A 144,179-nucleotide genomic window follows, 5' to 3' on the forward strand; every position below is an offset into this window, starting at 1 on the left:
CAGTCAGAATTTCCCTCATGAAAATATGATAATCCTAGTTTCTGCAAGTGGTACACTCTAAAAAATGCTGGGTTATTTGTTTAACCCAACAGCTGGGTTGAGCCTGTTGGGTCATTTTGTTGGGTTATTTTCTCAGTGTTGGGTCATTTTTTGAGTAACCCAAACGCTGGGTTACCAGTCTGGTCCAATTGAGTGACAGTTGAGAGAGTAAACCCCTCCCACTCCTCGACGCATCAGACAAACTTTACCTTCGCGGGCATTTTGATCCACCTCATCTCGGAAAGTTGTTATTCGGAGAAGAAAAGGTATGTTTACGAGTTTTTAATGTATAAAACTATTACTGTACAAAAAAAAAATGCAAAAGTATGCAAAATTCGGCTGTTCGCATTAGGTTTGAAAAGTAACGTTACAATCTAGCTTCGTTAGCTTTGTATAGCTAGTCTGTAACGTTATGCCCACGTTGTTCTAACTTACAGCTTTTTAATCATTTAAACTTCCTTTTTGGTGAACATTTCCTCTGAAATGTGTGACTTGTGTGAGGAATTTAGTTCAGTAACTTACGCAACTTGATATTAGTTTACGGTTTACACGAGAGAGCGTCGTGTCAAAAGCAAACATCCAGCAATTTTTTTATTTTAAATACCGCTAATGTTCGGTGACGGAACTTAGATTTAAGAGTCTTTTAGACGAGAATGTAGTTGTTAAGAACACAAATACGTGATTTATATATAAACATAACGCCTCTTTGAGATTTTGTTAAGATGCTGTCGGAGGTGTGAGCTTCAGGCTGTCAGCGGTCGTGGCTCCGTGGAGAGCAGCTCTATCTCGGCCATTGCCTCGGGAGTAGCCGCTCTTATAACGTTAGTGGTTAACAATGCGATATAATTAATTTTGGGTATATGAAACGAACAATTGTTGCTCTTTTTAGATTTCTACTTATTCCCGAGTGTGTCGAATTAGTTAAGAGTTGTGTTAACGTTTATAATATTATTTTTTAAGACTGTATTTCAGTTTCTGTACTATATCCCACTCATCTTTTTCCCCCACTGACAGGTTGCAGAATAACAGCTAATATTAATGGATCATTCTATTCAAGAGAAAGTCAACTGGAACTTGGATATTTTCATAACAGGCTTAAAGGTAAACATTATTTAGGTAAAATGTTAATGTACTTCTTTATATGTTTATTATAATCCATTGTGCTCTGGGTAGGCCAGTTTCCTTACATTCTTCTCTCGTCTCTTTTTCTCTTTATAGATGAACAAATTGATAAAGAAACCCTCCTGCTGAACATCCACTTCCAAAAGTGCACACCACACTGTTGTCTACAACTCCCAGGAAAAGAATCCTCTTTAGTAAGACTGCTCCGTGGATATGTCAGGTTAAGCAGTGCTGAAACCGAAAGAACTAACGCTCTTTAAAATGTTTTGTGAGTTTATATGAAGAGGAAAGTTACGGTGTCCCTTTTTCACATCCAAACGCTTGTTTATTTCTTTTTTTATAGAAAACTTGTGCATAGACTGATATTTTATCATATAAATGCGGTTCTATCAACAAGGGTTTAGTAAAATACTTTTTATAGTGTTTTTATGTCGCATCCATAACGCTGGAATTGCCCTAAAGCATTTTACTCGTGCCACTTTGTTAACTGTATATGAATTTTTGAAGTGTTAAGTTGTCTAACTATTTATATTTACTTGTGCCACTTTAATAACCTTGTTAAATGTATATGTTAAAATCTAAACTAATGTAATTTATTGAAGTTAATTTTCCTTAAATATGTATGAACATACATTTCATCAAAGTGTTTTATATGCCATTTTATTGTTCATTGAGCATAACATATTGCATGTTTTTATGAATTCCTTTTGTTTTGCATTTTGATCCTTAATAAAACTTTTGATTCTTACTGATGCCTCGAGTATTTCTCTGTGATTTTGTTATTATTATTTTTAAACATTTCGGGTTTGTTTAAAACCAGCAATGTAATTTTTAAGCAAAACTTGATTGAAATAAAACAACCCAGCATGTTGGGTCAAAGATATAACCCAACTGGCTGGGTTAAAATAACCCAACGCTGGGTTTGTCCATATTAAAACAAATAAATTGTTTTAAAATATTTTGAAAGACTCTCCTCGCGCTGCCTCCCATAGCCACTAAACGGCGCTGCGTGCTTCCCTTCTGATACGGCCTCTCTTACTGTGACGTCATGACGTATCGCCCGCTGCCATAGTGACCGAAGACGCGTCGGAATCTGGCCAGATTTAGACGGGAATAAGTATTATATCTATACAAAACCTATTTTTGTTTATATATAAACAAAAGAAAGTGACTAAAGAAAAGTGTTAAAAAATACGTGTTGTCAAGTAATTTCTTAAGGTGGTATTTACTAATAAAACGATCTTAAAAATGACGGATTAGTGAGCTCTGCTGGATACAATCGTACGCATGCGCGGCATTCGAGACATACATGGATCACGTTAGATCGATTTCGACTGTTCCGCGTTTGCATTTATATAATTTTAACTCATCGGAGGCCGAAGAAAGCAGATTTGTTCTGACGAGTCCACGATCGCTCGAATCCTGCGCGCGACTGAGAGTAAAACCTGTTGATCTGCTGTTTAAACCCCTCACAGAGTTTATAGAAGAAAACCACGTGTCCTCTTTGGGAGCAGTGACTGAATCATTTGAGGAATATGAGAGAGGACGACGAGAACGCGTGCGCATGTGTCGAGAAGAGAGAGAGAAACTCATCCAAGAGGAGAGAAATAAAGTTAGAAAATCATCTGTAAAGCCGTTTACATGCCTGGAAACTGTCCTGGAGGGTCAAAGCACGCAAGGGTCAACATTAAAACAGCCCAGCGAGTCAGGGATGACCCGCTTCACGGCTGACCCTGGTCAATCTAACTCTGCCTTTTCCATTTCTGATGGGTTTCCTGAACATAAAAGCATGTGTGGTCAGAAGTTCCCCGCAAGTTTCAGTCTGCGGGACCTCAGATGTTCTCCTGCGACCGAGAGAAAGATCAAGAGGCTTTCGCAGGAGATCAACTGTAAACTGAACATCACCGTTCCCGAGAAAGACTGTAAGCTTGCTGCATTGATGTTGGCCAAACATGAGCAGGAGGAGTCTCGTTTACGACAGAGTGAGCTGGAGGAGCATCATCGCGAGAACGAGCAGAGGCAGGAGGAGGCGCGGAGAGCCTCCTCGGAGGAAAAAAGGAGAAAACAACTTCTACAGCGTATCCGCCAATGGCAGGATGACCTGGAGGCCCGCAGGAGGAGGCGAGAGGAGGAGGAGATGGTGCTTGCGGAGCATCGTGAATGGGAGACGCTTAAGCTAGAGGAGCGCTGGAGGAGGCTCGCCGAGGAGCGGCAAACTCAACGCCGGAGAAAACAAGAGGAGGCGAGCAAGGAGGCGAAAGAACGCAAAGGATTCCAGGAGAGACTTATGAAGGAAAAGCAGCGTGGCGAGGAGGCGCACAGAGAAAGGGAGCTGCGTATTGCGTGTGAAAAGGAGCAGCGAGCCGTGATGAGAAGACAAGTTCAGGGGAAGAGAGCGAGGAGGAGACTCAAGATCGAAAACCAAAGAGAGTTAAGCAAGCACGTCTCTCTAATGAAGGAGCTGGAGGAACAGCAGCGCACAGAGAAGGACCTGAAGAGAGAAGAGCTGGAGCAAAAGCTGAGACGCTCCGGAGCGAAACACGCGCTGCTGGTGGAGGCGCGGATGCAGGAGGTGCGAGACCGCGGGGCTAGAGAGGAGGTGATGATGAGGAGGGCGCAGCAGGGGGCCGGGAGGGAGAACAGGGTTCGTATGGAGCGGAGACAGACGCATGCGCATCGGTCCCAACTGCGGACGAACCACGCCATCATCCAGACGCAGGAGAAGCTCCGTCACAGAGCTCACAGGGCCAGAGAGGAAAACCAGGTGAAGGAGAACACCCATCACAGGCTGAGAGAGAAGATCCTGGAGGAGGAGAAAGCGCAGTGGGAGCAGAGATGCAGGACTGTGGCGGATAAAGAGGAGCGCCGAGAGAAGCTGCAGAAGGAGAGGGAGGAGGCCCAGGAGAGGAGGCGCAGGGTGGCTCTCGCCTCCTGCTATCTGAGGGAGAGGGTGAGAGAACAGACCTCACGTCGAACCTTTGATCAGATGGCACGAGAAGCAGAGCTGAGCGCTCACCTGGAACACCTGAAACTCTGAACACAATAAGAGCCGCGGCCGGGCGCTTCTGCTGTTGTTATTATGACTGTTTTACAATACGAGTGTACGTTACATTTAGATATCTGAGAGATGCTCCTAAAGTATACATTGTTAGAACTGAACTCATGACCTCGGCGTCTCTCAGCCTTGCTTTTACAATTTTGCTACAGGAGCTCATTTTCTATTGCTGAAAAACTCACTGGAGTTACAGAATGATCACAGATAAGCTTTGCCGTTTAGCTCGGTTATATCCATATACTGTACAGTACAAAAAAAGATTGTTTATTGTACAGAGATCAAAAATATATTTGGAGATTATTTGCAGTCAAACTTATAATGTATGAATGTCAATGATGACAAGATATCAAAGAATTTTAAAGAGAGATCTACATTAGCCTGGATTGAAGCGAAACAAGCCATTTGTTTTTTTGGGGCCACAAATTAAGTTCTGTATTTGTCTGTCTTATCAGACCATATCATAAGTATTAAACATTTGACAACTTTACTTTAAACACTTAAAAGGGGAACTTCACTAAAAAATTCTGTCATGAATTACTCACTTTCTTGGTGGTCCCATTGACTTCCGTTGTAGGAAAAAAACAATGGTAGTCAAAAGTGCCCCAGAACTGTCTGCTGTCCTACATTCTTCAAAATATCTCCTTTTGTGTTCAACAGAACAAAAAGTCTATAAAGTATTTTTTCCTACTATGGGAGTCAATGTGGGGCAAGATCTGTCTGGTTATAAGCATTCTTCCAAATATCTTTCTCTGTGTTCATCAGAACAAAGACATTTATACACATTTGGAACAACTAGAAGGTGAGTAAACGATGACAGAATTTTCATTTTTGGGTGAAGTATCCCTTCAATTGACAGGGTTTAGTGTTTCTATGAAGTGCGTTATATAAAATTAGTTTGTTTTGTTATAGAATTGAGAAATATTTACAGCAGTATTATCAAAACCAATAAGCTTTTAGAGGACATCAAGTCCAGGCCAAACGTGTCTGAAGGATGTGTTTATTTACATTTTATAATTTAAAAGTATTTATTTAATATATTTTTATGAGCCAAATAATGACAATTTCCTTACATTTAAAAAAATTAAGATTTCAAAATATTTATTGTTTCCATATTTATAATAAACAATATTTATTGTTTGAAGCGGCCCTGCAATGGTGTTTCATACATTCTGACTTCTTTACAATGTTTAATGTGCGGTCTTCACAAAATATACATGGTCAACTTGTCAAAAACGAGTTGGCCGTATTACGTAGTATTTCTGTGTTTTACAGTCCCCCAGCGATCGTACAGATTTCAGATTTTTTTTCTCAAACATATAAAACTGTTTTGTAACAACTTTTCTTAGTCCCTTATTGGGCAATTCTCCCGGACAAACACGGTTGGCACGGCCACGTGGCAGCAATGAGAGGAGTGGAAGGACCATGCGCAGACGTCACTTTCACTTGTAAGCAGGAGAGAGAGAGAGCATACGTTTGCAAAGTTTAGGTGTTTGTTGGTTCACTGCATTTGGGTGTTGATTGTTATATAAACGGTGGATATAACGCTGGATTTGGAAATCATTTGAAACTGATATATGGAGCCGTCCGAGCGCTAAAAGATGCCAGACATGAACCGCATGCAGTGAGTGAAACTGATGTCTGTCTTTCGTTGGCAATGCATGCGCACGTGCTTTAGGTTCAGCCTACCCCTCCCCCCTACACGTGCCGTATGTTTTCGGAAACAATCGTAAAGCTGTATCTATCTTTTATAAATATGATCAAACTAAATACTCTTTGAAGATATGAAATATGCAGAACTACTCTTTAATATGGTACTCAAGATTAATATGAGATTGGCAGAAACCCCTTGTGTTAGGCGCACTTTATGAAATCTTGTGTTGTGTGTAGTGATGCATGAATCAGGAAACAATGGCTGGTATTAGTACTTTTCAGATTTCTGCATTAAAATAATTTTAGGCACCTTTAGACAATCTTCTAAAAAAAATGAATATAATCTGACTAACTAATCCATTGGTCATCATATCAAACCATAATTTTTATCCACACATGTCACATAGATGATCTCAGAACACAAGGCACACAAAACGCACTGCAGATTTTATATTTATTTTTACACATAACAAATTCATGAGTGATTGCTACATTTGAATCCACATGCATTAAAATTCTCAAAATAAACATTTGTTGCTGTTGCCAAACACAAATACTAGACCATTCTTGATTCAAATTAATCGTTTACAACTACAGACTTTTCTAGATGATTTGAAAATCTTTATTGCACTTAAGATTTGCGGCAATAAAATAAATAATAGTACAATACGAGCCTGGATGTGTTCCAGATGTGTACATTCTGGTAGATAGAGGAAATCGAAAAGAAACTTTCATCACAGCCAGGCCGAACACACACTTGACCCAGGTGCTCCGCGTCCTATGTAAATATTGCTGACATCACTGTTAAACTCGGCTGTCTAACGGGAAGTCTTTGAATGTGCACACTGCCCAAAAATACACATGCTGTTTCCAGCCCCTTTAACAGGAAGTCCAAAGCACATAAACATTTCTAACCTAAAATACTTCATTGACAAAAAATCTGTACAATAACATGATATTTTGGAAATGCACCTATTTAAAAAGTTGTTACAGTACCTAATAACAACACAATGGTATTCTTTGAAGTACATTGCCACTCTGGATACAACAGTAAATAAATAAATTATTCAGTATCATGGTATTACCAAAGGATACGATCGTGTACCATGTCATCACACAGACTATTTTTGGTTGTTTGTTTACTTTTGGAACGGAAATAAAACAAATGTACATAAAACTTTCATATTTTTGTTGACAGCTTCACCAAATATAAAACTTGTGAAAATAAACAATAAAAATTGTTAAATTATAATGGATGAATCAATCCTCTGGCAGGCCGAGAGCCAGCAGCACAGGTAATGCAGTTCCCAGTATAAGAGTGAGGCTCTCTATTATTCCCAGTCCATGCTGCTGGTGTCCTGCAGCTTCTGTGTGATGAAGATGAGAGGAGCGCTGCTGCCCTCTGCTGCTGATTTCAGGTAAAACATGAACTGTGGCCACATACAAGAACGTTCCAGCGGAGAACAGCATCCCGATTCCTGTGGCACTCAAGCGGTTCTGAGAGGAGCTGTTACTCTGCAAAGAGGAAAATATTCGTAACTCACTGTTTTTGCGTATCATAAATGGAGTTTGATGAGAAATGTTATACAAAGGGGTTCGATTGGACTACGTTTAAGACAATGTTGGTTGGTTAGGGCTTGTCATAGAAGTCTCACCGAGCTCAAGATGAAGTAAGTGCTGATGGCCAGCAGAGGCGCTGCAGCAGAGAACACCAGTAAATGCTTCTGAATGGTCTTCCTCTCAAGACCAGCGTGCATGAGGAAGGTGACCAGACCGAACGCTGCTGGAGCCTGAGACAAGAGAGACAGATAGATGGACATATAGATAGAATCTTACAATGTTCTGAATATAAACTATCAGAAATAATGTAAAATATTTAATGCTTAAAATAGAGAAATAATAATCATGATAAGACATATATTTTTGATAAAAATATCTAATTAAATAACAAATTTGGATTTTTAACTACTCTCTATTTTATACGTTTCCGATGCTTAGTAATGAAATACTGAATTAAATAATTTCCATTTCATGTATGGAATGTGAAATTGCACACGGTTTGAAACAGTGAGTGTTATGTGGCTGTGTCCACCGAAGCAGGTTGAAAACGCCCGCTGCAGGCGCATGTGAGCTGAGCCTTCTGTCCCACGTTGAGCATTTTTTACTCTGGACGCCCGGTCGAACGCCGGCACTGAGCTTGGGAAAAACACTGAGCGCCGTCACTGAGTGGGAAAAAACCCACCAGCTGTTTCTGTTGGAAACAATTGAAAAAACACAGTGGACACACAACCCCCAGAAGTCTCACCTTGTGCAAAATGACAGCGAAAAACACGACCACCTGAACGGACACCTGCGAGGAGCCGGCAGCCGCCCCCAGAGCCACTCCATCAGCTGAAGGAGAGAAAGACAAACAACACGGTCGCTTTCACCACACATGGCTTGATTTCCAGTAATTTGTTCTTTTAAGACACCTGAAGTAAACAGTGAAAGGTAAGAAGTGTAGCCGAGACAGACACAATGACTTCAATGTCTCGATCTTTCCTCTTTTCATCTTTCGAAACAGGAGATGCTGCGATAAACTGTATATAGCATCTTCTTACACTGTTGACTGTGATTACCCCATTATTCACTTGAATAACCTTACTGAGAAAATATTCCTGGCATGATTGTGTGTAATGTAATCCGTTTATCTGAGAATCACGGGAAACAAACAATGTGTTAGGAACATAAGAGAGAAAGTGAGAAGGCTTGTTACCGGCAGCGTGAATAACTAAACCCAGGGTGGCGGTGACACTAAAGCTACCAGACATGCGCACCTGAGATTCTGAGGAATAAAACAGAAGAGAAATGGTCTCAGGAGAGCAGAAACCAGTATGAGGAGGTTAAGAAGCTGCAACATATGACAGTTATCCTCAAAATATCCTTGACATTTACTTAATAAAGTTGAAGTATACAGAAGAAAACTTAGTCACTTGTTAAGCATTATAATCATATACAGTCTAAGATAATAGATAGCATGTTACGTTCTGCACACATCCACGTATGGAAGATCGATGTAGATAAAGATTCACGATTGTATGAATGAAGAGCCGGTACCGTGATAGGAGCAGTAGTTGGCAATCTGGTCCACCACAAACATGAGCACAAAGCCCATGACGAGAGACACTCCTATGACGAAGTGAGGTCGCAGGGTTCTCTGGGCCGCCGGAAGAAGTGTTGAATTGGATTCGGAGATATTTGGACTCTGTCTCACAGAGGAGCAATACCAGTCTACAGGATGACCAAAAACATCTTTAATGTCTCTCATAATCACAGTGATAGAGATGTCACAGAGCAAATATCTTCATATTTAAACAGTGAGCGGTCTGATGACAGATGTGTTGAAGTTTGTTGAAAGGGTGTGTGTGAATAAATAAACTTGCTCAATGAGAGTGTACAAATCCCGGCTCCGTTTGTGACACTGTTGACATCTCTTTGACAGACACATTTGTGACACTTCTCATTTCTGAGAAATATCTGAGACGCAGATGAGACTTAAACAAACGTTTCCATTTGCTCTTCATTTAATCTCAATGATGTCTAGGAGAAATAATTGAGATAGTAAAGAGATCTCATCTTATGGGTTGATATTAGTTGTCTGCTAAATAAATGAAGGACAGTATCTCCATGCAGTGTGAGATGGTACATATTCATGACCTGATGAGTGGATGGATCAGTCTCACTCACCCTTCCATGACTCCTGCACAAGCTCCACCCCTCAGGGATGATGATTGACAGAGCGGTGCCACATAGAAGCCCCGCCCCCAGCACAGTGATCAGCTGCAGCTTTTGCTGATTAGAGTGAAAGAGAACTTTCGTTTAAAATGTGTTGTTTTTCAAATGAAACACAATATAAGATGAGAAATGCTTTTTAGAGGTGTTTAATGGAAGCGTCATTCCTTGAATCGAAATTTAAAACCATTTGCCCATCAAAGTACTATAATAGTAACGTTACGAAACATAAAATACTGACTAGAGTTTAATTTAGTTGGCGACAACAAATGTCAGTTTTAAAAGATGAAATATCACGAGCAAACGTTGAGATGAAAAACAGCTACGTGTCTGAAGTCAAATACACATGGCGAGAGAACAAAAGAAAGTAAAATTCAACATGAAAACAGAGAATAAACACAACGAACTGATACAATGTAGCATTCTGTATGCGGTATTCGATACATTGTATCAAATCTGTATTTGATACAGTGATGCATTGCCTGTAATAATGTTACAGTGTAACTGACTGATCAAGTTCTTAAAGCAACACGGACACTTATAGAATATAAACTAAAACACTGTAAAGTCTCTCACCTCTGATAAATTGAACATCAGTGGAATAATCCCGAGCACGAAACAGCCCACGAACATAGCCAGAGAAATGAGAATAACACCCCAAACTCCGTCCATGACTCCTTCGGTTCTTCAGCTCTTCTGTTCAAAGTCTTCAAACTTCTTCAGAACGTGAAACAACAGAACACTCAAAAGAAAGACACAAAGTCCTCTTTGGACACTCAATGAAAGCCATGAGTGAAGTTCTCCACGTATCAACACCCTCCATATCGCCACACAACCCGAAACTACACCCAAGAGTCAGAGCCTGAGGAGGAGGAATGGGATTACATGATGCTCGGAGAACAGCGTTCGAGTCATTTGCAGAATCGACTCGTTCGGACGGTTCGTTTAAAACGAGTCATTCCTAAAAACGCGTGCTCAAACGTTTACGTTTAATGTTTCTAATACTTATTTGATTTAGAGTTACAGTTACTGTACGTTGCTGTAAAGTCTATGAGGGTTTCGCGAATCATTCAAAAAAAAGCTATAAAAATGATTCATTTAAAACTCTAAGCGAACTTGTGACTTTGTTCCTGGTTTGTCCTTCTTTGGAGACACATCACAAGACTAAGCATGAGACAGAAAGGTCAAAGACTAGAGGTTATTACTGTTTCATCGTGGCAAAGAAAGAAGAACTGACATAAATTAACATCAGAAGCCACAAAAGGAGGAAGAATTTGTGTTTTTAATTTGTGCCTCTCAGCTCCTGGTCCAAACTCTGGTCATATCAAGACTGAACTACTGCTGTTCTCTACTGGCCGGCTTTCCAACCAATGAAGTCAAGCCCTTACAAATGATCCAGAATGCACCTGCGCGTCTAGTTTTCAATCAGTTTAAAAGAACCCGTATAATACTCCTCCTGAATTCACTTCACCGGCTGCCAGTTGCCGCCAGCATCAAGTTTAAATCTCTGACACCGGCCTTCAAAACGACAAATTCGCCCAAACTCACCGCTCCAGGTCTACATCCCCTCCTTTCATCTTCGGTCTGAAAATGAGCAACGCCTGGTTGTTCCATCACAGCGAGGCACCAAATCGCTTGTAAAAACCTTTACTTACTGGGTTCCGCAGTGGTGGAATGACCTGCCAGCCTCCACCCGATCTGCAGGATCCTTCACAACTTGCAAAAAAAAGCTCAAAACATACATGTTTCGCGTTTATTTGACTGACTAATAACTGTCTGACAGTCCATGTGTAAATCAAAAAAAAGAGTGTTGTTCATTCTCTCCTTTGCTTATTCCAGCTTTAATCTTGCTAGTAGCATGGCATGTAAACTAACGGTACTGTTTTTGGTCTCCTACTTGTAAGTCTCTTTGGATAAAAGCGTCTGCCAAATGAATACATGAAAATGTGTGATAGGATTAATGAAGCTCTTTTTGCTTAGATTTGGTTGGTAGTTTTGCTCGTGGGTTGTTCTATCATTGGTCAGTTGGTATGGCATCACGAATCACGCCCCTCGCTTCTGCATCATATTTAGGGCTAAAATACACTACAAGACTTTTGCCCACATTTTCAGTTTTGACTTGTTGCAGAAAGTCTTTGCCGGTCTGCAGATTTGATCAGTTAGTGTGTTTCTATCTGAAACTTTCAAAAAGTCTGCAAACTTAAGTTTTTTTCTTTAGAAAGGAACGTTGAAGGAAACCTTGTGGCCGGCACTTGGTCGACTTTGCCCCTCTGTAGGCAAGTGGAATGGTCGCGATGTGTCTTTAAAAGGAATACTTCGCCAAAAAAAGAAAGTTCTGTCATCATTTACTCACCTTCGAGTTGTTCCAGATCTGTATCAATTTATTTGTTCTGATGAACACGGAGTGTGATATTTGGAAGAATGTTTATGACCAGACAGATTTTGCCTCCCATTGGCTCCCATAGTAGGAAAAAATCATGGTAGTGAAAAGTGCCCAGAACCGTTAGATTCTTCAAAATGTCCGCTTTTGTGTTCAACAGAACAAAACAAAATGATAGTAAGTCATTTTTCCTACTATGGGAGTCAATGGGGTCCAAGAACTGTCTGGTTATTAGCATTCCTCCGAATATCTTTCTCTAATTTATACAAATATCGAACAACACGAAGGTGAGTAAATGTTGACAGGTTTTTCATTTTTGGGTGAAGTTTCACTGTAAGACAAGGCAAGTTTATTTATATATAACATTTTATACACAACGTCATTCAAAGGGCTTTACGTAAAATTACTGACAAAGGAAAAATAAAATACATAATGCGTAAGACATCTTTAAAAAGCAGATCATTTAAAATTACAAATAAATCTTTAGAATTTAAAAGAATATAAAACTGAAATAAAATTGATTTAAAATGTATCAGAAAATCAGAAGAAAATATTAGTGCAGTTGATGTAATCCAGCACAGAGCTCAGGTTGTAAATGCGCGGCTAAACACGTGTGTCTTTAATCTGGAATTCAAATGTCTGCTGTTGGTGATCATCTGATGTCTTCTGGAAGCAGATTCCAGCTACAGCTGGCGTAATAGCCAAACGCTGACTCGCCTTGTTTTGAGCGAACCCTTGTCATCTACACTGACTTGATTCTTATCCGAGAAGTCTGTTATGGGTCCTAGGCCATTGAGTGATTTGTAGACAATTAATAATGCTTTAAAATCCACTTGAGGATTGGAATGATATGCTCAGATGTGTTGGTTTTGGTCAGAGTCCTGGCAGCGGCGTTCTGTATGAGCTGCAGCTGTCTGATGGTCTTTTTTGGAAGAGCTGTAAGGAGTCCATTACAGTAATCCACCCTGCTGGTGATGAAAGCATGAACTAGTTTCTCTAGTCTCTCTTGGCTTGACAGAACATCTGATTCTGGATATATTTCTGAGATAGCAGTACACTGATTTGCTTATTGCATTGACTCTAAAATGACACCCAGATTTTCTTTACGTCAAGTCTCAAGATCTTTTAAATCAAGGTATGTGTTTACCTTGTTAGTTTCCTCCTTGTTATCAAATACAATGTCTTGAGTTTTTTCTTTAGTTAACTGAAGGAAGTTTTGACACATCCAGCTCAATGCACCGGCAAAGAGAGTCAATAGGTCTGTAGTCATTGGTGAGAAGTCCAAGTATGCGAGTGTCATCTGGATAGCTGTGGTAAGCAATTTGGTTCTTTTTCATTATTTGGCCAACTGGGAGCATATACAGGAGCTGTGTTACTTTGCATTTATGCTATGTTGTCTGATCTGTTTAAAGTTCCAGTAAAATTAACAATGACGATGCCTATTTTATGAAATATTGCAGCATTTATTATAAACAGTTTATCAATGTGAGTCATTCTCTTTATACAATCTGTGTGCCCTAATAATTAGCTAAAATCTGCTAAAATCTTACTATCCATCTTAAATGATGTATGTTAGACGCTTTGGCGGAGCATCCGTTAACTCCTCCCCATCAACTATCAGTCTGCTGCCAGTTCCATTTAAAAATGCAACAGCTGTTTTTATACATCCAATCAAATCGCAAAGAAAGACGAAAGCCACACCCACTCTTTTTCTCATTCCATTTCACTCTTATTGATTGTGAGGTGCAGAGTGCCTGTGATGTGGTGACTATTCTGAGAATCCACTATAAATCCACTTTGTTAGGCTTGCAGGAGCTGTGTGCCTAAGGCGGGGTGGACTTTTGGTGGTGGTGTTTCCTTCTCGAGTGTTTTCTATGGAAGCATATTAGTTGTGGTTTTCAATTTGAAATGCAATACGCAAAAGGGCAATGCAGTATGTACAATGACAATGCAATTTAAATATACATTTCAAATAACATATGTGCAACATTAAGTGCAAAATGAAAATAAAAACATTTTATTTAACAGCTATAATTGTATATCAATTTAACTAACATATAACAACTAGTGAAGGAACTGACAAGTGTTATTGATGTAATAAATGTTTTTATTTTCATTTTGTTGCATATGTTAATGTTGCACATGTTTTTTGAGATGTATATTTAAATACAGAATTGCACATTTCACATTCATTTCACACACTGCATTGCCATTTAGCGTACAGGATTTCAAATTGAAAATAGCATCCAATATGCTTCCGTAGTTTTCTGCACAGGTGTAACAATTGTGACGTTCTGTGGAGGTTTTTGTGCCCAAATTCCCCTCTGTCACACCTCGGCCTCAGAAGTGTCTGACCACACAGATTGCCCATATTGTATTTTGTTTTCTCCACCTTCTGTTCTCCATTTAATTGTTCGAGTCTTTGCTCATTTATGGTATTTTGGATATTTTAACATCTAATAAAAGTATATTTATACCCATGTCTCCTGCCGATTTCCTGTGTTGTCAAATTCAAGACTCTGCTCATGGCCAACAAGACCACCACTGGTTCGGCACCCCCATATCTTCACTCGCTAATACAGATTTATGTAGTTGCCAGATCCCTACACTCTGCAAACGGACGACGTCTTTTGGTGCCATCCCAAAAATGGAGAAAATCATTCACTTTGGATAGGTTCCACATTTGTGGAACGATCTGCCCGCTGCTACAAGAGCAGCAGATTCAGTCGCCATCTTTAAGAATAGGCTGAAAACACATCTCTTCCGTCAGCACCTGACCGATTATCACAGACTTCTATTTCTTTTCTACTCTTTCCATCCTTAAATGTTTTTTTATTGTAAATTGTACTGTATACTGTGGTAGACTATATGAGACCAGTTTTACTGCACTGCTTTTTGTTGTCCTTGCGTTGTCCAATTGCTTCCATTATTTACCTCATTTGTTGCTCACTTTGGATAAAAGAGTCTGCTAAATGACTAATTGTAAATGTAAAAGCACACGTATTCTGTGAATGTCCCTGGCAGAGTCCCAGGGTGGCGTAGTTGCTCTGTATTTCATTTGCTTAACTGTGCCTTGCTTCAAATGTAAACTAACTGGATTGTTGAATAAAAGAAAATGGACTTTGTGCAACGTAAACACTTTAAAACATAATTACCAGGCAGACCTTCAACAATGTGATTAAAAGGAGCCTGATTTACATAAACTTGCTCTGCTAAAAATGTGTGCCACATTACAAAAAGCAATTTAATAAAAACACTAAAAATGATTGCTTAACAGTTCACAGAATAGGAAAACAGCATTCTTTTCTTATCCATTCATCACTTACCAACGCAACAAAACAACAGCTTGACACGCGATATTGTTTTGTCAGTAATTGTCTATTTTATTTTTTTAAAGACATGGAAGAGTTGAATAATGACACCGTACAAAAGATCATTTGTGGGGGGGTAGGGTGGGGGGGTTGAGATACAAAACTATTAAAAACAGCAAATCGCAAAGCATCATACGATTAGATCTTCCTGACATGACTGCAAATCTGAATGGACCAAAGCAAACAGAACATTCATGAAGGACTGTACATTGATTCGCCGGCTAAGCTGTACAAATGTAAATACAGTTTAGTGTTTCAAGAGCAGCGCAATGCTTCTATTTACAGAAATATTACAGTTTTAACCGCTTCACTCCAGTTCAACAGATGGAAAATAACAGACAAATGAAATAAATAGAGTTGACAGTAGTTGTAACAGATGGGAAAAGCCTCTAAAGACGCATAAATAACTTATTGCCACTTTGTCATGCTCAAGGACAATGTTTTTTTCCAGAATGCAGTCCTACAGAATTCTCCCACAGTATTAAAGTCCCAATAGTTATATTGACAATGTTGTCCACGGAAGGCGAACAAAATGGCTTAATCTGGTTACATATACATAATGACAGTGATAGAGTTTTCACATGAAGTGCATAGCCTACAGTGTTCATTGCATTTTAAAACGACTAAGCTACTCGGTGATCAGTAGAATATAGTTCCATTTACATAAATTAAACCGAGAAATATATTACTGATTTACTTCCCAATGTCAGCGACAACTGTTTACATACACCTGACAGTTTTCAAGTCATTCAAGTCAACATTTGTTGCAGAAAATGACAGTTTCAACACTGCAATGCTATCCCTGTAAACAATAAATGAAAACATGAGAACTACACACACACACAAATATGATCGAATAATATGCAAAAGAGGGCAATGAAATACAACGGTTTTACAATGTGAACTCAGGCACGGCCTTCATCTGCTCGCGTGATGCGTTTCATTTCTTAAACAAACCCGTCGAGAACCCACCCACCCCAAAATAACATTTATACTCAACGGTACCCAATGTACTTAATGCTGACGATCATAACAGTGGTAAAAAAGCTTTAAAACAATGATTATTTCGTGGGAATTATTGTTTCGTAGTTATGAGAAACTTTCTTGTGAGAAGGACATTTCTTTACGCGATTCGTTAGGGAAGAAAAACTTTCTTTAAATGATTTAGAAAAGTGTTTTTTAAAGTAAAGTGACATCGTGTTTGTCTCAACATGGTGACAAAAACGCAGTTGTTAAGAAAACTAAAAAACTGCAGCTTCATAACGGTCACAACATAGTTGTATTATTTTTGTCAGATTTTATCTACTAAACAAAGTCTGTTAAAGTCAATCACACAACTGTAAGAATGAGCTAGAGAAAGTGAACATTATGTCATTAATTATTCACCCTCTTGTCATTTCAAACCTGTACGAGTTGTTTTCTTAAACAGAACACAGAAGAAGATATTTTGAAAAATGTCATTGACCGAACAGCGATGGCAGTCATTCACTTCCATTGCTTTGGATTCTTCAAAATATCTTCTTTTGTGTCTGAAGGGCGAGTAAATGATGACGTTCATTTAACGCACACGGGTCGTTCAGAAGCACTCTTGAGGGACCCATCATTATAGCATTAGAGTCATATTAATAAATCATAGGCTGGATCTCGGATGACAAAGCCAAATCGTCACAAATGCCGTAAACCCCATTTTTAGGAGATATTTTGAGTATTCCATGCAGGTTTAACAGTTCGTGTGCGGCCATGTCATGTGATCAAAGTTTGACATTCATTGTGAATTTCACTTGTTAGCTTTAAAACATAAAAGAAAAGACAAAATTGTCAATAAGTGTTATTTCATATCCATGCATTAAGAACTAAAGAAAAACATACTCACATAGGCAAATCCCCTCCTTAATGTCGGCGGAAGGAACTTGCTGTGCGTTTAAATGAGCGTTTGCTACAGTATCACCATCTACACCACATTCAGCAGTAGAGTAACACGAGTCAAACCTGCTCCGTATGATGTCGGATCGGGAAAGCAGTGGCGTATTCCAACACGCAGCGCAGCGACACGGCACTAATGCAGAGCTTTACACAGAAACTCTTGAAACACTGAAGAGTTCAGAAGCGTTTGACCTTGATTTGAGAGTCAGCCGTGTCAGACAGAACGTCTGAGCAGTGACACAGTTAGTGTTCCACGTCCGTTTTTGATTCTTCAGCAGGCTGAGATTTCAGATTCAGTGTCGTTTACTCATACAGGGGGAACTTGAAATGAGCTTCATCATACACACAGTCACTTTGGTGGGAAGTTGTATAAATTTGTTTATTCTAAATGTTGTGCGAATTCAGCTGGGCCGTAGAAAACCGCAATTTATTTTTCAGTATTTAATCATCTAGAATATGTTGGATGTGTATCGCGCTGTGCTTCCAATTCTTTGATTGTGGGGTTCTGCCATCTATTCTTTTCATTGCTTATAATAATTGTTTCGTGCCCGATTCCTCGCTCACGTTTTTGGGGATATTGACCACTCGCCTGGGTTTCCTTTCCTGAAGGTCTGGTACACCCGCTAAACTAAAGCCCATCTAAAAAAGCACTTTAACAGTTTTCAGTTCACAACATCGACCTATTGAAATTTAAAATGGCAAACTTTCAGCAATCGTTTTTTGAAGCTTATTTAAGGACAAGAGCTAGCAACGGTACCTAGCGAACTTATTTTGATAAGCAATTTCTCATACGGATATGAAGAATGGGACTGATTGTGAGTGAGAGTCATATTTTCAGAGTCGCTCCACATTCTGGAGAAATGGCCATCCCGTCTCCAAGCCCCGCCCATGCCGGAGAGTATCAGCTGTGATGGATTCACACACACGTTCAAGGTGTGGTGGATCTCTGTTCGGTGGGGTTGGAGACCTGCTCGCTTCACCCAGTCCAACACACGGTGCGGCTCGGGTCAATGCCGCACCTCGTTCTCAATAAGGCTGTCCTCTCCTGACTGGAAGTAGCCCTCGTTGACGACTTCTTCGTCCTGTGAGGAGCCCTGCCCCTCATCGCTGCCCGTCTCATCTGTGTCCTGCAGCACCTGTGCCACGTACGTCTGCTGAGGAAGAAACGAAGTGTCAATCATCCATCAGCATTTCTTTTATCTAACAGACTAAAGTGAACGGATCAAACTCTTTGATCTACATTTTAATAAAGCAATAAGCATTTTATAACAGCTAAGTGCTTCGTGGCATTGTTGTATTTTATAACAGCTTAGAACTCGAGTCAACCAAACAGAATCAAGGAGCACGACTGACTGTTTTATAAGATTACATTTTCTAACATTGCAAGCAAGAGCTTACCACAGACTTGACGGGTGGAGACGAGGCTGGTGCCCGTCCATTGTCCACACCATCCATGTCGACCTATGGAGAACATCAGAGGACAGTGAGATATTTGGGTCAGACTGTGAAATCCAAAACATCCACACAGGCTCGTTTCTCACCTTGTAATTGTGCGCGCTGAGGTATTTGAAATGACCGAAGACGACGTGCGAGAGGCAGATGATGATGGTGATGATCAGAACCACGAAGGTAAACATCGAGGTCGGAGCAGAAAAATCTGAACAGGGGATTTAGTAAAATCAAGAGGCAAAGATATAACCTGAGATGTAGGCTATGTTCCTTATTATTTGATGTGAAATGTCACATGTCTCATTACAGTTTGTTGTTGTCTTACCTGTGCGGACAGTAGAGAAGAAGAGCAACCAGAAGAGGCAGAGGATGGGTGCGGCCACCACCTGGTTGACGGCTCCAGAGTGGATTTTCTTATCCAGTTTGGAGGGCAAGTAGGCATAATACATGTTATACCTGTCCACCAGGTGCTTCAGTAGCATGTACATCAGACCTGCAGACAGCATGACAACATTAAGGTTTAATGAGGATATGTCGGTAAACGGAGGATTTATCCCTTTTAAGAGAAAGACTGATATCAAACCCATGCAGCTATGCTAAGGATAAACTTTTGAAGGCTTTATTCATTTCAGTGCTTCTTAAATTAGAGCTCACCAAACGGTACAATAATGGGGCAGGTGATGCTGTAGGTCATGACAACAGTGAAGACGTTCATCATCCAGGCGTAAGCCGCTCCAAACTGAAACTCGTACGCTTGATGCTGCGACACAACAACCATAAACATTTGAATGTAAATAATCACAACGAAGTACGTTGAAAATACAATGACTTCGAAATTTCTAATGGAACAGACCTTTTTAACATTGCGTCTCTCAGCAGCCGAGCGCGCCAGACACAGTCGGATCATGTACATGAGAAAGTAAGGAATCCGTAACAGGTCCATGGCGTTACCGATAAACGCAGACGCGATAACATAGTTGACAAAGAAAGCTCCGTTATCTGGCAGAAAGACGCACCTGAAAGACAAAAACAAATAGTACGTGAACACTTATGCTCTAAATCTGTAGCGTAATATAACTTTTATATTACTGGTTTAACATTTCTCATGGACATACTCGAATCGTATTTTTCCCTCGTCCAGGAATTTATTGTCAAAGAGCCAGCGAAAGAAAAGATCCAAACTGCATGAAGGAAAAAAATAAGAAACAGTTCATTTTAACATGACAAAGCTGAGTAGACTACAAACTTACTTTCTTTTAAACCAAAATCCTAATTACTCATTATAATATTATATACAGCTGCAGAAACATCCCACTTCAGTTTGGTCTTTAATCTGAATTCCTGCATGTATTGTGTTGAATTTCAACAGAAAGAAACTTCGGGAATGACATAAAACTGAGAGAATGCAAAGATGCAAAAAAGTTGTGAAAATGTCAGGTTTATTCCATCATTACACATCATTATTTTTATTTGGAATTTGGGAATAATACTGTCACAAGAACACAGAATGAAAATTTATATACTACATCCAAAAACGAAAGTTCTGTCATCATTTACTCACTTTACTCAGTTGTTTCAAATCTGTGTAAACATATTTTTTCTGATGAACACAGAGAAAGATATTTGGAAGAATGCTTAATATCAAACAGATTTTGCCCCTCATTGACTCCCATAGTAGGAAAAAATTAAATTGTAGTCAAAAGTGCCCCAGAACTGTTTGCTGTCCTACATTCTTCAAAATGTCTTATTTTGTGTTTAACAGAACAAAAAAATGATAATAAGTCATTTTCCTACTATGGGAGTCAATGGGGGGAACTGTTTGGTTATACGCATTCTACCAAATATCTTTCTCTGTGTTCATCAGAACGAAGACATTTATACACATTTTGAAATGATGACAGAACTTCCATTTTGGATGTAGTATTCCTTTTACCATGCACCTATATACAACAAATTCCGAAAAACTGAAAATAATTTGCGCAGTCTTTTATTTTTTCCTATATACACATGTTTAGGGCAGGGCAGTGTGGTGTAATATACGGCTGTAACAGTATAAGATGTCAACCGTAACAGATTTTCTATTCTGTGTAAACACGTTGTTACAATATTTAGTCAGACCACCAGGTGTGAGAATATACCTGCTGAGCCCCAGAGACGGCAACAGAAGAACCATGAAGATGAGGAAGGTGTAACATTTGTGCATGGTGGTCCTGTTCTCTCCAGATCTGACGGACAAAGATCGCATACACACTGACAGTCAGAACATCACAAAATGCATGAACTAAAACCGAATGGATGCATAGTGATCCGATTTTATTTTATTTCATTATCCTCTTCGTAGAATTAAAAAAAATGTGTGCATGTGTGTCTGAGAGAGGAAGTGTGTAAGAAGGGTCCTGTACCGCGTCCAGTGAGCCTCGAAGAAGGCGGAGTAGTAGACGATGGTGGGAAGGAGGGCCGAGAAGCACCACAACAGCAGGGTGGGGAAGAACTGGGTGACAATCGGACTCTGAAGGAGGAACAGACACAAGGAGGCGGAGCAAAGGCTCGTGAGTGACAGGAACCTGACGCAACATTCTGTGGGTTGAACGGAACGCTTACGTTTAAGTACTCCACAGGTTTGGTGACGTTAAACTTGTCCATGGTGGAGATGATGATGGCGGGGGTGGTGAGGAAGAAGAGGAGGATGAAGAGCAGACAGTTGATGACTAAGCAGCGTAGCCACCAGTTCAGACCACCGACGGACAGATGCTCCCTGTGGAGAACGAAACCACATTACGCATGTGTGAACGTAACGGCAGATGTCAGATGGAGGGTGTCGGTGCCGTTACCAGTAGACGTTCTGAGGATCTGGAGCGTACGTGACGGTCCAGTTATAAGTGTTGAGGATACAGCTGAAAGGAGAGGACTTCGGCTCACGGCGACAGTGACAGCCGTGACACTGACATGCATTAAAGTCTTTCAGGATGCTGGAAAAATCAACACACACACAGATTTTCAGAGACAAGAACTGCGGTAAAACCGCACTCAATATTCTTACAGAACTGAAACCTAGAAAGTGACCAATGGTAATACTACAGTACTAAGGAGTCTGTTGGACGTACAGTGCGGTCGTGGCTTCATTCTGGAAGGTAACGAAGGCCATGCCCAGAGGTTTAGTGTTGACCTTCTCTCTCTCTTTTCTGTATTCCTCCCTCAGGTTCCCCTCCAGTTTAGTGTAATAGGAAACAGCCTCCTCCTGCAAAGAATACGGTCGGTGTTTCTAACACGCATTGCATTTTGTAAACGAAATCATGAGAGACTGTCTTTTCTGCACGTGTTTTAGCGTCAAGAACTTTGTGAGCTGATCCACGCATACAAAATTGATGATCTCACTAAAAATGATATCATTCACTGTCGCGTCATTACGTTCTTCTGAGGAACACAAAAAAACAAACAACATCGAACCCCTTTGATTTCCTTGAACGCAAAACCACTGTGACATTTCACAAAATATCTTCTCTTGTGTTCCACTTAAGAAAACAGGTCAAAAGGGGTTTTCAATGTGACTCTAGACACTCTCCCATGAGTCTCGGCGTCGTCTCTGACCTGCTCACAGCCCTTGATGATGCAGCAACAGAGGTGACCGCAGGGTTTGGGGTTGATCATAGTGGGCACATGCTCTTTGTCCATCAGGTCCGTGTAGAACTTCTTGCTGCGTTCTGCTTTTTTCCTGTAGGAGACGAAGTCAAGCAGAAATTTGTATTCATCCTGAATTCAAAGCCCACTTCATTATAAATGTAAGCGATAACTTTTTTAAGATTCCCTAACAAAACTTGTCGACTTTCAACAAAGGGTCAGTTAGCATATTGTTTTGCACTATCTGCCTGGCCGGGGGGGCTGCTTTAGAATTCATACTTGTATTAAATGTGTCTCATGTACAGCTGCTTTGTAACAATGAAAATTGTAAAAAGCGCTATATAAATAAAGTTGAGTTGAGTTGAGTTGAGTTAGCAGAAACTCTCAAAACGCTGTTGGATAACCTTGAATGATCAAACCAAATATCATTTAAGAGAGTAGAGATTGTAATATCTCAATGGAATCTTTCTAGTTAAATAAAGGATATGGGTAACACATGGTAGTTCTAACACATACGACATCACATATGTGCTCTTATAGCTTTAAAATACATCACGGGACCTGAACTTGGAGCCTGTCAGCGGAAAATACTTTGTGTACCTTTCAGACTCCAGGGACATGAGCTTGGCAACGTCGTAACACATGCGCGCATCCAGAACAACACAGTTTTCATACGCCTGCCTGTGTATTTAAAAGAAAAAGTGTAGAAAAAGTTAGTATTTGTGTAAGAGACAAGGAGAAACTAATAATAAAAGACAAGGCTGATCGTATCACAGAAGTCAAACTTTACTGTCGTCATAAAACCCAAACACACAAAGGAAGATACTTTTAAGAATGTCAGTAACCGAGCAGATCTCGTCCATCATAGACTGCCATAGTAGGGAAAATAAATACTATGGGAGTCAATGGGGGGGCGAGATCTGCTCGGTTAGCTTGTGTTCACACTTGACTTCTTTTTGAAGCAGCTAGCGTCTGTTTTGCATTATAATCCATGGAGTAAACCGAGTTCTCAAAAAAGTCCTGAGCACTTTTTTTAAACGCCGGCGTCTTTTTCTGCAGCTTAGAGCGCCTTTGAGGTTGAAAACTGTTCAACTTTTGTTAAAAAAACAGACTACTTCAAGCGCCCCTTTTCCCAGCTAACCAATGTATCCTGTCGTTTACATAACAACATGTGAGCAACGGGATTGGTCAAGAAGGCTCAAGCTCGAATAAACTAAATGGTGGTCGAAACCCCCATTGGAACATAGATTTTTCTAAATATTAGTTTAATTTTCACTTTCAATAATGTCTGATTGCAATGAATTAGTATTGTAGTTTTTAAATATGTGATTGGTTATTGGAAAGACATTCTCTGTTTATAGTTCATGTCTCATGTCTGATAAACGTCAGACTGCAAACTGTTTTCAGACGTCAGTGAGAATAACAAACTGTCCTTTAATGTTTGCTCTAAACATTTACTGCCCACACTGTTTCTTCTCCTGACGTCTCATCCTAGAAATTTTGTTGTTTCCACACACACACAGCAAACAAAATAATAGATCAAATTTAATAAATATAAAAACGTTCTGGACGCCAATAAGACTTTAGTCTATTTCACTATAACATCCAGAGAGAACAGTAATGAGACATCATAAGTCTTATGATGAATGAAATGACACTACCAGACGTTCAGCAAGCTGAAGAATCTTACTCGAAATGTTGCTTGATTTGGCTCTCGTCTGCATACTTCACAATCCCGTTGATGAACAAAGTTCGCTTCACCTGTAAACGGATTCAATGAGGAGACGTCACGCAACGGCAAATCATTTCCGTCACAAAATAAATTGAGGTTCACTGCTGACCCCATTAACCGAGAAATATTGTGTGGCATTAAAACTATAGATCTTAGTTGAAGACTAGTTGTAAGACACTCACCAGGTCGTCCTCTTTGTAGTGCATCTTTGATGTGTGTCTCCTCATGCTGTACACAGTCATTAACAGATACAAGAAGGCAAATACAGTGTGTAGCCATAAAAGTTCATTTCTGAAAGACAAAAATAAAACAACAAAGACACTGTCAATGACGGGAGAACGGGAATGACACAGATGACGATTCATTCATTCAGTTTCAGAGTTGTACTTCAGTGTTGTCGGCGTGACGCAGGCTTACCCAGGGTTTATGTTGCCTATTGTTGTTCTCCCAAAACTGTAGGCATTACTTCCTACAAACAGAAAACATGTCTTAGGTGAGTCTTTCAGCGACATTCACATGTGTAATATTGGATGACTCGCTCACTCACCTAATAAATCTCCTGAGAAGTTGACAGGCAGGACGATACCCACGGAGAGCACGCCCACCACCACCAACAGACCAATGATGTGCCGCTGGAACGAGAGGTAGTGGACCGCGTCTTCGCCGCACTTCTCCCTGATCTCATCATCTCTGAGAGAAAAACAAAGAGTGTATAGAGGAATCTTGGAGCTTATGATGACTTTTAAAATACATTTTTAGACCTCTTCGCCACTTCAAGTATTAACCAGTTACATTAGCGACACACTTACTATAGTTTGTGATAACTCCTTATTAATGCAACATAATTCAGAAGGGTGGGAGCGAAGCACAAGAGAATTAATTGAGTGACTAACCGAATGCAAGGTTTATTAGAAAGAGAAATCAGATACCTTGAATACTTTGGAAAATGGCATTTAAGACATTTTAATACTTTTTAAGGGCCTTCAACTCTCTAAAATTAATTCTAACTAATTTTTCCTTTGATTTCTATTTTCTTTTGATTATATTCTTTTTTTTATATATATATACACACATTTTAAATCAATTTTATTTCAGTATTATTGTTTTTCGAATTCTGAAGTTCTGCTTTTTAAATATGTGTTTTATTTTTCCTTTGTCAATCATTTTATGTAAAGTACTTTGAATGACCTTGTGTATGAAATGTGCTTTATAAATAAACATGCCTCTCCTAAATTGATTGATCGACTTTTTTTTAAGACCCTGCGGACACCCTGAAAATAACACCCCAAATCAGACGCAGTACACAAAATAATGCGTAAATAAATTTACATTTACGCATTTAGTAGACGCTTTTATCCAAAGTGACTTACGTTGCATTATCCTATACATTTTGTTTCCAAGTATGTGCAATCCCTTTGGATCAAACCCACAACCTTGTCGTTGTTAAAGCAATGCTTTTACCACTGAGCTACAGGAAAGCTATGTTTTGTGATCTTGTTGTCATATTGCCACGCAGAATCATAGGAAATGTAGTTTAGCCACATAAAAATGTTGCTTTCCTAATCGTGGACCTCAAAATAACATGAAATCTTTTTTCAATTTTAAACCAAGGTACATTTCTCTATGGTTAATAATATATTTTGTGTGATGTTTGTGCCTCTCATCTCGTAGCTTCCACTTAAAGGCATCATTGATGTTTCTAAATCAGACTTCATCAGTCTGTGCAAAGTGTAGCAGAAGTACAGGTCACTCACTTTATCCTGAAGATCGCGGTCAGCCAGGAACAGAAGCCCTATAACACAGACACAGATCATCACATTTATAATGTGTCGATCATGTCAATCATTCAGAGAGCTTCACAGTTTCTCGTACACTTTTAGAAGATTGCTACAGATGCAAACAAACAGCTGACAAAGCCTAAGCATCAAACTGAGATCTATAGTATGTGCACTTCAAAACACACACGTGACAGAAGAGAGCGAGAGAAACACTCTCTCTCTGGGTATGTTCAAAACATGATATGTGTTTTGTACACACACATAGAACCAGAGTGCACGCAATACTCTATCCCACAATGCAATGCCTTTTTACATGAAACTGGATGATAAATGCAAAACAACCTTTATCAGACACATTGAATTATACATGTAACACAGCGAGCTCAAGTGACAGCAATGCTGCACCACTGTAAAAAATGATTCTGGGTCATAGTAGATTTTATTAAATTGAGTAAACTTTACTTAAAATAATTGTGTTTTTGGACCAAAATTGAAGGTAAAATTATAGATAAAAAATGCTCAATATTGAGTTTATAATGTGACATGTGCTTTAATAATTTAGGTAATTTTACTTGATTTATTCATGAAACATTATTTTGAGTAATATTGTTACCATCATTTTTTTTTAAGAAATATCCGTGTCATTTTTTACAGTGTGCACTTTTACTATTGCACTGTTTCACATCCTATTTCGAAAAACCCATAAGCAGTTTAAGTATGAACGCAGGCATTAGCTGACACACCATCACTGATCGTGAGAGCTACTTACGTTGTCTCTTTGGTCAAAGTCGACCGAGCTGGACACAGAGGTGAGGCGCTCGTAGCGAGAGTCGGCGGGTGCCTGCGTGGTGGAAGCCACACTAAACACAAACACACATTGTCAAACACATGGCCTCTCAGAGACACACTTGTGTAAGCGTACAGTCATTTTATGATATGCCAGTTAAAACAGAGCTATATGAACATGTTACAGATCAATTCCTTTGAAAAATTAGTAGCATTTTATTTTGCATACTTAAAGTCCCAGTGAAATAAAAAAATGACGATGCCTATTTGTATATGAAATATTTAAGCGTTTGTTGTAGTTTGTCAATGTGGGTCATTCTCTTTCAAAAAATCGTGTGCCCTCATAATCTTTAGTTAAGATCTGAAAATACACTTCCGTCCTTTCATGACTATGCATCTAAAATGACTTGGGCGGAGCATGCGTTAACTCCTCCCCTTCAATTGTTAATCTGCTGCCAGTTCCATTTCAAAATATGACATCTGTTTTCATACAACCAATCAAATCGCAGAGAAACACAAAAGCCACACCCACTATTATTCCCATTAGAAATTCCATTTCTCTTGGAAATGAGGCAAAACTCGCAAGTAAAAACTCCACTTCACGGGGACTTTAAGCAACGTTTTTGTATAAATAATATAAGCAGTGTCGTTCGGTTTCACTTGCTCAGCTAAGGCCTAAACAAAAAATGACTGCGCACGTACACATTCAATCACAGAGTTAGCATGAGAGACTAGCAGACACATAACACACAGATTATTCACAAACAGACTGCAGGAAACCTAGAAAACACATGACACAAAGACAAGGGAGTAAGTTGTGAACGATTAGAAGCAGAGAGCATTAAGCAGAGAAAGACCGGTTCCCTGAGAGCCCGGAGACAACGTGTTACCGTACAGCGGCCCTAAAAATACTTTAGACACATATACATGTATTAAATGTATGAACGTCACAGTGTAAATACTTCTTAAAGGCACCGGATTTGTCATTCTCTACAAAACCTCAGAGCTCAATAAATATCCACACAAATTTGGAGGGATTTAATAGAACTTTAGTTCTTAGGACATGAGTGTCTACGATTCACAGCATCAGTACACATCACAGATCTCCACCAAACTACGTCATCATTACACAGGTATGTTCTATCCTACCTCTCTGTGTAAGCCTCTTCCCTGTGGGACCTATAAGGGGCTAAAGCCCCGGCCAGAAAATGTGTGCTTAAAAAGGAACCCAAGACATATTTCTTATTTTAAGGTGAAGTGAATGCTTTGTGCAAAGTTACAATGCTCTGCAGAGAAGAAATTGAACCACAAACGGTCCCACAAGAGGAGGTCTGAGTACGGTTCGCTTTGGGGGCCTTTTAGGGGGGTCCAAGATCGATAGGACTGTTGACATATACACGCTGAACTGCTCCGAGAGCGTTTGGAGGGCTCAAACGAACTAGGTGTAAAAACAGCTATTTTTATTTGAATGACCCAACATGTCAACTTCACGGTAGAGGAGAGACTCTTGATTGTTGGGAGGTGGGGTGATTGACGATTTTATAAATCGGGCATCACAACCGGTTCAAAAATGACATCTTTCACCTTTAAAGACACAAATCCAAATGATGCAAACACTTGAAGGGATAGTTCATCCAAAATTAAAAATCTGTCACCATTTACTCACCCTCAGGTTGAGTACAAATTTCATTTTTCCAATGAACACAGAGAAAGATATTTGGAAGAATGTAATCTAAGGAATTTTCAGTTCTGGGACATCATCCGCTACCATAGTAGGACAAAAATATTGTATTTCATTTGTTCTGTTGAACACATAATGAGATATTTTGAAGAATTTAGGAAAACAAAGAGTTCTGGGGCACTTTGACAACCATTTACTTCTTACTACAATGCTGTCCCGGAACTGAAAATGACTAACATTCTTCCAAATATGTTTCTATGTGTTCATCAGAACAAAGTAATTTATACAGATATGAAATTACATAAGGGTGAGTAAGGGACGACAGAATTTTCCTTTTCGGATGAACTGCCCCTTTAAATGTGACCCAGTCTGTGAAATCAAGACCTCAACGTCTTAATCTAGTTAAAAGTCTTTTAAAAGTTTGATCTCAAGAATGAGTTTAACTGATTCTTCACCATTGCCGTACGCAGTCAATATTAAAAATATCAAGGTTATATCTCAGAATGTACATCTTGTAGGATGGAAAACAGTGAATCGCTACAAATGACATAAGCTGGGTTTCACAGAAAGCTTGGTCACGAATGTATTAGCTCAGATAAAACACGATGTTGAGAAGCGCTTCCCTGGGAAAGAAGAAAGTGTGAAAGATGTGGGGGAAAAAAACCCCAAAGAGTAGAAAGTGTGTAACCAGAAAACCCAGACAACACAGAAGTCAGCCCCAATCCAGCCGACAGATCATACAGCAGAGAGGAAAGAGCTGAGGCATAAAAACAAAACATACTATTCCTCTTCCAGGCGCTGGTACACCTCGCTCCGCCTACTAAAAATGAGAAGATGCATGCTTGATCAGAATCTTTGACAGTTTACGACAAATACCTGAAATCATTCATTCAAATCAACACACGCACGTACACACACATGCCGTTGTAATCTGTTTGTGAATGTGAGGATGTGAGTGAAATGTGAGGTCAGATTACTAATGGAATGAGACTGACTGCCTGAGCTTTTGGGAAAGCAGCCGCATCTGATCTGAAAACCAATCCATTAGCTAAAGCCATTACACAGCTCTGCGTAATGCCTACATCTCACAACACACACATTCCTATAGAGAGAGATCTGCATCAGGACCAATGAATCGATTATAATCGAGCATATATTTAGTCTCTGTGAATATTACTCAATGCAGGAGAGTCCAGGGTTTGTTTGGGGTCGAGAGCAACAGGCGTTGAGTGCGTGACTGGAGCGAGTGTGCTGTGCTACTGCAGCCAACTGAGGCAACGATATGTGTGAAAGGAAACGTGTGGAATGAAGTGTAACTCGCTGCGGCGTCACTACATGAGAAGACGTTTGTGAAATACTGAGCTGTTGATTATGGCTGATTAGACAAAAAAAGTAGTTGTGTCAATAGAACAAGAACATCATGTCGGAAGTTGTACATACACATTCCAGTAGATTATTCCCAATAGCACGATGAATGCAGGGCTCCAGACAGCTTCTAAAACGGTCGCTATATTAATTTTACACTCAATAGACTGACATTTGGAGCTGCAGTTGCCGCATTACGCCACAACGGAGGCGCCGTTTCGTTATCAGCACAGTCAGGCGCTAAAGAGTTGCACTAATAGGATACCTTCTCCTCTGTGCGGGAGCTTTCGTCACGTCATTTGCCAGAAAAAGGCATAGATGAAACGGCTTAAATAAACAAATAGGAGCCAATGACGCATAAACTGATTTTTTTGTCTGGAGCCCTGGAATGTGTATAATAAACTTAAAGAGGGTCTTTTATAAATCCATATAATTTCTGTTATTGTATGGAATTTTAAATTTTACCTGTCAGCATCAGAAACCAATGCCAGACGGCCGTAATCCCACGCCACCTTTCTCAACAATGAGAACACGCATAGCAACACCTGACGGGCACAGAAAATGTAAACTTCATACAAATATAGATCAAAACTTTTTATTGCTCATTATTGCATACTTGTCTCATAGATAAATACAAACCATAATATGGATTATAAAACTACGACAGCGTTTTAGTGCCACATTCAAAATAAAAAAAATCCAAGATTTCGAGAATAAAGTTGAAATGTTACAAGAATATTCAACTTTTATTAATATTTAGAATTTCAATAAATTTCAATAAAACAATACATTATATAGTCAGAACGTTAAGGCCTGTAAACACCGGCGCCAGAGTTTTCTTCTAAATGTTTTTCGTCATTCATACCTAACGATTTTCACTCCTGATGAGCTGAGTGAACTTGCAAATTCTCTCTCTGACATAGAAGCCACTAAATGAAAACCAGAAATACCCCGGTCTACAATGTAGCCGCCTGCAACTTTATGCTTCTGACACTCGCATGTCACACAGAAGAAGAATTAATCTTGCTTGCTTCCTCTTCATTGTTGGTATCAATGTGTGCTCGGCAAGACGTGCTTTACTGTAACTTCAGCAGGCACGGGAACAAAAGCAGCAATCTCATGGGTCGGCTAGTTTTTAGAGTGGCGCGTCAAACAAAATGAAACGCACCTGAGGTGTTTAAGAAAAAAAGTTGCTTTACGTCTGCTGTTTTGCGTGTCAGTGTGCACAAATTGGCGCCCTTTGTTTAGCCGCGCGATTATCATCCCGGTGTGTACAAACCTTTAGAAACATGTTATCCATCTATGCTTTGTCTATTCTACAGGACTCCCTGCTAACAGTGAACTAAATAACATGTGACAAATTCTTAAGTGAAAATCTTGTGTAGCTCACCAGGAAGCACATAAAGTCGAGAGCGAGTACAGTGGGCACTCCTCCGAAGGGCAGACCCTTGAGTACGGTACTGGTGATCCGGCCTGTGTAGCAAAAGTCCTTGGAGCCATTATTGGGCTGGGAGGTCACCGCTCCTCCAGTCGCAGCCATCGTGAGCACTGCGAAAACCATCCTCAGCACTCCTGCATCATTACACAGCACCTGTTAAAACACAAGACATACGTGTAGATTTCAAACTTCAATGCCTGTAAAACATCCAACTTGAATGCACGAAGTGGCTTTGGATAGAAGCGTCTGCCGAATCCCACTTTGTTTTTGTGATTGGCCTGAGTTGATTCGCCGGTATATTTACATACTGAATCAACACGTGCACACTGACTACTTTCTTGTGAAATTAAAGAGAACGGATTTGAAAAACATTACAGGCTAAACCAGTTCTAATGGTAACAAACGAGAGAATGCGTGAGTGGGACAAACCGACGGTGTATAACATAAATCTGTCTTGCTTCTGTACACCCACACAGCACTCCTCTGGGACAATAGTGTGTAAGGTGTGACTTTATATAACAGCATGAAAACCCTTTAGAAAGCCGTGAAACACTCATCTATATTAACACCTCACAGCTTATAAATTCCTCACCATTATGTCATTCCAAACCGGTGTGACTTCTTTTCATCCACGAAACACCGAATGACGACTGACGTGTCATTTTTGGGAGAACTGCTCCTTTAAAAGATTTGGAGTCTTGCGAGACGTTTTCTTTTCAACACCGCACGCTGGGCTCTGGCCCATCAGTCACATCTACAGTCCTCCTACAGAGAGATCCGCCACGGGACGGCTTGACAATGAACAAACAGAGGTCAGGGAGTTTGGCCTCTCTACAGCAAAATGTGTCAACTGTGCCACGTTCTTCCACACATGTAAAACTGACAGACTGCATTGTCTTCGAGAGTTCTTCCTAAAATAAAAATTATGTCATCATTTACTCATCTTCGAGTTGTTACAAATCGGTATAAATGTGTTTGTTCTGATAATAAAAGATATTTGGACGAATCGGTCTGGGACTATATATCGTGCAATTCTTATGCTCAGTTTCCTCAATGAATTACGGTTAAATAAATCTAAGAGCCAGAGGACTCCAAATATGGGACACAGAAGAAGAACAGTTTACACATGCAAGCAGTGTGTACGAAATCACAAACTGTGACAGTATGTACTGAATTTAAATAAGCACCTACTTATCGGTCGTTAAAACAGTACGTTCTATATAGTATGAGAGGGGGTGTAGTATGAACACATTTCGGACATACTGCGTCCGCCATGTTTTATGGTCATGTGACCCGTATGTTCTTGGAAATATGACGTATTAACAAAAACCTACACGTGAGCCTCGATAAAAAACAATTTCGTTACGAGAAATTCATTCATTGGCTCTTACATTAAAAACGAACGTCTGCCTCAAAGTTTTCCGCTATATTTATTTGATTTACTTTTGAAATGTGACCGTTGCTCAGCTCCCAGGCATCATGGGATAAAAAAAAAAGTGTCCAACCAGATCCACATTCACGAATCTCTGCGGAAGTAGTAAAACAATCCGGGTATTTCTTGCATACTGTTTTTGCATTCTGAGGTTTCGGCCATACTACTCATGACTCATTTTCACCTACTAGATAGTATGGAAGCAAGCGACAGCTGCGTCCGAAATAGCCCCCTATACCCTAATATAGTGCACTATTTGAGGGGACATCCATTGTTAGTTGTGTCAAATTCATAGTGGATATTATTGAGTGGACTGATTCAATCTCATGATGCATAATAATAACGAGTGTACAACCGAGGTACACTCACGGCTAGCTGCTAGCCATCTATTGTGAGCCGCGTGCTGTATGAATTTCACGCGTCTCGGCAGAAGATGGCGCTGCATCCTCCGGAGGTCTCATTTGAAGCCTGCTACATCATCGAGCAGCAGGCATATGTAGAACATACACATATTTAGTGATTTTTAACTTTTTAAAACAGTCAGGCACATTATTAAAAGTTAAGTTAAAAATAACCAACTTATTACCTCTTAAAATCATGCAGAAAAACTGTTAATTAATTTGACAGGTGTGTGAGTACAACGTATTGTCATAGCAACGTTGTACTTCCCGTTACCTTTTCTGCCAGAAAGTCCTACGAAGGACGTCTTGTTTAATTCTAAGTTGAGGATCCTCCATATACCGTATCCTTAGAGGATGAGACCTCTGGAGGACACAAGGACGCAGCCTTACGATACGAGCTATTGAAAATAAAAGAAGTGCTCTTTAGGTGCCCGGATGATGCACTTTTTATCTGAAAATATGTAGAACTGTGGACACTTCACCTACTCAATAGTCGCAGTTTCACTTACATAGCAGAATGGAGGCGGGGCTATCAGACGCTGTTTGATCAAAACTCTCCTGCAGAGTGATAACGCTTCAATCTAACGATGACTAAAGTATTGTTGGGCAAAACAGACGAAAAACTACATTAAAAGTACAATGCACAAATTTATTTTTATTCACACGTATTGTGCTGTGTGATTAACGTCATTGGCGCTCGTCTGGGAAACAAATATACTTCTGGTTAGTATAAGACCGTTTAGTATTCCATTTGGGATGGTACTACTCTAAAATCCATACACTACATGGTTGAGTGCAAAGTGCATAGTTTAAGTGCATAGTAAACATTTGGGACACAGCTACACTTCCAGGAAATGCCAATGGTCATATTCTATCGCTGTTCTTTAAACCTTTTCAGGTATTTTCATGATAATAAAGTTTATTTATAATAATGATGTTTGACGAGTGTTGATTTTTCAAATGTAGGTTATAAACGATTCAATCTCTGAGTGATTTTAGATCGAGCTGTACTTCCTTCTGATGAGAGAGCCTTAGTTCACGGAAGAGCTTTGCATAAAAACAGAACTGATTTAGACATTTTTATAATCTGTGTGAACCGCAATATATATCCCTCAGCCCTTGTAACCAAACAGTTCTTGGACCCCATGGACAAACACAGTAGGAAAAATTACAGTATCATTTTTTTGGTTCGGTTAAACAGAAAAGAAGATATTTTGAAGAATGTAGGCTTGTAAACAGTTCAGGGGCACTTTTGACTACCGTTTTACCTACTATGGTAGCCAATGGGGTCCAAGTGCATCTGCATTTAATAAACGGCACAAACACGCAAGGAATCTGCTAAAGCTACACACGCACATACACGTCTGTCCAGTGTGGAGTAATGTCTGATTCAAGGTTATGTTAACTGTGACAGCAGAACTCAGACTTTTTTTTAATGGAAAATAAACACGGCATGTAAGGGTGATAGGGGAAAGTGAGTCACATGCTGCGTTTGTGAACAAATGAATTCTGGTCTGTACATATGAACTCGGCACAACCAAAGTAACTGATTCAAATTATATTTTCTCCCTTTCTAAACAGTCTGATAAATGAAGTCAAGATCTGAATTTCTGAACTTCTTCATGTGTTAACGCTCTGATTTAACACTTCAGATTCATCTCAAAAAAACTCTGGCAGTCCTGAGCAGGCCACATCTATCTCGAATGATCAGAATAAAGAGGGTTGGTGGCAGATGGTTCAGACGCTACCCCCAGCATCACCAGCATCCCCCCCCCCCCCGTAGTCCTTCTAAACTCAATACTGATCCAGAGAGATAACAACAAACAGCGCATGATTTCAAACCTTACAGGACTTGTGATGTACGAGCTCTAATGAAAAGATGCTCAAACACTGAGAGAGCCTTCATCATGTTCAACAAGCCTGTTGCCATGACAACACAAGACCAGCAGTCAGATTCAGGAAACCCCTGAAACTTAAGAAAACCTTCGGTGGCAACACTGGGCCTAGATGTAGTTATTTCCAGGCATTCGCTGGTTTCAGAGCAGGACTTTAAAGGTTTATATCATCTACGCAATATAAAGTACACAAACGATACACTGCAGTCTGGTTCTTGTCCAATAAAATTTACATCATCAATTTTTTATATACACTTGTTTATGGAGTAAGCGGTCAGGTAATAATCAGGATAATGGTGCTTACCGTAAAATAAACCCTAACAAGGTGATCAGATCCGCAAAGTCAAGCTGTTGCTGAACATTCTGTTGCTCTTTCACCCGCTTGTGAGACTTTAAAAATGTGGTCAACAGATCAATGAGACGGCCGATTCTAAATAGCAAAGCTTTTGTCTTCCCGTTACATGCCGACACTTGTTCAGTTCTTAACTGAAGGTTTCCGACATCAACAAGTTTGACAACACGAAACCCCTGACGTGTTTGTTGTATTGAATTATTGATTCAGCTCAAAATCTCACGCTTTCATATTATTGACAGAGCTAATGCACATCTGTTAATATGAAAACTTCAGAGCAGATGACACAATTGTAGAAAATGCATTGGTTATGCAGAGCCAAAATCTTTAAATGCAGAGTCAGGCTTTCTGACACCATCTGTGCAAGATTCATTACCCTGCGGTCAGCAAAACTCAACAAAAACTCACACATAACGTAACTCTGATCATTTAAAACTTCGGTGTTTTAAGCCAACAGGTCACCGGCAGAAACCAGTTAATATTGGGCTTTAGCTAAATGAAAAATGGGTTCTTTTTCAGTTTGGAAATTTTAATAGATGTGGCCATGCATCACATGATGTAGAACGGGATTGAAAATGTAGATATAAAACTTGCTGGAACAGAAAAGCATCATTAACCAAATTCTGGTGGTCAACATTAGCACTGTCACACTGTATTAAAGGGAAATTCGGTCAACATTCACCCTCAAGTCATTCAAAACTGACTCTTTCTTCCCTGAAACACAAAAGAAGATATTTTGAATAATGTAGCAGTTTTTTTGTGTCCATACAAAGTAGGGGTGTCCTCGACTAAGAATTTACATAGACGGATCAGAATTGTCACGTCTTGCTTATAGGCAAACCGCAACAATGTTTGTAGGGACGACACCAGTGTAGCGCAACATTGATGCACTTAATGCGTAAATGTATATAACATTCATCACCCAAATGCAGTGAACAAACAAACACCTAAACTTCGAGAACGTATGCTCTCTCTCTCTCTCTGCTGCTTACAAGTGAAAGTGACGTCTGCGCATGCTCCTTCTCCTGCTCTCCTCTGGCTGTGCCGCGTGTTTTTCTGGGAGAATTGTCCAATAAGGGATTAAGAAAAGTTGTTTCAAAACAGTTTTATATCTAAAAAAAAAACATTCAGAAACCTGTACGATCGCTGGGGGAGTATATCGAGCACAGAAATACTACCTAATACACCCCGCTCGTATTTTGACAAGTTGACCATGTTAAGCATGAGAAGACCGCACGTTTAAAATTGTAAAGAAGTCAGAACGCATGAAACACAGCTGCACGGCCGCTTTAAAAAAACAAGCCATAAATAGTAAAATTCTACTCGATAATATTGAGTGACTTTTTACAAACGGGAATACAGCATGTTCATTACCAATGAACTACAAATAAAGTTACTTCATTTACTGCATGTAAAGAAGGAATGCAATAAAGCATCTTACCATTTAAACAGTCAAAACGTCCCTTTCGCCTTTTTCCTGAGCACTCTTTCTCCGTCCTCCTGACACGCACACTTGCTTTCAGTGCAGAAAATGACAAGTTCCGAGAGTCTGCGCCATCGCAGTGCTTGCTACATGCGGTGATTTTGGAGAAAAAAAATATTATGCACTGCAAAGTTCAGTCTAAGTAATGACTTACGTGCATTTACAGTCTAAGTGTTAATTCATATTTATACGCCCAGACATTCAGTAAGTGACAAATGTTTGGAAACGGTGTACACATTCATCTGCGAGTCATCTGCTGCTTCTCTTTACAGCCGTCACAGCACAGAAGACCCGGAGAGATGCGATCCTGCGCTATATCGTAGCCAGACCTTGCGCTCATATGCGCCGGTGGTTTCGGTACCCAACACTAAAAATGTCCCATTTCTTTACATCATAAATAATATGTTTTGTGGCGCAGTGCGTGCCTGTCTGCTACTGCCCATATAACCAAAACGGCAATATCCCCATTGCAGAACCCCTTTGTGAAGATTTGACTGCGAGTCGAATCAGCCTCATGCTATCCAAGCATCGAATCTTCCACTATTCGGGGTCACCCCTAATAAAAGGGGGCAACCAATGTGGCTACAAAAGTTCTTCAAAATATTGTTTGTTTTCTGAAGAAAGAAAGTTATACAGCAGGTGAGGACTGATATAAGGGTGAGCACATGATAAAGGGTAAACTCTTCCTTTAATGACGTGAGCTATATCAGGTGAATGGATAAATATTATTTTGTGATGCTTACAAATAAATCATCGTTGTATTCCATCTCATAGGTTGGCTTTCATAAGAAGGCCGGGAAAAACAAAAGCTCTTGATAAGAATGTGCTGCAATGATTATTCATATCCATAGAAGGGTTGTTGGCCTCAAGGATAAACGAAAATGTCAATCATTAGCCACATGACAAGGGAAGTAATACTGGCGCAATTTCAACTTGTTATAGCAGCGCACTAAATATATTAGAACACCATTTCCAAGTTCAAAGTGTTAGCAACTAATTCATAAACATGATCATAAAACCTTCAATGGAGAATTAACTACTATTAACTACTACAACAATATGATTCATTCTTTACCCTTACTGTACTGTCACTGTCTGCTACTGAATATCAGTATATCTGCTTCATGGCCAACTCATTTACATACATACTGTGTATATAACACATGTATGCTTGACATTATGTGTCTGTATGTAATCGTCTCCAAAAAAGTATATTCTGTGTAAATGACAAATAAACTTTTGCACATGACAAATGACAGCTGATGACTATAAGTGACTATGACTGCGTGCATTATGTAGCAACATATTCAGGACTGTGATATTATGTCATGTCCGACACCTTGCCCCGTTTACAAGATATCGGTATCAGCAACGGTCATTGCAAAACACATATAGGTTGTGCAGGACAGACGAGAATGAAAGCATGCAGAACACTACCTGTAAATCTTGCGTACTGAAAGGACACAATATGGTGTTCCAATAATGAAACAGGAACGTGTTTCCATGCACAAACCTGATATATTTATTTTAGATTAAGAAAATCTGCCTAGCCTTAAGAGTAAACTTTACTTTGAGTGAGTAAACGAGAATGAATAAACCTGGACATAAGCTCTTGAATTGTGCCAAAATTGTGCCTCCGGTTTCTAGAAGCCATATCAAGATGCCAATGCAATCAATATATCGTTTTTCCATGTATTAATAATGTGTGCCGGACGCCAAAATTAGGTTACGAGAGCTGCGGCAGAACACATTGAGCAACTCAAGGCTGCTCCAAAAGCACGCTTAGTCATTAGATAAGGGAATGATCTGGAAACAGAATAAACAACATGCAAGATTGTGGATTTTAAGTGCTTGAAAGGTTTAATGCTTCATACAGTAACTGATATACAAAAACAACGCACTAAACTCATGGCACAGGTGAGGCAAAGGTACAAAACAGGGATTTTTATTTTACTACTTGCCAAAAAATTCAGATTTCCAAACAACATTAAAGCTCAAATTGAAAATAAAAGTTAAATTAAATAGTAATAATAACACGTTGTTAAGACGACTAAATGGTTCCTGGCCTGTAAGGCATTAGTGCTGTTCTGGTTAGATGGGTCAGAATATGTCACTCATCATAATCTGTCATGATGCTATTGAGGATTATCAGATTGACACTAATCAGGAGATTTGTTAAAACACAAATCACCCCACGTAAGCTCTCTGGTGACACCGTGGTTTATTTACCAGACATTAACCTGATTTAAGATAAATATATCACTCCAAAACAAAACATCCCTGATCGAAACACGTCATGTCATGTAAACGAACCATGCTAGCCAGTTACAAATTGCTAGTTCACAACATAACTCTATTCAATCATTCATGAACGTTTCTTTATTCCCGACAGGGATTTAATCAATCGTGAACAGTTTATTTTAAAAGTACTGATGAAAGTTTTAGGCATTTACACAGTTAGCAACCGCTAATGTTCCCGTTGACTTAGCCGAGCTCCTGTTAGCCTCTCCGGCGGGTGCTTTAACATCAACCTCTGCTGAATCGATAAACACTGACAAAAGTTGGCTCACGCGAAAATAAAACATCAAATAGTATTCAACAGACCACAGTGTCAGCGCTTAGACTAGTTGGTTAATGTGGCACAAGTTAAGATAACTCACCTGGCCGCAGTGGTCAACGCCGAAGTAGCTCTCGGCTAGCTACTGCTGGAATGTCCCAAACCACAATAACAATCTAGGAATTTCGATCCAGACTTTGTTAGAGCTCGTCAGAATTGTTTAATAGTGTTGGGATAAACAGGAATAATCCATATAAGGGTACATGATCCAGTTAATGACTTGCCCGGAGCTGATCCTAAACAAGTCCTAGCATTGCTATGTGGTGGGTCGGGCCGGTGTGTGTGTGACTGCGGTTGATAGGCAACCCACGAACTGTTTCCCCAGCTGGGGCGTCGGCCATGATCGGATTTCTTCGGGTTTTTTCGTCAACATTCGACTCATCTTCGATTTCTTTTAGACAAGTCGAGCAAAGTATTCTGTCGCATTTGGACCGTTAACAGGTTTTAGCACATGCTTCCTGGCTGTTCGTTGTTATTATGATTACCCATATGTGTGTGTGTGTGTGTGCGTGTGTGCGTGCGTGTGTGTGTGTGTGTGTGCATTTTGGTCCCAAAATGAAATAACTTCGTTTTTCTTATTTGTCAAAAATCATGTTTTTATTGTGCATTCCAATTAATATCAATCGAACTGCAGTTGGTTGGTTTTGATTTAAGCCATGACTTACACAACTACACGATTACATAACCAACACAATAAAACACAACAAAAACATGATAATTCTTGAAAATGGAGTCATCTCATTTTGGAACCAAACTTTATAACCTATTTTTACACACACAAGGAATTTGACTTGGCAACAGGAGCTAAGTGCAAAAGAAAGTGTTCACATGGTGCAAACATAAATAAAAGAGATGAAATATAATGAAAATTAAATAAAAACAATACTGCACTATATACAAAAGTGAAAAAATATAGACAAAAAAAACATAATTGTTTAATTGAATGTACAGATTTCACATGCTGTGTGCAATGTGCAAGTGTGTAATGTGACGGACAGTGAGTAGTAAGAGCTATAATGTTTCAGGCTGAGATAGCCTGCGGGAAAAAACTGTTCTTGTGTCTGGCTGTTTTGGTGGTCAGTGCTCTGTTGTGCCAGCCAGATGGCAACAGATAGCCCTTTTTCTCACTCTGGAGGTGTAGAGGTCTTGGAGGTTGGGCAGGGGGGCACCAATAATCCTCTCAGCAGTCCTGACTGTACGTTGTAGTCTCCTAATGTCTGATTTGGCACAGGACAGAGCGTGCATTCCCTGAGGGGCCCCTGAGAGTCCTGGATGTGAGGACTCATTCTTGACTAGTTGCTGCCTGTCTGTTAGGAAGTTAGTGATCCATTGACAGATTGGGGTGGGCACGGAGTGCGGGTCAGTTTGTCTGAGAGAAGGTCAGGCATGATATTAAAGGCCAAACTGAAGTCCACAAATAAGATCCTTGCGTAATTCCCAGGTCTATCAAATTGTGCAGAACACAATGACTGCATCATCAACAGACCTAAATGCTCTGTAGGCAAACTGAAGAGGATCCAGCAAGGGTCCAGTGATGTCCTTCGGGTAGGGCAGGATCAGATTCTCAAACAACTTCATTAGCACAGTGGTGAGGTCTGTTAAATCCAGTAATTCTGGATTTGATTCGGAATGAGCGTTTGAAGCAGAGGGGGACTTCACCCAGCTCCGGAGATCTCTTGAGATATGAACCCAAATATTGATTTCATGTATTAAATCGAGAATAAATGCGTTTGATTGATTTGTCAAGTTATGTATACACGTGATATGTAAGTATTTTACTCAGAATCATTTTGGAAATGCCAACATGATTAACTTGCGTTAAAACAGTGTTTCAAACTGATCAATCAACAATATCTCATAATCATTTTTTTTCAAGAGATTGTATACTGCTCTCTAGTGGCCATCTTTGGCATTCACGTGTTTTTATTTTAGAGTTGTCATGTATGGAATCTCAACGCTTTCTGTATTTTTACTATTTTATGAATATTTTGGTGTACGAGTAATTCTTACAAAAGTAGAATCACACTTTATCTGAACCTGCGTGAACTCTTATGTTTAGGACGCGACATAATCGGCCACATTGCCAGCGTTTTCCGATAGGGGGGACTTTTACACCTAGAAGTATTTGAAAGGTGATATTTTGCATGGTGTAAATTATAAACACGGGCCAGACCGATCTTTTAAGAAATGTACTCCATTGTAGAGCTCAAAGGTGTGAAATGTGGACATAGCTGTGGGTACTGTGGAAACGCGTGGGGCAAAGCGTCATACGGTAAGTTAGCGTCCATGGATTTGATTCAGGACAAAAATCAAATTCCATTTTCCTCAGCTCAGCTCGTCGGCAGGACGATAGATATTATAAAGGCAATGCCACACATGAACTCGAGGCCAGAGGTAACGTAGTTTATTTACATCAAACACACAATAATGTATTAATCATACTCCCCCATAGTCTAAATTCACTGTGTAAAATCGGGCATAATTAATAACCTTATTATATTATATAAGTAAATTATATTTAAGATGTTAGGTGGTGGTGTCGCATAACTATCAAGAGATCATGACGACTTTTAATAGTCAATGTTTTATTCGTTGTTTCCCACAAGGAATCTTGGAAATACAAAGTGAGCCTGTGCTTCCGGGTCAAGAGTGTTCCCTATCCTAGTCTACTATGGCGAAGGGTTCCTTCATGTCTGACTAGGGGTTAGGTTTTCAGGTCGTTTTGACCTGCGTTAACACTAAACATATATATATACTTTAAATGTAGTGTTACGTTTTATTAAATATTAAATTAATATTTTGGTAAAAAACATGATTAATATTAGCACCAGTCTAATGACGTCATCTTGATCAGCCAGTCAGCTACGCCTACACTAAACGGCGAGCTGCGTACAACGTCATTAATATTAATGAGGGCCCCCTTCACTTTAGTAGGGTTCGTTTTTTCGTCAGTGGCCGCAGCTGACAGACTCGAGTGAATGTGGAAATGGCAGCGGGGGGATCGTACAGCATAGTGGAGTATTTCGGGGGAGATGATGGCTATCGCTGTGGTTACTGTAAAAACGAGAAGGGTAATTTCTCGCACGGTGAGTGGACTTTACTGTAATACCGGTGTCTTGTGTCAAACATTACGTGACGCGACAGAACAGTCACTTGTGTGGAAGAAGCTTTGACCAGTTTTGATTGTGCACAACGAGATTTCATTTCCTATGTCCACTTTCGTAAACGGCTGTAAAAGATCTGACAGATGTCAACTTGGTATTTAATTCGTGTTATTAAATAGTATTTAGTTTTAAAGTGGTTATTTGCTATACCTCATAGTTTACTTGGGCGGTGCATGCTAGCTGAGTGGTTAGCAAACATGTTTAGCTGCAACACAACGAATAAACTTGGGTTGTTTGTTGTTGCTCTGTTTATTTATTTAAAGTGTTAATATGTTTCTTAAAAAACTGCAAGATGGTTTTTTCATCCAAGCCTTCTTAAACATACTTTCCTGTGGAACTGTCAGTCATACTGTAACTTTACGTGTCCTGTCATTTATCAATCAGTTTTCCAGACCAGACCAGTAACGTTACCTTTATAAACAGAGCAGATGCTGTATAAATTATTTCCTGATGTGAGAGAACAGAAGAGATTTGGTTATGTTTGTCTACCCCTGGATTTGTCTGAAAGTTTTTTCATTTACTGTGTTTCATGTTAAGAACATTATATTATCATGAGCATGTTTTGCATCTGCTCCTTAGAATGATGTCCGCAGGAGTGGCAAAGATGGAGACATGGGTAGATAAGGAATGTGATGTTGTAACAGTTAATGTTGTCTATGAATGAACGTGATGGAGATAATCTGATCCGGGTTATAGAAGGAAACGTGCTTGTGATCTAATCCTGCCTTGTAAACCAAACCATCCATTTGGAGAACTGAAGAGAGAGAGACGGGATGAACAATCGGAGTGGTCTGGACCTTCAGATATTTACACGCTTATTTTTGAGCAGATCACTACATCTTTAATCTTCTTTTGGACTCTTCATGTGATTTTGTTAACTACACCCTATGACACGGTGAACCATTATATGATGATCTGATCAGATTATTGCAGTGTAATATTACTACTTGTAATAATATCTTGCATAGTATCTTGCATATCACTTTACTTGAGTGAAGTGCTGTACAGAAATGTAAGAAGATCATGTGTTGGTTGACTAGCATAAGCACTCAAAGCTAGCGATTGATGGAATTATCAAATATTAATATGTGATCCAGACCAATGCATCTTTAGCTCACTTTGATTGTTTTCACACACAAACCAAAACACATTTGAAAACAGCTCTGATCATCTAGAGGCAGGCTAATGCTTAGTGTGGTGATGGCACTGTCTGGCCTGGGATGCACCCTGAATCTTTCTGTACCATTTCATGAAAAAAGAGCAATTGTCTGAGAACTTCTTAGTCACGCTTATATTTCACTTCGTTGTTTTGTCCAGCAAATCCGCATCTGAGTTGTCACATCAGCAACAATATTATTTTGGAAATTGGAATGTTAGAATAAAAATGGCAAGTTTCTGTGGAGGGAAAAAAGGTTATATGATATGGTCCGGGCCTGGTGCTTTATGCGGTTTACACTTGTACTCGTGCTTACTCTCGCTGTTGTGTGTTATATTCTCTGACAGTGTTGTGTTGTGAGCAGCAGGTGTCTCATATCTGTTAGAATGATGGCTGATAGTACATGGAAAGTCAAACCCACTCCTTTGTTCGCTGCCTGGAGGGTGTGCTGGATTTTGACACACGTCATATTGTGTGTGTGTGACCGACTTAATTTAGTTTGTTTGTTTATGTAACTCTGGTCTATATACAAGTAAAACAAGCTTCTGATTATATTCATAACAAATCTGAAAATTGATTTATGTCCTGTAGCTCAGTGGTAAAAGCATTGCGTTAACAACGCAAGGTTGTGGGTTTGATCCCAGGGGATTGCACATACTTGGAAACTAATGTATAGGATAATGCAATTTATGTCGCTTTGGATAAAATCATCTGCCAAATGTGTAAATGTAAATATAAATGTATGTTATTGCTATTAAAAGACGTAAAGTTAAACGTTTATCGTTTTGAGTGAAAGTAATTTTTGTTATATTTTTACTTTTATCTGACAACAGTGCATTGAAACAAAATTGATCTACACAATCATTTTAAAGACATTATCACTGAGGTCCTCAGTGATTTGTACAGGTCAAAAAGTGTTAAAATTGTCACATTCTTAAATATTGTAAATATTGACCTGCTTTAATTTTTCCGGTCCGATACCCTCCTACTGATGTCTTCACTTGCATATTTGTCTTTTTTACAATGAGAACGAGAATAGTTGCATTGGCTCAACATTTGCACCTACGTGAGCTGAAAATTTCTCGCAGCTTTTTGTGAATGCATTGTAGCTCAAACTGGATCAAAAAGTGTTTAAACCTCACAGCCAAAACCCTGGGGCGATTCTCAAAGCTTGAACCCAGATGTATTGAACTGTACTGTACTATCTGTGCTCTTGTGTGGGAGTCTAAACTAATTCTCCATGACGTCAACGGAAATATTTTCCTTTCCAGTACAGTGTGTCAGAGGTTCAGGGGTCTGTTCCTGTAGACGTTTCATTTGAATCAGTTTTCTCTTTCTCTGTAGGCATGTGGTCCCACTCAATGACGGTTCAGGACTATCAGGATCTCATTGACAGAGGATGGAGAAGGTGCTGATGCGTTTTCACGTTACTGTCTTACCTCCAAAATGAAGTGCTTTAAATTAAACGCTTTGAACCTGAGGTCGTTGACCACACTGACAGGTTTTCATAGCGGTTGAAACACATTGATATATACACTCACCTAAAGGATTATTAGGAACACCTGTTCAATTTCTCATTAATGCAATTATGGTGGTGGTGTAATGGTGTGGGGGATGTTTTCTTGGCACACTTTAGACCCCTTAGTGCCAAATGGGCATCGTTTAAATGCCACGGCCTACCTGAGCATTGTTTCTGACCATGTCCATCCCTTTATGACCACCATGTACCCGTCCTCTGATGGCTACTTCCAGCAGGATAATGCACCATGTCACAAAGCTTGAATCATTTCAAATTGGTTTCTTGAACATGACAATGAGTTCACTGTACTAAAATGGCCCCCACAGTCACCAGATCTCAACCCAATAGAGCATCTTTGGGATGTGGTGGAACGGGAGCTTCGTGCATCCCACAAATCTCCATCAACTGCAAGATGCTATCCACTCAATATGAGCAAACATTTCTAAAGAATGCTTTCAGCACCTTGTTGAATCAATGCCACGTAGAATTAAGGCAGTTCTGAAGGCGAAAGGGGGTCAAACACAGTATTAGTATGGTGTTCCTAATAATCCTTTAGGTGAGTATAGAGGAGACAGAGTAATGAGCTTAAAAAGAACGACACATTCTCTGAGCTGTAGGTCTCACAGACGACATGCAACAAGACATAAGGGTGTCACAGTTCTTAAAGAAACAGTCAACATGAACACTTTAATGTGACATATGTCTGAGTAAAACTGATTTGTGAATGTAATCATTTGTCCTTTCTATATTGGGATTGTTAACTATTATCGTATCTTTTTTATTTGTTTTTAAGAAGTGGAAAATATGTTTACAAGCCGATCATGAATAAAACCTGCTGCCCTCAGTACACCATCAGGTAAACCAGCTTGATTTATTTAAAGGTCTGATTGAAGTGTTAATATAATATATCATATGCATTAAAGAATTTTGAAGGAAACTTATTTGTATATATATATATATATATATATATATATATATATATGAGTCAAATGCATTTATGTATTTAATGTTTTTTTATAAATAAATAATCTAATCTGTACTTTCTGCTTCACAGATGCCATGCCTCGAACTTTCATCCAACAAAAACTCATAAAAAGACCTTGAAGAGAATGAACAAGTTTCTCTCCAATGGAGAGATGCCCGTGGAACAGAATGATGGGAAAAATGAAGGTGATGGTCTCTTACTGGACAACCTGCAGCTTAACCCACAGCTACAGATGTTTACATTCACATTTATTAAAAAGGTTGACAAATGAGAGCGTTAAACATTTTGTTATTAATCCAATATAAAACCAACCTTTAAATGAGTAAAAAATATTATTATTATTATTGACAAATGGGCAAAACCTAGGATACTGGGAATATATATTTTTTTAGATGACAACCAATTGTTGTAAATATGCCTGATGACATTTTTACAGTGCATTTCATTTTAGTTGACGTCTTCACTAAATCAGGGAAAAAAATATTATTTTTATTTTTTGCTCACAAAAAAAAAATGCAATTCAATTAAACGGAAAACTTTTTCATTTTTTTACAACAATTTAAAGGAGTATTACACTTATTGTTTTCATGCTTAAACTCTTTTTCGTCTTTGACCCATGTGTATATATAGATAAATGAAGAGTTTGGTTGCCAAATTAGATAACACTTATCTAACTCTTTTTTTTTTTTTCTATTGTGTATTCCAATTAATATCTATCAAACTTCAGTTGGTTTGTTTGGAATTAAGCCACGATAACAAAAAAATACACAACACAACAAAACACAAAAAAAAAGATTTTTGAAAAATCTAAAATCAGAGTTATGTCATTTTGGAACTAAAGTCTTTATTCATATGTATACATATATAAAACGTGGTCTTCTTAACATTTTCTACATTTGAACAAAGTGCAGACTAGAGCCTTTGTTTCAATGTATTCTACAGTTATAGCCGCAGTCTGTCTTATCAAGTCTGATCTAGTTTGATATGCCGTCCCAGGTGTTTTAGAAGAACTCAAATGCCGTCTTAAGCCCCTCTCTTCTATGCTTCAGAGGACAGTGGCTATAGCTGCAGGAAAAACCCAGTCATTTTTGGCAGGTGTGCAGGATCTGTGCTTCAGATCAGATGTTTATTATGCAATTGTTTTGTGTAAAACCCTGTTGATGATGAAGAAGAGGCGTTTTCTCTCTGATGATTGTTGTGTTATACTTACTGTATGTTTACTTTTTAGGGGAGCCCATGGACTCTGTGCATGAAGAAGGGGTAAGATCACCTCCTCAAGACCTTCTGAAAAAACACCATACTGATGTAGAGGAGATCACCACCAGTCCTGACACAGACAGCAAATCAACTTCTCCTTCAACACCCAGAGAAGATGCAGCGCCCACCCCACCAGAGAAAACCTCACATGTCACACCCAAACCAGGTCTGTGTGAAAATAGAATTTCATAAGGTATCCATGTAAAAATTGCGTGATGCAGGTCACTATTTGTGGCTTCACACTTCAGGATAAAAGCTCCGTTTTTCTTTACGACGCAGTCGTTTCTTTGCGCTAAATGTATTTCCTATTTGTGTTAGTAAACTGAAGGGCGAATCACGTTTTGAAAAGTGCCAAAAATCTCTTGGTTAGTATTTTGATTTGTTTTATAGTGTCACATAAGATAGCATTCATGTCTGTAGCACAAACGTTGAACGAATCCATCGCCAAAACCGAACAGCAGAGGGCAGCGTGTGTCCAGAAATAAATGCGGCGTGTCAGATTTCCCCCCTTACATTGACATCATCTATGCAAGATAATCCACCACAGTTCTGCTAAACTAAAAAAGTCGTTGGATGACAATACTGTCATGAAACGCTTTAAAATAAAACGTATGATGATTCACTTTACACTTGTTAGACAGAGTTAAGCTATGGACAAGTTAAAAGTTCATGTACCAGCCCCTGAAATGAGCGACCCCCATAAGAACGTTCCGGAAACAGGAAGTTCTTATAATAGCTCCCAAAAGGAGGAGAAAACACTTTTTTTTTATTTTTCTCACTCTCCATTTCCAAACGGAAACCACCTGGTGACAAATTTATCGCAGCTTGCTTTACGACCGTCCATACGTGTGACTTATGTCTGCAGTTATGCTTTGACACACACAGAGTTAAATGACTGATATTTCACAGGAGCTTATAAATGGAAAAACGTGTTGAAGATCTCTCTGTCGGTCCGGTGAAACCTCTCTTCATCTGTGGGCTTTTAAGGATCGCTCATGTCGACGGTACAAACATCGTGGAATGATTTTCATAGTCGTACAAAGAAAGACTATGAGTGGCACATTGACTATGATATTTTCGAAGACCTTTTTTTTGTTGTTGACGTTTTGTGTGTGTGTTCTGGGGAATGAGGTTGGTCCTGGTAATAAAAGTGTATCTCCACGCCCAACTCTTCTTCTTTCCATACGTTTCCTCTCATAAAGGAGCGTGCCAGCTCTAGCTCGCCCTGCCCTCACACAGCAAAACTAGATGACGCTGTCCCCTCGGGCAGCCCTCGCGTGTGTGTTTTGTACCTCTGTCGGAAGGAATGTGCCTTTGACTTTCAGCTTCATGTACTTTAGAGAGTTTGTTGGGTGTGTAACAGTATATACGAGTCCGAGAGATTTTATGAACTGTTAATTGCTGGAGAGGGAGCGTGTATCTTTTGCAGGGGCAGATATAAGAGTTTATCTCCCTGATTCTGAAGAACAGCCCCCGGCACAGTCCAGTCAACATTAAGAAACTTTTACTCTCGTGTCATTTAAAACCTGTATGTGACTAGTCCGTCAGTGGAACACTAAAGAAGATATTTTGAGAAATGTCTTCATACAATGAAAGTCAATTAACTTTTCAGTGTTGTTTGGTAACCAACCTTCTTCAGTGTTCTGCAGAAGAAAGAAAGACATGCAGGCTTGAGAAAACATGAGATTGAATAAATGCTCTTGCATGGGAGAACTAACTGACTGTGGTTATATATTTATGCACGTTTGGTCACCTTGTGCCGGTTGAACATGAGCACCTCACACACAGTAACATAAGAAGTAAATAACATGACTTGGATGCGGCTTGTATCACGAAGCCGGTTTCAGTCTAACTTGGGGTTTAGTTTGAGTTTTCTGTCTTTTTTGGGTTCATCTGGTTTTGTCAACTGTAAACCTACTCTACAACCTCGCTTCTTGAGACAGGCCACTGACTGCTGGTGAACAAATCACGAACAGTCCCGTTGCCAGATCCTATCCAGTCCGAGCTTGGTCAGACAGAGAGAAACGGAGGCCGTCTTTTTGTCCTGAATCTGGTTCAGCATCTGCTCTGGCTCTTCTGTCTCCCGTGTTTACTCTTGTTTGGAGGGAAGCCATTCAACATCTCTATCATCCCCGCTCCGTATTTACAGCCCCGGCCGGAAACATTCCCTCTGCTAAGTCAACTGGAGGTATTAACAGGAAAAGAGAGAAGAATGAATGTTAAGAAAGAGCTAATTGTCTCAATGACTCTGGCTCTTTGTGCGAGGAAGTCACAGAAACAGCGGCTGCCTCTGCTGAAAGAGGTCTCATGCTAGCCTCGCAAAAGTCAGATTTATTTGAAAAGAGCGTAAATAGTCTGCTCTCGTGATGTGTTAGAAATCCGGTTCGTACGCTCTTTTTAGCTTTAAACAACAATGTGGATCCGGTTAATGCCGGATTTTGAGCGTAGTTATCGCTGGCTGTTTGAAAATTGTCGACGTAAAACATCTCAAGTTTGTCGAGTTTTAAACACAGCTCTGGTGTTGTTCAAGGGTCAATGTCATGAAACCTGTCGGGTCCAACCAATCACATCTCACCTCATCATATATTTTGCATACAAAAATGATGATTTTTGAATCGTCATGAAAAAATACTCTAGTATACTGTATACTGTAGTAAACTGTATTATTAGATATATATTCCTCTAGTAAATATTAGTGTATACAGTATTTAGTCTAACTTCAAGTTTACTGTAGTAAATACTTAAGTACACGACATCACTTTTATAAATTTGTTTTTAAATGAGAGTCATTGTGTGTGTATATTTTGAGGTGACCAAGACATGTTCTTGACAGGCTTGAATGGCTCAGCCGTGTTCTCTCTCCTCTCTATCCGCCCCGGGGGTGTGTGGTTTGATGGCAGGCGGGCAGGCTGACGCTCGGTCGTGGCTGGCACAGTGTCAGCCAGGAAATGGCCCCGCTTTCCTTATTGCTCCAAACAGGATGTCGGCGTGTAAACTGTTGACATGGGATGCCGGGAGCGCTCGGAGGAGCTGGCATCAGTCCAGAGAAACTGAGTGTAAGCGGCTTATTGTACAGTCAGTGTACTGAGGCAGATATATACTGACAAAGTATAAAATACATTTTCACAAATAGTGTTGATTGTTTTCTCTATTGGGGCTAAATTCAGCTGACCTGTAAGATGGCGCTCTCAAAGCTGTATTGCGTTGTTGACCGTGCGCCTGAGCCCCAGTTAACTTCTGGTTTGTGTTTGTCTAGTGTCTAATAATATGCGAGTCTGGACAACAAAACCAATTTTTCGAAATTGAGATTTTTACCTAATCTGAAATTGTATGAGTTGTTAGAATACGACGATATCTGGCTGAGATACAACCGTTTAAAACTCATGGTTCAGATGGTTCCAAACCATATACATCTATTTATTCTGCCGAAGATATTTGGAAGAATGTCAGTTACAAAACAGATCTCATCCCCCATAGACTGCCATAGTAAGGAAAATAAATACTATGGGAGTCAACGGGGCCTGAGATCTGTTTGGTTACTGACATTCTTTCAAATATCTTCTTTTGTGTTCAGCAGGACAAAGACATTTATACAGGTTTGGAAAAATCTGAGGGTGATTAAATTAACATAGAACGTATTTGTGTGAAGTATCCATTTAAATGGTTTAATTGAGCTCGCAGCGGGCGCAGGATCCGAAAAAGGATTATCAGTGAATAATGAAGAACTCCACAAGGACATTGACTTGATAGGAAATGTAAGCATTAACTAACCATATATCCCTCTTTAATCCCGCTGTCTCAGTCTTTGGTCAATGGTGAATAGATGGCCGCCTGCCAGAGCTTCTGCAGCAAACCCTCGAAGGCTAACTGAGGCAATGAATCTCTCTGGCTGAACCCAGTCCTGTCCTGACCGCCCGGTCTCAATCTGGGAATACCACCTCCTCTAGTTTCCTCCAGGGCACACGAACAACCATTTCCACACTTTCAGTTAAACCGCAAGCGGCCTTCTCGCAAAATCAGCGGGAGTCGGACAAACAGAGACTGTGTTGTTTCACAGCCGCGCTGATGTCATGATGGCAGAAGATAGAAAATCACTTCCATCGAAACGGGAGTCCCCGACCATACGTTTACTAGCATTAACTAGGCGGCTCATTTGTGAGGATTGCACACCCTTGCGGTTACCAAACAACACACGAATGTTGACATCTCTGTGTGCAGAAACACACCGTCACGCCCAGTCAGAAGCAAAGTAAATGTGACCTGCAATCGATTAAACTTATGTGAACCAGTGATTCGGAAAAACATGCTTTATATCTTATGCGATGTTGTCCTTCTGTTTTCCCTTCATGTCGTTCAACACTCGACTCTTTCTTCTGTAGAACACAAAAGAAGATATTTCAAGAAATGTCTCAAGGGTTTGAGTCCGTTCAATGCAAGTCAATAGGGTTCGGTTGTTTGGTTCTCAACATTCTTAAAAATATCCTTTTTTTGTGTTCTGCAGAAGAAATAACGTCATACAGGTTTGAAATGTGTTTTCATTTTTCAGTAAACGTTTACATGTTCTAATATTGTGGTTTTAAACTCAGGTAAAGGAGCCGATCCCAACAGACCGATGTGTAGAAAAGCTAAGGACATCAGAAAAGAGCGTCGACTTCAGAAAGATCAACAGAAGCATCAGGAAGGAGAGTCTGCCTCAGTGACTCCTGTGCCACTGAAGTCCACATCTAAGCAGCCCAAATCATTAGAGGACTTTATTTCTGAGTCGTTACCCGCTGACCCTCTCCACCGGCTCGAGGTAAAAACACGTCACCATCTTTGTATTCCATGCCGAGGCGGTTTCAGAAAACCTCTCTCGCTTTCGCTGAGATTGCTCTGAGGTCAGCATGAGTAAACAGCCAAGTGTTTTGCTTCATAAGCAATCTGTATGAAAGACATGAACATGATTGTCCCCGGAGACGCTGCAGAACCGATTGGCCTCTCGATTAACTTGTAGACTGAATTGATTTGATTGACTGCCACACCTTCTTCAATTATCTTAAGTAGATAGCAGGCAATGTCACTCTCATCAAGGTGAGCGGTTGAAATGCATTTGGGGTACTAAAAAAACCTCCCGTGCACAAAAGTGCTTCCGATTTTTATTCTGCACTTTCAACAAACAGTTTGCGCAGTTATTTACTCAGCGGTGTAATTTGCTAAGGCTTTGCGTGACAGACCCTTCCTCTGAAATGTAAACCGTTGCGGCCTGGTTTGATGTTGCTAAAGCATCGTCCTTGAAGTCTGTTTGTTACCACTTATCTGTTCGGCACGTCATGAAAACGGATGGGTTTCGAGGATCTCGCACGCTCCCCCTCAAGACCTCACTTTATCTCTGGTGAGTGTTGTAGCTTATTTCTGGAAGTCTCAGTTTGGAGGTCATTAAGCTCTTGGACAAGGACCTGATGGAGACACCCAGACTAATGAGATGTTTACACTTACTGTGAGCAGAGACACGCGTCCAGTGAGTTTTGTCAATGAGAAAAGTTTATTTTTTGGAACATCTGGGCAGTCTTAAAGTTTAAAAAGCATTTATCTTTTCGTCTTAGTCCCACCTCATTAATATGTCTTATCTACATTTAAATTTCTTTAGAATTCGGTCATTAAAATCCTTCAGACATCCTTTAGGGGGCAGTAAAGACACAGATTTGAAGGCCCTTTTCATGGGATATCTTTTTAGAGCTGTTTTGACAGCGTTGCCCTCTCTTTCTTTTGGTTGCTTCTCACACACTTTATTAAATGATCCACGTCTCAGGAGAATAACCCAGCAGATTAAAGACTTTACGCGTGTTTATCTCGGATATCACGGATATCTTCATTAACTCGCCCAGGCTTTAGCATGAGAGCGTCAGTAAGGGCCAAATAAAATAACACTGTAAAATATAGGGTAATCCTTCAGGTTTTGTTTTTGTTGGAGAAATTCAAAAAGAGCACATTGTCCAATGAAACGTCCTGTAATTAAAAACGGCTTCCCCGGTCAATTAAATGTTGTTGTTTTGGAGGATTAACATTTTGATTTGCTGTCTGACTTCAGGCTGCCCTTGTGTAAACCAGCATCATTGCTGTTGAATATGGGCTTGTTTCCCACACAGAGTTTAAGACTAACCCAAGTCTGAAATCAATGCTAGAGTTCAACTGAAAACCGAAAACAACTCGCATCGGTGCCATTGTTTTGTCTCAAAATCCTAACAAATAATGTTTTTTGAAATGCATGAGTGTAAAAACTCCTTAAATGTCTTAACTTAACTAAGGCTGCCCCTAAAACTGTTGAAATATAAAAGTATGATAAAATATTTGGTATGAAAAATAAATAAACACAAATTGGAAATTCATTGTCCATTGTAATGTTAAATTTAATTTGAGGGACTAAAATAATTGAATGGAAATCTATAAAATGAAAAAAATGTAACCGCAAAATTTTAAAACCTGCATAGGAAAACTTAATGAGAAAATAAAATGACAAAAGCACATTATACATTAACTTGAAAAACAAATTTAAAATATTAAGCTAATTTAAAATGACTAAATAACTAAAACAAACACAAGTTATTAAGGATGCACCGCTCGGCCCGATACCAAGCTCCTGTTCTCGTACTCGTGATGACGCACCGATACCAATGACCGATACCTCACATGACATACGTAGAGCCCTATGATTTCCGCAATGCTGAAAACGTGGACGGAATCGAGGAATCCAGGCATAAAAACATAATTTGCTGTACAACAGGGAATGGCACGGAAAATGGCAAATGTTTTATTTCCTAACAAGAAATTAGCGCTGAACCTCTAACAGCTAACATAACAGCTAACGAAATATTCAGATACTGTTAAAATATGTATTCTGCTTGTTTTGAGTAGACCTAAAAACAAAAGAAAGAAAATGTACCAATAAGATACTGGTTTATTAACATAATTGTACATTATACAGGTATCGGCGTGTAGCAGAAATAAATATCAGTAATCGTACTCTGTCTTTAAAAAATTGTATCAGTGCATCCCTACAGGTTATGTCAAGCTCTGTTTAACCAATCAGATTTCTACAAAATTTACTTAAAACTGATGTCGGAGTTTTGCTGTGAGCAAGTCTTTCCATGCGAAAAGAGGAGCCGCTGCTTGCATCGGAGTCAATTAAAATTTGACATTACTATTCAAAACTGTATCAGAGGCAAGTTATGTCAATGTGGTTGCAGCTTTTCATCGTTTCCTTTGTTTGAGTGCGGTCAGTGATGTGATATAATCAAAGCCAGTTCCATTGTAGCACTGTAGAAGATTCAGGAAGTTTCTTCTGTAACAGTTTACAGTGAGTAGACACCGTTGAGACACATCACTGCAGGTCTGCGTTCAATCATTACAGGAGGATGTCATGTGTACTCGCTTTCTTTTCACTCTGGATTACATGAAGAACATGAAGTGTCTTTTATCAATGAAATACGTGTGTACAGATGAACAGATTTTTTTATTCGTGCTGAATCTCACCCAAGCAAACACACTGTATTGTATATGGTTTTGTTTATTTTACTGCATGCTTTTGTTTGAGCAGAATGTTGACTGGACCATCAGGGCAGACTAGAGAAACTGCAGTACATGATGTGCATTAGGCGAATGCATCAGAGCAGGAATACGGTTTGAATCGGTTTTGGTGAATTCGATAGCAGAAGGCACAATTGGAGCCATCTGTATAAAATTGTCATTGTTCAGTGGATGCCTGTGTATAAGAAAGCATCACTTTTACTAAAACTGTATACATAAAATATAAAATAATTTATATCAAGTAATCTATTAACTTTTGCCTTTTTATTTCATTTATTTTATTTTAGAATTTTTTGTTTTTGTAATTTAATTAATTTACTGTATAAAAATTAGGGCTGTCAAACAATTAATTGCAATTTATCGCATCCAGAATAAAAGTTTGGGCTACCATATTGTATGTCTTTGTACTGTGCATTTTAATTTTGTATTTATAAAAACATATGCATTTATTTAAGAAAAAATAAAATATTAATAAAATGAACATGTATTTATTTATATTTGCCAATAATTTAAATTATATTGAAACATTTTCTAAATATATACATTTATGTGTTTATAAATACTATATATATATCTGTGTACAGTGCATATTAATTATCTAAACACGATTAATCGGTTGACAGCCCTAATAAAAATACAGTTTTTAACCTAAAAGCAGTATAGCAGATATTACCATAATATGCAATAGTGGTTATACGTTGTTTTTTTTTGGCATTTTAATAGCAAATATTCTTCTTTTGACTTATGGAGTTGAGATGTGACCCCAATGTGTTTTTGACATGTTTCATGATATTCACTCATGTGCTATTATAAAAATGAATAATGGTCATACAGGTTAAGAATGACTTATGGTTGAGTAAATGATGACAGAATTTACAATAGTGTCTCACCTGATGGTCCACGAACACTATTCTCCTCAACTTTTGTGTTTGTATCTTTTCTTGTTAAAGTCTTGAGAATTCTGTACTTTTTCTGTTTAACCCTTTTCTCCTCATCCTCATGTTGAAGGTGAGGCTAGTGCGCTCCAACCCACCCAGTCCACAGTTCAAAGCTTCATTCGATGCATCTTACCAAGTTTACAAACTCTACCAGATAGCCATTCACGAGGACCCGGCTGACAAACCCACCGAGGGCCAGGTCAGAAGGGGCTCATGGGTAGTACGGCTGTCTCGGAGTCTTCGAGCACATTTTACATGGTCTTTCACTTTTGTCAATGGTGACATCAGCTTAGATTTGGAGCGGTTTGTTTACATTAGAAGTTTGCCAAGAACAGAGACGACAGCTAGGTGAATGTGAGGTCTGGGCATCCAGGACTGAATGATCGTGATTGAGAAACCAAAACTTGTTCTCTTAAAGCTAAAAGCAATGAATCACGGTGGCCTGTCTATTCATGAGGAACGAAAGTGAGGAAACCGTAAGAAGGCGGATGAGAGTAGGTTGGAAAAGTAAACATTAGAAAATGGAAGATGAAACGGTGTCAATAAAGTACTAAAAGGGTGTGAGAGAGAAGTTTGAAGGTAATGAGGAAAACGCTGTCATCTGGAGTGTGTGGGCGATGTTTCTACAGGTGTCCGTGTAAAATGAAGATGTTTGCAGGTGTTTGACCTCTACTTTTCTTAAGCCAAACCAGAAAAGCACATTAGGTAGTTTATAAGGTTTCCTTCTTATATGTCCATGCACTTTTTCTTATAATTCACTTCTTTCCACAACACAGTATTTACATTTCTGCTTAATGTTTTTGCCACAGTTTATTTGTAAGGACTCAAACTCGCACTGCTCATAAGAGCACCACAGCTGAACACACATGCTATCTGCTAAACGACTCTGAAGGCTTTTATGAGATGATGGTTTATTTGCAATACAGCGAGTGACATGTCAAAACAGTATTCATCTTCTATGCTCTACACCAGGGGTTCTCAAAGTTTACATTCAAAGGTCCGAATCTGAATTCTCGTCAACAGTCCGGTACAATTGTTATTACAAAAGTTTACATTCAAAGGTCCGAATCTGAATTCTCGTCAACAGTCCGGTACAATTGTTATTACAAAATATGCTTTTAATAAACATTAAAAACAACTTTAAATAACCAATTGACTCTATATGAAGAGTTCATTTGCAAAAACAGATCACTTTTTATCATGTTTTTATTGTGCTTTATTGTGATAGTTAGCTGTATTTCACATTATGACTTAATCAAATGAACCCAACTGCAGTTTCATTGATATTCATTTGAATGCACAATAAAAACATTGTTTTTGAACATCGAGCCGTGCCTCTTTGTCTCTTCAAATGACCCGCGTTGCGCGTGCGAAAATTTTAACTATTTCAATCTCGATGCGGCGCCCCCTATTTGCGCATGCCTTCCGCACATCTACATTTAAAATAAGGAATATGCACGCGAAAAAGACGCGACATGTGAATGGAACAGAACGAAAAGTCCAAACTTTGAGAAGGGCTGCCCTACACACTGCACGATCTGTTCCCATTCATTCATCTTTGGCTTTTTCTAGGTTTTCTTGCTCTGTTGATAAGTCCTTGAGGTGTTACTTGGTATCTGTGTGTGTGTTTTTGAGATATACCGTTTTATCGATAATTTTTTTTTATCCTGTGGATAATGCAGATTTTGGAATATGGATTTTGTTAAATCTAAGATTACAGGTGTTAGCTTTCCTGTTGCTAGCATGGCACTAACAACGCCAAGGTCATGGGTTCGATCCCAGGGATTGCACATAATTAAAAACCAATATATATTATCATGCAATGCAAGTCGCTTTGGATAAAAGCGTCTGCCAAATGCAAAAAATGTTTATTTGGGGCAAATTTTGAAGTGAACGTCTCCTTTATTAAGGAAAGTGAAATGCTCAATATGGCGGCTTTATTAAAAAAACAAAAAGTGTTTTTTTAGCAAACGTAATTCAAGCTTAAGAAGACTTTATGATCCACCTTTTGTCAGGTTGAATTGATGGTGGAAAATACATTGTTTTGGTGTGATTGTACCAAGCGATTTTTAAGATCTACGTCTTCCTCCATTCAAGTTGATAGTTCTTTGATGACTGAAATAGCTGCCTGAAGTCGTAGCAAACATGGCCGCCAAGTGTAATAGCATCTCTAAAGCGACATTAATGAAATAGGATGAGCTCATTGGTTTTAAATCTGTTGTAGGACCAGTGCTTGATAAAACCAGTGCGTGTCAGTGTTAAGTATGTGATTTTTAGCATTTAGTGCAGTTTCACAACCCTAGTGCACAAGCCTCACCTTCAGTCTCTACGTTTCCTTTCGTGTAGTGTGCTTCATCCTCACTAGCATCACACTCCCCACCTGTCTTACTTAACAAGATTAACAAAAAGTTATTTAGAAAATGTATATAGCTGGGATGCATAGCATTGATGTTCACATTTTATTTGATATACATGCATTTTATTCCAAAACCTTCCTTTGAATTGTAATTGTTAAAAAAGTGTGAGGCAGCTTGGGAGTTTAATTCTAGCTCTCATGATTCTTCATAGTCGCTTTAAAGAAATCTTGATTTCAAAAGAGTCTAAAAAACTTTATCAACCCCAAAATATTTGGTATACACACAGGGCTGTTGACCACTCCCCTTTTTAACTTTTTTTTGCTACAATCCTTCTTTTCTCCTACTCTACTAAATAATTTTTCAACATCTTTACATTCGTCCTCTTTAATTGTTCACTTTCCTCCCTTTAATCATCCTTCCATCGTTCTGAAGGTGAAGTTAGTGCCTGTCAGCTTCGAGGACCCGGACTTCCTGGCGTCCTTCGAGCAGTCGGCGGCGCTGTACGCCCGTTACCAGACGACTGTTCACGGCGACTCTCCGTGTGAGTGCGGGGAAAGTGAGGTACAGGATGAAACATGTCACATACTTACAGACTTTATGAAACGTCCAATATTTATTATACTTGAATATCCCATCATTGGGTCAATTATGGACAACTGTTGGATTAAACTGACCCAGAATATGGATGTAATTCACCCAAAAATGGGTTGAAACAACCCAGCATAGGTTCATTTACAACCCAACGGTTGGGTTTGTCCATTTTTTGACCCATTGTTGAGCTAAGATAACCCAACATCATGGATTATTACTATAGGTTACTCTTATAGTTAAAGGGGTCATATGACGTGGCTAAAACAAATATTTTAATGGTTTGTTTTAGATGTAAATCAATGTGTATACACGATTTTAGGTTAAAAAATGCTGTATTTTCCACATACCATCTCCTCTTTGCTCCGCCTCTCTGAAACGCACAGATTTTTTACAAAGCTCATGTCTTTTATAAACGAGGTGTGCTGTGATTGGCCAGTTAACCAGTGTATAGTGATTGGTCGAATTCTCCAAGCGTGTGACGGAAATGTAACGCCTCTGACCATATATGGAACATCAGGTTCCTCTTCAAATGAACTGACAGGTACGCCCACCTTACTTGTGTCTACATTTGGGTGATCTTAGTCAAATCAGACCACCAACTGATGTAGATTTGTGGGGGTGTGGTTACACGAGGTGTTTCAGGCAGGTCTGGGTGAGCATTCGCTTTTAGATGGAAAGCATCTTTTGTTCCCACACTTTCATTTTTGCTGTTTCAAGTGTCTAAAACATGCATGGGCAACACTCCAAAGACAGCGAAAAACATGTGTTTGCGCCATCTGACTTAAATAATAAATTATTAAACAAGCACAGATTTTCCTTAAAAGAAAGAGGAAGATTTAGCATTTATTTTCAGAAGTTTGTCAGATGCAACTCTCCCACAGGAGTAAAAGAAAACATGACAATAAAGTTTATAGATATAGTATGGGTATTACCAGTATCTTTGCTATGGTTTGTTATAAGTTGCTAGTTATTTGTGTCAGTTGCATTTCTACGAATTCCTTGATAAATCTAACATTAGATGCACATTTTTGGTCAGTTTTATTGCATGTTAGTGTAGTCTTTATGATATTTAAATGGGAAAGAGTAACACCATACCCGTTTCTTTTTTAGTTTTGTTTGGCGTTTATTGCTTCTTGTTGGATAGAACAGTTGCTAGACCAAAGAAAGTCATACTGGTAGACAGAGAGACAGGGCTACAGGACTTTGGAGAACCACAAGCTGGGACTCGAACTTGGGTCGCCCCAAAGCACCATTACACAATATGTTGACACACAGCCCACCCGGCTACTGGCGCTGACAAGTACATGTTATAAACAGGAGTCGAAGTCTAAGTCACAAAGCTTCAACTGAATCCGTTACCATTATGTGTACGAACTATGAAGGTTAGCTGGCGTCATCAATGACCTTGTTGATGTGTTTAGTAAACCGTCGAGCGGCAGACACGTGTGGCATTACTGAAGTAAATCGTACAATTGGTCCATCAGCGCTTAAATCACTCTAAACGCTCATAGTTTTGTGCATCTGTCTTCATTTGTGTCTGAAACTGTCTCCTGATATTACTGGATTAAAAGCCTCTGTAATAATTACATAGCGCTTGCTAAGCTGTTTTGAGCATTTCGCAGGTATGTAACCATTGTCTGGATGGGGCAGCAGTTCACCTGTGTGTTTGAGAGAGAGAGAGTGAATTAAGACTGGGTGGATCTGTGGAGAGAAAGTCTTTGACTTGATGTTATTTCAGTCTTAGACAGGGCTGGGCCGCGTGCACACACCCTGCTCTGTTCTGTGAAAAACTGCCAGAACTCAATTATACTGAAAGAAGCAACGTTTGCAGTCCGTGTGCTTCGGAGAAAATCTGCTCAGAATTTTTCAAACTCTGTCTGGAGGAGATTTATAGTGATTAAAAAATCATTGTTATGATGAAAGTCAGCGCTGCCTTGTAAGAAAAAGGGTTATGGATAATGAAATAGTGGTTTGATTTTAATTCAGAGGGTTTTACAGAGACATGGAGAGAATTAGATTGTTTTTAAGGTTAAGAGTACAGTTAGTTTTCTTACTTAAATATGAAGTATTTTGTTGTTGCTCAGTGGTTGGAGCGTGGCGCTAGCAACGCCAAGGTCATGGGTTGGATCCCGGGGATTGCACATACTCCGATACAAATGTATAGTATAATGCAATGTAAGTCGCTAAATATGAAATATTGATGGAGTAATAGTGTAGTAAATACAAGAGCACAGACCGCTCGGCACATGTTTCTAGCTAGCGTTTAGCTATATGACCCTCTCGAGTACTGTGGTTTTTACTGTTTTAAGTATGTAAAGTGTGGTCTGGTAGTGAGCAGGATGTGGACCTACTTGACATTGTAAGTCACCTGAGAGAAGCTATTGTCCCCCTCAGGCCTGGAAACGGACCCGGCTCTGCCAACAGCAAATAAATAAATCCTCCAGCTCGTAAAGGAAGGGAATTAATAAATAATAAAAAGCTGCTGTCTCCTGTCTCCAAGATTCTTTCCTGGTGCCATAACAGGGCTTTATTTATAGTGCAGAAGGTGTGCGTGTGTTTGCGTTAGCCTGGTCTTTTCGAGCATTACAGCGAAGTTAAAAAACATTCCATGTGTGAGACGGGGGCTGTTTTTTCTCCCTTACTTCCTCTTCCCGACAGGTTGCGGTTTCGCCATCTCATAGAAAGTATCCCTAGTGCCACTGAATTAGACATTCATCCATCTAAAGGCTTCTTTACACCAACTATGAGAACGATTGTATGTTTTACATTTTATTTTGATTGACTGTCAATGTTTAATTATTTATCTGCCGGAATTAAATTGATTATTATAATTGTGGGTCAGACACTGCGGTTCTCTTAAAATTTGAATTATTTTTACTTGTTCTAAAAAGGCTTTTTTTTGTTTTAGCAATGCACCTGTTAATGCTGTCTAGATAGGCTGTTTAGTACATTTTGTAATGGAGTTACTTCGCTGTTGTGTTGCTGCATGTATACCGTTTACCAGGGGTCAAACTGGGCCGGGGGTGTAGCCTCGGCACATAAGCTGACTCCTCTGGTGTTGTGGAGCAGCATTCCATCGTTGAAGTAACAATTGACTTATTTGTCAGTGTATACACTGATAATCGCGCAAAAAAAACAAAAAACATTCCGAAATGATCATCCCTATGCCCTACTCCCTTCGAAGCTCTCGATGTGTGAACTCTAGGGGGAAAACTGCAGTTGTATCTCTCAATCGGTCCGTTTAAAATTAATTTGGCAAAAGGAGCATTAAAAACAACGCCATTTTCTCTTTATTTGGTGTGCCGTTTTGTTTGGTGTCCCCTCCCCGAAGGGCCCTTTGAAGGGAGATATATTCCATTTGGAACGCACCGCATGTTTGCGCATGCTAATGTTTCCGTTCCGCAGCGCCTGTAGCTGCGAACTGCCTATTTGTGAGTTGTAGACATGACGTGCGTCGCTGCTTCTCGTTTGTTAAAAATTAACTTGTATGTTAATCGTTAATGTTGTATGAAGTTTCAACAGAAAGTACTGGATATACACAGGTCATACATACAATTTTATGGACGTTAATAAATGAAGATATTTGATATTGACACTAGGACGGGGGACATGCCTATACAGAAAGGTCATGGAGTTTTGGACATTGCTACAGTAGAATGATTTTAATCAGAACTTTATTGCTCATAGCAGACAGATCTCTCAAATGATATTTTACAGTTTGTCAAATAGTAAGATTATAAGCTTGGTATATTCCCCACAGAGCCCGATCACATATCAAATCCCGAATCAAACACTGTCGGTTACTGTTTTTTCCAAAGTAACGTTAACTTTATCATGTTTGAGTTTACACTTCTATTTACTTTAAACAGAATCTGATGATTTGGTATTTGACGTAATGTTAGTTTATTCTCTTCTATTGTCTAACATTAGCATGGTAATAAATAAATAATTGTTTCGTTACAAACAGACATTTGGAGGTAACGGAGAATAATTATTTATTGGACTCATATAGTGGAATTCAACCAAATAAACCGTGTTTATGATACTGTATTTACTCTTGTTAATGTAGACTAGCTTTGCATAAGCTGTTTCCCAAAGAATGTGACCAATAAAGACATTTTACATTGTGCTTTTATATTATTAACATATATTAAATATTAGAGTATGCTTTCGTGGTGTTAAATGATGTGGAACATGTCAGATTGATTCAATATGTATAGTCATATATTGTAGATAAAGAGCCGTATCATCTTATTAGGCCTTAGACAGATGTAGGTTGATCTGTAGATTTAATGGGCATTCAAGGACCAATTCCCTAACGTTCGCTACGTTCTGCCTAATTTCATTTGAGCCGAGGACTAAATCCCAGCTGAGCCATCGCACTTCCCACTCTGGTCAAAGTTCACCTCCATTTGCTTTCACAGAAGGCCATTTTGAAATGTCATTTTGAAGACATGAAGGACTACAGGACAGAGAGATTTTCTTTTCAATTAAATTTCCTATTCCAATTAAATATGTCGATAATGCAGAATCTCACCTGTTCTTGCACAAGAACCAATGAGATTAAAAATTATTGATACGTTGCCTTATTTGAATTCATTGCGCTGATCTTTGCTTTCAGGGCATGTTGAATATATTGGTTGCTTTAGTAAATAAAGGAATATTTACTTGAAATTAAGTTTTTTTTAAAGATGAGGTTAGGGATGTGCAATTCATCGAAAATGAATTGTAATCATGAACTTTGGCCTTCAAAAATTACAAAAACAAAATAATCGAGGTTAAACAATTACTGTGCCCCATTCCATTTTGCATGGATCCTCTCTTCTCTTGTGGTATAAATCAACCGGATTATATATATTTATACATATTATCTAATGGCATATAAAGTGCACCCCTTTCACATGGTTCAGCTGTTCTGTTTTTACATTTATATCTTTTTTTCCAGTTGAATTCATAGTTTAAAAGGCAAGTTTTTTCAGTTTTCTATGTTGTTCTTAAAGGTAATGAGTGATGGTGTTAAATAATTTGGATCTCGATATTGGCCAAAATAATCGTGATTGTGATTTTTGTCATAATCGAGTAGTCCTAGATGAGGTATCACATGCAGTTTCTGCATATTGTCCAATAAGGGACTTAGAACGCTTGTTACGAAACGGGAATCCATGTTCGAAAAAATCTTTGCGAACCCTGGCGGAGTGAATTGACCACAGGAATACTACGGCATACGTCCAACTCGTTTTTGACAAGTTGACCATGTTAAGTTTGAGAATATGTTTAACAGTGTAAAGAAGTCAGAATGCATGACATAGCATGTTACCTCCACTTTACATTAAAGAACTAAAAACTAAAAATGTATTTTCGTTTTTTTTTACACTTTAAACATTTACATTTAGGCATTTGGCAGGCGCTATTATCCAAAGCGATTTACATTGCATTGTACTATACATTGCTTAAAAAACTTTAAAGATAGAGCTTTGTTGCACTCCTTATGTTACAGATTATTTTTGTTTAATATTCCTCTCTTGTGAAATGTCTAAATGTAAATGTGTGTCCGGTTGAAGTCAGTAGTCAAACAGGGTCTCTGCTGCCAGGCTCCAGGAGATCAGGAAGAGGTCTAATGGGAATATGTATGTGTTTGTTAGCTGTTACCCACGGGCAGCTCTGTTGAGGGCCTGGCAGCACTAGAGAAAGCTCATGCCAGGTTTAATCCCACACCACAACCCTCTCCCATGTCCCATCTTCTCCCCTCCACTCGGTCAAACAATGGCCTTCTCTTACACAACCGCTCGGAGAGGTAAACAAATCATGTCTTTTGAGTTATAAACGCATTCGAATTCATGCCTCAAGTCAAAAGTTTATTTGTAGAAGAACGTTTCTTGGGTCCTGATATGTTTTGTGGTTGCGTGCATCGTGCTGTGTGTATTCATTTATTGATATTTAATTCAGACTGAAGTTGAGCTCAATCATCGTTTCATTTGTCATGACGCTGTAGATTCCGAAAGCATTGTTTAGCGATGTAGCTCGATGTTCGTCCACGTCAGCAAAAGAACGCAGATGTTAATGAAACCAAACGTCATGAAAACTCTTCAATGTGTTGTTAGTTCTGTAAAACCAGGGCAGATGCGGAAACAAGCATGTGGAGCTTGTAACCGTCTGACTAATTCTCTCCGAGCCCAGAAAGTGAAGCCGCTCACTGGTGTTTTGTAGCATTTTAATTCACAGGACTCTGATGTTGTCAGATTACATCCAGACTCGCTGTGTGCGCTTGCGTGTGCATGTTCAAGATGGAGGACCTGAAAGGTGCATTCGTGCCAGTTTGTTACGTGGGGCCAAATGCAAATTAAAGCTGTGTTTTGCTTGATGTTGTAGCATCTGAAGGCATCTAGTCTATTTCAAGATTCGTTATTCCTTCGTGAAAGTCAAACGCAATGACAAATCTTCCACATTTAAAGACATCATCGATTCTCTCTCTGTGTCTCGCTCACATTTAAAGCAGATTGAAAGCAGAATTGTTGACTTTGCAAAACTATTTATGAAATCTTTGAGTTGAAGTGAATCACTTGCTGCATCCCAATTCGCATGCTATCCGCTCCAAATAGTCTTTCGAAAGTAGAATTTGTTTGTCCCAAATCGTAAATGTTGAAAGGAGTATTTCAAGGATTCTCAGATGGTCGAATACTTCCGTTAGAAATTGGAAGTGCAGAACGACGGCCGTATACTTGAAAAACATACTTGAACGTATATGTTTTAGTGGTTTTTAATGATTTTTCTGAGTGGAATCTGGGCGGAATCTTTGACAAAAAACTTTAATTATCTCAGCTGTTTAATCAAAATGATGAATTTTTTAAGACACCTACCCACATCTACGGAGTGATAAAAATTAAACAAATGAAGATAGAAGAAAACGGTTTCTTTTGTTTAAAAGCTGAGACTCTGTTCTTTCATTTGACATATTGTACAGAAAATTTACTGTGAGCCATTAAAGTTGGGTGAAAATGTTATAAAACGGTGGTGGCAACTTTATTTTAAAGAGGCTGGCGGCGAATGAGTTAAATGGAAAGAAAGGTGTATTTTGATGTGTGTGAAACTTAATGACCACAATGTTGTCTATGCCACAACGACCACTTTTGTTTCCTGTCCCAGTGCCTGAATATTGTTTTGCTAAAATGTATACACTTTTCCATATCAAAAACAATACATAGTTTAAGTGCAAAGTATACGCGGGTGAATTTGGATCTTGGGAATGGCTTGTGACTGGACCAGACCTGTATTTTACCTTTTAGGAAACTGTGTGCTGGGTCTTATAGCGTGCACTAGGTCGTAAAGGATTTGGTGGTGTAAAATGTGCATTTAAATGGAAACCACTAGAGATATAAAGACCTTCATACAGAAGACCATGTTGAATGTGCTCAATTATACACGTGAGACAGCCCACTCACTTGGATCATGTGTTTAATGTGTCATATGTTATACATGGATGAATTAACAGCGGTTTCTGTCTTTTTCTTTTTCCCCTTACAGTTTAAGAGGTTCCTGTGTGACTCGCCATTAGAGGTACGTGATGAGTTTGTGTTTCAAATACTTCTTAATAGGGATGCACCGATGTATCGGCCACCAATATTAATCTGCCGATATTGGATGAATGAATGGTTCTATTAATTAACTGGAGGGAATGAGTTACATGTCTGTTTAATCCAACATTTCTTTCTGAGCAAAATAATTGAATAGCAAAAGCAAAGACTTTAAGCTTATTGAAGAAATGTTAGGTCAAGTATGAGGTTAAGTTGTTAATAAAATAAATATCGTATTGCAAAAATCACCTTTGAAGATTGTCATGTTGTCTTTTTATTTATTTTATTAAATTTGTATCTTAACGTGTGCCTCGGGGGCACTATGGCTTAGTGGATTGCACGTTCGCCTCACACCTCCAGGGTTGGGGGTTCGATTCCAGCTTCCGACTTGTGTGTGTGGAGTTTGCATGTTCTCCCCGTGCCTCGGGGGTTTCCTCCGGGTACTCCGGTTTCCTCCCCTGGTCCAAAGACATGCATGGTAGGTTGATTGGCATCTCTGGAAAAATTGTCCGTAGGGTGTGAGTGCGTGAGTGAATGAGTGAGTGTGTGTGCCCTGCGATGGGTTGGCACTCCATCCAGGGTGTATCCTGCCTTGATGCCCGATGACTCCTGAGATAGGCACAGGCTCCCCGTGACCCGAGGTAGTTCGGATAAGCGGTAGAAAATGGAATGGAATGGATCCAATTCATGTTCAGTAAAATAAATTGAATTCAGAAAAAAATATCTAGTTTTGTAAAGTACTATGTAATTGACCAATATCGGTATCGAAATCTGACAAATGTTTGTTAAAATCTGTATCGGCCATAAAATCCTATCTGTGCATCCCTACTCCTTGTTGAACTTGATCAATTTCTCTAAAATGTCCAGAACAACTTTTGCAAAAAGATGTGTCAATATTACGAGCAGGTTATATTCATAGAATAGTGTTTGTAAACTTTTGGCAATTTTACTTGAAAAATTCACATAGGTAATCGCACACCAATTGTAATATTTCATCAGATATTGTGACTGTGGGATGTGGGACTGATGCTGTTTGTCTTGTTGCAGTGATAAATGTGGAAACTTGTGACTTGGCTGTTTGTTTCTCATGAAACAATGGAAAAATGTGTTGTCCAGACCAGGATCTCTGTGCTGTGGGCCACACACACAACAGTTTGTTGTGATGCGAAATTGTGCCTGACAGAACATTGCCTCTCTATCACGACCAACTGCCTTCTATAAACTTTCTCTTTTCTGCCATTCCTTTGATTTTTAGGAGCATTTTAAAGAGCATTTTTGTTGACATGGAATGTTAGATTGTGGTGAGGACGAGGCCTGCCGAAACATGTAAACAATGTGACATGTGAATTTGAGCATCATGGTGTTCTGATCAGATAGCGGCACTGTATTGGACCACATTATGGTATGGTCATGTTTTTGTGTGTCGGTAACACCATTTGTAGTAGAAGAGTGAAGTGTGTGAAGTGATTGGGCAGAGGTTACATCAACAAATTGTTTGCGTTATGGCCTTACCTTGAGTGAGACGGCTAACCTCAGGTTGTACAATGTCCTGTAAGTGACTTTGGATAAAAGTAGATCAGCTGCTTTCAGAGGCAGAACCGAGCATGCGCTCGCAGCATATCCGACCTCTTAAAGATGCGTGAACAATAACACTATTTGAACTCCGTCTGCAAACTCGGAAGTAAATTAAAGCGATTGTAGATTTGCCATTAGCGTGTATTCGACTCGTTGGCCTGGTTGTGTTTATCTGGGTGCGTGTTGTGTTATCCGCGTCACCGTAATGCCCGTCCTCAAAAACAGGCCTGTGTTGCATTTTTACGTCTGTTTCTGTTTGGCTTTTTTAAATGTCTTTTTATTGACCTGCAATGTCTATCCTGAGGGAAAGCGCTTGTTAACAGTGGTGTGGTGTAATTAGTCAACGGGGTTTTATAGACCTCGAACCCCCCCATGCTCCCCCCCCCCCACACACACACAGTTTAACTTCTTCATCCTTTTTCGTTTCTCAATTCCAGTAAGAGGTTTTGAAAAGCACAGTAACAATTAGCCCTCAGCTGTCCGTGCGGCGGCACCTTCAAGGCAAACACGGCACATGACCTTGTATCCAGAAGGAAACACAATGAAGTCATTAACACATTAATAAACACGGGCTAACCCCCACAATATAATCAAAGCTGCACATGCCTGAGTTTATCGAGCGAGCGCATGTGTGCTGCAGAAGGAGCCGGACGCGAGCGTGCCACGTCATGTCGTGAGTCACGGACTTGAGAAAAGTGGCAATGGTAATTGATCGCTGCTGTTTCCACACGGGGTTAAATGAGCCGTCGTTGAACGCAGCGTGTTTCGTGCGTTTGCGTGACGAGAGGATTGGTTTCATCTTGTAATGTTGTCTCTACCTCTTTTCATGTTTTAAGCTGTCAATTCTTTGACGTTTTATACTTGGTGCACTGTTGACACAATGTTAAATTAAGTAAAAAGAAAGAGTCAGTTTCGATAAAAATACGGTTCACATTATTGTTAAGTTGTTTACATGTTTCTTGTATTTTTATGGACTTTTTCTAGCAATAGCTGTCAGTTTTTTTTCAAACATAAAAGCTGGCAGGTGTGTTTATTTTACAAACTTTTTATTATACATTTTTTTACGTTTTTTTGAAAGGGACCATGTACATTATTTTAACATTAATGTTTCCATATCATTGATTTTACCGAATTTAGCAGGCTAATTTTCATACCCAGTCCCTTGGCAGGTAAACATAATTTTAAAACACACACATATATATATATACAATACACACTAGAGCAATATAATTTAATTAATTTTATACATCCCGTCAGAGCAAGAAAGAAATTAAATAATTGTGAATAAAAATTTGTGTTAATTTTAAATAAGATTTCAATTTTAATTTAAACAAATCAAAAGATTTGGATAATCTCAAACTAACGGATCATAAATTTAAAATGGGGTATTTCATTTCATGCTAGACTATTACTGCATCACAAAGTACCTACTACGAAACTAAGAAAAATGAAAATTGAATGTAATTTCTTTGTATTTTTTTTTAAAGTCTTGGAGTACTGTGCTTTACTACACAAGCATCTTTACTGTGTGACAGTGTTTGGTTATTTTGTATGATCTGCTCTTGTTGCCACGACATGAAACGTCACTGTATAACCAGAAGAATGTTAACTGGCCTTTAGTCTGACAAACAGCCTGCTGCCGTCCCCTCGACTGACAGCACACAGACGTTTAGCACGACACGAGCGGGACAAACAAAGACCGACACAGAGAAACAGTGCACCATATGCTTGTGATTTGTGCCCTGCCTCTTTCATTGGCGCTGTGTGTGTGTGTTTGCCTTCACCGTGGCACAAGCGCAGTCATTAGGCCGTCCGACGGTGTGATCTCTGGGTCAAGGTGACGCCATTTGCCTTACTTGGGTCATGGCTACATAAACACGTCTGACAGCCACACTGAGAGTTTTACTGTGAAATCATTCCTGAAGTGAATTTGGTTTGAAAGTGAGCATGTGCAGGCCATGATCAGTCCAGAGGGCAAAGAACGTGAAGTGAGCACTCTGAAGGGATCGCTGCCCAATTCCAGAAACCCATTTAAGATGCGAGTACCCTTGGTTATTCTTGTGAGGGATAAACGGAGGACGTTTGCTGCAATCATAGATGTGTGTGATCATAGTTGGGCGTTTTCTTCAGAAAAGTTTAAACTTAAAAAGGCATTCGGAGCTGCGTTTAAAAAAGCGCTCGTGACTTTTTTGGAAAGCACGGTTTACTCTATAGGATAATAATGTAAAACAAACGCTGTCAGCTTCAAAAATGAAGAGAAAAGAAGTGTGAACATGTCCGAAGTCATTTTAATTCGTATTTTATGGTACAAAACAAATTTGGTGAGTTAAGGAAGGAACATTTCATCTTGATGGTGTTTGAAAGAAATTTTAAAATCCCCAGACGGGTCAATGAAGTACCCCAGGTCTTAAAATGAATCGTGGAAAGGTGCCGCCCAGAATCGCAAAATCTTAAATGGCTCAATAAAGTGATGATGTACGCTTTGCTAATGGCTTCGCGTAAGGGAATGGGTTTATTTCCCCGGTTCACTTTTGCTTAGAATGACCCTTCGAGTCGTATATCCTCCGAGGGCTCATAAATACTTGCCTTTCACTAAAACATCGCTCGGGAAAAACGTAACAAGAACATGAAGCGTTGAATCGTTATGAATGAAAGATGCGTGGCTGTCAGGTGGTGCTGAGAGTTTAACGTTCTGTAATGGACTCTGTGCCGCCGAAGGGTGAGTAAGTGTGACAGACGTGCCGGTCTGGTTCTGGCTGAAACGGGGCTCGCCCTGTCAGACTCATATGTGGCACAGGCACATGTGGTGCTAAAAGCCGGGCTGGCTCAACAAAAAAAAGAACATAAGGCTCTCCATTTCACCGCAAGCCCTTAATCATCACTGTTAGCCGTTCTATGAAAGCACCTTCATCTCGACCGGCTGTGTGTGCTTAAGCCTGACAGATCGCCGACCCGTCCGACATGCACGCAGAATGAAAATAACTAAAGTATACATGTGGAATGCGGTGTTCTCCGGGGGAAATGAATGGGTTTACTGTAAAACCTCTCCAGGTGCTAGAGAGAGCCGAGGATATTTAGCGATGGAAATTTCATACGTTGAGCGAGACACTTTCTCGGGTCAGTTTGTGCGTTCCGAGTTGCGAGTCTGTGAGTTTGTGTTGGTTTTAATTTGAAGGTCAGCCGCACGGCGGCTCTGAATGCTCTCGGGCCGAGACGCTCCCCTGGTGTCGTGATAACAAGCTGCCTTCCTGCAGGGCTAACCGGACCCAGATGGGCCGAGGGGCCCGTCGAGAGATCCCGTTACGGCCGCGGCCGCAGCCCCCCGCCCGCTGTGCTGTTTGAAGTCTCATTGGGGTAATCGAGCGAATAAAGCACCTCTTCCATAAGTCGCTTGATTGAAAAAAGCGAGTGTGAAGGTTCCAGAGGGATATATGATATCGGGCAGGTAACGGTTTTGGGGTTTTACTGCCACTCGGAACGGCAAACGTAAATATTCAGACTCTCGTGAGTCACATGAAAGAAATGGAGCTTTCATCTTCAGACACAACAGTAGTTTCGTTTTTTGGCTTCTGATTTACGTGCACGTTGGCTCACAGAGGCCCCGTCCTGCCCAGTGTTTTAGTCATGACAATCATTTTCTTCATGCAAGAGTTTTATTAAAATGCCTCTCCTCATCTGTGCATGCCTGCAGTGAGGTCCTGCGACACACATTTGGGAATGATTAGCAGGCCACTGTACACAAACACACATTCACAAGTTTAACTTAACTTACATTTATGCACATTTACACTTGTGCCTCTCTTAAAATGTTAAATGGATCCAATTCATGTTCAGTAAAATTAATTGAATGCAGAAAAACTATCTAATATTGTGTATTACTGTATGGAATTGACCAATATCGGAATCGACCGATAGTTGTTCTTTAAAATCCCTAATATGCAGTGTATATATATATATATGTATATATATATGTATATATACAAGTTTAGATTCTACTATAGAGTGTATCGCATCTCTCTTTCCTGCTGTCTCTCTAGTTTGCTCTTGTTCTAAATCTCTCTTGTTTTTTTTTCTTGTGTGATCTTCTCTCTTTTGCCGTTTTTCTCTCTCTCTCTCTCTCTCTCTCTCTCTATCACTCTCTCTCTCTCTCTCTCTCTATCTGTCTCTCTCACTCCCAATCTCTCTCTCTCTCTCTCTCTCCGTCTCTCTCACTCCCACTCTCTTTCTTAAAATAAAATATATATTTTAAACACGGAACGACTTTCATTGTCTGCTCTCTCTCTCTCTCTCTCTCTCTCCAGGCCACAACAGCGCCTGATGGTCCAGATGTGGGTTATGGTTCTTTCCATCAGCAGTACTGGTTGGATGGTAGAATAGTAGCCGTGGGGGTGTTGGACATCCTTCCCTCCTGCGTGTCGTCCGTGTACCTCTACTATCATCCTGACTTCTCCTCGCTCTCATTGGGCACTTACTCTGCTCTCAGGTATGTGTGTGCAGCTCTCTTCGGTCTGGAACCACCCGCTGTATGTACTGACCAATCACATAAATGTTTTTTGTTCGGCAGAATAACACATCAAACATCCTCTCGTGCTGACATGCCTCTAGTTTCAATGTGATGTGCCTCCTGGTCTTTCACACAGATGTGATGTTTTTCTCACCTGATTAGGTTACACTTTACAGAAGATCCCACATGTGAGTGTGTGTTATAGCGAGGTGTGCATGTCGAGGGGCCCGGGAGCTTCATTTCTCACAGACAGTAAAGTAAAGAGAGCGTTAGAGAGTGTGAAGCCGGAGTCTGGGTTGTGTTGTGTTGTGAACAGCTGGTGTCAGGCGTGGGGTCAGTGCCTTTGTGCTGCTGCATGTCAGAATGTGACACTCTTCACTAATGCGTCTCCATGCTGAGATGGACAATGTGTGTGTGTTCGTGCGAGCGTGTGGAGAGAGCACAAATAAGTGCGATGAATGCTAATTTAGACACTTACATCAAAAGAAAATAATCGATATATTTGAAATAATGCAAAACATCCTTAATGAAAATACTGAAACTGAAAATTCTGCCATCATTTCAAACCTGTATGGCTTTCTTTCCTCTGCAGAACAAAAAAGAAGATATTTTGAAGAATGTTGAAAACCGAACAGCAACATTTTTCAAATGATCTTCTTTTGTGTTCTGCGGAAGAAAGAAAGTCAAACTGGTTTGTCATGACAAGAGTTGTTTTTGGGTGAACTGTCTCTGTTCCCTCCGGATTCATTTTTTCATCCAAACTTTCTTTTTGTAATTTCACGCTATTTTAAAACAAGCCATACCATGATGTTTAAAACTGTTCATATTTACATTCTGCATAATGATTTACACATTTTATATTTAACTTTAATATATAATATTTGTTAAATTAGATGGTAGGCTGTAGTTTTTAGAATATGATTCTTCTTCTTAACAATCCTAATTTCTAGTTTCAGTTAATTTTCTAGATAGATTCATCTATTTAACCAACATCTGTGTGATTTTTCCATTTAAAATATAAGTTCTTGTAATACAAATCTTGATTTAATGAATTTTTACTTTTTGTGACCTAAACTTCACTATTTGTATTTATTGTTAGCATTTCAGTGAGTTGTAAATGTGACCAACAGAAGTTACACATTGTGTCGTTTAAGAAATATGATCCAAACAATTCCCACTTTCTCTGGATGTGTGCGAGTGACATTAATATTAAGCAGGCGTCCCGTCTGTGGTGAAGCGCTGGGGTATAATTGGCTTGAGTAGGGGTGTCACATCACTGAAGGGGAGATAATGGGGGCTTCAACCGCCTGCCAGAACCGAGCGGGTGGGGGCTGGGGGTCCGATTGAGACGGGGGGTGTATCTGCCCTCTCTTTCTCTCTCCTCTTCTTTCTCCATCTTTTTTTGTGAATGAGTTCCTCGGCCTCTTCTTATCCCTCTTTCATTCACAAAGAGCCAGGCTTTGTCACCAGGGGATGGGAACCCAGGAACCTGGCAGCGACCGCGTGACCTTCCTGCACCTCGCTGTTTGTCCACGATTCTCTTTCCTACTTTCTCTTTATCTCTCACTCTCTCTGGCTTTATTTCACTTTCCACTTCTTTTATTCGGCCTTGGCTGCTCGCTCTCTCTTCCTCTTCTTGTCCTACGTTTTCCTTTTATTTTTGGGGGAAAACAATACAGAAAAAGCAAGAAAAAGGAGATTTATTTATGGCAAAGAAAAACAGGTTTGTGGTGGGAATAAAACAAAACTAAAGAGAGAGAGAGGCATTTGATTGGCTGAAGGCTAAGGTACAAATCTCCTCTATTTTTCTTGGTAACTTGTTTTTGTTTTTCTCCTCGCTTGTCTTTTTCTCACTTCCACATACGCATTCAAATGGTTGTTTGTGGAACAACAGTTGTTTTGGTCCCTCTACAGCAAGATTTATTTATTTAATGGTTGTCAGTAGATTCATCTCAATATTTATTGCATCACAACATTTTGTAAACTTTAATATGTTTGTAAATCAGAATCAAATGAAATGGTTGTATCAGGTAATTTTGTTAAATGCTTCCGTTGTTTTGTCTCCATTTACAGCAGGTTTGAGATGAGTTTTAGAATATAAAAATGTCTTTATCACTTTATTTTATTTAATATTATTTTATGTTTTGCAGTCTTCATCCGTCAAACCTGTCTGACTTTATGTATTTAACAATTGGGATGAAATGGCATGACATATATATATATATATATATATCACAGACTATATTAAAGGGGTCAGATGATGCGGCTAAAACAAATATTATGGTTTTCTTTTAGATGTAATGCGATGTGTATATACAATTTAAGGTTAAAAACACTGTATTTTCCACAAAGCTCATGGCTCTGATAAGCAAGGTGTGCTATGATTGGCCAGTTAACCACTGTGTAGTGATTTGTGGAATACTTCAAGCCTGTGACGGAAATGTAACGCCTCTGACCATATATGGAACATCAGGTTTCCTCTTCAATTGTACTGACAGGTACGCCACCTCATCTGCGTAAACATTTGGGGGGTCTAAGTCAAATCAGACCACCAAATGACGTAGATTTGTGGGGGTGTGGTTACACAAGGCGTTTCAGGCAGGTCTGGGTGAGCATTCGCTTTTAGATAGAATGCTCCTTTTGTTCCCACTCTTTCATTTTTGCAATTTTACGTGTCTGATAAATGCATGGACAACTTAGAACACACCAAAGACACAAAGAACACGTATTCGCGCCATATGACCCCTTTAAGATGATGCTTCAAAGTTTTTTTGAAATTTGTTCAACTTGGAAATGCTTTGCATCTCAGTTAAACGCTGGTGTATGTGTTTTTGTGTTTTCAGTGAGATTGCCTTCACCAAGCAGTTACAGAAGCAGTCACCCAAACTCGCCTACTATTATCTGGGTTTCTATGTTCATTCCTGCCCCAAGATGCGCTATAAGGTACACCTCAGTGTTCCATATGAACCAAAAAAGAAAAAAGCTTTTCATCCTATTCTATCTATTGTATTTATCCATGTGATTTGGGTGCAAACAGGGAAAATTCTTATAATATGTTTCTTTGCTATGCATCAAAAGCAGGTTATTCTTAGCGATGTAAGAATCCATATCTTTCAATGTTTCATAAGGCATTAGCATCTATCCTCTCATTCATAGCACTTGTAAGATATTCATAGAGCTGTAAGGATCATTTCAGTTCTTGTATTAGGTGATGAGGGGATGTTATAGGTGAAGGATGTTTGGGGAGGTATAGGGAACAGCAGTTAAAGGTGTTAATCCTCTGTACGGCTCACACCTCTCTGCTCGGTTGCTGTTGTAATCTGTTTCTCTCAATATTGCTCCCCGAAGATTCATCCTGGAGTGACCGCAGCGCCACCGTCTTGGAAACCTTGTGCAACTGGAGAATCATCTCTCTCCCTTTATCTGCTCGCTCTGATGTAGATTTTGCAGAAGATATAAATGTTTTTTGAAATCTCATTTGTTCTCCACTTTTTGCTTTTATTTGAAGTCTCGCAGGGTTTGTACAGCCATTAAAGTCCCCATGAACTGAAAGTTGGGATCAGTTTTACTTCCGTATTTTGCATTTCCGATTGAAATGTAATTTTGATTGAGAAAAATTGTGGCCGTGGCTTTCGTCCTTCTCTGCGATTTCATTGGATGTTTGAAAACAGCCGTTGCGTTTTGAAATGGTACTGGCAGCAGACTGAGGTGGTGTTTGTATTACCCGTTGCCGTATGAAAAGACTTAAACCGAAAACAACTTTTTGAACCGTAAACGATCCTCGTTTTCGAGGGAAACAAACACAATGATACAGACGACCCAATCGGTAAGCAAATTTTCAAACTAAAACGGGGGCTGCAGTGTTTCCAAAAGTCTCCGTTATCGGGATTTGAAAAGTCTGGAGTAGTGTTAATGCCAGGTGCAACCGTAGCAAGAGTTATTCGTTTTTGAAAGAAAGTGCACTAGCATAAACGCCATCTGACAGTCGAAGAGGAGGAGTAAACAGCTGCTCCGCCCCAGAGCCACTGAGAGAGAGAGTCGCGTCTTCTCCGTTGACTCCATGGAACAGTTTTTTAACAGTTTCAATAGTTCCCGGAAGTTACCAGTAACGCATCGAGCTGCGACTAAACCGACCAACTGAGATAAACTTCTAACCCATTTAAAGATGAAAGCCTTATAATGAATAAAACAATTATTTGAAGAGAAAACATAACATCCTGGAACTATCTGAAGGCACCATGAATCACGTGACGCTCCAGCATTTTGGACCTCCCTTTGCAGAACTCTCTCTCTCGAAGGCTCTGCTCCGCCCAAGAGATGAATAGTCATTACAGGACAGAAGTGCATTTTCAGATTATAACTGAAGATTTTGAGGGCACACGATTTTAAAAAGAGAATGACCCACATTGATAAACTATTTACGAAAAATCGTCATTTCTTAATTTCACTGGGACTTTAACGTATATCTTAATCTTTCTTGACTTGTCTTTTTCTTAATTTTTTATATAATGCTACTGCCATGCAAATCCAATATCATATAACAACCCAATTGAAGTTTGGATGACATGAAATGCTGAAAGCTAATACATTTGACTTGCCGTCAACCCCAGACAGCGGCTGATCTGCAGAAATCATCAGCACAATATCACAATCTCATGCTTTACAGCTTGTAAGCCTCCTGGTGCAGACAGGCCGTGGAAAATCTTGAGGTATGTTTCTAGCGTTGGCTTTCTGTTTAGTTGTGTTGAGTTTGCAGCTCGAAACACTGTTAGCTGTCACTGCCACACCTTCTTGGCTTGTGGCTGGTTTCTCGTTCAGACCGGGATTTAGAGTTGTGTTTGAGACGGCAGAGCGTAACAGTAAAGATGTCCAGCGGGACTGCAGCTTGTGCAGACGCAGTTGAGCGACTAACCTGTTGGCTGATGTTCGTCCGGGCCTAAGGAGATGTCGGGCTGTCGAACAGCTGATTTGTGTAGGGTGGATAGAGATGGCGAAGGAGAGAAAGAATGTAAATAAAAGTGACAGACTGGTCCAGAGCAGATGTAGGAGAGGGAACAGATGTAAAAGTTATTAGCGATTGAGGATCAAGTCAGTGCATCGCATACTACAGCATCACCTGAAAACATTTTCAGAGAGGTGGACACTTTTGTTTCTCTCTTAAAGGATCTACTGACGGAAATGCAATATAATATACATAACTATGTGTATAAAGATCTAACATGATGAAGAGTCATGTTTTTACTACCTACATACACCGCGTGCCCCCTTACATGGAATTCACCATGTTGTTTCTACAGTAGCCCATAACGGACAAACTTCTCTACAGAACGTGTTTTGTAAGTACATTATGTCATTCGACAAAGAGGCTAAAAAGTGACAACATCTTAGTTCTCTGTCAGCCGCTGTAGTCTGGAGTGAGCAGTTGGTTGCAATTCGCAACATCACCGCTAGATACCTCTAAAATCCCCACATTCCTCCTTTAAAAGGATCCTCTATATAGAGTGATGTATGGCTTAATATGAACAATGGCATTAATTGTGAAATAAAAAAACTGTGTAACTGTCACAGTTTTCATGAACTTTGAACAAATATCTTTACTTGGAGGTCGCCATTTTTTTTGCGTCAGAATCCGTGATGTCAAATGGTTGCGACCTAAACCTGTTCTCTTTCGCAACGGCTAAGCACACACGTTTTCTATATATACCAGTTAAATATGACATGTAAAACATAGGAGCAGATATATAACACAGGGACAGTAGGTGGCGGTATGTCCTCTTGACACAAGCCAGCCTGCCTGCCATAAAAGAAGAACACGTTCAGTATTAGTAAGCGTCTGTTTAACTGCTGCGCGTTGCACCGGTCTCGCATCATTTTACTTTCGTTTTGTTGTTCGTTTATTTATTGAAAATTTGTTGTTCAACGTTTGCCGGATCCTGCTTCCTTCTTCCTTGCTGTGAACATTGTTACACATACGTATAAATATATATATTATACTACAGTACCTTACATTTACCGAAGAACTGATTAGTGTGTCTGTGTTTAGTTTGACTCCCTAGCTGTGCGTGCAACCAGTTTACGTCATCGAAAAGAACGTTGCGGCCTCTTTAGATTAAAATGAGAATTATATATATATATTTTTTATGAACTGAAAATATTTGATGTTCACAAATGCTTGTAGTGTAAGGCTATTACAATGCATTAAGCCATACATCTCTCTATACAGCGGGTTCCCTTTAAGTAATTCTTGATTTTTTCTTGGTTTGTTTTGGTTGGTAATGAAGTTTGACACTCATGCAGAATATTTAAAACACTTTCATCATTCTCATAAAAAATGTGTAAAATGTTATTCATCCATTCTCTCATTCTCATGCTAGCATCATCATTTTTCACAGCTCATGGCTGGTCAGGATACTTTATATCTACAACAGTGTGTTTATCTGTTGAGCTCTCGGTTAAGAAGCCGTATGACATCATTTAGCCCCGGCTCCAACCGTCACGCATCTCTGCATTGCGGTGAGATTATTAATTCACCCGCCGTCACCGTTCTCTGCACTGCAGCGCCGTTTTAATCCACTCAAAACTTCCACCTTCACCTCTCTCAGACTTTATCTGCAGTCCTGTATGTGCGTCTCTCGGTTTCAGCGGATTCTCTCCGTTCTGGCGGGTTCTGCAGAGCTGCACGTGTGGAATACTGAATAGCGCTCGGTTGGAGTCCGGTTTACCCGTGGGTAATCTCCCCCAGCCCGGCTCTCAGATATCTAGAGCTCATTTACCACACCGTGAGATTAGTGTGAGGTTAGAAGGTTGCCTGTTTCTCACCTACACCCAGAAGCCACTTATTAACACCGAGGCATACGGCATTATTGTGGGCGTCCCGGGACGTCTCCTTGAAATTACTCTCCGCACAGCGTGTCGTTCCAGCATGGCCTCCTTTCCTCCACACATCACCCGCTGTGGATCTTCAATATCCCTGAACCCTCACGAATGAGCTGCTGACAGCTTCAGAGCGCTGCTGTGTGTCTCTTTAGACAGAGAACGCTCTGTACCCCTCACCGAGTCTATTGGCAAAGCATGACCACTTCACGATGACCGCAGATCTCTCACGGTGGCTTTCACTCGTTTACCTTGAATTGAAATATTGGATGAGGCTTAAACTGATCGTGGAGTGATGCAGAGGTTTTTTAAATTGAGAAAATGTCTCCCATTCAATGGAAGTCTTTTTGGTTATCAACGTTTTTTTTCCGAACAGGACAAACAAATTTGGAATGACATGATGTGGAGAATTAAAACGTTGAAGCCATGGTTTTTGGACCCCCAATTTCAGATGCATTAGACAACCCGGTTTCTTATTTAAGCAAAGACCGGTTTTTAGGTGTAATGTATTATGAGCTTGGTGAGAGCAGGACTGAAGTAAACCAAAAACAAAAACCGTGCCAGGAACTTTAACTTTCCTCTCTTTAAATTCAACTTGGCATAAAGGGCGCTGGTTGGAGGCTCTGTTGGAGGTTTTGGCACATCAGATCCAGCCAGCATCATTTCTCTTGCCGCAGTGAATCCAGACCGCCGTCCAGTTCGAGACGTGACTTCCTAGCCCCGCCGGCTTCATTCTTTGCCTGGCCCACTGATGGCAGTTTTGCCCTGGACTCCGCTGGGCTTTCAGATATCTGAATGTCTCTAATGGAGTGGATGAGTAGGGCTGTAGGGTTCTGGCAAGAGATGGACCAAGAGCCGAATTAGGATCTCCCCCTCCGCTTCCATCCACCAGGTGTTTCCCAAAGCTTCCTGCGAATTCCGAGTGCAGGCCAAAGGAAACAAGCTTCTGAGAGATGTTTTGGGGTCGTCTTTGTGTGTTTGTGTGGAGGCTGCCCGTCATCTGGAGAGGCTTTTCATGAGTCCTAAGAGCTGCTTGCCATGAGGTTAATGTGGAAACCCTCGGTGCGTCTGAGTGAGATAGACGGATAATACACACGCTGTGTTCAAGGCCAACCTGCCATCATTGAGCGTGCATGAGGTGAACGTGAAATGAATTTAGCAGGTTCTAGTCTTTTTTAAAGAGACAGTGGAATGGGACTTCACTATGACATCACGTCCATCTAGCAGGGATCCTCCGGATTGGTCCAATAACTGACAGATGACGAGTTAGATGTGCTAAAGAGATGCTGAAGTTAGCGACTTGAGATGATTGGTTATGCAAAAGTTCTTTATTTCAACGCAGGCGACCACATATTCTTGTTCGTTTTATTTAGCTTTCATTATAATTTTTTTTTTCCTTTGTGTTGGTGATTTCTGATAAGCGTGTATGTTAAGGATTAACATGAATGTCATTTTATTTATGTTGCACATTTTAAAAATGTTAATAATTTGCTTTATGTAACTTTTTAGTGTTTAGTTTCCACTACAATGGGGTATATGCACATGATCTTGGCGATATTAGCTGGCTGAGATTACGTCATCGCCCCGTATGCATATACCCCATTGTAAAGAGAGAGAAGGATAAGATAAGTCCAAAATCTACTGGGAGGTACTTAAATAAATCATGTGAAAATGTTTCATCTTTTTTTGGTAAATTAAAGTTTGTTTACTTATTTTCGTTGGATTTTCAAGAAATAATGAATATTACAGGAGTAGAACAGAAAGGGATGAAAGATTCACATTTTAATATAAGGTTTTCAGAAAAAGCATTTTATTGTCTTTTATAACAAAAAATCGATCGATTAAACCCACGACAATGATGACTTGTTGTAAATAATAGTGAAAAAATACCACTTTAACTCCATTATCACCCCATAGCAGACTTTGACTCAAAGATATAGAGCCGTTAAAAGTGCATGGAAGTGTAGTTTTGGAGCAGACAGTGGAGAAAGCTGATGTGCATGTACTTCTGTCAGGTCATTGGAAGTGTTTTCTACCTCCTTGTCTAGTGTTGTTAGCAAGCCAAACCACAGGACAGACTTTTGCAACAGCCCTGTTTTGTTTTTATGTAAAAAACACCTTGTAAATTGAAAAATGACACAGAAAAACACAGTACGTTTGAGAATGACAGAAAAACACCTGGAAATATCAGGGATTTTTATGTCTGGAAGTCATGTGAATCTTTATCATTTTATTTGTTGCTTTTGTTTGCCAACCAGTGTGCGTCAAGAGCATTAAAATGAGCGAAAACAAATAAAACAATACTTTTTTTATGCAATATAATAGCTTTCTGGTCAAACAAATTTCCATTTTGTAGCTCCGACTCCGACTCCCCCCCCCCCCTCTCTCTCTCTCTCTCTCTCTCTCTCTCTCTCTCTCTCTCTCTCTCTCTCTCTCTCTCTCTCTCTCTCTCTCTCTCTCTCTCTCTCTCTCTCTCTCTCTCTCTCTCTCTCTCTCTCTCTCTCTCTCTCTCTTTCTTTCCCTCCCTTCTCTCTCTCTCTCTCTCTCTCTCTCTCTCTCTCTCTCTCTCTCTCTTTCCCTCCCTTCTCTCTCTCTCTCTCTCTCTCTCTCTCTCTTTCCCTCCCTTCTCTCTCTCTCTCTCTCTCTCTCTCTCTCTCTCTTTCCCTCCCTTCTCTCTCTCTCTCTCTCTTCCCCCCCTCCCTTCTCTCTCTCTCTCTCTCTCTCTCTCTCTCTCTTTCCCTCCCTTCTCTCTCTCTCTCTCTCTCTCTCTATCGCTCCATCTCTCTCTCTCCCCCCCTTCTCTCTCTCTCTCTCTCTCTCTCGCTCTATCACTCTGGATCCCTCTTTCTCTCTCTTCTGTAAATGCTCAGGAATGCAGAGGCAGGTGGGAACAACAACTGAGGGAAGAAGCACTCTCACTGTCTCTGGTTGAGTGTGTGTGTTTGCACACATGTACACACTGTTAGATTGTATATTTAAACCTTTGATTGTCAATGAATCAATCTCAGAAACTGTGCTTGTGTTTAGTTTGGCCTGGTACGGAAGGGAGCCGCTGTGATGCTTTTGATGTTGTCTATATAGGCAGTTTACTAGGTTTTGAGACACACGCATACTCATCAGACGCCTCTTTTCTTCATTTCATGTGGCAACTCGCAGAACCCGCATTTATCATAAAGCAGCACCTATAGACGCTTTCCACCGGTTATATAAATATTCCTGAACGCAGGCGACCTCACGTCTGTCCTCCGCCCTGTTTTTCCTCCTTTCTCAACCCATCGACCGCCATCATGCAAGCATGAAGCGCTCAATGAAGTGATAGGAAATGAGGGCTCGAAATGAAAGCGAGCTCTTCGAGAGAAAGATAAACAATTACCGCAGGTTTTGTTTGGCGAGCTCTTCCCTTTCTCTTTTTGTTGTTCTTCGTGATCGTGCGCCTTTGAAGCATGAACCTTTCTGCAGCGCAATTTCTTTCGCTTTGTTTTTCTTTCATTAATAAGCCACGGTGCTGTGGAACTGTCAGTAAAGCATTTAGGATTGAATCTGCGAGTGGGTTACGTGTCGGGACAGGGTGAGACCAGGGTCTCTGTGGTCCTCTCGAGTTCCTTCCCACAGGCTTGTGCAAGTGTCATCTTGTTAGCGTAGGATTGGAAGCAGTTAGTGTTGAAAGCATGATGTAATGCAACACGGCAGGCGCTTTTATTGTACGATAAACTTGCGTGTCTTTTTGGTGTTCTCCCTCGGGAAAGTGATGATGTTTTAAGATATAATTCAACAAAGAATGGAAAATCTTTTTTCACTCTCCCTTGTTTTTGCAAACTTATGACATTTGCAAACATACAGTGTTTTAATTTTTTTACTAATTTTTTTTTATTTATATCTCAGGAGATGGAGTTGTCGGTTGCGTTTCATTTAAGTCTCAGATGTTTCTCCTGTGGAGCTTAAAAGATAAGAATCAGACGAGAGTGTAATTGTTGAAACACAGGAAGAGCGTGGAGGATCTGGATTTGTGTAAATTTGGTAAGAGATGTTTGAGTTCATGTTGAGATCTTCAATAATCGGAGAAATATCTGAGACACACGAGATGCAAGCACGTTTAATTTTGCTCTTCATTCAGTCTCACTGATGTCTCGGAGAAATAACTGAGATATGGAAGAGATCTCATCTGTGATGTTTCTTTCTTTTCAACTGGTGTGACTTTCATGTCCCAGTCCTTTTTCCAGGTCCTCAACGTGTTCTCGGCGCCTGGTTTCACCCTCCATGTGTCCACTTCTGGCTGCCAATCTGAGGAAAGTTGCTTTTTGATTTGCTTTCACCCAGACCACCAACAGTGAGGCCTAAGCAGGGAGCGTTTGTTTGAATTGGGCAGTGTTTCGTCTCGTTTCTTTCTCCGCACTATGCAGGTTTTGACATCAATCCGGCTCGAAGGTCTTGTTCCAATTATCCAAAAAAATACTTACAGGTCTAGCAAACCTTCATATGTCTACATTTATCTTTGTCAGTGCTTGAAACTAAGTGTGTTCAGCTTGTGCCGTATTGTACGGATAAAAGAATCTGGTTATGTTGTCTGTGCGGAACTTTTCAAAACATGATCATTTGGAGTCCAACTGAAAGTCTGTTGTGATATTGAGTTGCTCTATTTTGTGGTTTTCTGTATTTGGCATTCAACAGAAATCTAAGCTCTCCCTTGTGTCTGTTTCGAAGCGCTCCCCTAAATGATATTCTAACCACATTCATGATGTCCATTCTTTGGAAGTGCTGACACCGCGTGTTAATGGAGGCTGCGTGTTTTATGTGTTTACATTGAGGCCCGGGTTGAGAGCGTTTATCCCCCGTCAGGGGCGCTGACGTGACTGCAGACCTCAGGGGTCAGAGTTGAGAGGTCGGGTCGAACGATTGAGACTCGGCAGTGAAAGAGAGAAACGATAAATGTTGGGGGAGAGGGGGTGGGAGCGGGAGGTGTGAAGGTCGCAGGGTTGGAAAATTAGAGTTTAGATCTGATGTCAGGGTGAAAATAGCCAGAGCGTCCAGCCGCCAGCGCTGTGTGTTTGTGTTGCCATTAACTCGCCTTGGGTTTATTTTCAGAGCTGTGGACTCAGGCACTTCTCCGCTGTATGTCTGATATAATGTATGGCACTACAGCTTTGATAAAAAGCCAATGGAATGGGAACAAAACACAGAGACTTTTTTCTTAGTTGTTCTGTTCAGTTACTAAATGGTGTGGGTCTCTTTCTTAATGACGGTGTTTTTTAACAGTACAGTATTTATAATCTTTGTTTGTTAAGTTTTGTCACATTCTTTGCTTTGACAATTATTGTATTATACATTTTGTAAACTTTATTGGCATCCTAGGGAGTTAGAGATGGGCCCCAATAGACAAGTATCTAGCAACGCCCAAACAGCAGCGTGATCACCCTAGCAACCATGTAACAACGTCCTGACAACCACCCAAACCTAAGTATCATTTTTGTTTTCTACATGGCTAGTGCAGCGAGCCATGGAAAAAAAATCATTTTTAGTTTGTAACGTTACGTTTAAAGCTCATTTTGTTGGTCAATTTTCTTGGCTGAAGTATAGTTCTCTTCTTAAGTGTGTGCAAGAGACCGCATACAGTGTGCGTGACGCAAATTTCCTCTTAAAAATAGAACGCGCACTGCTGGAATTTTGTTACCTCGCGTAGAAAGTGTGCGCAGGTCACGCATTCCATTTCTTACAGTAATTAGTTTAACCACCAGGTGGAAATAGTTTCTTGGGAGCATCGATTCAAGGTTAGTCTCGGGTAGCCAACTTATCGCCACTTTCTTTGGTCAGGGTCCACCCAAGAGGCCATATGACTGACAGGTAATGCAACCGATCACGTTTCGTTTTGTACCGCATCATGTTTAGAGGCGTGGAAATGTCGCCACAGTAACAGACCGGAGTAAATATACAAACGTGTCAAATTAACAGAAACAACTATGATTATAACTTTATGCCATGAACGTTGGATACTTTGAAGAAGTAAGCGTAAAGTCAATCGTGTTGAATTCTTTTAGCAACTGTTTTAAACATGACACCTTACTTCTTAGATCAGACGGCTTCGTGTTGTTTCAAGGTGGGCCGTTAAAGAACGCGACACGCATGTTTCTCGGAAATCCTGTGAAATTCAATTAATCAGATGAAGAATTCGAACGTGCAAAAGTGTTTCCAGAAAAGTGTGCCGTATGCATCCGATGTTAAGCCAATGGTCAGTGGGCGTGACGTCTGAGGATGAGACAAATTCAAGGTAGTAGAAGAAAACCTGACCCCTGTAGGCCCGACAAGGTATTGCAAAATGTCGCAATGCGCATGCGTCAATACTAGTGATCGACGGATATTCTATTTTAAACAGATACGTTTATGTGCCGAGACCCGATATGCAGAACAGATGTTTATGTAATGATACGATATATCGGTCGATCTCTAGTCAATACCCGTGTGTACGTGGACGAGTCAAAAGCAGTATACTTTGTTTTCCCTCTCAAAACATTTTCCTTTTGAAACCTTAACGTTTAAAACAGGTTGTGTTAGTCGTTTCATTTTTGACAAACCAGACAATTTAAACATGTTTGTCTAGTAGGTCGTAACGGAGTCTTATTGAAGGTGATCATCTGCTGGCGGCCTTAGATGCCCACCAATAAACTACAGGAGAGATAGAGAGATTTAAAAGTGGCTCGGGAGGCTTCGCCTATAAAACGTTGCCCTGCCGAAACACAATCCTGTAAAAATATTTTCCCATCATAACTCTGATACACGGTCTGGCCGGGCACCGCGATGTGTGTTTGTGTGTGTCTGTCCGTGCAAGCATTAGTTAGCGGCCAAGATGGCGTGTTTATTTGAATTCTGTCCCTTCGGTAATGTGTTGACTGCGGTGAAATGACTTAACCAAGCGTTTGTGTTTAAAGAGGGCAGGTTTGTGTAAATATATGAATGTGGTTTTCTACTCTCCCGAGTACTGCCGTGCTCAGAGCGTGCTGGTCCTAAACCGAGTTTCGTGTGTCCGTGCTGTGTTTACACACGTCTGTCAGAACGCAGCCCCCCTCTGCCCATTTATAAAGCCTGTCCCACCGCTGGCTGTGGGCGAGCGTGTTTACACGTGTCATTCAACAGCGTCTGTCCTGATGTCAGCTCTTACAGGGCGGTCTTCACCATCTGTGTGGAGTTTGCGAACGCCAGAGAAAGTGGAGATCAGGCGGAGACTAAAGTTCTTGTCGTCTCTAACCGCAGATCTTCTCGGCGGCAGGTTTGTCTTAGATTTTATAGAGCTCTTATAGTTCAGTTGGTAAACCAACGTAAGTGTCACATAACCACAACCGTATTCTCAACCGTGTGTGTAAACCTGCAGTTAAAACAAACGACACAATGTGGCAACAGCGTGGATTCTTTGTGTGCTCTCAGAGTTCAGATAAGATGGAGTCGGGTAAAAGCAAGTGTGCACTTGTGTCTGTCAGTGCACAGAGCTGGCCTTGTTTCTTCTGATTGCCGTAATGTCAGATGGGATGGGCCGGCCATTGTTCGCCACTATATACGTCAGGAGGGGCGGTGGGCGGCACGGTAAATGTTTAGACAAGTTGTAGATTAAACCCGTGTCATTTATCATGTGGACCCCTCCTTGCTAAGACAAGCATCACTTTTACTATTCCTCTCATGCTTTTTTGACAAAGCCCATGTGTAAGTATTCAAGTTCAGTGTGTAATTTGTCATTTGTGATGTGTATAGCAGTGGTTAGGAATAGGAAACCCGGGCTAACACCCTTTAATCCGTACGCCATGGCACAACCTTCTTAGTTAAAGTCCTTCCCATCAAACACACATAATATCCTCATGACGTGTTGCAAATCGTAAAAAATGGTTTGCATGAACCCAAGGCATTGTAATGACTTTTAAGGATGCTTGGACTAATTCCTTCTAGATGATGATGTAGAAAGCGTTGTGCGGTTTATTTTCTGTAGGTTGTGGTTGAGTGTCTGTGTGGATGTTATTGCTCCCTGAGGACACTTGAGGTGTCGTCTTTCACAAAGATTCCTCTGCAATGGTGAAGCGCAGGATTTATGCTCCTGATTAATGACTTTGCTAGTAAATCTCAGGTATGAGCCCACGGCGGGTCGCAGGAGGAGGGGATGGAGGGTACCAGAGAACACATCTCCGAAATCACTTCTGTCATCAAGATCAATAAACATTAGACCTTTCAATAGAGTGATAGTGTCTACACTGGATGCGACGTGATGCGACGCGACATACACGGCTTGTTCTAATGGGATCTTTGCATCGCGCCGCAGCCTGTTTGGATATTTTTTTTTATTATAATGCGTTCCATTGTCTTTTGTCGCATCGCGCTGCGTCCGTTGTAGACACGGTGTAATCTAGAGATGCTGTGGCATTGATCTTAATTTTATATTTTTAGAAGCACAAATAGTAATATTTTTATGTGATAGCAGATCATTTTTTTGTCATTTAAAGTAAACACGGTTTTGCCAGTGATTTTTTATTATTATTTTTTGTGTTTTGCTTTTAACAGCAATATTTTAAGAAAGTAAGAGACCAAGATTTCAAATATTCATCATCATTTCTAGATGTATTTTGTCCATTTCAGTCCAGTGTCTGTTGAACTTCCACAAAATCAAACCTCAGGAGTGACGTAAAGTCACCCGAATGTGATAGACTGGCAGCATGTCAAGATCGCACGAACTGCCAGTAAATATTTTCATGTAATTGCCGATAACTTTTTTGTTATTTAAATTCACCACAGTTTTGCCGGTAATTTTGATTAAGTTTTATTTTTAGTCTTGTGTTTTGCTTTAAACAGCAGTGCAATTCCAGCGTTATGGACATGACATAAAAATGCTCAGAGAATGAATTTGTTACAATTATATTGAACCATCTGTTTATATTTTACTGAACCCTTGTTGATAGAGGTTAAACAACAAAATATGTCAGTCTATGAAATAAAATAAAAAAAGGGAAATAAACATGGATGTGACAAAAAATGGACGCAGTTTTTGAGAGACGATAAACTTTGTTGGATTTCTGTAAAATAAAATGCACAATCCTGAAGGAATAAAACCCAATGAATGGAGAAGTAATGCCTCTTTATAGAACATAAAATAGTAACTTTATATTCATTTTCATGTGTCCATTTATGAGGAATATGTAGTGTTATGGATGTGACAATCATGAAAATGGCACTGACCTGACCATGGAAAATCATCCACTAAAAATAAAACAAATGCTTTACAAATTTGAAGAGAGATCTCACATGTATTAAAATCTGTGCTGTTGACATTTTCACGGCATTGCCCAGCAGTATTTTTATAAAGTAAGAAATGATTTTGGGGTAGTAAGTGTTTTTTTTCCTCAGAATTTTAGTGTACTATATAATACAAAAAATTGTATCTTCTGCATAATATAAATATTTCCTCACCTAATAAGTGTACTTTAGTAATAGTTATAGAACGGTGTACAGTACTTCTTCAAGTGGAAATATTTGTCACCTCATTTTCTTTCCAGTCTTGTTTTCTCCTCTAATCCAACCTTCCGCCATTTCTTTAGTCTCCCATGCACGCGTGAATGTGTGTTTGCATTTTTTCTCATTTTTCAGATCTACGTTATTGTGTATTTTCTTTAAACATCCACTCATGCGACTTGTTTGAAAGGTTGGACTCAAACACACTGATTCTTTCTTTCTCCTCACTATGGTGATGTCAATGAGCCTTAGCGAGTTCAGGTTGTCTGTCAGCGTTACCGTCATTGGCGTGTGAATGAGGGCGTTGGGAGGGGCTGAAGACGGATGGTGTTGTGTTCAATGTGCCATTCATTTAAATAAACACCAGAGTGAAAATACAGACATAGACTCGCGGCTTCGGCGGTCGGCGCTCACTTCCCCCTGTTTGATTATGAACTGATGTTGGATCAGCGCTCCTTCCCTGGGTATTAACCACATCCCACTTCTGCATAAGACGTGGCTGGCTCGGGATCAGCTGGCTGGAGTTAAACCCATCAGATATGGTGTTTTTTTCACCTGGCCTTCAGCCCGAGCTATCACATCCTTCTCAGTCTGATAACAGACTGATTTATGGAAGTAAAGGAAAAATCCGCTCCACGTGGTCAGTTTTTACTTATTTGGCCCTTGTAGCTTGTTTTTATGGTCTTTAGCATCCCACGATACCCTCTGCTATCATCTGAGAGACAGGCATCCGCTAGATCAGCTCAGCAGCGGTGGATTTGGAGATCGGAAATGTTATGTAGAACTGGTTTTATAAAAAGTACAACACTAAACCGGAATGATTTTTTGTTGCGTTTGGTTTAGGGTTGTAAAAGAATCCGATTTTTACTGCACGATTGCTGTGGTGACTGTTGAAGAAAGAGCAGCCAACTTGTACCCAAACCTTGTGCGCGAACGCAAGATCACAGCAGACCTTCTTAATTATTTGTACAGTTTTGTAGTTTGTTGTAGGAACGTTTCATACAGTAGTGGACAAAAGTGATGTCCAACATTGGAAAAATTCAACTTATTATTATTTAAGATGTATTATGCATTCAAGATTTTGTAGGTGTTTGGAGCGTAAACGGAAGCTTAGCTTTGGGAACAATTAAGGAAGGTTTGGCAAAAAATGACACAACTATACCCTCTCCCATCATATCTGAGAAATGTTTTGTTTTTCAGGTGCTCCAGACCTGTTTCAGCAGGTTTTGAGTGTCTTATTGTAATGTCAGTAACTGCCCTGTGGACACGCTTTCTGCTATCACCCCCTTAAAGCCACCTTCCTGTATTTCACAACCGTCGTCCTTCACTTGCAATGTGATGTTGATTAGACACCCAATGATTTACAACTTACGATGCGGGTAAAACCACGTTTTAAAAGCTTGGAACGAATTAGTTGAGCAAACGTTTGAATAAGAGTAAGAGCACGTTTACATGATAAATGACGGAAATGTATTTCCTTTGCGTTTGTGAAAAGTTTCACATACACAGGACAGCGTTTGCAAAACGATCTGCATTTACATTGATCCGGGAAAACGAATAAAACTTATTATACATGCCAGACCAGTGAATGGCGCTGTTGCGAGAACAAAAATGATGATACGCACAGGCATCATCGTTTTTGGAAAACGCCACCTTCAGAGTTTACACGGAAAGGATAATGCAGTTCACACAGAGACCCGTTTTCTAAACGTTTTTGTTTTCAGTCCCCTAAAATGCTGTTTTCATATAAATGAACGGCCGAAACCACTTAAAAGTTTTTCCATTTTTAGTTTAAAACGGTCTTGTGTAAACGGCCTTTAAATAAGTCATTCCTCATGTCTTATTTTGTCACTTACATTCTTGCTACACCAGTATGTGTTCTTGCGTTAAATGCTTGAATTATTGTACATATGCTGCTTTTTTCAATACCACGCGGACAATCTTTCATCTCTTTCGTACACGTGCCCACATCTGTCCGCAGGCCCAAAACCAACGCCTTTCCTTCCATCGCTCAGTGAAGCTTTGAGATCCAGTGACCCTCGCTGTCTTGTCATCAGTGTCCATTAATGAAGTCATCTCACCCGTCAGGGTCTCCGTGTGGCCCGTCGTCGACAGACCGATGACAACCCTTCGTATATCACAGCCCCTCCCTGCCTTGCCCCAAAAAATGCCTTTCATTTCGTTCCACAGGCTCGCTGTTTCCCATGCTGTCCGTCTTGTAAAAACAGGACGCATAGTTTCCATGGTGGAATAATGACAGACGAATCCTGTTGGTTAATGGCGGGACTTTCACAAGACTGCTTCTCGTTTGACCAAACACAGAGTTAAACCCACATAATCTGCGCGGGCTTTAGAGTGCCGGTGCATGTCCGTACGTGCAGCCCGTCAATGCATTTTTGTCTTTGCCAGAAATGACACGGCTGTGTTTGAAGAGACGCAGAGATGTTCGCCGAGGCGTCTGTTTGTTTATTAGATGTGCTCACACTGGTGTGTGTTTGTTTAGATCCACAACATCCTCTGAAAAGATGTTCAAGTCAAGGCCGAAGAGGCCATCTGCTTTCCCTTTTCAATATCACAATAGAGAGAAACATACTGGACACGTTTCACAGAACTGACCGAGCTCTTGTTTCTTATCTTGTAGGGTCAGTACAGGCCTTCAGACCTTCTGTGTCCTGAGACGTATGTTTGGGTGTCCATCGAGCGATGCCTCCCTCACCTCGACACCTCTGCCTACTCACGACTCAACGAAGACGCCAAAGCTGGTAAGACCCATGCAAGATCATAAAACCAAAGCATGAAAACATGTCTAGGTCACATTCACCCGCAAGTCAAAAATGATTTGTAAATATATCTGCATTAAGAAAATGAAGGCGGTTTTAGGGCCGTCAAGGTTTTTGATTGTGATATCTTCATCTTGTTTTCTCATTTCTGTCATCTGTCTGTCTATTTGGCTTTCAATTCAATTCAAATAGCTTTATTGGCATGTCTGTACATATTACAATATTGCCAAAGCATAAAATATATGTACAAACATACATAAGTAAAAAAAGCGTATTATAACTTCAGTAACGTAACTAAAATAACAAGTAATCGATTTTGTCTCTGTTTCTCTTTCTGTCTGCCTGTCCATCTATTTATCTGTCTTTTATAGTGTAATGTAACTGCATAATGCAAAATAATCTTTTTATTTTAATGATTAAATAGAATAAAATACAACACACTTAACACTACAGTGTTGTAATAATAGAAAAGACGAATTCTTGTATAAATGCAAAACATCCTAAACAGACAATAGTACTTTTTTGGGGGAGTATAGGACCTGGACGTGTTCCACCAAGTGCTGAACCTGTAAATGCTCATATAACATATGTTTCCATCCCCAGCTGACAGAATCCCACATCAGGTTTTGTTCCAGCCGATGGTCTCATATCACAACTGATTCAGCTTCTCTAGTGCAGTCTGTTTAGTGTTGAACTTACATCAGGTTATTGGACTCGGGTCAGAACGAGGTCCGTCATCGCTGGTGGATTTGGGAAACGCTCCATTTAACTACGTCATGACACTTTACAATCAAAACTCGCTTATCAGTTGGAAGGTTCAGTGTAGCGGCCGGCTATATGAGTCACTGTATGTGCTTGCCGTTCCCATGACTGTAATTGCACAATGCAGCGTTTAATATCGGTAGCCGTGCCTCGGAACTCAATTTGTTAGCCTTCAACTGTGTTTATACATCTCAGTTCAGCGCACGGAAGGAGGGCCGGTTTGGTCCTGCAGAACGTGTTGAAATAGTAGGCATGCATCCAAGAATGGAGAAAACGCAGGATTCTGGCAGGCGAGAAGGGTCAGTGGTGTGGTCACGGCCCAGAACCACGGGATCAGTGACGATGATAATAATAATAATAATTTCAGTACCGACAAGCAGACGCCACGGCTGGGCCAGAGAGGGAGGGCGAGACGTGATGATCTTTCCTCTTTTGTTAGCTCAAGAACTCAATGTTTAATAACGCTTTTCTAGGCGGAACACTGCGTGTGCTGAACGAGTACAGCGGTTGAAATGTGAGTGGTTATTGGGGTATAGGTTTACGACAAATATTTTAACATTTGGAAAAATGTGCGCGGATAAATCGTACACATTAAGATTAGAAGTGTGTGTTCAGAAGGTCAAATAAGGTCAAGTTGAATAATTTCATCCTGACTATATTAAAGAATATATGAGGAGTTTGTTTCCAAAAATGAGATCTCCGTATTCAATTTGTTCAAAAATCATGTTTTTTATTATGTTTTGATGTTTTTATTGTGTTATTTAGCAGTGTTTTTGAGTTATTATGGCTTGAATCAAAACAAACCATCCAAACTCTTCATACAGTATGGTTTATTGAGTCACGTTAGTTTTAGAATAGTAGTGCGCACAGAAAACTATCCCTGTTCATTGCATCATGCAATTTTGTCTTGGGCGGATTAAAGATTGCGTACCACAGGCAGTTCACGGCACGAGCACACAACACATCATCACATTAATCCCGTCATTTTTTTCTACATTAAGCACGTACACGCCGATTGCCAACAAAAGACAGACGTATGTCACGTCCGACATCTTTTGGAACCGGGACCGTGTCATCAATCAGTTTCAAACCATCTCCAAATCAAGCGTTATATTCAAAGTTTATATGGCAAGAGCTGAAGTGCAGCGCAGATAACCTTGATGGTAAGCGGGTCTTTGTCTTTTGTTGGCTCGTGGGCGGGGTCTTCGCCGTGCCTTCGCCCCTGTGTGACAACACAGATATCCAGAATTATAAAAAACTTTCTAAAAACAAGTTGGAGTGTTGGTGGAGTGTATCAAGTACCGAAATACTACCTCATACGTCCGACTAGTTATTAACAAGTTGACCATTTCAAGCATGAGAAGCCAGCACGTTAGACAGGGTAAATAAGTGGGAATGCATGTCATGCATAATCACATGAGGTCACCATTCGTGTAGTTTAGATGGTAATGCTATAGTTTTTAGACCGTTTAAAAAGGTGACGCTCTTAGCTCCCCATCGTGTTGTATAAATGCCTCCTCAGTTCTGAAAGTTCATTCTGTTTCTGCTCAAGATAGCACGATGTCCATTAAAAACCCGCAGGTACAGCTGGAGCCGTTCTGGCAGCTCATGTGATCCGTTTAGATTTCCCACCTTAATCACGATGAGCCCACAGCTGAGGCGTGCGGGTGTTTGTGTTTAGATGTTGTCATCGCACAACGACTTCTCTATTTCACTGAAACTTTTCGATTATTCTGTCAACATGATATCACTTTTGGAGTCACTGTTTGTGTTGGGAGATACAGGTGGTAAAGAGAGCGATGTCTCAGACACGTCCACTCCGGACACAGGACAGTCTTTGCATTATTCCTCATCACGATGATCTTTATCATTCTATACCCTCATGTCTGTTTCATGTGATGTAAAATTACGTGAAAGGAATAACTCGCTTTTCTCAACTTTTTGGTTGCCCTCATGTTGATTCAAGCTTGTATGCCGTTATATATGCAACAGTTCATTATGAGCGGACTTCAAAAAGCACAAGACAGCATGACAATAGTCCGTATGATTTGTGTACTGTTACGTGACTTCAGAAGACTTCAGTGTTCAGTTTGATAAACAGATCAAAGTATGTTATTACACCATGTCTACACCGGACGCATCCAGTGTGGACCAAATGTAAATTATGATGTGCTCTACTGCGTTTTAAAGTCTTTTTTGTGTCGTGTCCAGTGTGGACATGGTGTAATTCAAAAATCAGATTGTATCTTTCTTCTAAGTTCTGTATAAACTACCATTTAAAAGTGACTTACTCAGTCTTTGTGTTGTTTCCTTACATTAAAGAACAACGGTAAACTATGGAATAATAGAAATGTTAAAATAAAAATGATGCTGTGACTAATATATAGACATATATAATATATAATGTATAGACTTTTCTTGTCTAAAATTTACAGAAATGTCCTAGTTGTTTTATTAAGCAGCATTTTTAAACCGAATCGAATGAGTTCACATCTATACGCACTTCTTATTGGCTGTTTCATTATCAACTCTTTTATTCACAAACATCTTTGTTAGAAAATACATTTATATTATGTCTACTTACTTCGATTCAAAATGTTAACCATATGCTTTTAGACCAAAACATTTATAGCTTTATAGATTATATATTTCCTAAGAAACATTATAGAGATCCTAAACTTTTGAAAAGTTGTGTATTTATATATACATATTGTTTTATAAATGCAAGTACAGACAACAAACATGACGCTTGGGCTCATAACAAAATTGTGTATGGTTTATTTTTAGATTTCTAGGGTCATTTTGAAATGCTTTTGTGTTTCGTTTATAAACATTTGGCATATAGGTTTGCTCATGGTTAAATAATGACATAATTCTTCATTTTAAGAAACATGATGATGTCTTTCCTGAATAGATCACTCTCTCGCTCATGTGTCGGTGACATTCGACCCCATCAGCCCTTCAAACACACAGGGCCACATGTAAGTGTGCCATACTTCTCCTGTGTAAATATTTAGATTCTAGCTGGACTTTTAGGGTGTCAAATGGAGCGCTTGAGATCAAGTTTGAGGTAAAGGTCAAGGAGATGTCACACGTACAGATGTTTACGGCTCATGTGGAGTCTGTACGGGCTGATGGAGAGGGTGTCACAGACGGGACAATCTAATACAGAGTCTAAAACTGCGTTTCCTTCAGGGGTGCCTGATCAGAACTCATCATAGGGATTCAAATTGTGAATAATACAGAGAGGGAAACTCCTGAAATGATTCATTTCTCAGGAATCTTTGTTTTTCTAAGAATGATGCCAACAGAACTTGACCTCACCGGAGTTTTGATTTGTATTTGTGGATCACGGAGGCCTGGGGTTTGTTTGACCTACGTCTGCGCTGACTGGCACACAGCTGAAGGCCATCATTTCCATCAGTGTTTTAAATGGTTGTGTGGTGCCTGTGGTCCTACAGACCTGTTGTTCTTGTCCAGACAAGTGACTATTTCAGAGCCGTTTCTCAGCAGAACTCCAGGCCGGCGGTCTGACTCTTGGTTGCGAGGTCCGTGTCTGGATTGTGTGAAAGCTGCAGTAGAGATGAAACCTAGAACCTCACTTTTTCATAGTCACGTGTTGTTTAAAAATGGAACTATATAATATTCTTTAATAAATAAGGAATTGTTCATACAGAATAGAAATATCTGACATCATTTGTTGACACTCCAAACATCATGCCATACCACACCGTGGTAGGAAATATTGCTTTATACATTTCTTTGTTCCGTTGAACACAAAAGAAGATATTTTGAAGAATGTAGGAAAGCAAACAGTTCTGGAGCACTTTTGACATTTTACTACTATAGGTGTCAATGGGGTTCAAGAACCGGTTGGTTCCAAGCATTCTTCCAAATATCTTTCTCTGCGTTTATCAGAGCAAAGTCATTTAAACACATTTGAAACATCCTGAGGGTGAATAAAAATGTTAGAAATTACATTTTTGGGTGAACTGTCTCTTTTAGATGCAATGCCTTGACTTCAAGATAATCTAATAGAATTTGGCGAGGTTTATCTTTAAAACAAAGTTTTAGCAAAATTAAACATGCTGCCAATGGGAAAGAAAAATAATTTAGTTTTTCCTTGCGAATTAGATTATTTCTCTTATCCGGTAGGGAAACAAGATTTTCTTTGTTTTAAGGATAAAGATCACGAAACTTTGTTAGATTTCTCTGAAAGAAAGGCTGTATCTTGTATATGTTTTGTTTAAAGGATGAGTAGATGATTGTAGTTGAAAACAGAAGAAAAAACAAAGTTTTTCGTTTTATTGTAGTTTTATTCTCATTTTGAATAAGCTTTGAGTTCATTTTTATAATTTTCATGTTACTTTAAGCTTCATTCGAATTTAAACTAGAACTTTGAGTTTAATTTAGTTAATGGATCTCCGTTAATGGATGCGCTTAAGTTTTCGTTAATATTTTAACGCTCTAAAAATTTTAGCGCAATGAATGCAGCATCCGTTTGTTTTGTCATCCTATGTCTAGCGTTACATAACATATTTAAACAGTCTTTTTCATGTTAATGCTTTTAAATCACTAAAACACAATTTTTATAACTTTGCAACATAAAATGATGCTGGTAGAGAAAGAGATTAATTGTGAAATTATTATAATGTAGAAGTATATTAATGTTATGTACTATTAATTGCGATTAATCAGAAAAAATGTGTGATTAATCAGATTTTTGTTTTAATCGGATGACAGTTTAATTCTATGTTGTTAGAATTGTTTTTTACTCCAGGTTTAGTTTCAGTTTTGGCTCAACTTTAAAAATTTTGTAGTTCACTGCGAAGGGAAAACTTTCAAATGTTTTAGTAACTTTTTCAAACAGTGTTTAGGCCTATATAGTTTTAGTTAACCATAAAAACCCTTTCTTATATAAAAAGTATGCAAATGATATGTTTGGATCAGAGGATAATATTATTCTAATACAAAGAATGCTACCGGTCATCAGCACTAGTTAAACTCATGCAGTCACGCCTGTCGCTGCTTCTCATCCTCTTGAGAAAGTGTGGCGGGGGGTTCAGAGACCTTCTTTGCTTGGCCCTGACCCTCTCATTCCAGAGAAAGTCTTCTTATATCACCTTTGACCTATGACCCTGGGACGGATGTGTCGCTGAACCTTCAGTGCGAGAGATTGAGAAAGCGTTTGCCACTTGACGGCACTGTTAATCGACTCAGAAGATGTAGAGAGAGGGAGTGTGTTTATAAACAGAGCGGATGTTTAGATTGTGTGTGTAAGAGAGCTCAGTTCTGTACAGTGTTAATACTGTGTTTAATTGAGCATCTGAAAGCTGTTTTCTGCTGGTGTTTGATTTTTACACATTTTGATTCAATAAGACTCGTTCTCCTGCGACTATAGCCGTGTGATTTGGTTACAAAAATAATTATTGTGATTATTTGGACACGATTGCAATTCGCACGGATATGTTTTAAGACATCTTTAACATTTAAATTAGTCTTGGACTAGGCTTAAGACCTGCTCTGGAAACCGCCCCTTAGTTAATTGTGAGGCACCTACTTTACTTACATATTTAAAAACAGCTATCATGTTCAGTCGTTACCAAGTAATGTATTTTAAAGTAATATGTCAATTAATACAATAATGAGAATTCATTCGATTCACTGTTGAGCATTGTGGGAAGCACCAAATAAATGTCTCATGTCACCAAATAAATCTCCAGGCATGCAATATTTTATTATATATCTATAATATATTTTTATTTATTTAAATTATTTAAAATATATATTTGATTTGATTTGATTTTCTAAACTTACATTTTCCCCATAAGTTTTTTACTGGGACAGTACTGGAGTGTTGAGGACCTGAAGGGGTTTTCTAGGGAATGTGTTTGGAGTGGAAATAATAAAGCACTCAGTGTGTTTAGTTTGCGGGTTCATACAGCTATGAGAAAACATTCACAATGGCCGCTTCACAACTCGCGTCTGTTCTTCATTTGTTTTAATTTATTGCATGTAGTGTGATGGACTGCTAGTGATGGACTACCTGTCTCTCTCTCGCTCTCTCTCGCCCTCACAGTCTATTTATCCTGCTTTATCTTTCTGCTCTCATCTTTCAGTTCGAGACTGCTGGTGAAGCTTCATTATTTATCAGGATAGATACATACAGAACAGATAAGTTTAAAGACTTCTCCAGCCACAGTGACCCCTAAAGTATGAAGTGTTGTGAGCCGCCTGCGTGACCTTCAATGCAAAAATGGCAGATGAAAATGATGTTAGGTGTGAGCTTCAGCATCCTTTCTTTGTTCATGACATTGTGTTGTCCAATGCAGTGACTTTCAGATATGTTGACGTGGATTTTAACTGTTCAGATATTATTGAAGGTTACTTTATCCATAAAGTTTTGGTCCATCATTTAATCATTTATTCATGTTTTCCTTTTCCAAATAAGACCGACTCAGCTTGAGTTCATTTTCCTAAATTCTTCAAAATATCTTCTTTTTTGCTTAGCAGAACAAAATAATATACAACTTTTTCCATTGTGGTAGTCAATGGTGCTCCAGAAATTTCAGTTGCTAGCATTCATCCATATATCTTTCTTTTCTGTCAGTTCTGTATCGGTGCATTTTTACGAGTACAAGTACATGAGCTTAGTATCGGTGGATCTCCACTTAATGATGTATTCTTTTCTTTCTATGAGATGTAAGCAGGCTGGTTTTGCTAAGAAGAGTGATAGTGTAGTCATGCATGTACCCTCTTTTTATAACTGCATGCCCTCCAACTTTATCTACCATTTTTCTCTCTCTCTCTTTTTCCTTTAGCAAACCCAAAGCCAAGCTTGTGTCTGTGTGGCGGTCGAGTTTTACTGTTTATATTACAGGGAGACTGTGAAAATTAAACCATACCCCCTATGTGTGAAATAATGAAGAGTAATTGACATCAGCCAGCGTCCCGCTGAACTCTCTCTCTCTCTCTCTCTTCTCTCTCTCTCTTTCTCTCTCTCTCTCTCTAACTGGCCTCCAGATGAGCTGCGGGCCAGAAACACCTCTGACAGATCTGTTAATAACATTCATAACTTTCTGAGCGGAGTTATTTTCTCTTTGTGTGGCTGTGATCATGTGAGTTTGTGGTGTAACAAAAGCACAATTGTGATATTGTCTTGTGTATATTCCATGATTTTCTAAATTTTTTACTAGGGATGCTCCGATATCATTTTAATAAGTCAGAGTACCGATATTTTTTTCTGGTACTCTCGGATACAGATGTTTTGGTGAGGTGGCAATTTTCGAATGCACAACACACTGAAACTATGTTCTTATCAAAAACTTTCAAAGCACTAATTTCTGTCAGATCTTTCATGTTTGGTGTCGGTGTTACTATATGATCACGAGTACATGATCTGGTATCGGTGCATCACTATTGTTAATGTCTGAAGTATGGTTTGGTAGACGACTGTTAAGACTTTAGAGTCTTGTTCAAATTAAGAAATGTGTTGAGTGCTAACATGTAGAGATGACGTCGTGTTGCCTGGTGAGTTTGATTTTCTCCCCTCAGCGTTCTCGTGGCCCGCAGGGCTCCTCTCAAGCTTCCACAAGTTGTTACTGGATTTATTTTTCGCTGTAATTTCTAGTTTAACAGCTCATTGGGGAGCGTGTTGGGTTTTTTAGCGAATACGCAATACGTGTTTGAATTTGGCTTGCCAACTTATAGTGAAGTGAAGCCTAATACAGTAAACAACTGAAGGAGTCACTGTTACAATGTACTGCTAATGTTTAGAACTGTCGAGTGTGTTTGTGACGGTTGAGGTCGAGCTGTAGAGACACCGATTGAGCCTGAGGGTGGACTCTCAGTGCTTTTTCATCATCATACTCGAGTAATTGTGAATGATAATTTGTACCTGACCTACGCCTGAGCCTTTAACCAAATCCCTCCAGCCAATTACTTAGATGCAAAAAGCAGGAAATGTTTTGTTTTTTAAGTAAATAGGACATTTTCTTTTGTAATCTGAGCAAAAAGGAAACATTCTCAGAACTTTGGGTAACGCTCTCTTAATCTTCTGAAAGTTATCAAAATGTTCTCGCAGTAACTACAAAAGAGCATTTTTTCCAAAATTAATGTTGTAAAAACATTCTAAAGCTGTAACTTATACACTGTAAAAATAGATTCTGTGTCAAAGTAGATTTCATTCAATGAATTGAGTAAACTTTACTTAACACAACTGTGTTCTTGTTTTTTAACCAAAATGTAAGTTAAAGTTGTACGTAAAAATCTCTGAATTCTAAATGAACAATTCAACCCACTTAAACTTGTATAAGGATCTTTACTTATTTATTTCGTGGTGGGACTACATTAATCCGTCTAGTTAATTTCACTAACTGAGCAGTGGATTTAGGGTTCCCAGCATGCTTTGCAAGTTACAGCATTAGGAGAGACATTTTTGAAAAAGATCTATTTTATGTGATTTACAATAAGACTTGATAGTGTTTATTGTTCAGTTGTCTTTAAGATTCAGAAGAGATTCTGTTTGTATTTTTGAGTTTGGTGGTTACCTTCGTTCAGAAGAGCGGTGTTTGTGCTCATGTCATGGAGGCGTTATTTTCACTCTCAGATTACTTGTACATCATATATGATGTAAACAATAATAAATGTTAAACTGAATTAAAAAAAGAACAAGAAGTTAACTTTTAAAGTTTATCACGTGATATGTGCTCAAATAATTGAGGTGATTTTATTTGATTTATTCACGAAATATTGAGTTAAGAAATGATGCTTACAATATTACCTAATATTTTTTAAGTAAATAACCGTGTCATTTTTGACAGTGTACATTTATACACGACTTTCAATGCTTCCACTATTCCACCAACAGAGTTAACTTTTCAACTAGCAATGTTAGCAAAAAAGCAAAACATATTTGGGAGACTCCTTCATGATCTTTATCAGTGCACATTGTTCCAACAAAAATTCTTTCTATAATCTTTCATCCAGGCATAATAATCTGCTCCACTTTTTGTTTTGATTCTGCTCTGTTATTGATTTGTAATCCTCATTTCAAGCACAGTATTTGTGTTCTTCAGGATGGTGTAATATCTGATCTCTCTTTATCGTTCTGTAGGTGATGCTCAGGCTTTGAAGGATGTGGGCAAAGCTCTTGTTCTTCACAGAAGGACGGTGATGCCGTACGCCGCCTACGCCCGCAAGCGGAAGGGTTCCAATGAGGAGAAGGATGTAGAGCAGTACGCCGGTCTGGTGGGCCAGACGTGTGCAGAGAGAATCCTGCTTTACAGATCCTAGAGAACCATAAAAGCGTCTTTCTGGGCTGGTTTCTCTCTCTCAGTGTTTCTCTTCTCATCGGTGTGTCTTTTTTGTACTGATGTGCATTCATGCATTTATTCTGTCTTTCAGAATCGACTGTTTGAGTGGAATTTTAATATATCTGCCCAACGCTTTGTAATCCCACTTGCTGGCATGCATCACAAATAAAAACGGGCACATGTTTAATATCACAGTGTATCCCAAATATAAGCCGTTCACAATTCACTAATGTAAATGATCTCTATACAGTAACACAAATCAATGTGTGTGAGGGCAAATTCTACCCTGCCAAACATAAAAGACATTGAATTAAACATGCATTTTATTTCGGCGTAGTCACACAGTCTGTTCGGGTGTTACAGGGATAGATCTTTCATCATTTATTCACTCATACTCATGTCACTCCAAACCTGTACGACTTTCTTTCTTCTACTGAACACAACAGAAGATATTTCGAAGAACGGTAACCAAACAACATCAAACCCTATTGACCTGCACTGAAAACCACGGAGACATTTCTCAAAATATCTTCTCTTGTGTTCTGCAGGAGAAAGTGTAACATAGAGGTTTTAAGTGAATGATGGTTTTGGGGTGAACTATTCTTTTAAATGTTGTGTAGTTGTAAACCAAGGTTGCCCTATGAACCACACGGATATGTTAAGCCACGACAGATAGATCGCTGCTCTTCTTAAGAGTTCTGTATTACCAATGTTTGATGACATGCTTTTGCATTATTGACCCGAAGTATTGAAATAAATTTCTAAAGCAGTTGCTGTGCCATGACACGGGTTGATATGTTGAGATAGGCGTCGAATCGTATATGAACACATTTGTCTTTTCTCACTTTGTCTTTGTCTGGTTGAAATGATAGGTTAAGTGCATTTATTTTAATATTATTGTTTTATTTCAAACTAAATAAAAAACAAACAAAAACACACCTAGTTTGTTTCGTTTTGTTTTTTTGGGTACACAGACACAAACATGAAAGCAAAAAGTATTTGGACGTTGGACCTTGTGTCTATAAAAAGTGTCCAAACGGTTCTTGGGGTCACGGTATAACACAGCAGCGTCATCTCTTCCTCCAGCTGTAGGTGACATCATCATCTGGTCCATACACAGAAGTGTGAATGCTGACTCGCTCAGGGACGCTGTGTTTTGTCCATGACGTGACCGCGCTGAAGAGGGGTGGGTGGCCTTGATCGAGAACCAGGAACCGAAGCCAACATGCAAAGTAAACCTCACGACACAAACCTTAAATAGACGACCTCGACGGGAGTCTCATGAGCTAACCTGTTTTCATCACCATGTGAACGCCAGTGCTCTGAGGAAACGCTGCGATCTGAATGTGTTTGAAATGAGTTTCACCTTTCCATCTCCACTCTTTGAAGCTTGACCAAACCCGCGTCTGCTGGTGAATCTCGTCCATTAGAAATGCAAAACAATACCAAGAATACGAAGTCCACAGCTCATCGTGTTCTTTGCTTCTCATTAGACTGAGCTGCCATGACAAACACAGAATTGAAGCGTGGCAAAGGATACTGTAATAGAACTCCAATCATCAGAAAAGAGAAATAATGGTACTGCAGTGTCCGCGTTTTATTTCTTTTTTATTCAACGTTTACTTTTATTGTTTGTATTTCACTTATTAACTATTACATTTTAATGACTGAAAACATTCTCAAAGCAATTCGTAACGATTTTCTACTGTGGTTAAGGATGCGCACGATCTCGGTCGTACATTGTAGGACGATGTGCTTTTACGCAAGTGATGGTTATCCTTATTTGATGGTGTTTGTTGGTATACTTCTTTTACACTGAAAGTAATAAAGTTTGCTTTCTATGCACTCCTCAGTATGACGCAAAGTTGACTTAAAGAAGTATACTTGGAGTATAAAAGCTATTAGTGTACTGAAAGCGTACTTCAAAGTGTACTTTCATCATCTAAAAATGTGCTACTGTACAAGTATTAAACACGAAAATGATCCAATAACTTGCTGTATATGTTTACTTGTTGTACATTAAACAAGAAGCGTAGTTGTAGAGTTAAAATTTACTGCTGTAACATTAAAGTAGACCGAAAATGGGCCAGTTTTGTCCCATTAGTTTTAAACTTGATCTCTACATCTTGAGACTCTATTGACATTCTTCAAAATATCTTCTGCAGAAGATAATCAAACAACACTGGTCCCCCATTGACTTCCATTGTATGAACACAAAACCACAGAGACATTTCTCAAAATATCTTCTTTAGTGTTCCACTGAAGAAAGAGTCACATACAGGTTTTGAATGACATGAGGGTGAATAAAGAATGACAGCTTTTTTTCCAAGTCTCCATTTATAGTTGACCATTGTAGTGTGCGTGTAGGTTTTGATCTGAGGTCAAGACTGCACGTCTCTGTACTTCATTGGTGCTGTGAATGTTTTGGCAGTGTCACGTTGGTTTAGTTTCTCTCTTTGCCGTGTGTTTGCTGCGCCAGCGGAGCTCTGGAGCCAGAGCTATAAAACACACAGCCATCATCTAACCACAACTGTGAGCTGCCAACCAGTTGGGCTACATTCATCAGTGCTGACAAACAAAACGATGTAGTCTTAAATCATTTAGTCCTGCTTCAGTGACCTCACTCAATCCCATCAGCCCCTGTGGCTTTAGAGACGAGCTGTGATATGTTCTCTATTTTCTCATGTTGATGGTCGATGAAGTCCTGGATGCATGGACAGCTATACAGTACGGGAGTTTAAACCCCATTCTTCCTTGTGAAATGAGATCTAGTCCAAATCTGGAAATGCCATCTTTTTCCAACCTCGCTTTCAGCATCCTACAGCACGTCACAGTAAACTCTGATGATTATGGCAAGCCGAATTAAAAATTATGATTTTTACTAGTAAGAATTGTATTTCTGATATCTGAAATAAGATTTTTGACATGTAAGAAATTAAGTACTGATATTTGAAATTGAATTTGAATGGCAGTCTATTGTGATATTTAATTCATATCAAGAATCACTTTTTTTACTAGTTGAAATAAATTTTTTGATATCAAGAATACACATTTCTGTGATTGCATGATTGTTGTTATCAAGAATTCACGAAAATGTAATCACTAATATCAAAAATATAATTTGTTACTATTAGAAATTCAACTGTTGATATCAAAAATCCATATCCTGAGAATGATTAAAAGCTAATTCGGCTTGCCATAGATGATGCTTGAAAAACTGTCAAGCATCAAGAAGCGACCACAGGATTGGGATGCTGGTTATTTTGTGGTGCTGGTGAGGATTTGACTCTCTTCATGTTTCACGGCATTAACCGCCGAGTTTCCATCTCAATAGCCAACCAGAGGAAATACTGCGCTTCCTTCTCCAGAGAGGAAAATCTAAACGCTGGGTTCTGTGACTCAGATTATTTAGATTGGTGTGTAATGTTATGTATCATTTACATGATTAAATAGTTTCATATAAACACTCATTAGTGGTTCATCTCAGATTGCTCAGATGTAGATTCAGACACGGTTTGTTTGAAACTCTCAGACTGCATGAACATTAACAAAGAAACAGCCTTTAACACATCCCCTTTTAATATTGTACCATAGTGTTACCTTGGTTTGTGTAATATACTACTTTTATAATTATGTACCTATTATAATCAAATATATAAAACATATTTTTATGTACTTCTTTGGGAACTTTGTTGTGAGCTATTGGTGTATTTAAAGTTCACCACCGTTACACTTCAAAAGCAAACTAAAACTAAACTAAAAAGCAAACAATTCAGTTTTAAGAAGAATTGAAGTGCACTTACAATTTTTCTACACAAAGTATACCTAAAAATATACTTCAGCTTTTCTTAGGTTTCCTAAAACTGCATTTCCGAAATGATTTATAGTCCAGTATACTTTTTTCGAGTGTGCCATGTGTCAATCAAACAGTACCACGGTATTCCATGTATGTGATATCCGTCCGGCCACATTAGTTTTCGAAGGATCAAATCTCAGATCTGCACTTGATGAGTGTTAAAGCGTGTGGCTTTACAGATCATATTTGATAATAAGTGATATTCTCAGTTATTGGTTTGCAATAGTAAGCAGATGTGAAGACTATCTCTCCTCTGGCTGCTGTGATCTCTCGCTTCATCTGAAGTTTGTTTTTCTCCGTCTGAACGCTGAAATTGTGTCTCTGTGTGTGTGTGTGAGATCTATGCGCTCTTCATACATGTTTTTGCTGGCACTGACGCAGGATCATATGAAGCGGGTGAGTTTTCTTTTTCTGTGGTCTTGTTTTGTGATGTTATAATTGTCTTGACTGTTTTGGGCCTTTTGACTTGTAAATAAGACGCCGTGTTCTTTTTGGATGCAACGTGTTTGGTTTGGCAGCTGGGAAAGCATTTGAGATATTGTGAGCTCTGTGTGTTTATACTTTTCAGTCTGCAGCTCTGATCGTCTGGCACCGTGATGGCACCATTTGTGTATTTCATCTGTGTGTCAAAGTTTCCAAACTCTTTCTTTATCTTTGTGTGTTTTTATGGTTCCCGAGCTTGATGGGGGTCCGTGAACAAGCGGAAGTGCAGTGGCCTGGTGAAGATATGAAGTGTATTGTGAACGGGGCCCTGGATTAGCTGTACCGCTGTCTAAACACAGAGCTTTTCTCTCTGGAGGATTAGACCGAATCGCAATCGCTGTCTTAACTTTTGTCTGTAAAATTCATTCCTCTAGATTTTCAACTTGTCACAATTTCTGCAGTCTTTTTTGGACTGTGTACTGCTTGTTTAGTCAAACTCAATACTTTTCTTATTCTTATTCCTTTAAAATGTAGGATTAGGGGTTAGTTTCCACAAAAACCAAACGCCCGAGCACCATCCTTGCAACCATCCTAACTCTGGGTTGAGTCAAATATGAATGATTTATAGCTTCATTTAAACCAATGGTTTGGTTTGACCTTGTTTTACCCAGTCACAGGTCTATAGAACCCAGCATTTTTTAAGAGTACAGAAAACCCTAGCAACGTCCTGGCAACGACCTAAAAAATCATCGTAACGTCCTGGCAACAACTCAGAAAACCCCAGCAACGTCCTGGCAATGACCTAGAAAATCATCACAACGTCCTGGCAACAACTCAGAAAACCCTAGCAACGTCCTGGCAACGACCTAGAAAATCATCGCAACCTCCTGGCAACAACTCAGAAAACCCTAGCAAGTCCTGGCAACCACCTAGAAAATCATTGCAATGTCCTGGCAACAACTCAGAAAACCCTAGCAACGTCCTGGCAACCACCTAGAAAATCATCACAACGTCCTGGCAACAACTCAGAAAACCCTAGCAACGTCCTGGCAACGACCTAGAAAATCATCGCAACCTCCTGGCAACAACTCAGAAAACCCTAGCAACGTCCTGGCAACCACCTAGAAAATCATCACAACGTCCTGGCAACAACTCACAAAACCCTAGCAACGTCCTGGCAACAACTCAGAAAACCCTAGCAACGTCCTGGCAACCACCTAGAAAATCCTCACAACGTCCTGGCAACAACTCACAAAACCCTAGCAACGTCCTGGCAACAACTCAGAAAACCCTAGCAACGTCCTGGCAACCACCTAGAAAATCATCACAACGTCCTGGCAACAACTCACAAAACCCTAGCAACGTTCTGGCAACCATCTAGAAAATCATTGAATTGGCCTGGCAACAACTCAGAAAACCGTAGCAACGGCCTGTATACCATCTGGAAAACCCTAGCAACGTCCTGGCAACCACCTAGAACACCTTAGAAACACTAGCAAAGATGTTCAATTCAATTCTGTTTTATTTATGTTGCGCTTTTCACAGTGTTTCATTGTTACAGAGCAACTTCAAAGGAAGAAAGACAAAAACAAACAAAAATTATATTATTGTAATGTAGATGTAATGTTAAGAAAACCAGGCCCCATATGTATTAAGCTTCTTAAAAAAAAAGAGTGGTCTTAAACTTTGACTGAAGTGTCAAAACATTCTTAGTAAGAAGAATGACTTTTCTAAGAGTAGAAGACTTTTATGGGAGTAAAGTTTGAGACTGATTCTTATGTTCTGACTCAAGTGTTGTAAATTAAGGACTATAATGATTTAAACAGAGACAGAACGGAAGCCCTTTACCTCTGCAAGGATGAAGTCATATCAGAATGGCACCATTTATTCATGACTGAATTAAGACATTACTTAATGCAGACATTACATTATTATTATATATATTTTATTAATTTATATAAACAGCAGCAACCCATAACATATTTGGGTAAAATAAACCAAAATTTACTTATTGGGCAAGTACATAAAAATCGGTTGACTTCAACCCATAAGACAAATACATAAAGTAACCTGCGATTTAATTTTTCAAATAGTGATGGCGACAGAGAGATGCAAAAGTAAAAAATTACAGTTTCAAAATTGTATTTTGAATTCTGTGCAAAGATATTACAAATATGCATCCACTTTTGATTGTGTTTTAATAGTTAATTTAAAATATTAAGCCGCTGAATCACATCCCATTACATTCACAGCTCTAGGCCATATAAAGAAAAGACCAAAGCTGCAAATTTAGTTTTATTTATGAGTATACCACAAATGACCTAAGAAATCAGACAGTGTTCTTTCACACGGCTGTGTTTGTATTCAGATGAGATTCATCATTCATCTTTGTCATGTTTGTTCCTCTCTTCTCTGCCGTCTTTGTGTCTGTGAGAGTATTTATAACTCTCAGATCTGATTGGAAGTTATTCTTGCCATCTTGTTTCTTGAAAAGCCACAATGCAGACAGTGAAGAGACGTGAGTCCCACCCTGAGATGTGCGCTGACGTGCTCTGACATGTTTATGTGGACATACACACATTCACATCTTCATTCATCAGGAAATGAAAAAGTGACTTTTGCTTTGCAGATATTGTTCGATGTTTCTGGCAAAATGCAGACACACCTTCTATTTGTCACATTTGGCTGTGTAACATAACACAAATCACAGATGATGGAGTGTGATGCTGCTTTAGGTCACATGTGAGGAGCATCAGTATTTCACAGGTGCTTAAGATATCTCATTCCAATGTTGAAGAAATTTCTATTATTTGATAATCAAATTGAGGTGCCATCTTTAAATCAGTGAATCAGTAAAGTGTCTTTACTTTTGACTGGTCATGTGCTTATTAAAAGAATACAATTTTAAATAATTTTTTATTCATGTACAGTAAAAGCCATTTATTTTTTAAAAGTCGAATTCGTGCAGTTGTGTTTGGATATTTGTGAATCTGTCAAGCTGTTTGTCTTTGTGGGAATTTACTTACTGAAAAAAAACTTGTTCATAGCAAAAACACCAGAATAAAAATATTAAATAAATACATAAATAAATGATATAATACATATATTACAAATAATAAATTATAAACATGCATAAAATAGAACACACCGAACTTCACACTTTCATGGGAAGTAAAGTATTAGTCAGTGATTGATCATTTATTTGCCGTGAATCCTTCATGAAGACATTCTGTCAGCTGTTGTAGATGCTTTGTTTTGTTCTCTGAACACTGTTTATATTGTGCGGATCTGATGTTGTGTTGAGTTGTGGGATAATGAAGCTCTTTTTGATGGAGAGCATCTGGAAGTGGAGAGGTTGCCATGGTGATTGTGACAATACACTCTTGGTTGTAAGATGGAAACCTTGTTGTTTTGTTAGCATCCTCCTGCTGTGTTTAACTCTTTCACGTGTCAGACTCTCCTCCGTGTCTGGCGATGGACCAGAGGCATGTTTACATCTCTTCTCATGCATATTGATGAATGTTAAGGATTGAGATGTTGAACTGGGTCATTGCCGTCCCATTCTTGTTGACTCCATGCATGATATTATTGGTGGACTTTTAATGTATTTTACATTTTGTGCCATGTGAAGATGCTCTGAACTTTTTGTAAAGAAAAACTTCACCCAAATATGACAATTCTGACTTTGTCATTGAACACACAAAAATACACAAACGCCTCATGTAAACGTGTTTCTTTTTAGAATTTCTCTGATGAAAATCACATGTGGTTTAACTATTCATGGTAAAACATATGACCTCGGTCTGACTACAGTATTGATCACTGTTTTAGTTCAACTTTGGTAACACAAATGGTCACAAAACAACACTTTTACCAGAATAAAAACAATTTTCCTAGGGGGCACTTTCTTTCCTTCCTTCCTTCCTTCCTTCCTTCCTTCCTTTCTTTCTGTCTTTCTTTCTTTCCCCTATTTTCTTTTACTTCCTTCCTTAATTCCTTCCTTCCCTCCTCCTCCCCCCTCTTTCTTTCTTTCTTTCTTTCTTTCTTTCTTTCTTTCTATCTATCTATCTATCTATCTATCTATCTATCTATCTATCTATCTATCTATCTATCTATCTATCTATCTATCTATCTATCTATCTATCTATCTATCTACCTACCTACCTACCTACCTACCTACCTATCTCTTCCTTACTTCCTTCCTTTCCTTTCCTTTCCTTTCCTTTCCTTTCCTTTCCTTTCCTTTCCTTTCCTTTCCTTTCCTTTCCTTTCCTTTCCTTTCCTTTCCTTTCCTTTCCTATCCTATCCTATCCTTTCTTTCTTTCTTTCTTTCTTTCTTTCTTTCTCTCTCTCTCTCCCTTCCTTCCTTTCTTTCTTTCTTTCTTTCTTTCTTTCTTTCTTTCTTTCTTTCTTTCTTTCCTTTCCATTCCTATCCTTTCTTTCTCTTCATTCTTTCTTTTCTTTCTTTCTCTTTCTTTCTCTTTCTTTCTCTTCCTTTCTTTCTTCCTTCCTTTTCCATCCTTTCTTTCTCTTCCTTCCTCCCTTCCTTTCTTTCTTTCTTTCTTTCTTTCTTAATCTCTCCTCCAAAGCTCATGAATTGAAGTTAATGTTTAAGACTCTTTGTGAAGGCTGATGTTATTTGGCAACAGTGTTGAAACCCTGCTGAGGGGAGCGAGAACACAACACAAAACTGTCTAAATGAAAATATTTACGGTCCAGCGTGGACGGCAGAAACCCTGTGGGACGGGTTTAGTTTTAAAGCCTGATGAATCAGTCACGCTGACGTTTTTCTGAAGATTGAGTTGATTGTTTTAATGAGATCTAATGACTCTTTACAGCGTCTCGCTGGCCAGTTTCTTCACCTGGTTTGTGTCATGAATAAACACATTCATCTAATGATTCTGTCTGTAAAAGCAATGAGCATCACTACTGTTCACTCTCATAAACTAGATATTTGTCCTGTAAAGATACACCTCTTCTGACCTCTGTGACTCTTTACACCTCATTTGATGCTGTAAGAGCACTTGGATCGGCGCTTTACCGCAGTAAACGGTGTATTTTTCTCATTAATATTCTGCAATAACCAATTCTTCCAAGAACTGCTATTGTTCTGTGGATTCATTTTCAGAGTATGTGCGTCTTTATTTTAACACGCAATTCATACACCCCGTAGATCTTATTATGAGACCAATATTACCTTATTTGGATTCGGTTGTGATTTCCGAAAAGCCAAAAGTATAAAGACGTTACTGCTGGTTTAAGCTTTTTGAATATAATATCCCATTGTGTGTCAAGACGAGGATGCGATTATTTTACACAATGTGTTTTGTGTAATCCGTGTTCATTATCTATGAACTTCTGCGGTAAAGCCAGTCTTCTCTTTCTTCTTACATTCTTACATTTATTGCCTTTGTGATTGACCACACGTTTCACCAAAGTCAGAAAGTGTTATCGTCTTCAAATTCATTTAAGATATAAAAACGTGTCATAGGTTTGGGTGTCACACAGAGAGTAAATACAAGTAAATGTACTTCTGTTTAGAAGAGTATATCTGTTCCAGAGTAAACCCGACTCATTTCTACCGTCCACATACGGGTGGAGAAACAAGTTTCCATTTTACTCATCCAAAACTTTCTCTCCATCTCTCTCAGGCGATGACCAGTCTGCTTGACCACAAACTCAATGTCCTGATGGATGGAGCGCTGATTTCGAGAGCGATTCAGAGCTATAATTAGTTTTTCCAACAGCGAAAGAATAAGATCTCGCTGTGTTGAAAGATTGACGTCAGCAATGAATGATAGATGCTCCACGTATATTCTGCACTCCTAATTTCACGAATCGCCTACTTCTTGTTTTGAAAACCCCTATTTGGTTTATGTTTGGAATTTTTTAAAACAACTTCATAATCTAACGCAGTAGTATGCCATCATGATGTATTTATTTATTTATTTAATGATAAGGATTGAATGCAAAGCCAATACCAACAGTCCACACGACTATAAATCTGTGAGATGTCTCAGATCTGATGCGATGAGATGCTGGTTTCTGACTTGGGTTCTTGGGAAGATCGATCTTCTCTGAGCGATGTGGAACGGGAAGGAAGCTTCTCTTAATTGTTAGATGTTGAAGTTGAGAACGGAGACACGCTTCATTGGATCTCACCACCTCAGACCTGCGGGAGCTCGATGGATTCCACGCTTCTGTACTTCACAAAACCACCTCAGCGTGTTTACTTTCATCTGCCTCATAAAATGACAGACTGCTTTTTCAATTATCAAGCTAATGGTTTGAATCTCTGTGGTATCCTCGGGTACGGCTGCATTGCCAGTACGGCCGTATATACTGTGTAGTGTGTAGAAACCATCAGCCTGTTCTCGCGGGAATTTGTAACTATTTTACAGTGTGGCTGACCCTATGAATCTATACATTGTAAATCAGACTAAAATATACACTGTAAAACTTGTAGTTTGACAGTAACGTACTGTAGATTTAATTACTTTCCTATTGGTACCGTTTTCAATTTGAGTTCAACTTTAAGTAAGGGAAAATATACAGCTGGTTGTTATTGCAGAAATAAGTACCGACAGTGTGATCACGACCCCACGCAAAGCAGGTTAAATGTCACGAACAGACAATTTTGGTTAATCATTTGTAAATATAATGTCCTATATGTTATTAAAAGATGTATTTACATTTAATTTGTCAAAAAACTTTATTTGTTGCATTAGGCCCACCGTGTGTTATTAGTTTTGAGAGGTTGTTATCTGGGAAAAACCAACCTGCAAATATCCTGACTGGCCAATCAGAAACAAGCATTCCAACGAGACGTGTAACAATCAAAATTAAATGAGCAAGGCTCAAAAATGGACATTCTTCATAAGCGTTTTTGTTTGTTTTCTAGTAAAACTATTTAATTCTTCTTAAATTCGTTTTAGTTAGTCTTGGTTTATCAAAGTCTTGGTTATGAAAGAAAATATAAGAACTAGGTAAGTGGATGTTTAAAAAAAAATGTAAATACTGTAAAACCATATCTACACCACATGTGGCGCGATGCCACAAGTGTGGATTATTTTTAAAATTATAATGGTTTCTAATGTGTTCGATTGTCTTTTGTTGTGTCGTGTCGCCCCGCGTCCGGTGTAGACACGGTGTAAGTTACTGGCAAACCTGATGCAAAACTAAAGCAAAGTTTTACAGTGAAAGATTGTTAGAAACATGCAAAAACAAAATCATTAAATCTAATCGTCAATGAGGTGAAAACGGATCATTCTAAATACAGGAATGAAGTCATTCGTACGGATTTATTAGCCACCACATAAAATAGTGGCAAGAGTTTGCTCTGAAACGTTTTATTCATACAGTTTATGACAATTCCATTAAAATTATCATCAATTAGAGCTTTTTAATATATATTAAAAAGACAAAAAGGAAAATGTCCTGCTTGTTTACTTGCTCTTTGGCTTGTTCACGTATACTGTAGTTTAGATGACAGGGAAAATAACCATTTAATGGGAAAAAGTCTATAATACACGTGAACATACTCACAGAAATATGCTTACACACAAAACACAGCAAAGACTGGAAGACATTTTTAAATATCTGTAATATATTTTTAAATATATTTCTTTGCAGATGAATATCAAGAGGAATGGAAAAACCTGCATACGGCTTTTGTTCTTGATTTAATTATGTTCAGATTATTGAGCTTCCTGAGAAGTCCACCAGTGAACACTATCCCTTTAAAAGATGTTTATGTAACCTTAGAGGATTGTTTTCTTTAAAAACTTTGAAGAAGAAGCTCACAAAGTGTTTGCCCTTCCCAATAAAAGGCCCTGAAACTGTGATCAATGTTTGTTCTGTTCTCTGTGATTCAGAACCGAACCCGAGAGCCGTGGTTTATCCGGTAGCCCTTATAAATCCAGCCCTAAATGGATTCTTTCAGCGGGATGAGTTTGGGATGAAGCAGAGAATTTGCCTGCGGTCCCCGAGGACATATACCTGCTCTTCAGTGCTGTGGCTTTTGGACGAGAGACTCCGTGTCTTTGAGAGCCAGATTATACTGAGACGTTTCACTCCCTTCTGTCTGGCCGAGGAGCCGGCGGGTGCGTGAGTGAGTCGACTTATAGAAATATCCAGCAGCACGTTTCTTCACTCTCTGTGTGTTCCAAAGCAAAGCCTCACACCTGGACCACCGCCCGAGTCTCACGGAGCACTTCTCTCTTTATATACATTAACCTTGTGTGCTGTCTGTTTGTTTTAAAGTTTAATACTAAAGTGGTTAGATGGGAATATAAAAACTTTTGGAATATAAAAGCAATTTGATTGTTTAGATGTTGCTCTGTCATAGTTCAGGAGATGTGATGTTGTGATGTGAGTTCTCAGTTGTGTCTCAGTTTTAACATATTCTCAGATGTTGCTCAGAGTGTGGAGGTAAAAAATTTATATAATTGAAATAAAATTAGTTAAATAAACCAGATTTGGACAAATGTGATGAGAAATGTTTGAGTTCATGTCAAGATCTTCAGTTACATTGACTGAAAACTTAACAAATCTGTGCTCTGTTTGTTGACATCTCTTCTGAAACTCATTTGTCAGATTTCTGATCCTTTTTCTCAGGGGATATATCTGAGATGCAAGAAACAAACCATTTAATTTGATAAAAGTCAAGGAGAAATAACTGAGCTTTAAAAGAGATGTGATTTTATTAAAAAATTAAATACAAGGAAGGAAAAGGACCACGTAGAATTTTCATGAAAATGATGTTCCCGATGCAAAATTAATTGAATGTTTAGTGTAAGAGTCATCATTTGTCATAACTTTGTATTGTTAAGCCAGTAGACTTGTGTTTAAGTATTATGATAAATAATAAGAGCAATTTGAATTTAACTTTACAAGTGAAGCTCCAATAACATAGTTGTAAATAGTTACGTCATGTCAAAGGTTAAAAGAAAAGAAATGACACAGTCATTTGACAGCGACACAGTTTTTTGACCCTGTAACACTTTGGTCTTTTCTGTTAATTTTGTTAATAAACATTCCAAAGAAAGATATTGGAAGAGACTGAATATGATTCGAGTTCAAAAAACGCTCTGACGTCAAGAAGGGTGAAGTACTGAAGAGAATTAGACTGATTGTCACCACATTTAGATTCTGCTAACACTTTAGATTCTGAGTATATTCATAGTATTCTGTAATATAGTACCACATTTAATATACTTTTAAATGAATTAATTTAATGAATTGAATAAAATTGATGAAGCATCTGAACTAACATGCTGTTTCAATTCCTGAGTTACTTGTTGAGCATCTGAAAAGCAAACGTTGTATTTTTCCAGTCCCTTATTGTCTTTAGATTTGAGATGATTTGCAGAGGTCAGTGTTTGAGACCACAGCACAGAAACTCTGTTGTTTCTCAGAAAATATCCTCAAATGCCGCTGGAGAACCACCAGCCGCAAATCCTCCACTTGGCCTCAGTATTGCTGAATGGGCAAGAAAATAAAAGAGAGAGAGAGAGAGAGAGAGAGAGGGGGAATGGTGCCATGCAAATTAAATGCAGATTCTGGCTGTATGCTTTTTTTGGTGTGTAATAAGAGGAAAAAAGCAAATGAAAAAAATGAAGAGAAATAAACGGAAAGAAATTGGCAGAAATGTTTGTTTCAGTTGGCTGAGAGAAGCTGTGTTACAGTCGGATCATTATACTGGAATCCTGAGCGAGAGAGAGAGACTAACAACTTTCTGACGCCTCTCTCTTCGTCTCTTCTCTTTTTTTTCTTTGTACCCAGGTCTGGAGGGAATTTAAAGATAATTTGAATTCACTCACGAAACCCCAAACATCCATATGCCCAGACGTAAAGGTTCAGGGGGTCTGTGGCACTATAGCATCTGGAAGTTTGGGGTTTTGATGGTTATGACAGTGGCCGCCACTGCTAGGCCTAAAAAATGAATAATAAGTGATGCTGAAGACAGGAGGAAAGGATCTGTGTGTTTAATATTATGATGTGTTTGTGCAGTACAGTATAGAATCCAGGTTGGCTGTAAATCAAGAATGAAGAATTTGAGGATTAAACCACTTACTAATAGAAGCCATTGGATGACACAGTGTCAGGAGTCTGAAGTGTCTCAACATTTAAATAAAGTAAGTTGAAACAAAAGAGACATTTTTGACAAAGTGAAATGTTTTTAAGATCTTTAAAGATCAGGTATCACACGTAGTTTCTGCCGATCTCATATTAATCTTGAGTACCCATAGAGAAGTGTTGCATACGTCGTATCTTCAAAGAGTGTTTAGTTTGATCACATTTATAAAAGAGCTGTACGATTATTTCCGGAAAAACAGGAGCTGCTGGAGACGGGCGGTGGGACGGAACTACAGCACACAACACATCATCACATTAATCCCTTCATGTTTTCTACATTATGCACGTTGGCAACAATTGCCAACAAAACCCAGATGTATGACTTAATTTTTACTTACCACATGCGGTTCATGTCTGCAATCTATTAGCACTGGGACCGAGCCATCTATCTCCAACGTTCTCCAAATCCAGCGTTATATCCACCGTATATATAAAATCCATCACTGATAATGATAACTGATAAGACAAACTTTTCTTTCGCCCAATAAAAGCGATAGGATCTCTGTTACAAAACCAGAATCCAGACTTAAAAAAAAACTTTCCGAAACAAGTTGGAGTGCTGGGGGAGTTTATCAAGCACAGAAATACTACGTCCTGCGTCCAACTCGATTTTAACAAGTTGACCATGTTAAGCATGAGAGAGAGGCACGTTTAACAATGTAAAGAAGTCAGAATGCATGACATGGCATGTTAGCTCCACTTTAACTTAAGAGGAGATGCTTGAGATAACTGAAGGCGGCAGATGACATGAGCATGTCTCCATTTGCTCTCTATTATAGTAACCTTAGTAACCTTGTTGGGTTGAGAAAGTAAAAATGGAGAGTAAAGTAAATCCTTCCCCCATTTCACAATAGAGTGATTTCAACAGTTTTGTTGGAAATTTCAGATTTAACATCACTTGTGCATCAGCATGTAAAGTAACCTGCAGTTTTATAAATTAACGAGAGGCAAACGTTACAGATTGTTATTTAAAATTAAATAAAAATGGATAAAAATGTAATCATGGGCAGTAATCGATTTCAACACAAAGACTTTATTCTTCTAATATACAATTCAATGGTGTTTGCTGTAGTTCAGTATATGTTTGTCATAAAAGGTTTTATGATTTTTTGTTGTCGCTCACAGTTTTTCTTTGACACTTGCAAGATGATTCTTGGACTTTTTCTTTAAAAGTCAATCCAAAGTAACATTATCCAATAATGTGAGCACGATCATCTTCCAGATGTGTGTGAAAGAGGGGAGATTAGCTCATCTTCTCCCAGGTTCAGCCAAACACTCACCTAATAGAGTTTAAATGGATGTGCGGTGTGAATCCTTTTGGAAAGTGTGTAAACCCACCGTATGAGCTCTAGACTCTTCATCTAGACGTCGCCCATGTCTCTTTCTTTTGTCTGACCACATTACCGTAACCAAAGAATCTGTTTTAGCATACCCTGAATTGTGTGTTCTTTTGCTGGCCAGACAGAGAGTTGGACTCCAGAGGAGGACCGGCATTAAAGGGAAGTAGATGTGCTATGACAGTTACTTTTTCGTTTAAAGAAGGTTAAGATGTAGATCGGCACCCAGGCCAACTCTCACCCCGTGATCCGCCTAAATGCATGAAAATGAGGACAGAAAACGTTGTTTACCCACCCAAGACGAATCGCTTCAGAACACTGGACGGCACCAACAGGGGCGTTTGCCTCCGTGTGCCAAGAAGCCTGTAGCACCAGCTCAACTCCATTCAACTGTCTGTTTGCCATAGAAAGCACATTTGCATGCTATATTCTTCCTATTGAACGCTGCTTTGAGACAGACAGTGTGATGGAGCCGCCGGTTTTGTCTTGGTCTTGACACACAGCGCAAGAGAACCCGCAATGTGGCCAGTCGACAGAACATTGACATCTGAGGTTTTTGAAAGCTAAATTATGCGTTGTAATGTGCAATCACGACGATAGGGTGTAAAGGCGTTGCTAAGGTGATGATGCTTACAGTGTTTATTTTGAGTTCGGTTTTGTTTATTTGTTTCTTGTGATATTTGGATCACACAGGATGGTAACACACACAACCTTACAAATACAAGACAATAATGGGAAATCGTAATTTCAAGTAAACTTTTTGAATTGAATTAAAACAAAATGTGTCATTGAAACTATGGTGTTGTCAAGGAACCCATCCTCACTGATGCTTCATGTTGGCGGAGATGTAATGTGGGTTCTGTGTCGGGGTCAGAGTGAACTAGGATGGCATGTTCTCGCTTGATTATTTGTTGGCCTTATGACCCGATAATGCTTTCGCTTCATTGCAGTATGATTGACAGCTTGTCATATCACGACAGTGTGGAGATGAGCGACTGTGGTGTTTTAGAATAGAGCTGTCACTCCGTTTGAGTGACGGACACACAGTCCGTGGGAACCGGAGGGCAGGGGGGCTTCTGGTTGGACAGGCCGTGATGGCTGGAGCGTATGGGGGCGGGGGTGAATAAATATGTTTGTCACTTTACCGAGCCTGTGGTGTCCAAGACAGGAAACACATTGATGGATGAATGAGAGATGATGGCAATGAGAAGAAATGAGGGGTTAGTTTATGGGATGGGATCTTATCAGATGTGTGATATGCCAGGAGCCTCATGCTGACTGCCGGTCCACAGATTCCAGATCCATCACAGATGAAATCACTTCAAACACTTTTGATTGTTTCTCCTCTCCATCAATGAAATGAAAACGATGATGAAAAGGTTCTTAGAGATCTCACACGTGTCTCGTATAGAGTCTCATGGGGTCTCAATAGTCATTTTAATATCAACGGATATCTGATGTTTAATATGAAATGATGTCTCATCTGATCCTTTTAAGACCAAGAGATATATCTAAAACACATTGGTGTCTATTTTTGTTTCTCATGGCAAATTGAAAAAGACATCTGAAGCAGAGAGAGCGCTTCGATGACCACGAACTGAGATTATATTCTGTGCTAATAATCTTTATAATATTCTAAAATCAATTCTTATATCACTAATATCACTCTAACTCTTGATATTAAAGCATCATTATACTCAACAATTACGGTTTATTTTATTGCAAAGAAAAGATTATTATATTAATGTTGATCATTTGCATTTGTTGGTTTAATCTGAAGTCACTTTTAGCCTTAACGTGTCTTTAGGTCTGGAAAGATGTTTACTTTTCCAACGAGATGTTGGTAATGTAAAAGTAATATTGTCTGTATACGTACGAAGCGACTCTTTCATTTTTGATGCAGAAGTAACAACAGTCACAAGCTGGTCTTAAAGAGATAGTTCACCTAAAATAAAAATGAATTCATCATTTATTCTTCGTCATCTCATTTCAAACCTGTATGCGTTTCTTTCCTCTCCAGAAGACAAAAGAAGATATTTTGAAGAATGTTTGTAACCATCAACATCGAATACCATTGACTTCCATGGTATGGACACAAAACCACTGAACCACTGTGTTCCACAGAAGAGGATAAATAAATGATGTCATTTTTTGGTGTATTTTGGGGTGAGGTTTTTCCTTTGTGTCTGGTGCAGATGGTTGACCGGTGAAGCCTCGCTGCTTAAGCTCATTTAGAGATCTTTTGTGGACCCCACCATCACACCCAAACACAACATATGCTTCTCTTTCAGCAGGGGTGAGATTTCTACGCTCCGCTGGCTGGGAAAGAGAAACGGATCACGTCAGGTCTGGACTTAAAGTCACTAATCAGATCTCTGTCGTCATAGTTTCTCTCATCTGATAAGAAGAACATTTAAAACAAAAAGTGTCACCACATGGCTTTGCGGTGATTATCAACAGCAGTGATCTATTAAGACAACGTGTTTTTACTGGCGTTGGTTTTCTGGCCTCATTTTAACTCAAAATCTTTGCATCACAACTCAAGTGTAGAGTTTGAAGACGTTATGGAATATATAAAGTATTTGCTTCTTGTTTAGAAATGTTACCAAATTGCATTTCAATGTGAAAAAATCAAGTAAATAAAAAGTTGAAAAAATGTGTCCTTACTTTAGCCCGACATTAAACTTATGATTGACAAATTATGTCATTTTGATACACGTCTTTTTGCAGATAACTGACCAGTTTGGGGCAAACTACTCTGAAAAAGTAATATATTACTAGTTACCAATTACATATTCAATAGTGTAATCAGATTACTGTACAAGTTTCTCACTCCAAAAAGTATTTAATTACTAATTACTTTCTATATCATCAACTTTGATTAGTTAAGTGATTCAAGCTTAGACATGAAACAACTCTTAATTTATTCAAATAACATATATAACTACATAAAGTGGTATTATTAACTGACCAAAGAATTACAATCGTGAGAATTATACATAAAAACATGCATTTTAAAGTTTTATTTTGATGTCAATTATACTATTGCCCACACATACATTACACAAAGTATTTTGTGGAATTACATCAGAAGTCTCTTACTTTACTTTTTCAAAGGAAAATCAATAACATTACAGTAACTTATTACCTTTAGTTACACCCAACAGACAAATATTAACCGAAGTAGAACAAAAAAAGTATTTGGTTCAACAACCAAAAAAACTTTCTCCAAAAACTCGAAGTTTGGACATTTTTGGTCACTTTTGTTAAACTGGACTTGAATTTGTATAAACGTTATATAAAGCACATTTATGCAGTGAAAGAAAGTTCTCAGGTTTTCTTTGTATTGATATCATTCAGCGTCTAGCGTCATGTCAGAGTGGGCTGTCGCTGGCGTCCCCCCGTTCGCTTTTCACCGGTTAAATTCTGTGGAAATTAGACAGTGCTGCCAAACTGAATGTTTTCCCCCCGGCCGTGGAGAGGAGTGCAGATCAGGCACATTCCAGGGGAAAGCTGTGTAAATCCCTCCATGTGATTTGCTGGAGGACCTCCTGACCTCAGCCATACATTAGCAGATTAGGCGGGTGGACGGCACACACAGAGAGCCGGAGACCGCGGGGCCTCTGCTATTCACAGCACAGTTAACACAAGACCCCAGTGACACATCCGCCGTCTCAACACAACGTTCACTGGTCTTCAGCTCATGTATGTGTGAAGCGTGAGGGAAAGAGCAACCGTGTTTCCGAGTTGAAAAATTTGCAGAGAGTCTGTGTTTGTGCTTTTGGATTATTGAAATAAAAGCGATGCCGTTTCTGCTTTTAAATGTTTTATTTTATATTTCAGATGAACTGCATGACACAGGTTCACAATTCACTCCTGCAATTTGACACAAGAAAATATAAACAAGATCAAAAACTGTGAAGCGAGTTCTTATTTTGTCACATTATAAAGACCAATTTATTTATTTTTGTTTTGCAATGACACACTCTTCAGATGGTTGCTGGTGTCGGCTCTTATTCTATCAGACGTGTCTCTCTTGGCTGTTTTTAAAGGTTTGAAGCTGTTGAATCACGACGGCTGGTTGGATTGTTTTCCCAGTGACTCCCGGATCTTCGCCCCATTGTGGTTCCGACACCCTGCAACCTTTAATCCGCTGGGGCTTAGCTTCCCTCAAACACCGGCTGTAGATATCCAGATTCATTTCCCCTCATTCCTGATGTGATGAGAGTTCTCCATGAGATTAAGGCAAAGAGTTTGTTATCATACTTTCATCGTTGAGGTTTTATTGAATTATAATGCTCAAGCTCACTTGACGTGATGTGTACATACGTTATAAAAATAATGCACCTATTCTGTGACACGGTAGTTTATCAATCTTTCATAGAAATAAAAATGTGTCTTGAACATCGGCTTTGTTTCTCAATGAGAATAGAGTCAAATGTTCCAGCAAACATCTCAACGATGGCAGTTGTCTCACACTTGACTATTTTTATTTCCCTCAAAGGGTTTTTGTAGAAATGAGTCTCGTGAGGGCAATAACACAAAGGTTTATGACAATACTTATCGGCTTTCATTCTTATGATTATCATCTGATATGAAACTCTTTACATAAATATTGAGCGACGGTCCTGATGTTCACAGATTGGTGGTCTCGCCGAGAGCTCTGCCCACCCTTTGTGAGCAAAACACATGGAGCAACACTTCAGACAGACTCACACACCGCAGGAACACATGAGCCAATGATCAGTCAAGCTGGCACACAGATGGACCCATCGCACACACACATCACAACACATCATATTGTTTGAGTCCTGCAGGGGTTCAGAGATGCGATAGAAACACAAGATCGTTTATTCCAACTTTATATTACAAGTTCATGAATCCATCGAAGATTGTCCATCGACAGATCTCAAGTAGTCGTGTTTTGTTCTTCTGTTGGAAACATACACGAGCTGTTTTCTTGCTCAGGAGTTGTGCGATTTCATTGAACTTTAGGGTTCAAATAGAAACTCTTAAAGGGACAGAACGCTTATAAATTAAAAAATGTTGTATTTTTTATTTTTGCACCAAAAGAAAGTGCAAAAGTGAGCCACGCTCTTAAAAATCTTTTAGTCAAAGGTTCTTTAAAGAATCATCTCTTTCTTCCTTTTTTTAAAATCCGAAGAACATTTTTTAGCTACAAAGAACCTTTTGTGAAACAAAAAGGTTCTTCGGATGATCTTTATGGAACCAAAAGATTCTTCGATGGCATCAACAAACCGTTTGAAGGACCTTTTTTTAAGAGTGTTGATTGCAGTTATCGCTTCTGTTATCTAGAATTACCCTTAAAGAATTGTTGACTGGCAATATTGCATGAAATATTTTTCCTAAAGTGAAATATCAAACCAGTTTGATGGCAAAATGTATTTTTTAAGCTATTAGAAGAAAATATGCTTTTATCATCATGGTTTGTGTGTTCAAATCTCAGTTTCATGCCAAAATTAAACTTAAACAGAGAAACAAATGTCACAGTGCAGTTAAAGTTTAAAAGTCATTAAAATATATTTTATAAAGAGCAGAACATCCTAAGATTTCTGTATCTGATCTGTTTTTTTATGTGAGGCGTGTGAGGGGGTGACATGTTTCTCAAGCATCCGTGTGTGAAGAGCGCTCTGCTTGAGTTCTTTCCACCCTCCTCCCGTTTCGGAGGTGAGGACATCTCGACACTTTTATGGCTTTAAATCCGTCCACTAATGTAAAACAAACATCAGATCAATCTTCTCTGTCTTATCAAACACACCAATTTGTTCCCCATTTGGTATAGAGAGAGCAGAGATTTTCACACTCACACATCCACATGATTCTATATAGAGTAATGGAGTCAGATATACAGTATGAAAATAACATGATACTTTGAAAACATCTTTAGATAGCTCTTGAAAGGGATACTTCACCCAAAAATGAAAATTCTGTCATCGTTTACACACCTTCGAGTTGTTCCAAATCTGTATAAATGTCTTTGTTCTGATAAAAACAGAGAAAGATATTTGGAAGAATGCTCATAAGACAGACATTGCCCCATCGACTCCTGTAGTAGGAAAAAAAGTTGTTAAAAGTGCCCCAGAACTGTTTGGTGTCCTACATTCTTCAAAATCTCTTTATTTGTGTTCAAGTATTTTTCCTGAGAGTCAATGGGGGGAAAGATTTGTTTGGTTATAAGCATTCTTCCAAATATCTTTCTCTGTGTTCAGATTTGAAACAACTATGTCTACACATGGTGTATATCAAAAGTACCATGAGGCCAAAATAAATATAATAGTTATTCTCTCTCTCTCTCTCTCTCTCTCTCTCTCTCGGTCTGTCTCAGAACAGTGAATCTTTGGTGACCCACTGGTGTGAGCAGTTGTATGTTGTCACAGTAAATTACTTTGACAGACTGGAGGAGTGATAGCTCTTGCTGGGTGGGAATATGGGTGGGTGTGTGTGTGTCTTGGGTTTGATTCTGTGCCCTTCACAGAACAATGATGCCCACAATCTCTTCTCTCTGTAGGGGTTTATTGTTTCCTTTAAATCAAACACAACCAAGATCTGGATTCATCTTAACCCGATGTCGAATACTTCCCCTATTCCCAGAGCTAAAATATAAAGTCTGAAGGCCAGTTTATCAATCATCATTGGATGAAGAAAGATCTGATAAACCTGAGCATCCTGGCCATTATTTTAAAATAAAGAGGACATTGGCAAGGCACAGTTCTTGAAAGCTTCGTTTCATAAAGAGCCTTTGACATCCAACCTTTCTGTTGCACAAAATATATATATATATGTGAGAAAAAAAATTGATTCTTCGGTGAACAAAAAAATAAAGAAGCCTGTATTGAACTTGTGAACAACATGCACTAAAATATCAACAGAATATATTTTTTGGTTTTATAATCTCATCGTTTAATGTTTCATAAATGTTACAATTCATTTAGATTTAAAATACATTTCATTCTCTATCTTGGCATATTCAGACAATTTTTTTGACAATATTTGTAACTAAATTCTTGCATTTGTTATACAGAGTAAATTGAGTTCCGCAGAGATGACATGTCTTTGTATGCAACCACCGGAATAAGTTCCATCGCCCTGAAGTCTGTGGGTATTTCGTCTTGGTTTTTGGTAAATTGCTTCTAAATATTTTCACGTTTGATTCTATGACATAAAATACAGTTCATGATTTTTTAAACGTTTATTGAGTCTTTAAAACGGAGGTTGCCAACAAGTTGCTAAAAGCGACTACTTCCTTTGGCGGGGACGTCACACGTCATTGCGCATATAAAGCTCACTAATAATGCAACATGGGCACACAACTCTTTAAACCTAGACACGTATTCATTCACAGAGTAATATCTTACCAGGGAACACATTTTAATAAAGTTTGAGAAAGTTGTCCGAGGTTTGGTGGGGGTGACGTCCATATCGAGCGATCGAAGGGTTGTCTGTTTATAGCGTTGTGTTACCTTTTTACTTCTGCCGATTGTATTTAGGCTAAAAAATAGCAAACATTGTGTTAATCGGTAAAGATGATCTTGATTGACAAAACATGTAAACATCATGAACATTTGTTTCTCACGGTCTTCAAAAAGTCGAGGGAGGTCGAGGGAACTACTGCTGTGCTAACTTTCGGGCTGCCCAACAAAAATAGGCCTACGTCATCTCTGAGCCTCTAGACTAAGATGAAAAATATAAAACTGTCATACAGACAAAGCTCAGTTTTGATGCTTCTTTTGTTTCTAAATATACCTCATCTGGTCATTCATGTCTATTTCTGTCAGATCGTGTTCCCTGAGGCACTTTAAGAGCATCAGCATGTTCAAAGCAGACTATAATTTTTTTCTAGCCGATAAAGTCGTTAAATATATATTTTTTCTAAATTCTTTCAAATTTTCTTGCATAAATATTTCATGAGAACCTGAGGGCATCATGGCAAGAATTTCCTGCGCCGACAACACTGAGAGGTTTGAGCAGACTCAGAGCAGGTTTGATGTTGCCACATCAGGTGTAGCCAGCTGTAGATCTACTTTTGCTTCACAGTTACGCAATCGAGTGATTAAACAGGAGGAAAGCAAGAGACAACAATGTAAATCTGTCATTCTATCACCTGCAGACTTGCATGTCGTGACCTGACGCTCGGCTCAACCCAAACCTGCTCACAGACGCCTTTTATTAACCTCTGAGGCCACCTGACAGCTAATGTGAGCTCTCTCTGAAATTCAGCAACCGATTTAAAATAGAACTTTAAAATAGAACTTTGTAAATACGTCTGAAAAACGTAGATGTGAAAACATGGTTACAAGTTTCAAGGCTTTAATATAAAAAGCTTAAAAAATTAAATGCGTTTGAAATGTGTTATAAATCTAAGGTTTCAAATGTTTGTTGGGTGACTTATACACACCAGGACTGCAAAAAAGAATTTTGACTTTTCTAAATTTCCAACAGAACCATCTAAATGACATGTTTTGTAAAATTTATGCTTAACAGTTTATGCCTCAAACAAGATAAAAGGTGTTTGCCAATTCGATAAGATTAATGATATCCACTCCGCTCCGAAACGTAAAAATAACATTTATTTTCTATACACACCATTTTCCCGCACAGCTTTTTCTTATTTTATGCAAAAAGATTTTGTGATTTCTCCGAAACCAAGAAATTTTTCTTCTTAAGGGGACAGTTCACCCTAAAATAAAAAAAGAGTTTTGACTGACATGTGGGTGAATAAATGATGACAGAGGACGATGACATGATTATTTTCGGGTGAAACCTTCAAGAAAAATATATCTTGTCTTAAAAATGTTTAGATAATTGTTCTGAAACACTAAAGAATATGATTTTACATCATTCTGAAAAAAAAATCTTTAAGGACATCTATTTCCTCTTTATTGTTCCACTCCTCTCAGAAGAATCTCTTATGAGTGCAGATGAAATGATGGCTGGCTCTTTCTGCACATCTGAATGAGTTGCTGTGGGGGAGTTTTGTTTTATTTAAACCTGCACACAAACGGAAAAGTTGAGAGACGTCTGTAACCGTCTGACACCCTGTGCACTATTTCTGAAGGAAACTGCTGTGTGTAGTGTGAAGTGTAAACATGAAGGTTATATTTCTAAATCATGATATTAAAGCACACTAACAGTCAAACGTTTGGAGACGTATAAGAATAATACACAGACGAGAAAACGAAATAATTATGAAGCCACCAAAGCGTTATTTTTAACTATTATATTTTGTCTCCTTCACAGTCTGGACGTTCTCTCATCGTGATACTTTTAAACACGTTGAAGGAGTTTACACTAATGTTGGGGAATCTGTTCAAACTACTCATTTAAAACCACAACAAAAGGTAAGAAATAATACATTTACATACATTTAAACATCTACAAAAAGTTTGAGCGTGAGGACGTGTATCCTCTTTGTAGTGATGGGAAGTGAAAGTATTGTGTCCATCCCCCCGGTGAGATGAAGCCAGGTGCTGTCACAATACAATCCATTTCTTTGTCAACACGTCTGAAGAGGTTCATTACAAGCGTGTTGTTCAGCGCTGTCCTCCTCTTCTAGTCTACCTCATGTTCTCTGGTAATATACAGACACTTCTCAAAACCTTTATGAGTCTCAGACGTGAAAGCATCTGAGAACACTTGAGTGCAGCTTCATTCATAAAAGACCCAGAGAGGACTTCAAGAGGTCTCTTTAAAATCTCAGTTATTTCTGCCAGACATTAATGAGAATAAATGGAAAGCAAATGGAAATGTTTGCTTTAATCTCCTCTGTGTTTTAAAAATGTCAGAAATCTCAAAAATGTCTCAATAGAGTTTGAGAAGAGATGTAAACAATGTCTGAGCACAGATTCGTCTCATCTGCAATCAAAAGTCAATATAATTGAAGATCTCAATATGAACTCTTCTGAACATATGAACATTTCTCATCACATTTACTCAAATCCATATTATTTGACCTCTACCATCTACATTCATTTCAAACAAAGAGAGTGTTTCAACAATTACACTCTCTTTTGATTTTGTTTTCATTTTTATCTAAATTAAACATAAGAGACTCAGTCAATCCTCAAATGCAACACAACTCCATCAAATCTCAACAGTCTGCACTCACATCTCTATTTCAGCACTCTTAAAAAAGATGCTTCAAAGGGTTCTTTGACGCCATAAACAACATTTTGGTTCCACAGAGAAACTTTAACATCTGAAGAACCTTTCTGTTCTACAAAAGGTTCTTTGCTGTGAAAAAAAGGTTCTTTGATACTTAAAATGTGAGAAAGAGACGGTTCTTTGACCGAATGGTTCTTTGTGGAGCAAAAAATGGTATCGCTGTGAAGAACCTTCTAAGCACCTTTATTTTTAAAATGGTAGAGAATGTGAGAGAGATTTTAAATAGAAGTCAACAAAGTATGTTTAGCAATAATGGTCAGTAATGATGATTGATAAACTGGCCTTCAGACTTTATATTTTAGCTTTGGGAATAGGGGAAGTATTGGACATCGGGTTAAGATGAATCCAGATCTTGGTTGTGTTTGATTTAAAGAAAACAGTCATGTTTCCATATCAATATGTGACTTTGTGTTGGGTTGTCACAATAGAGACATGAGACATGTCACAGAAAGAGTTCATCAAGACGGTCTCCGCTGACTCATAACTCCAGAGTTATTTCTAACGACACATGGGGAGGGATTTGGGTTTGCGGAGGGGCCTGTTAGTGACAGATTTAGTGCTAAAGTTTAACTTGTTTCCTGCTTGTCCAGACAGAACAGACTCACGCATGTGTTCACTCAGCACAAATGCTTAACTTGCGGTTACAATTATTAGCACTGCACTTCTTTCTTAATATGATTTGTGTTTATGTTTTCTAGTAAGTAAACTATGCAAGCTAGTGGCCTGAATAGATCACATTTGCTGCATCCCAATTCGCCTTCGTATTCTATGCAATAAAAGTATGTACTGTTTTTGTTAGGGAAAAGTGTATACATTTTAGTGTGAAGCAAAACAATAACATAGTAACAGGAAACGGAAGTGAACGTCGTTGCCTAGACAACATTGTGGCCATTAACTGTCACACACATCAAAATACACCTCTTCTTTACATTAAAGTATTTATTCATTCATCGTTTAATATGTGATGTTAACTCTATAATAATTTTTTTAAATTTATTGACGCATCAGTTATTTTCTTGATTACTAAACTCCGCCTACTCGCGGTGGGTTGTGGGTAAAATGAGTCGTTAAAAGTGTACGTCGTTCTGCACTTCCAATTTCTACCAGAAGTAGTAGACCATCCGGGAATCCTTAGTATACTCTTTTCAACATACTACAATTTGGGACAAACTAATTATACTTTAGAAGACTACTTAGGGCAGATAGTATATGAATCGAAATGCAACAATACTCTCAGTTGATGTGGTCACACATGCCTCTGATTAACAAATTCAAGGCAATTTTCTCAATATTTAGATTATTTGGCACCCTCAGATTCCAGAGTTTTAACCAGTTGTATCTCCTCCAGATATTGTTCTATTCTAACAACTCATACTTCAATATAAATCTTGTTTATTCAACTTTCGGATGATGTAAAATCTCAATATCAAAAAATTTACCCACAAGAGGTTTTTTGTCATCCAGGGTCACATTGTATTTCTTCTCTCCAGGTCACACTGGAAAATCATGTCTGCTTCATTCCCCAGGATGGCAGGAGATTATTGACAAGCATGCGAGTTATTCCGAGCACTTGAGAGAGAATTTGAGGAATCTGGACGCTTTTTGAACACACACACACATGCAGGTCTGAGGTCTGTACGATCAGGACGAGAGTGTTCAGTAAAGAGTGATTGCTAGATGGAAGGATGGGAAACTGTTAATGCATGAGGTGACGGTGAGAGTAGAGGTCAAGATCCTCCATTTGAAATAAATCACACGACTGACGTTTATGAGCCATTTACACCAAAGACTTTATTAAGCAGATTCATTATCACCCTTCTGCCAAAACCACTTTACACCTCTGTTTACACTCCTGTCATTGTATTTAGGTAAATCATCTCGCCATCATGATTTTGAATTGTTTTAAGAATGTGTTTACAGCTTTCTCTGATCGAACACTGTATATTCTCAATCTCTCTCACACACATATCCTCTCTCTCTGGATATGAGTCATCTACCAACGATCTTTCAATCATAACATGACAAAAACACATCGGAAGTAAAACATATTCCCTCAGGAGTTTTAGGAAGTGTGGGGTCGAGATTCTTCTGAAATTATACAGTCTCGGGGCGGATGCATTTGTGCTCAGTAGGTGTTGAAATGTACTGTAACAATCTTACTGTTGTGTTCACAGAGGTTAATCGTTTATGAAGTGATTATTTCCAAAACAAGATAAAATTGGTCAAAAATCGTGTTTTTTATTGATCATTCAAATTAATATCAATCAAACTGCACTTGGTTTGTTTTGATTTTAAGCCACAGTAACTAAAAACGTACAGCTAACTAGCACAATAAATCACAATAAAAACATGATAATGATAAAAAACATGATTTTTGAAAAGTTTAAAACCGGAGTTATCTCATTTTGGATATAAACTCTTCATATATAAATCACGAACATTTGTACAGCTGTCTGCATTTATATGAATTTGATGGTACGTATGGATTGTTTTATGGCTTTGAAACTTGTCGTTTTTTTTTTTATTCAATTCAGTGTATGCTGATAGTACTATACATATTTAACTGTGACATTCTAATATACATGTTTAACAACTAAACCTAGAGGAAAATACTGTTACTCAGATGTTTTATAGCTCAGGAGATTTGATGGAGTTCTCAAACAAACAAAACTTCAATGGTTCAGATACATGAAGATGAAGGTGTAAAATGAAAGTGATTGTGAAATTTTGTGGAGGTAAAATAATCTAGATTTGAGTAAATTTATAGAGAAATCTGCAGAGTTGCTAGTTGCTGAAACTCACTCTTTAATAATGCAAATATAACATTTCAGCTTTCTGTTCAGAAGTGCCACAATTTTTAACTTATGTCATTTGAACCTTTAACAAGCTGAAAAAAATCATCAATACACGCAATAATTTAATATTTTTATCCTTAGATGTGACGGATGAATCAAGCTATATTTCTATATACTTAGACCGCTACTGACACGAATGGCAACTTGAGAAACCAGCTTTTATTTTCTGAGCAACTTACATTATTTTCCTGTAGCAGATGACTTCAGAAAGTTAAAATCTAGTCTTGTGTTTTGTGTAAGATAGATTCAGGAGGACTAACTATAGTACTTGCGGTACTTGGCTGGTCTTTGCGTTCGCCATTACATGCATAAAGTTAAGCATGTTAATACATGGCAAAAGATGCAATTACTTGGTCCTCTATAATTTTGGATTCGCAAGTATTCTGGCACACCTAAAATAAATTGCGCCAAGCGGCGCTTAAAGTGTTTTCTTAATGATTTTAATGAGTATTTATACTCGGGGAGAGTTGCCAAAGAGATTCACATCACATAATGTTTTGCTATGAATTCTTGCCGTCCCAGTGACGCGGGGAGTGAATGATTTTTCTTTTCGACCCCTCTCGCATGTGAGAGTCTCTGCAGTTTGTGGGGATTGTTTTGAAACCGAAGGCTGACCAAACAATAGTCTGCTGTAAATCATAACTCGCTGTCAATAAACAGGAGGGCAGCAAATAGCTGGCTGGTCACGTGAGTCACTTTGGTAGGCCGGTGGAGATAAAATAACAGGCTCGTGTTGATGGTCCCGCTGAAACGACTGAAGATTAGCATAACAGCAGGGCAGAGCTGTAATGAGCATTAAACTACATTCCATGAGATGCCTTTTCCCAAGCTCTCGCTCCATAATGTCTGTCAAGACATGTCCAGAATAAAACAATAACAGCTTCACTGTTGTCAGAGAGTACGTCCCAATCTGCATCTGAAAGTATTTACTTCAGTGATAAACAAACACTGTCAAAACTTTCTGTAGAAATGACAGCATGACTTGCAGCAGTTTTCCAGTAATTTACTGTAGATTTCGATTTGTGTAATTACTGGCAAAAGTTCGTTCAACGATAAATGAACATAAAACATTAAACATATCTTTATCTTTACAGAAAAAACACTGTACGATAATAGCCTCGTGTAGAGCATTCTGGGGAAAAAAACTGAAAAACGTTGATGAGGATTTCTGGTTCCCAGAATGCTTTGCATGAGGCTGTTATTTTATCGTTTTTTCTTTTTAATTGATATCTATCTTTGAACAAACTGTTGCCAATAAATGAGATAAATATAAATCTACAGTATAGCACTTACAGATTTTCTTTAAAGGCAAAGTGCTTTATAAATAAAATGTATTATTATTATCAGATGTTGCTCTTTCATAACTGGAATTGAGTTAATGTGATGAGAAATGTTTGAGGTGATATTGAGATCTTCAATAATATTGACTTTAGATTGCAGACTTGACAAAGCCCAGTTTCATACATTGTTGACATCTCTTCTCAAACTCTAATGACAGAGACACTTGTGAGATTTCTCCAAGAAGAAATATCTGAGACGCGCAGGAGACTTTAGTATAATTTCAATTTACTCTCCATTTAATATCATTGTTGTCTCTGAGAAATGATTGGGATACTAAAGAGATCTCATCTGTGATTTTTCTTTCTCATACAGGGAAATTCAATGATATGTGCGAGGATGATTTTAAATGCCAAATGTGTTCTGTTTATGTCTGTATTTTGGACATACAAGATTTGTCTCTTATTTCCACATACATGTGGTTTGCTGATAAATTAGTCCAAACATTAAAATCCATGTCACTAAATATCTCTAAACTCAAACATTTCTATACTTGTCTGGAGCATTCAGTGATGTTCAGTGATGTCAATTCGCGATTCACATGCTCTATTCTAAAAACATTTAACGCTGTAAGTTTCTACCATATTGAAGGAACATCTGCATCATCATCCAGAGGACCATGCTGTGTGACCTCCGTCTTCCTCTCTGACTGTATAGCTGGCGGTCCCATTGTGTTTGCTAAATGCGGAAGGCCTTTAAGACAGCCATAAAGACAACATAAATCTGGCTCTCCCGAACAGCCGATGAGAACACGTGTGAAAGACTCTATAGTCCATCTTTTATTTCACACCCCCAAACCTGCGGCCCGAACCCACCCCCCGCTTCCCTCGCACTCCAATCCAAACTGTCACCTTTATGGAAGGCCGTGATGGCTTCACTGTGTACGAGTGAGTGAGAGAATGGAGAGCAGAAAGGAGATGAGCGCTGCGATCGAAGGCCCCATTCACAGAGGAGCCTCTCGCTTTCTTTAACAGCCTTATTAGCCGGCGCGCTCGCACTGAAAGGGAACGTTTCTTTTATGAGGAGGGGGGGGAAACAGGAGGCTCGGGCAGGCTGGATGAGAGGAAAATAAGAGGCCAAGCATATTAGCCACAGTGCCCCCCTTCTTCTAATCCAGCTCTCCTCCACCACTTTTTGGCTTCTTTAGTTTTCCTCTCAGGGCCCTTGAAAGGGGCCAGTCCAATGGAGAAGACAGTTTGGAGGGGAGTGTGGAGCACGGTTGGGGGCCCCCTGTCTTTGACATTTAGGGGTCATTGATTAGGGAGCTTCCCCTGAGAGAGAGAGAGAAAGAGAGAGAGAGAAAGAGAGAGAGAGAGAGAGAGAGAGAGGGAGGCAACACATGGGAGTTTATAAAGCAGCACAAGCATCGCTGGGAACTCGACGGGGTCCATATGCGACAACACGGATGATTTACAGCAGCACATACACGCTGTCCCAAAAGAGGCCAAACTTCACTCAAAAAAAGAAAATTCTGTCATTTTTTACTCCCCATTATGTCGTTCCAAACCTTTTATGAATCTTTACTCAGCTGTTTTTCATATAAGAAAAGCTATAAAAAAGGACCAAAAACATCATAAAACAGTCTGTACGACTCAAATGATATACTCCATGTCTTATGAAGACAAAACACAATAGAAATGTTTTTTTCTTTAATTTCACTAAGGATTAATCTAAAATTAAAAAAAAATCTATTTTGTGCAACAGAGGAAATATCAGCATATGTGTGTAGAACAAATTAACAATGGCACATCTTTTTTAAACGTTTCTGTTAGACTTTTGCGGATACAGATTGTGAAATTACCCTTTTGAGAAAAGAGCTCATGAGAAAATAGTCCTAAATACTGTAAACTGTTCAATTCTTAAATGAGAATAAATGTTCTGATCGTGGTTGAGATGAAACATGTATTTTGATTATGCATTCAGAAAGATATTCTGGTGCATTCTTTCATGTGGTTGTTATGCACAAGATTAATACATCCAAAGTGATCGCATGAATCTCAAATATTGTCTAAAGGTTAAAAGAATCCTATACATTGAATTATAAAATAACAGAACATTAAAGAACTGATAATGACATCCTTAAAGCCTCACGTACTCGATGCACTGTGTTAGCTTTTCATTTATCTAAATAATAAATACTATTGCTTCTGTTTGTATTGTTGATGGATACCAGCAACCAACTGCAAAGTCTCTGCACTTAGAAAAATTGCTTAAATGTCTTACATCCTGTATAAGTACAAATATAACAAAGTCATTTTATGCCTGAATTCATGTTTTCGGTTAGAAGTTTTATTAGTAGACAGAAAAAACGGGCAAGCATGTTTTAAATTAAAGCTTTTGGTGTATCACCCGAATCGGGGTTTCACACCACGAGCATCTGCCGCTGGGCGGCGCTGTGGTAAACGAGTGACGCGGCACAGACTCGAACCCGAGTGCGCGCGTATCGGTGGAGGAGGGAGAGACTGGAGACCCCAGTTCCGGGCAAACTTTACTGGATTGAGTCTGTTCGGAGGGGAGCCTACTCACTGAGATTTGTGATTGGCGGAGAAAGGCAGGGTCCGAAAACGACAAGCCAGGAAACGTCTCGGGTTTCAGGGGGGAGTGACATTTGTTCAGGGGTTTGGTGAGAGAGAGAAAAAAATCTCCGTATGCCCGACAAAGCGTCTGTGAAGAGAGTCAGTGTACGCAGAGACTGCGCTTCACGTCACTGGATGTGTATTTTCGCGAGGATGTTTTTATTCCCCTTTGATACAATGTTGCATCTTGTTTAGACGGACGCTGCACGAGCCGCCGGTGACGCAAAAGCAACTTGGTTTCGGAAAAAGAAAAGTTTGTGGGACGCACATATTTTTCTCCTGAAGGGATTTACGCAAACGCGCACGGATACTATCGGTTGCCCACTGTGGGCATGCGAGTTTATCTTCCGTGCACTGTGATTTTTGCCCCTTTGGATTTGCAGATTGGGAATATTTTTGGTTGCAGGGGAGATAAATCGCATTCCTAGCTGGATTCGGCCCATGCACGAGCCCCTGTTTATATGTGGATCCTGAGCCTCGATTATTCTGCTGCTTTTCTGTAAGTTTTCTTTTCCTTCATGGTATGGGGAGGGTTCACTGTTGAATGTGCTGTGACCAATACTGAACATTTATGTATTAAAATTCGCTTAAAAAACGAGCTATAGTTGTCACTTTAGAGGTTAAAATATGGAATATGTATTTCTGGCAAATATTTTAACATTTACATTTTTGCGCATTAGACTTTATGACAGAAACTGTCAAAAGTTTTATTTTTGTAATGTGAACATCAACTCGACCCTTGTAAGTTGTCGTTTTAACATAATATTCAGGAAAATACACCACAACCATTTACAGTTTTTGTATATAAATATGGCTATGAGAATTACGGGGTTTATCTTTTGTTAAAAATGAGATGTTACATTTGCGACATGAGCGAAATGTCACATTTTGATGACTCTGAAATGCCGTTAAATGTTTATTCTGTTGACGTTTGTTAATTGTAGAATTTGGCTAAAACATTCACTTTTATTACAGTCACTTTATAGTAGGAGCGTGCACATTTCCCAGTAAGAATCAATGTTTAAAGATGAACACTCATATTAAAAAATCCAGCCAGTTGAGATTTCTTCTGGTTTTAAAGGCGCAATTCGGCCTGCGCACCTCTTATTGTCTCCTCACATGGTTATGGCAATTACAGCTTCATGCTTTGAAACTTGTGAGTAGTTGTTTGATAACGTCTCCAAACCATGCGATAGGCGACATGCATCTAACTTTGCGTTTAAACGTTTACTTTGTAATGAGAAATGAATGTTAAGGGTTCCCTACAATAGGCTATTAATGCATGCATGGTTCCCCCTGAAGCTCTGCCATACAAAAACTGTGTTTAAACCCTAAATCATTAAAGTAAGATCAAATCATTCGATACCTATCTGCGTAATCACATTACTTCTAGATCACGATGAACTCGTCTGAGGTGCATTTTGTACTAGACAAACAAACATTAGAATCGTTCACATTGGGTGCAAATAACAGTTTAGATGTGATCAAAGGGCACATCAGATTGCCAGGGGTAGATGTTTTTTTTTCTTCTCACTCCCCGCAAATCCTTTACCGCGTTCAGTGTGATTTCTTTGTGAATTGATTTGAATGTGAATGAGATGGTGCTGTACGCCTTTAGGTTGCGTTGCGTGCAAGCCCAAAACATTGAGCAGAAAGTTCTGTCATGGTGACATCATGCATTGCATCGTGAAATATTAATAAAAAGTATTGCTTTTTAAGCAGATAGGGTGAGCAATGTCTTTCCGAGTCGTTTCTAAATGCGTCTATTATGACCAAACCAATGCAAATCTGCGATGATATTAAACAGGACTAGTCCACCTTGATCCATTACTGCATTGTCCTGCCTTCACCTTAAAACCAAGGGATCGTACGTAGAGAATGGTGCATTGAATGCATTTGTACATATGCACAAGCGCGGTCACCGAGAAGCGATCAATACCCCGGCAGAGCGGGTGCATGCCCGCCGGATCCCCAGGGACCGAAGCGCGTAATCGGGAGCGTCTTGATGTTACCTGAATCACTGACTGCTACCGTTGCGTCCCGGGCTTTATTTGTTGTTGGGATGTTTAATATGTTCCTTTAGCTTAATGGGTAGAGTTGCGTTTGCAACGTAAAGGTCAGGGTTCGATCCCGGGAACTCGCAGACTGTTATTGTGTAGCTCGAGTCCACAGTTGACGTACGAAAATTAAACTTTGTTTTATTAAAGTAACGATCTTTTGACTGTGGCATTTGTACATGTAAATAGAAATAAAAAGTGATTGTATTAAAAATGTAAATGCTATTTTGTCAATTAAGTTGCTTATATTAGAATAAGAAGGTTATAAAAATGCATCCAAGGGTTGAATTGAAAAATAAACAGCCTTCATAGATAAAGTTAAGCAGACGTGAAGAATGATGAAGGTGTGTTGTCAGGTGAATTTGTGTAGGTGTAATGAATCACAGCTTTGGCATGTCTGTGGTAAGGCTTGTTTAGCAGCATTATGACACATGGACCTTTAGTTTCTATCCCTCTCACACACAGTGTATGAAGCTATATTATCCACATAATATTCAATGTATCCATAAAATGCGAGATTAAAAAAGAACGTCATTTGATTTTGTGGTGACACAATGTTTGATACAAATATTTTCCAATCTTCCCTATCGTTGCCTCAGGGGTCACCTGCCGCCGTCTCCTCGCCTCGGTACCTGCACCTCCTCTCCCCTCAGCCCAGGTGATCGGTGAGAATTCCAGCGAGTGACGGACCGCAAGGCCTGAAGTTCATGGTTGGGTGGAGCCCCTCAGATGGGATCTGTGTCCAGGGGGAGGTCAAGGGGGGGCGGATGGAGTGGCACACCCGCTGCTGACGGGATGTCCGTCCGTGGGTCACTTCTGGGCGCGCTCTTGCTGTTGACCCTGGCGACTTTGTCCGTGGCACGGCCGGCCTTGGGGATCGCCGAGGAGTCTACGCATGAACCTGAAGGTAAGAATTTGCTAGGTGCTCCCAAAACGGCACCAAAGCTTTCTTGGAGCTCAGTGGTTAGAGCATGGTGTTAGCAACGGCAAGGTCATGGGTTCGATCCCAGGGATTGCACATACTTAGAAACAAATGTGTAATTTTTGTTTTTATTGGAGGAAGTTTGGGGATTTGGGTGAAACTTAACCTCACCGAGCGGAATTTTGTAGGTAGAATTCCTTATAGCTTCATACATCATTAGTTAGTACGGATTTATGAGATTTAGCTTTTCATAAACGCTTTCGTTCATCCAATCACGACTGCCAGGAAAGTTCAGAGGAGGTACTGGTTTGCGATGATGTGTGGTTTGGCGTCTTTATGGGTGCTACGGTCCCGCGTGGAAGTGCCTCGTGTCTTTGAAACCGTTGTAATTATGCAGAGAAAGCGCTTTGAGCGCAGACCTGGCGTCTTGAGGTTTTATAATGTATGGAATTATTTTCGTTGTGCTATATTCACTTTAAGAGTTTTTGTGGTTCCAAGTCTCTTCCACCCCCCTCTCATATTTTTCCCCTCTCAGCATCTGTCTGAGTTTAATGTTGTTCAGGACCACACACATACCTGCTAGCTTGGCATGCAGACGCAAACCAACCACTATTAGTTTGTTTGGGAAGAAAATAAACCCGGCTCACTTTTGAATTCGAAACGAAAGAGGAGATTTTCTTCCGAATTCCTTCGAACGGGATGTGGTTTGTCATAGTCCTCATTCCGAACCCTGGTAAAAACACTCTTTCAGGAGTGGCAATATCCTCGTGATGCGCCTTTGCCCAGTTTGGCGTTTTGTACCCACGATTTAATGTTATTTTTTCCATTTTGCTCATGTGGTCCATTAGGTTTAGATGGGGGGTAATTAATTAGCAATGTTATGTTGTATAAGTCTGCTTTTGTTCCTCCGGCTTTAATCACTATGTTAATGAAAGGCTTGTCAAACACAATCACTTTAAAAGACGGCCCCCCCAACACAGTCCAGTTGCCCTTTGACCTGAAGATTAGAAGAGGTTCATACATGCCCGCAGTAGGATTAAAGGAGTAGTTTAGCCATTCAACCACATGTTGTTTCACACAGATGCAACTCAAGTAGAACTGTTACTTGTTAGTAAAAAGTTATTTTTGTTAATTTAGCTCCTCCCATAAGAAAGAAAAAGATCTCAGATATTTGTTTTAGCGGTCAGTGAGATTAAATGCAAATAAAACTCACAAATCTCTTCGCAAGTGTTCTATGTTAGATAACTTGGTAAATCGCTTTTCCATCATATGATGGAAGATTACAGGAGGTCATGTGATCGTGGATTAACTGGCTGGTGTGGTCTCATGTGATGTGCTTGTGAAGTTTTGGTGAACCACAACACACCCCGGCTCATCTGATACAATGGCGTCTTACCGCTCGATGCTCACGGAGTTTGTTCGAAACATGTTTACTCTCATTATGAATGAAAAGTATAATTTCGGCAAGACAGCCTTCCATTGACACCCACCCCCGAAGGTAAACTACAATAGCCCCCACCTGATGTGTGTAATGCCCACCAGAGGCTAGCTTGTGTTTCTGGGAGGGGTAATTGTTTTGAGATAGCATATCAGTTCCGTCTTCTCGGGGCCGTTCTGAGTTCCTGCGGAGTTTCACGTAAGGGAGTCTTGTCTTGACTTTTTGAATGCTCAGTTTTGCTTACTTAAAGGGATATTTCACTTCAAAATAAAAAAATCTGTCACGATTCAATCACCTTCACGTCAGTTAAAACCTGTATGTGACTCTTTCTTCTGTGAAAGACAAAAGAAGAAGTGGTTTTGTGTTCATTGCAGAGTTCACATTGCAAAACCAACTTTCTTACTTAGGATGTTTGTCTTTTTTTCCAGTACAAATGTCTAAAAATTCTTTAATCAAGATGCATTTTCTTGATGAGCAAAACGACCTAAGAAAATAAGTCTTGTTTTTAGAACAAAAATATGAATTTTTAGTGAATTTGTACTTAAAGCAAGCAAAAGAATAATCTCTAATAATAATGTCTTCTTTTGTGTTCTGTAGAAGAAAGAAAGTCATACAGGTTTGAAAAGACATGAGGGCGAATAAATGATGAACGAATAAAACATTTTTTGTGAACTATCCCTTTAAACGGAATTGTTGTTTTATATTTTTATATTGGTTTTTTCATAGTTCTCCCCAAAATGAAACTCTGTAAAAATGGCTTGATTTTGTTAATTCCACTATAATTTACCTGTATGATTTTAATATGGTTAGCACATAAGGAGAATCTATTGGCGTAATAAAAATTTAACTAAATACTGTATATCCCACGTTTTGTCATGTTTTTCTTGCTGGTGTACTATCCCTTTAAGAAGCTCTAAAGGCTGGTCGACATCTTCCAAGCGGTTGGAAAACAACACATTGTAAGAGTGTGGGAAAGCAAACTTGGATCAAATGTAATCTGACAGTGTTTAGAGCACAATAGAACTCAAGCTCTTCAGTTTTATTCCCTCATCCCCGTTTCGCTTGTGGATAGAATGGCAGGAGGTATGACAGGCCCGACCCGGCGGTGGAAAATGCGCTCGTTATTTGGATTGCGTGATTTATTTATTGTCATTGGAGCGGTCCTGCTAGCGTGTGTGCCTCGATGGTTTGGACGGATTAGACACAGTCCAGGCTTTGATGATGTTTGAAACTCTGGCTGGAGATCCAAGCGAATCTCTCGTTGTCTGTCGTGCCTCTCTGGAATCAGATTCGCCCCTGTTCTCAACCTCCAGGGCTTTTCTGCGCTCCACTCCCAGACGACTCTGCAGAATGCCCAAACCTGTAGCACCAGTACTGTGAGAAATCCATGACCCCCGTGAAGACGCTCGATGTGCAGATAAGCCAAATTAAAAGTGACCACCTGCGTACAGTAGGGGGTTTTCTGACACAATGAGAATATGTTTATACCAAACGCTCTTAAATCTCGATAGCAAGACCCTGCAATAAACATGTCAGCTCGCACCCTTTGTCAACTGTGTGTTCCCGGGTGAATGCAGTCAGGCCCCCCGTCCCCCCCTGCTAAACACACACAGTTTTTGTTGTTTGTATTGATTCGTGTGCGAAATCAGAACTGACTTTTCGTGACTGCAAAACACTGTACGGAAATGTAATACTCGATCTTATTGATTCAAAGAAAACGTGGTTATACGTGAGGTTTTGGAGGGAAGTCTAACCAATGGGATTGGCAGGCGGGGGCCGGATGCCTGTGTGTCGTTGGGTTGCTGTGGGCGCCCCTGAGAGGCCTTTGGCCGAGCGTGCTTTTGTCACGACAATAAAGCCAGCAGAAATTACAATCTGAATGGCGATTGTGATTAGGAGAGAAAAGGATCGGCTGCGGAAGAGTGACGGGATTTAACCGGTGCGGAGACAGAAGGACCAAATGGGGAAGGAGGGCATGAGACGGAGAGGCAAGATTGTGCAGCTTGTGTAAAGTTTGGGTGTGTTTGAGTTGAAGCGGGTGGGTGGATGTAGGAAGGGGTGTTTTACAAACTTTCTTGTCTGCTGTTGTCATCTCATGTTTGCTTAGGCTTCACTATCTACTCGTATTTAGGATTATTGATTTGAAGATGATGGGACGATATGAAACAAACACAAGTTGATACCTCATCTCCTGTAGTTTATTAAGTAGAGGTGTGGTTATCATTTTTGTCGTTTACACACATTGACATTGCATTCTTTTGATGAACTTTCAATAATTATGATTAATAAGAATAATAAGATCAAAGTAAACTTTTTATCGTTTCGTGAATCCCATATAGTTCCCCTTTGAACCACTAGGGGTTTGCGGATGGCTGGCGTGGAACACAAGGGAGTTTACTTGATCATCATCGTCTCGCTCATCCATCCCTCCCCGATTCCTTGTCACCAGCCGGGCAGAGACAGACAGATGACAGTGTGGCAATTGGTTTCTCGCACAGTTTTTCCAAGATAGACAATAATCTACTGCAGCAGAGGCGAAAATGAGACGTGGTGCCGCAGAGGGGAAGTGCGAGACGGGTCGAATCCGTCACTCTCGACAGGATGTTTGATAATAACACTCAAAATGCGATGGCGCTTTATTCAGAAGCGTGTGGAGAACAGATTCGGTCGCACCTTGACAAATTGTGTTTTACCGCAAAGTATAATCTCATGTAAGAAGTGAAATATTTCCCCCTCACAAACAAAATCAGATCTGATTTATTCACCGTATATTGTTTCATATCCAGATGTAATTCAGTTATGTCATTGACATTCTGTTTGAGCATTTTTTTGTATGTGTTTAGTGTTACATTCATGCCCGTTTACTTTTATATATTGTAAAAAAACAGACAGTTGGTTGTGTTAATGATGACAGGGCTTTCATTTCTAGATCAACTTTTCTTGTTAGGGCGCGAGAATAAGAGAGCTCTCAGTGGGCCAGATGAGGATGTTTCTCTGTCCTTTCCCAGGAAATTTTTGCCGCGTGTCAACAGGTTGTGGATTTGTGGAGGTTTGGTGTCTCTGGTGCGGCGGGGGGCCGGGGGGTTTCATGGTGAGGGGTGAAAGGTGAAAGAGCGAATCAGAGGGGAAGGAGGTGTTCTTGATGGCCAAGAACAGATGTAATAGATCCAAAGAATAAAGAGAGAGAGAACGAAAGCGTGCCAGATGTTTAAAGAGAAGTTGCATCTCTAAGATCTCAAGAAAAGTTCAGAATTGGTTTGTTCTGATAATTGGAAAGCTTGACAATAGCAACGCCGGATCGCAGATTAAATTTGGATGAAGCGTATTCTGTCTACTATATGCAATCGGGTAATCGACGTGACATAAAAATGCTCAGAGAATGAATTTGTTATGATTATATTGAACCATCTGTTTATGTCTTACTTAACACTTGTTGATAGAGTCTAAACATCAAAAAATGTCATTCTGTGAAAAAAATATATAAAAAAAAAGGGAAATAAATATGCGTTTAGGATGCGATGAAAAAGGACACGTTTTTTGGGAGACGATAAACTTTGTAGCATTTCTGTAAAATAAGATGCACAATCCTGAAACAATAAACCCAATGTTCTTTATAGAACATAAAATAGTTACTTTATATACATTTTCATGTGTCCATTTATGAGGAACATGTAGTGTTATGGATGTGACAATCCTGAAAGTGGCTCTGACCTGACTATGGAAAATCATCCACTAAAAATAAAACAAATACTTTACAAATTTGAAGAGAGATCTCACATGGGTATTTGAACCACAAAATGTTAAAATCTGTGCTGTTACCATAGTAAAACCTGCTGGTAAAAACTTGTTCGTGGTGAGGTTGACATTTTCACGGAATTGCCGTGTCCATTTTAAAACTAACAATCTGGACCTGTTGGAGGGCTTCGTTTTGCTTATTTCTGCATTTTTACGCAGATCTCGCTGCCTGCTGCATGCACCTGCTTCATCTCTGGCACCGCTTCATCTATTGCGACTGTTCACAACCAACTAGCATCTTATATCTTGCTTATTTAGATGCTAAAGATGGCACTACCGCAGAGCTGGTGTATGCCAAATGCTGACACGTGTGTTTGAACGGGATCTGACCTGTTTTTTTCCCGCATTAGGCTTTAATCGTACAATGGCAGGAAACACGCAGTTAAATAACAGTTGGACAAACACAGGACTCCGGAAACGTGCGGCGATGAATACCGGTCCCATCAATCAACGGTCGAGTTTGTTGTACGGCTGCACGCTTGCAATAGACATAAAGAAGAAAGGTAATTGTTTCCGGGGTAGCGAGAGAGGGAAACAATACAGGAACCTAAACCTGTGTAGGGCAGCGTGCCTGGGGAGAGAGAGTTTAGACTTTGAGCACACTCCAAAGCCCTGGAGCACTGAGCGTTAGTCATATGACTTTCCCTTCCTGTAGTGTGTACTTCATTGGGCGGCACACACAAGAGTGTGTGCGGGGAAAGGTGTGTTAGTATGGGAAAACCTGGGAGTGTCTCGACACCACCAATTATCTTCATCTTTTTGACAAGTCTGATTATGATTTTTCAAACCGTGGTTTTATTACAGTAAAAGTGTATTCTCATAATTCTACAACATATATACCGTGGTTATGGTGGTGAGATCGTGGTTAAGTTGGGGTTCTACAAATGAAACAAAAATGTTTTTTCTATAGTAAAACCATGGTGAATTTATATAACGCAATATAAGTGTTTGTCTTTGGAAAACTGAATAGACTTCATAGTTATCAATACATGATAATGTAAATATTATTTGTTGCTTATAATAAAGAATCATAATAAATTCCTGCATACAGTTTAAGAAGCTTTCCAAATCTCGACTCCCTAGTGACTGAGTGTAATAAGCTAGATTTAAGTTTTCTTTCTTATGGACGTCGACAAAAACCAAGCCGTAACATTTTCCTGTACTGAACTTCAATATCTTTGGTATTTTGGCTGAAACTATGGTTTGCATGCTTCATGTAAGGGTGTTTAAGTGGAAAAAGCTCTACTTGCCAAATTGTTTTTTTCTAAATGTTTTTGTCAGGGAGAGATTGTGGTTTGGATGGCGTGTCTGTGGCCTGGGTTTAATCGTTCGGCTATGTTAATTGCTCTGAAATTGTATATATATGTTGCTCATACTGACACAAATACCACCCAACAGTGCTAAGAAAGTGACATTGTGGAGACTTGTTGTGATCAGTGTGTTGTACCCAAAGGATGAAAAGAATGAGGCCTAAATATCGTGCCCGACTCTTACATCCTTCGGTGTGACTCTTTCTGATCCCAACGTTTGGATTTCAGT

General features: G+C 39.3%; 4 protein-coding genes across 16 annotated transcripts in view; 2 read left to right on the forward strand and 2 right to left on the reverse strand.

Annotated features, from left to right (window-relative positions):
* Window positions 1–6,303: 6,303 nt before the first annotated feature.
* LOC130431602 (zinc transporter ZIP9) lies at window positions 6,304–10,713 on the reverse strand. The gene is given in 8 exon segments (XM_056760731.1): window positions 6,304–7,381; window positions 7,522–7,656; window positions 8,172–8,257; window positions 8,622–8,690; window positions 8,963–9,136; window positions 9,593–9,619; window positions 9,622–9,697; window positions 10,214–10,713. Coding segments are annotated over 8 exon segments (918 nt in total). The 5' UTR covers window positions 10,310–10,713; the 3' UTR covers window positions 6,304–7,126.
* A 4,663-nt stretch (window positions 10,714–15,376) lies between these two features.
* On the reverse strand, window positions 15,377–39,623 carry tmem63ba (transmembrane protein 63Ba). Of its 4 annotated transcripts, none has more exons than XM_056760681.1 (25): window positions 39,382–39,623; window positions 36,680–36,807; window positions 31,111–31,311; window positions 30,186–30,265; window positions 29,137–29,175; window positions 26,658–26,748; window positions 25,865–25,902; window positions 24,658–24,800; window positions 24,528–24,579; window positions 24,293–24,401; window positions 24,069–24,139; window positions 22,979–23,059; window positions 22,349–22,472; window positions 21,865–21,998; window positions 21,592–21,729; window positions 21,362–21,515; window positions 21,163–21,269; window positions 20,899–20,985; window positions 19,876–19,941; window positions 19,614–19,776; window positions 19,415–19,520; window positions 19,086–19,253; window positions 18,853–18,968; window positions 18,710–18,772; window positions 15,377–18,462 (listed from the first exon to the last, which is right to left on the reverse strand). In XM_056760681.1, exons 2-25 carry the CDS (start codon window positions 36,680–36,682, stop codon window positions 18,319–18,321), a joined length of 2,478 nt encoding a protein of 825 aa, XP_056616659.1. In that variant the 5' UTR covers window positions 36,683–36,807; window positions 39,382–39,623; the 3' UTR covers window positions 15,377–18,318. The 4 variants fall into 4 exon arrangements, with proteins under 4 accessions (XP_056616659.1, XP_056616658.1, XP_056616660.1 ...); XM_056760680.1 differs by having other exon boundaries at window positions 15,377–18,465; XM_056760682.1 differs by lacking the exon at window positions 36,680–36,807 and having other exon boundaries at window positions 15,377–18,465.
* A 2,651-nt stretch (window positions 39,624–42,274) lies between these two features.
* LOC130431830 (arginyl-tRNA--protein transferase 1) lies at window positions 42,275–102,662 on the forward strand. Of its 5 annotated transcripts, none has more exons than XM_056761032.1 (13): window positions 42,275–42,424; window positions 45,003–45,066; window positions 45,971–46,033; window positions 46,232–46,347; window positions 47,159–47,257; window positions 47,391–47,585; window positions 52,006–52,214; window positions 55,991–56,119; window positions 66,390–66,422; window positions 72,316–72,497; window positions 75,362–75,461; window positions 91,510–91,630; window positions 101,526–102,662. In XM_056761032.1, exons 1-13 carry the CDS (start codon window positions 42,325–42,327, stop codon window positions 101,702–101,704), a joined length of 1,590 nt encoding a protein of 529 aa, XP_056617010.1. In that variant the 5' UTR covers window positions 42,275–42,324; the 3' UTR covers window positions 101,705–102,662. The 5 variants fall into 5 exon arrangements, with proteins under 5 accessions (XP_056617010.1, XP_056617011.1, XP_056617014.1 ...); XM_056761033.1 differs by lacking the exon at window positions 55,991–56,119 and adding an exon at window positions 58,710–58,838; XM_056761036.1 differs by lacking the exon at window positions 55,991–56,119.
* A 31,670-nt stretch (window positions 102,663–134,332) lies between these two features.
* Window positions 134,333–144,179, forward strand: part of fgfr2 (fibroblast growth factor receptor 2) — a 43,276-nt gene continuing 33,429 nt past the window's right edge. Inside the window, exons 1-2 of one of the 6 annotated variants that reach the window (XM_056761422.1) lie at window positions 134,333–134,927; window positions 137,085–137,392. In XM_056761422.1, the coding sequence (XP_056617400.1) occupies window positions 137,215–137,392 (178 nt within the window). In that variant the 5' untranslated portion in view covers window positions 134,333–134,927; window positions 137,085–137,214. The remainder of the gene's footprint in view (window positions 134,928–137,084; window positions 137,393–144,179) is intronic. The other 5 variants (XM_056761421.1, XM_056761420.1, XM_056761419.1 and 2 more) reach the window with 5 other exon arrangements.

This window comes from Triplophysa dalaica, chromosome 11, assembly GCF_015846415.1.
Source record: "Triplophysa dalaica isolate WHDGS20190420 chromosome 11, ASM1584641v1, whole genome shotgun sequence".
Classification (NCBI taxonomy): Eukaryota; Metazoa; Chordata; class Actinopteri; order Cypriniformes; family Nemacheilidae; genus Triplophysa; species Triplophysa dalaica.

Coding starts and splice junctions, on each gene's coding strand:
- tmem63ba (XM_056760680.1), bottom strand. Junction 29,176..30,185: donor TTGGTTTCTGATGCTGACAG/GTAAAATTTAAA, acceptor TCTCATTTTTAG/TAGGCGGAGCGAGGTGTACC. Junction 19,942..20,898: donor CCGTCTCTGGGGCTCAGCAG/GTATATTCTCAC, acceptor TCCTTCATGCAG/TTTGGATCTTTTCTTTCGCT.
- LOC130431830 (XM_056761032.1), top strand. CDS start 42,325: ATGGCAGCGGGGGGATCGTACAGCATAGTGGAGTATTTCGGGGGAGAT. Junction 66,423..72,315: donor TGTGTGACTCGCCATTAGAG/GTACGTGATGAG, acceptor CTCTCTCTCCAG/GCCACAACAGCGCCTGATGG. Junction 75,462..91,509: donor GCCCCAAGATGCGCTATAAG/GTACACCTCAGT, acceptor CTTATCTTGTAG/GGTCAGTACAGGCCTTCAGA.